The sequence below is a fragment of the Protomyctophum parallelum genome, assembly GCF_964188405.1.
Source record: "Protomyctophum parallelum genome assembly, chromosome: 16".
Lineage (NCBI taxonomy): Eukaryota > Metazoa > Chordata > Actinopteri > Myctophiformes > Myctophidae > Protomyctophum > Protomyctophum parallelum.
The window spans coordinates 26,331,318-26,451,995 of NC_139711.1; the positions used below are offsets into that span (position 1 = coordinate 26,331,318).

At 41.1% G+C, this 120,678-nt stretch overlaps 4 protein-coding genes across 8 annotated transcripts; 1 reads left to right on the forward strand and 3 right to left on the reverse strand.

Moving 5' to 3' along the window:
- Positions 1-28,815: 28,815 nt before the first annotated feature.
- Positions 28,816-75,028, reverse strand: sec24b (SEC24 homolog B, COPII coat complex component). 3 transcript variants are annotated; one of them, XM_083785852.1, is made up of 24 exons: positions 74,631-75,028; positions 73,255-73,980; positions 69,015-69,161; positions 63,439-63,582; positions 62,282-62,365; positions 60,862-61,025; positions 59,586-59,770; positions 56,838-56,940; positions 56,349-56,475; positions 55,695-55,804; positions 54,296-54,408; positions 52,606-52,724; positions 50,872-50,927; positions 50,238-50,444; positions 48,391-48,514; positions 46,542-46,700; positions 45,937-46,110; positions 43,624-43,734; positions 42,159-42,334; positions 40,368-40,505; positions 39,322-39,426; positions 35,182-35,274; positions 32,921-33,024; positions 28,816-30,097 (listed from the first exon to the last, which is right to left on the reverse strand). In XM_083785852.1, the coding sequence occupies exons 1-24, from the start codon at positions 74,728-74,730 to the stop codon at positions 29,983-29,985; spliced, it is 3,684 nt and encodes a 1,227-aa protein (XP_083641978.1). In that variant the 5' UTR covers positions 74,731-75,028; the 3' UTR covers positions 28,816-29,982. The 3 variants fall into 3 exon arrangements, with proteins under 3 accessions (XP_083641978.1, XP_083641980.1, XP_083641979.1); XM_083785854.1 differs by lacking the exon at positions 63,439-63,582; XM_083785853.1 differs by lacking the exon at positions 62,282-62,365.
- Positions 75,029-76,428: 1,400 nt separating this feature from the next.
- Positions 76,429-81,767, reverse strand: tstd2 (thiosulfate sulfurtransferase like domain containing 2). Of its 2 annotated transcripts, none has more exons than XM_083785395.1 (9): positions 81,403-81,767; positions 80,827-81,125; positions 80,620-80,728; positions 80,093-80,215; positions 79,236-79,320; positions 78,924-79,039; positions 78,074-78,232; positions 77,734-77,872; positions 76,429-77,393 (listed from the first exon to the last, which is right to left on the reverse strand). In XM_083785395.1, the coding sequence occupies exons 1-9, from the start codon at positions 81,538-81,540 to the stop codon at positions 77,161-77,163; spliced, it is 1,401 nt and encodes a 466-aa protein (XP_083641521.1). In that variant the 5' UTR covers positions 81,541-81,767; the 3' UTR covers positions 76,429-77,160. The 2 variants fall into 2 exon arrangements, with proteins under 2 accessions (XP_083641521.1, XP_083641520.1); XM_083785394.1 differs by having other exon boundaries at positions 79,236-79,341.
- A 116-nt stretch (positions 81,768-81,883) lies between these two features.
- Positions 81,884-102,119, forward strand: ncbp1 (nuclear cap binding protein subunit 1). 2 transcript variants are annotated; one of them, XM_083785177.1, is made up of 24 exons: positions 81,884-82,045; positions 83,729-83,817; positions 85,540-85,640; positions 85,868-86,024; positions 86,165-86,272; positions 86,556-86,677; positions 86,897-86,966; positions 87,683-87,898; positions 88,354-88,451; positions 89,356-89,419; positions 89,517-89,627; positions 89,865-89,929; positions 90,722-90,784; positions 91,491-91,565; positions 92,434-92,537; positions 94,644-94,775; positions 95,296-95,398; positions 98,527-98,620; positions 99,015-99,118; positions 99,364-99,481; positions 100,343-100,501; positions 100,746-100,859; positions 101,055-101,162; positions 101,206-102,119. In XM_083785177.1, exons 1-24 carry the CDS (start codon positions 82,012-82,014, stop codon positions 101,209-101,211), a joined length of 2,415 nt encoding a protein of 804 aa, XP_083641303.1. In that variant the 5' UTR covers positions 81,884-82,011; the 3' UTR covers positions 101,212-102,119. The 2 variants fall into 2 exon arrangements, with proteins under 2 accessions (XP_083641303.1, XP_083641302.1); XM_083785176.1 differs by having other exon boundaries at positions 101,055-102,119.
- Positions 102,120-103,753: 1,634 nt separating this feature from the next.
- slc49a3 (solute carrier family 49 member 3) lies at positions 103,754-115,997 on the reverse strand. The gene is made up of 10 exons (XM_083785533.1): positions 115,499-115,997; positions 112,976-113,134; positions 111,652-111,868; positions 110,981-111,057; positions 110,288-110,425; positions 107,459-107,575; positions 107,020-107,172; positions 105,708-105,865; positions 105,291-105,391; positions 103,754-105,063 (listed from the first exon to the last, which is right to left on the reverse strand). Exons 1-10 carry the CDS (start codon positions 115,673-115,675, stop codon positions 104,861-104,863), a joined length of 1,500 nt encoding a protein of 499 aa, XP_083641659.1. The 5' UTR covers positions 115,676-115,997; the 3' UTR covers positions 103,754-104,860.
- Between the last annotated feature and the right edge of the window lie 4,681 nt (positions 115,998-120,678).

Consider the following 120,678-nt stretch of genomic DNA (forward strand, 5'->3'; position numbering starts at 1 on the left):
TGGGCTATAACCCATGTTTTTTTAAATTTAGGTTTTTTTTCAAATCCTCAAAAATGATGAAAAACGGCGTGCTATAGTATGCCGTACGGTAGGGGCTATAGCCCATGTTCAAAAATGATGAAAAACGAGGTTAAAAAAAATTCAAAAATTCAAAAAAACGATGGGCTATAACCCATGTTTTTGAAATTTAGAATTTTTTTCAAATCCTCAAAAATGATGAAAAACGGCGTGCTATAGTATGCCGTACGGTAGGGGCTATAGCCCATGTTCAAAAATGATGAAAAACGAGGTTAATTTTTGTTTTCAAAATTTCAAAAAACGATGGGCTATAACCCATGTTTTTTGAAATTTTGAATTTTTTTAAAATCCTCAAAAATGATGAAAAACGGCGTGCTATAGTATGCCGTATGGTAGGGGTTATAGCCCATGTTCAAAAATGATGAAAAACGAGGTTAATTTTTGTTTTCAAAATTTCAAAAAACGATGGGCTATAACCCATGTTTTTTGAAATTTTGATTTTTTTTTAAATCCTCAAAAATGATGAAAAACGGCGTGCTATAGTATGCCGTACGGTAGGGGCTATAGCCCATGTTAAAAAATGATGAAAAACGAGGTTAAAAAAAAATTCAAAAATTCGAAAAACGATGGGCTATAACCCATGTTTTTTGAAATTTTGATTTTTTTTCAAAAATGATGAAAAACGGCGTGCTATAGTATGCCGTACGGTAGGGGCTATAGCCCATGTTCAAAAATGATGAAAAACGAGGTAATTCTTTTTTCCAAAATTTCAAAAAACGATGGGCTATAACCCATGTTTTTTGAATTTTTGATTTTTTTTCAAAAATGATGAAAAACGGCGTGCTATAGTTTGCCGTACGGTAGGGGCTATAGCCCATGTTCAAAAATGATGAAAAACGAGGTCATTTTTTTTTCCCAAAATTTCAAAAAACGATGGGCTATAACCCATGTTTTTTGAAATTTTGAATTTTTTTAAAATCCTCAAAAATGATGAAAAACGGCGTGCTATAGTATGCCGTACGGTAGGGGCTATAGCCCATGTTAAAAAATGATGAAAAACGAGGTTAAATTTTTTTTCAAAAATTCAAAAAACGATGGGCTATAACCCATGTTTTTTTTTATTTTGATTTTTTTTCAAAAATGATGAAAAACGGCGTGCTATAGTTTGCCGTACGGTAGGGGCTATAGCCCATGTTCAAAAATGATGAAAAACTAGGTTAATTCTTTTTTTTCAAAATTTCAAAAAACGATGGGCTATAACCCATGTTTTTTTAAATTTAGGTTTTTTTTCAAATCCTCAAAAATGATGAAAAACGGCGTGCTATAGTATGCCGTACGGTAGGGGCTATAGCCCATGTTCAAAAATGATGAAAAACGAGGTTAAAAAAAATTCAAAAATTCAAAAAAACGATGGGCTATAACCCATGTTTTTGAAATTTAGAATTTTTTTCAAATCCTCAAAAATGATGAAAAACGGCGTGCTATAGTATGCCGTACGGTAGGGGCTATAGCCCATGTTCAAAAATGATGAAAAACGAGGTTAATTTTTGTTTTCAAAATTTCAAAAAACGATGGGCTATAACCCATGTTTTTTGAAATTTTGAATTTTTTTAAAATCCTCAAAAATGATGAAAAACGGCGTGCTATAGTATGCCGTATGGTAGGGGTTATAGCCCATGTTCAAAAATGATGAAAAACGAGGTTAATTTTTGTTTTCAAAATTTCAAAAAACGATGGGCTATAACCCATGTTTTTTGAAATTTTGATTTTTTTTTAAATCCTCAAAAATGATGAAAAACGGCGTGCTATAGTATGCCGTACGGTAGGGGCTATAGCCCATGTTAAAAAATGATGAAAAACGAGGTTAAAAAAAAATTCAAAAATTCGAAAAACGATGGGCTATAACCCATGTTTTTTGAAATTTTGATTTTTTTTCAAAAATGATGAAAAACGGCGTGCTATAGTTTGCCGTACGGTAGGGGCTATAGCCCATGTTCAAAAATGATGAAAAACGAGGTTAATTCTTTTTTTTCAAAATTTCAAAAAACGATGGGCTATAACCCATGTTTTTTTAAATTTAGGTTTTTTTTCAAATCCTCAAAAATGATGAAAAACGGCGTGCTATAGTATGCCGTACGGTAGGGGCTATAGCCCATGTTCAAAAATGATGAAAAACGAGGTTAAAAAAAATTCGAAAATTAAAAAAAACGATGGGCTATAACCCATGTTTTTGAAATTTTGAATTTTTTTCAAATCCTCAAAAATTATGAAAAACTGCGTGCTATAGTATGCCGTACGGTAGGGGCTATAGCCCATGTTCAAAAATGATGAAAAACGAGGTAATTATTTTTTTCAAAATTTCAAAAAACGATGGGCTATAACCCATGTTTTTTGAAATTTTGATTTTTTTTTAAATCCTCAAAAATGATGAAAAACGGCGTGCTATAGTATGCCGTACGGTAGGGGCTATAGCCCATGTTCAAAAATGATGAAAAACGAGGTTAATTGTTTGTTTCAAAAAATCAAAAAACGATGGGCTATAACCCATGTTTTTTTTTTTTTTTTAATGTTTTCAAATCCTCAAAAATGATGAAAAACGGCGTGCTATAGTATGCCGTACGGTAGGGGCTATAGCCCATGTTCAAAGATGATGAAAAACGAGGTTATTTTTTTTTTTTCAAATTTTCAAAAAACGATGGGCTATAACCCATGTTTTTTAAATTTTTTAAATTTTTTAAAATCCTCAAAAATGATGAAAAACGGCGTGCTATAGTATGCCGTACGGTAGGGGCTATAGCCCATGTTAAAAAATGATGAAAAACGAGGTTAAAAAAAATAATCAAAAAACGATGGGCTATAACCCATGTTTTTTAAAATTTTGAATTTTTTTCAAATCCTCAAAAATGATGAAAAACGGCGTGCTATAGTATGCCGTACGGTAGGGGCTATAGCCCATGTTCAAAAATGATGAAAAACGAGGTTAATTTTTGTTTTCAAATTTTAAAAAAACGATGGGCTATAACCCATGTTTTTTTTAAATTTTGAATTTTTTTTAAATCCTCAAAAATGATGAAAAACGGCGTGCTATAGTATGCCGTATGGTAGGGGTTATAGCCCATGTTCAAAAATGATGAAAAACGAGGTTAAAAATAAAATCAAAAATTCGAAAAACGATGGGCTATAACCCATGTTTTTTTAAATTTTGATTTTTTTTCAAATCCTCAAAAATGATAAAAAACGGCGTGCTATAGTATGCCGTACGGTAGGGGCTATAGCCCATGTTCAAAAATTATGAAAAACGAGGTTAAATTTTTTTATCAAAAAACGATGGGCTATAACCCATGTTTTTGAAATTTTGAATTTTTTTCAAATCCTCAAAAATGATGAAAAACGGCGTGCTATAGTATGCCGTACGGTAGGGGCTATAGCCCATGTTCAAAAATGATGAAAAATGAGGTTAATTTTTGTTTTCAAAATTTCAAAAAACGATGGGCTATAACCCATGTTTTTTTAAAATTTTGAATTTTTTTTAAATCCTCAAAAATGATGAAAAACGGCGTGCTATAGTATGCCGTATGGTAGGGGTTATAGCCCATGTTCAAAAATGATGAAAAACGAGGTTAAAAATAAAATCAAAAATTCGAAAAACGATGGGCTATAACCCATGTTTTTTTTTATTTTGATTTTTTTTCAAATCCTCAAAAATGATAAAAAACGGCGTGCTATAGTATGCCGTACGGTAGGGGCTATAGCCCATGTTCAAAAATTATGAAAAACGAGGTTAAATTTTTTTATCAAAAAACGATGGGCTATAACCCATGTTTTTTGAAATTTTGAATTTTTTTCAAATCCTCAAAAATTATGAAAAACGGCGTGCTATAGTATGCCGTACGGTAGGGGCTATAGCCCATGTTCAAAAATGATGAAAAACGAGGTTAATTTTTGTTTTCAAAATTTCAAAAAACGATGGGCTATAACCCATGTTTTTTTAAAATTTTGAATTTTTTTTTAATCCTCAAAAATGATGAAAAACGGCGTGCTATAGTATGCCGTATGGTAGGGGTTATAGCCCATGTTCAAAAATGATGAAAAACGAGGTTAAAAATAAAATCAAAAATTCGAAAAACGATGGGCTATAACCCATGTTTTTTTTTATTTAGATTTTTTTTCAAATCCTCAAAAATGATAAAAAACGGCGTGCTATAGTATGCCGTACGGTAGGGGCTATAGCCCATGTTCAAAAATTATGAAAAACGAGGTTAAATTTTTTTATCAAAAAACGATGGGCTATAACCCATGTTTTTTGAAATTTTGAATTTTTTTCAAATCCTCAAAAATTATGAAAAACGGCGTGCTATAGTATGCCGTACGGTAGGGGCTATAGCCCATGTTCAAAAATGATGAAAAACGAGGTAATTTTTTTTTCCAAAATTTCAAAAAACGATGGGCTATAACCCATGTTTTTTGAATTTTTTAATTTTTTTCAAAAATGATGAAAAACGGCGTGCTATAGTATGCCGTACGGTAGGGGCTATAGCCCATGTTCAAAAATGATGAAAAACGAGGTTAAAAAAAATTAAAAAATAAAAAAAAACGATGGGCTATAACCCATGTTTTTGAAATTTTGAATTTTTTTAAAATCCTCAAAAATGATGAAAAACGGCGTGCTATAGTATGCCGTACGGTAGGGGCTATAGCCCATGTTCAAAAATGATGAAAAACGAGGTAATTCTTTTTTCCAAAATTTCAAAAAACGATGGGCTATAACCCATGTTTTTTGAATTTTTGATTTTTTTTCAAAAATGATGAAAAACGGCGTGCTATAGTTTGCCGTACGGTAGGGGCTATAGCCCATGTTCAAAAATGATGAAAAACGAGGTCATTTTTTTTTTCCAAAATTTCAAAAAACGATGGGCTATAACCCATGTTTTTTGAAATTTTGAATTTTTTTAAAATCCTCAAAAATGATGAAAAACGGCGTGCTATAGTATGCCGTACGGTAGGGGCTATAGCCCATGTTACAAAATGATGAAAAACGAGGTTAATTTTTTTTTCAAAAATTCAAAAAACGATGGGCTATAACCCATGTTTTTTTTTATTTTGATTTTTTTTCAAAAATGATGAAAAACGGCGTGCTATAGTTTGCCGTACGGTAGGGGCTATAGCCCATGTTCAAAAATGATGAAAAACTAGGTTAATTCTTTTTTTTCAAAATTTCAAAAAACGATGGGCTATAACCCATGTTTTTTTAAATTTAGGTTTTTTTTTAAATCCTCAAAAATGATGAAAAACGGCGTGCTATAGTATGCCGTACGGTAGGGGCTATAGCCCATGTTCAAAAATGATGAAAAACGAGGTTAAAAAAAATTCAAAAATTCAAAAAAACGATGGGCTATAACCCATGTTTTTGAAATTTAGAATTTTTTTCAAATCCTCAAAAATGATGAAAAACGGCGTGCTATAGTATGCCGTACGGTAGGGGCTATAGCCCATGTTCAAAAATGATGAAAAACGAGGTTAATTTTTGTTTTCAAAATTTCAAAAAACGATGGGCTATAACCCATGTTTTTTGAAATTTTGAAATTTTTTAAAATCCTCAAAAATGATGAAAAACGGCGTGCTATAGTATGCCGTATGGTAGGGGTTATAGCCCATGTTCAAAAATGATGAAAAACGAGGTTAATTTTTGTTTTCAAAATTTCAAAAAACGATGGGCTATAACCCATGTTTTTTGAAATTTTGATTTTTTTTTAAATCCTCAAAAATGATGAAAAACGGCGTGCTATAGTATGCCGTACGGTAGGGGCTATAGCCCATGTTAAAAAATGATGAAAAACGAGGTTAAATTTTTTTCAAAAATTCGAAAAACGATGGGCTATAACCCATGTTTTTTGAAATTTTGATTTTTTTTCAAAAATGATGAAAAACGGCGTGCTATAGTTTGCCGTACGGTAGGGGCTATAGCCCATGTTCAAAAATGATGAAAAACGAGGTTAATTCTTTTTTTTCAAAATTTCAAAAAACGATGGGCTATAACCCATGTTTTTTTAAATTTAGGTTTTTTTTCAAATCCTCAAAAATGATGAAAAACGGCGTGCTATAGTATGCCGTACGGTAGGGGCTATAGCCCATGTTCAAAAATGATGAAAAACGAGGTTAAAAAAAATTCAAAAATTCAAAAAAACGATGGGCTATAACCCATGTTTTTGAAATTTTGAATTTTTTTCAAATCCTCAAAAATTATGAAAAACTGCGTGCTATAGTATGCCGTACGGTAGGGGCTATAGCCCATGTTCAAAAATGATGAAAAACGAGGTAATTTTTTTTTTCAAAATTTCAAAAAACGATGGGCTATAACCCATGTTTTTTGAAATTTTGATTTTTTTTTCAATCCTCAAAAATGATGAAAAACGGCGTGCTATAGTATGCCGTACGGTAGGGGCTATAGCCCATGTTCAAAAATGATGAAAAACGAGGTTAATTGTTTGTTTCAAAAATTCAAAAAACGATGGGCTATAACCCATGTTTTTTTTTTTTTTTTAATGTTTTCAAATCCTCAAAAATGATGAAAAACGGCGTGCTATAGTATGCCGTACGGTAGGGGCTATAGCCCATGTTCAAAGATGATGAAAAACGAGGTTATTTTTTTTTTTTCAAATTTTCAAAAAACGATGGGCTATAACCCATGTTTTTTAAATTTTTTAAATTTTTTAAAATCCTCAAAAATGATGAAAAACGGCGTGCTATAGTATGCCGTACGGTAGGGGCTATAGCCCATGTTAAAAAATGATGAAAAACGAGGTTAAAAAAAATAATCAAAAAACGATGGGCTATAACCCATGTTTTTTAAAATTTTGAATTTTTTTCAAATCCTCAAAAATGATGAAAAACGGCGTGCTATAGTATGCCGTACGGTAGGGGCTATAGCCCATGTTCAAAAATGATGAAAAACGAGGTTAATTTTTGTTTTCAAATTTTAAAAAAACGATGGGCTATAACCCATGTTTTTTTTAAATTTTGAATTTTTTTTAAATCCTCAAAAATGATGAAAAACGGCGTGCTATAGTATGCCGTATGGTAGGGGTTATAGCCCATGTTCAAAAATGATGAAAAACGAGGTTAAAAATAAAATCAAAAATTCGAAAAACGATGGGCTATAACCCATGTTTTTTTAAATTTTGATTTTTTTTCAAATCCTCAAAAATGATAAAAAACGGCGTGCTATAGTATGCCGTACGGTAGGGGCTATAGCCCATGTTCAAAAATTATGAAAAACGAGGTTAAATTTTTTTATCAAAAAACGATGGGCTATAACCCATGTTTTTGAAATTTTGAATTTTTTTCAAATCCTCAAAAATGATGAAAAACGGCGTGCTATAGTATGCCGTACGGTAGGGGCTATAGCCCATGTTCAAAAATGATGAAAAACGAGGTTAATTTTTGTTTTCAAAATTTCAAAAAACGATGGGCTATAACCCATGTTTTTTTTAAATTTTGAATTTTTTTTAAATCCTCAAAAATGATGAAAAACGGCGTGCTATAGTATGCCGTATGGTAGGGGTTATAGCCCATGTTCAAAAATGATGAAAAACGAGGTTAAAAATAAAATCAAAAATTCGAAAAACGATGGGCTATAACCCATGTTTTTTTTTATTTTGATTTTTTTTCAAATCCTCAAAAATGATAAAAAACGGCGTGCTATAGTATGCCGTACGGTAGGGGCTATAGCCCATGTTCAAAAATTATGAAAAACGAGGTTAAATTTTTTTATCAAAAAACGATGGGCTATAACCCATGTTTTTTGAAATTTTGAATTTTTTTCAAATCCTCAAAAATGATGAAAAACGGCGTGCTATAGTATGCCGTACGGTAGGGGCTATAGCCCATGTTCAAAAATGATGAAAAACGAGGTTAATTTTTGTTTTCAAAATTTCAAAAAACGATGGGCTATAACCCATGTTTTTTTAAAATTTTGAATTTTTTTTAAATCCTCAAAAATGATGAAAAACGGCGTGCTATAGTATGCCGTATGGTAGGGGTTATAGCCCATGTTCAAAAATGATGAAAAACGAGGTTAAAAATAAAATCAAAAATTCGAAAAACGATGGGCTATAACCCATGTTTTTTTTTATTTTGATTTTTTTTCAAATCCTCAAAAATGATAAAAAACGGCGTGCTATAGTATGCCGTACGGTAGGGGCTATAGCCCATGTTCAAAAATTATGAAAAACGAGGTTAAATTTTTTTATCAAAAAACGATGGGCTATAACCCATGTTTTTTGAAATTTTGAATTTTTTTCAAATCCTCAAAAATTATGAAAAACGGCGTGCTATAGTATGCCGTACGGTAGGGGCTATAGCCCATGTTCAAAAATGATGAAAAACGAGGTAATTTTTTTTTCCAAAATTTCAAAAAACGATGGGCTATAACCCATGTTTTTTGAATTTTTTAATTTTTTTCAAAAATGATGAAAAACGGCGTGCTATAGTATGCCGTACGGTAGGGGCTATAGCCCATGTTCAAAAATGATGAAAAACGAGGTTAAAAAAAATTAAAAAATAAAAAAAAACGATGGGCTATAACCCATGTTTTTGAAATTTTGAATTTTTTTAAAATCCTCAAAAATGATGAAAAACGGCGTGCTATAGTATGCCGTACGGTAGGGGCTATAGCCCATGTTCAAAAATGATGAAAAACGAGGTAATTCTTTTTTCCAAAATTTCAAAAAACGATGGGCTATAACCCATGTTTTTTGAATTTTTGATTTTTTTTCAAAAATGATGAAAAACGGCGTGCTATATTTTGCCGTACGGTAGGGGCTATAGCCCATGTTCAAAAATGATGAAAAACGAGGTCATTTTTTTTTTTCAAAATTTCAAAAAAAGATGGGCTATAACCCATGTTTTTTGAAATTTTGAATTTTTTTAAAATCCTCAAAAATGATGAAAAACGGCGTGCTATAGTATGCCGTACGGTAGGGGCTATAGCCCATGTTAAAAAATGATGAAAAACGAGGTTAAATTTTTTTTCAAAAATTCAAAAAACGATGGGCTATAACCCATGTTTTTTTTTATTTTGATTTTTTTTCAAAAATGATGAAAAACGGCGTGCTATAGTTTGCCGTACGGTAGGGGCTATAGCCCATGTTCAAAAATGATGAAAAACTAGGTTAATTCTTTTTTTTCAAAATTTCAAAAAACGATGGGCTATAACCCATGTTTTTTTAAATTTAGGTTTTTTTTCAAATCCTCAAAAATGATGAAAAACGGCGTGCTATAGTATGCCGTACGGTAGGGGCTATAGCCCATGTTCAAAAATGATGAAAAACGAGGTTAAAAAAAATTCAAAAATTCAAAAAAACGATGGGCTATAACCCATGTTTTTGAAATTTAGAATTTTTTTCAAATCCTCAAAAATGATGAAAAACGGCGTGCTATAGTATGCCGTACGGTAGGGGCTATAGCCCATGTTCAAAAATGATGAAAAACGAGGTTAATTTTTGTTTTCAAAATTTCAAAAAACGATGGGCTATAACCCATGTTTTTTGAAATTTTGAATTTTTTTAAAATCCTCAAAAATGATGAAAAACGGCGTGCTATAGTATGCCGTATGGTAGGGGTTATAGCCCATGTTCAAAAATGATGAAAAACGAGGTTAATTTTTGTTTTCAAAATTTCAAAAAACGATGGGCTATAACCCATGTTTTTTGAAATTTTGATTTTTTTTAAAATCCTCAAAAATGATGAAAAACGGCGTGCTATAGTATGCCGTACGGTAGGGGCTATAGCCCATGTTAAAAAATGATGAAAAACGAGGTTAAAAAAAAAATCAAAAATTCGAAAAACGATGGGCTATAACCCATGTTTTTTGAAATTTTGATTTTTTTTCAAAAATGATGAAAAACGGCGTGCTATAGTTTGCCGTACGGTAGGGGCTATAGCCCATGTTCAAAAATGATGAAAAACGAGGTTAATTCTTTTTTTTCAAAATTTCAAAAAACGATGGGCTATAACCCATGTTTTTTTAAATTTAGGTTTTTTTTCAAATCCTCAAAAATGATGAAAAACGGCGTGCTATAGTATGCCGTACGGTAGGGGCTATAGCCCATGTTCAAAAATGATGAAAAACGAGGTTAATTTTTGTTTTCAAAATTTCAAAAAACGATGGGCTATAACCCATGTTTTTTGAAATTTTGAATTTTTTTTAAATCCTCAAAAATGATGAAAAACGGCGTGCTATAGTATGCCGTATGGTAGGGGTTATAGCCCATGTTCAAAAATGATGAAAAACGAGGTTAATTTTTGTTTTCAAAATTTCAAAAAACGATGGGCTATAACCCATGTTTTTTGAAATTTTGAATTTTTTTTAAATCCTCAAAAATGATGAAAAACGGCGTGCTATAGTATGCCGTATGGTAGGGGTTATAGCCCATGTTAAAAAATGATGAAAAACGAGGTTAAAAATAAAATCAAAAATTCGAAAAACGATGGGCTATAACCCATGTTTTTTGAAATTTTGATTTTTTTTCAAATCCTCAAAAATGATAAAAAACGGCGTGCTATAGTATGCCGTACGGTAGGGGCTATAGCCCATGTTCAAAAATGATGAAAAACGAGGTTAAAAAAAATAATCAAAAAACGATGGGCTATAACCCATGTTTTTTGAAATTTTGAATTTTTTTCAAATCCTCAAAAATTATGAAAAACGGCATGCTATAGTATGCCGTACGGTAGGGGCTATAGCCCATGTTCAAAAATGATGAAAAACGAGGTTATTTTTTTTTTCAAAAATTCAAAAAACGATGGGCTATAACCCATGTTTTTTGAAATTTTGATTTTTTTTCAAAAATGATGAAAAACGGCGTGCTATAGTTTGCCGTACGGTAGGGGCTATAGCCCATGTTCAAAAATGATGAAAAACGAGGTAATTTTTTTTTTTCAAAATTTCAAAAAACGATGGGCTATAACCCATGTTTTTTTAAATTTAGGTTTTTTTTCAAATCCTCAAAAATGATGAAAAACGGCGTGCTATAGTATGCCGTACGGTAGGGGCTATAGCCCATGTTCAAAAATGATGAAAAACGAGGTTAAAAAAAATTCAAAAATTAAAAAAAACGATGGGCTATAACCCATGTTTTTTGAAATTTTGAATTTTTTCAAATCCTCAAAAATGATGAAAAACGGCGTGCTATAGTATGCCGTACGGTAGGGGCTATAGCCCATGTTCAAAAATGATGAAAAACGAGGTTAAAAAAAATTCAAAAATTCAAAAAAACGATGGGCTATAACCCATGTTTTTTGAAATTTTGAAATTCTTTCAAATCCTCAAAAATGATGAAAAACGGCGTGCTATAGTATGCCGTACAGTAGGGGCTATAGTAAAGTTCTCAAACTCTGCCCGAACCCGACCAGGCCCGACCAAGCCCGACCCGACCTGACGTTTTAGGGCCGGGCCGGGCCCAAAGAATATGCTAATTAGTCGGGCCGGGCCGAGCCTCGGGCTCTGTGATTTTCCGCAATTTTATTCTTTTTTTATTCTTTTTTTTTTAAGTGTTATTATAATAGAAATAGCAATTATGTTATTTGTGTAATGTGATTGTGTATACGTGTATGTATTTATTATGAAGAGGGCTGCGCTAGGGGATTCACTTGTGACAGGAGGACTGGAGACGGGGGTCACATCGCACTGGCATTTCAGACTCGGAGGCCTCGTACACACATGTCAAACCATGTGACTTCCATTGGAAAAGCATTGAGAATGAGGCGGCCATGAAACACAGACAGAACAGATCATGTCAGTCCAGCATGGGTGTACGAGGCCAGAGCAGCATTGCAGCCTGCCCCGCGCGCAGGCAGTAGAGAACAGTGGACGGTGAGAGACTTGCTTGCTACCGCTGGTTTCCCTCTGGTTTGCGCACCAAACGAGCTACTAACCACCAGTTAACTTGCCAAGTTGCCATATGCTTAAATATTTTATAAAATCAATCGGATTATCACAGCTGAAGAAGCGTCAGGTTTTCGTCATGTTGCACCGAGTCTCGTTAACCCAGCTGGCTGCGATGAATAAAACCTAATTATTAATCAACGTCACCAAACGATCCAGTGATATATAACTTAGCTACGCGTAAAGCAACTTCACTTCAGAGGAAACTAAGGGAGGGAGCTGCAGCTGCTATTCGTGTTTACTCACCAGTCACCACCACTGTATGGAATCCATTAGAATGATTGGAAATGGAAGTTATGGAACATTAATAGCCTATTCTTTTTTTTTTTTTTTTATATATATTTTTTTGCGGCTTACGCCTTTTATTGATTTTTTGAAGGGACAGACAGTAGGCTGACAGGAAACGGGAGAGAGATGGGGGGATGACATGCAGTAAAGGCCGTGTCGGGCTCGGGAGTCGAACCCGCGGCACACTGCGACTGGATTACCAGTCAGGTGCCCAGACCGTTACGCCACGGCCTGGGCTTTAATAGCCTATTCTAACGTGAGTTACATACATCCTTTATTTCGATAAATCCGTTGATCTCCGTTCTCACTTTCACACTGAAACATGGCGCCGCTGCATGCGCTGCTATTTAGTGCTGCTTTTTTTTCTCTCTCTTTTTTTCCTGTCGGGCTTTTGTCGGGCTTCGGGCTAAACATTATGGCAATTTTTAGGGTAGGGCCGAGCCTCGGGCCCACCCAGTTAGGGTAGGGTCGGGCCGGGCCATAATTTTTGGGCCCGTTGAGAACTTTAGGCTATAGCCCATGTTCAAAAATGATGAAAAACGAGGTTAATTTTTTGTTACAAAAATTAAAAAAACGATGGGCTATAACCCATGTTTTTTTGTTTTTTTTAATGTTTTCAAATCCTCAAAAATGCTGAAAAACGGCGTGCTATAGTATGCCGTACGGTAGGGGCTATAGCCCATGTTAAAAAATGATGAAAAACGAGGTTAATTTTTATTTTCAATTTTTCAAAAAACGATGGGCTATAACCAATGTTTTTTTAATTTTTGAAATGTTTTAAAATCCTCAAAAATGATGAAAAACGGCGTGCTATAGTATGCCGTACGGTAGGGGCTATAGCCCATGTTCAAAAATGATGAAAAACGAGGTTAAAAAAAAATTCAAAAATTCAAAAAACGATGGGCTATAACCCATGTTTTTTGAAATTTGGATTTTTTTAAAAAAAATATGAAAAACGGCGTGCTATAGTTTGCCGTACGGTAGGGGCTATAGCCCATGTTCAAAAATGATGAAAAACGAGGTTAATTTTCTTTTTCAAAATTTCAAAAAACGATGGGCTATAACCCATGTTTTTTTTAATTTAGGTTTTTTTTCAAATCCTCAAAAATGATGAAAAACGGCGTGCTATAGTATGCCGTACGGTAGGGGCTATAGCCCATGTTCAAAAATGATGAAAAACGAGGTTAAAAAAAATTCAAAATTTCAAAAAAACGATGGGCTATAACCCATGTTTTTTGAAATTTTGAATTTTTTTCAAATCCTCAAAAATGATGAAAAACGGCGTGCTATAGTATGCCGTATGGTAGGGGCTATAGCCCATGTTCAAAAATGATGAAAAACGAGGTTAAAAAAAATTAAAAAATTAAAAAAAACGATGGGCTATAACCCATGTTTTTTGAAATTTTGAAATTTTTTCAAATCCTCAAAAATGATGAAAAACGGCGTGCTATAGTATGCCGTACGGTAGGGGCTATAGCCCATGTTCAAAAATGATGAAAAACGAGGTTAATTTTTGTTTTCAAAATTTCAAAAAACGATGGGCTATAACCCATGTTTTTTGAAATTTTGAATTTTTTTTAAATCCTCAAAAATGATGAAAAACGGTGTGCTATAGTATGCCGTATGGTAGGGGTTATAGCCCATGTTCAAAAATGATGAAAAACGAGGTTAATTTTTGTTTTCAAAATTTCAAAAAACGATGGGCTATAACCCATGTTTTTTGAAATTTTGATTTTTTTTTAAATCCTCAAAAATGATGAAAAACGGCGTGCTATAGTATGCCGTATGGTAGGGGTTATAGCCCATGTTAAGAAATGATGAAAAACGAGGTTAAAAATAAAATCAAAAATTCGAAAAACGATGGGCTATAACCCATGTTTTTTGAAATTTTGATTTTTTTTCAAATCCTCAAAAATGACAAAAAACGGCGTGCTATAGTATGCCGTACGGTAGGGGCTATAGCCCATGTTCAAAAATGATGAAAAACGAGGTTAAAAAAAATAATCAAAAAACGATGGGCTATAACCCATGTTTTTTGAAATTTTGAATTTTTTTCAAATCCTCAAAAATTATGAAAAACGGCGTGCTATAGTATGCCGTACGGTAGGGGCTATAGCCCATGTTCAAAAATGATGAAAAACGAGGTAATTTTTTTTCTCCAAAATTTCAAAAAACGATGGGCTATAACCCATGTTTTTGAAATTTTGATTTTTTTTCAAAAATGATGAAAAACGGCGTGCTATAGTTTGCCGTACGGTAGGGGCTATAGCCCATGTTCAAAAATGATGAAAAACGAGGTCATTTTGTTTTTCCAAATTTTTTTTTTTTTCAAATCCTCAAAAATGATGAAAAACGGCGTGCTATAGTATGCCGTACGATAGGGGCTATAGCCCATGTTAAAAAATGATGAAAAACGAGGTTAATCTTTATTTTCAAATTTTCAAAAAACGATGGGCTATAACCAATGTTTTTTGAATTTTTTATATTTTTTTAAATCCTCAAAAATGATGAAAAACGGCGTGCTATAGTATGCCGTACGGTAGGGGCTATAGCCCATGTTCAAAAATGATGAAAAACGAGGTTAATTTTTTGTTTCAAAAATTCAAAAAACGATGGGCTATAACCCATGTTTTTTTTAATTTTTAATTTTTTTCAAATCCTCAAAAATGATGAAAAACGGCGTGCTATAGTATGCCGTACGGTAGGGGCTATAGCCCATGTTCAAAAATGATGAAAAACGAGGTTAAAAAAAATTCAAAAATTCAAAAAAACGATGGGCTATAACCCATGTTTTTTGAAATTTTGAAATTTTTTCAAATCCTCAAAAATGATGAAAAACGGCGTGCTATAGTATGCCGTACAGTAGGGGCTATAGCCCATGTTCAAAAATGATGAAAAACGAGGTAAATTTTTTGTTTCAAAAATTCAAAAAACGATGGGCTATAACCCATGTTTTTTTGTTTTTTTTAATGTTTTCAAATCCTCAAAAATGATGAAAAACGGCGTGCTATAGTATGCCGTACGGTAGGGGCTATAGCCCATGTTAAAAAATGATGAAAAACGAGGTAAATTTTTATTTTCAAATTTTCAAAAAACAATGGGCTATAACCAATGTTTTTTGAATTTTTTAAATTTTTTAAAATCCTCAAAAATGATGAAAAACGGCGTGCTATAGTATGCCGTACGGTAGGGGCTATAGCCCATGTTCAAAAATGATGAAAAACGAGGTTAATTTTTTGTTTCAAAAATTCAAAAAACGATGGGCTATAACCCATGTTTTTTTTAATTTTTACATTTTTTCAAATCCTCAAAAATGATGAAAAACGGCGTGCTATAGTATGCCGTACGGTAGGGGCTATAGCCCATGTTCAAAAATGATGAAAAACGAGGTTAAAATTTTTTCAAAAATTCAAAAAAACGATGGGCTATAACCCATGTTTTTTGAAATTTTGAATTTTTTTCAAATCCTCAAAAATGATGAAAAACGGCGTGCTATAGTATGCCGTACAGTAGGGGCTATAGCCCATGTTCAAAAATGATGAAAAACGAGGTAAATTTTTTGTTTCAAAAATTCAAAAAACGATGGGCTATAACCCATGTTTTTTTGTTTTTTTAAATGTTTTCAAATCCTCAAAAATGATGAAAAACGGCGTGCTATAGTATGCCGTACGGTAGGGGCTATAGCCCATGTTAAAAAATGATGAAAAACGAGGTAAATTTTTATTTTCAAATTTTCAAAAAACAATGGGCTATAACCAATGTTTTTTGAATTTTTTAAATTTTTTAAAATCCTCAAAAATGATGAAAAACGGCGTGCTATAGTATGCCGTACGGTAGGGGCTATAGCCCATGTTCAAAAATGATGAAAAACGAGGTTAATTTTTTGTTTCAAAAATTCAAAAAACGATGGGCTATAACCCATGTTTTTTTTAATTTTTACATTTTTTCAAATCCTCAAAAATGATGAAAAACGGCGTGCTATAGTATGCCGTATGGTAGGGGTTATAGCCCATGTTAAAAAATGATGAAAAACGAGGTTAATTTTTTGTTTCAAAAATTCAAAAAACGATGGGCTATAACCCATGTTTTTTTAAATTTTGAATTTTTTTCAAATCCTCAAAAATGATGAAAAACGGCGTGCTATAGTATGCCATACGGTAGGGGCTATAGCCCATGTTCAAAAATGATGAAAAACGAGGTTAATCTTTTTTTTCAAAAATTCAAAAAACGATGGGCTATAACCCATGTTTTTTTTAATTTTGGTTTTTTTTCAAATCCTCAAAAATGATAAAAAACGGCATGCTTTTTTTAATTTTGATTTTTTTTCAAATCCTCAAAAATGATGAAAAACGGCGTGCTATAGTATGCCGTATGGTAGGGGTTATAGCCCATGTTCAAAAATGATGAAAAACTAGGTTAAAAATAAAATCGAAAATTCGAAAAATGATGGGCTATAACCCATGTTTTTTGAAAATTTGATTTTTTTTTAAATCCTCAAAAATGATGAAAAACGGCGTGTTATAGTATGCCGTACGGTAGGGGCTATAGCCCATGTTCAAAAATGATGAAAAACGAGGTTAATTCTTTTTTTTCAAAAATTCAAAAAACGATGGGCTATATAACCCATGTTTTTTTAAAATTTGAATTTTTTTCAAATCCTCAAAAATGATGAAAAACGGCGTGCTATAGTATGCCGTATGGTAGGGGTTATAGCCCATGTTCAAAAATGATGAAAAACTAGGTTAATTTCTTTTTTCAAAAATTCAAAAAACGATGGGCTATAACCCATGTTTTTTTTTATTTTGAATTTTTTTCAAATCCTCAAAAATGATGAAAAATGGCGTGCTATAGTATGCTGTATGGTAGGCGTTATAGCCCATGTTAAAAAATTCAAAAAACGAGGTTAAAAAAACATTTCAAAAAACGATGGGCTATAACCCATGTTTTTAGAAAATTTGAAATTTTTTCAAATCCTCAAAAATGATGAAAAACGGCGTGCTATAGTATGCCGTACGGTAGGGGCTATAGCCCATGTTCAAAAATGATGAAAAACGAGGTTAAAATAAAATCAAAAATTCAAAAAAACGATGGGCTATAACCCATGTTTTTTGAAATTTTGATTTTTTTTCAAATCCTCAAAAATTATGAAAAACGGCGTGCTATAGTATGCCGTACGATATGGGCTATAGCCCATACTCAAAAATGATGAAAAACAAGGATAAAAATATATAAAAAAATCAAAAAACGATGGGCTATAACCCATGTTTTTTGAAATTTTTATTTTTTTTCAAATCCTCAAAAATGATGAAAAACGGCGTGCTATAGTATGCCGTACGATATGGGCTATAGCCCATGCTCCGAAATCGTGAAAAACGACATACTATTATTGTATGCCCTCCGAGACCATGGACTAATGACCTTGACAAGTATAAATGACCTTGACCAGTATGAATGACCTTCACCAGTATAAATGACCTTCACCAGTATAAATTACCTTGACCAGTATAAATGACCTTGACCAGTATGCAGACCGTGACCATGGACTATAGCCTTTCGCTTTTCCTCGATTTTCACCTTTTTTTAAATCCTCAACAATGATGAAGACTATAGCGATGACCTCTGAGACCATGGACCAATGAACCATGTAAATACAACACATTGAGCAGGGCACTGCAGGGAGTTGCACCCCGTTCCGGTAAACCAGAAGCACGACACCAGTGCCTTAGTTTTTGTGTTGTCATTTACAGGTTCTTTCGTTATTCAGGGTGAGCAGCCAGGAGAATGAGACTCGCAGGACAACTGCCAAAGACACCAGGAGCTCCCAGCCAGCAGCAAACTGGTGCCGTCTGTGGGAACGAACACACATGGACACCGGTCACCAGGACGTCCCACTGAGAGAACCAACACACACGGACACCGGTCACCAGGACGTCCCATTGAGGGAACCAACACACATGGACACCGGTCACCAGGACGTCCCCACTGAGGGAACCAACACACATGGACACCGGTCCGTAAAAACGTAAAACGTAAAACGTAAAACGTAAAAACGTAAAACGTAAAAATGTAAAAACGTAAAACGTAAAACGTAAAACGTAAAACGTAAAAACGTAAAACGTAAAACGTAAAAAAGTAAAACGTAAAAACGTAAAACGTAAAAACGTAAAAACGTAAAAACGTAAAACGTAAAAACGTAAAAAGTAAAAACGTAAAAACGTAAAAACGTAAAACGTAAAAACGTAAAAACGTAAAACGTAAAAAAGTTCAAACGTAAAAACGTAAAACGTAAAAACGTAAAACGTAAAAACGTAAAACTAAAAAACGTAAAAACGTAAAACGTAAAAACGTAAAACATAAAAACGTAAAAACGTAAAACGTTAAAACGTAAAACGTAAAAATGTAATTAGACGAGCGTCTAAAAATGGGATGAAAACGTCTAAAAAGACGTCTAAAACACGTCTAAAAATAGACGTGTTTTAGACGTCTATTTTTTGACGTTTTTTATCCCATTTTTAACCATGGGCTATAGCCCATACCGTACGGCATACTATAGCACGCCGTTTTTCATAATTTTTGAGGATTCGAAAAAAATCAAAAAAATCAAAAAACGATAGGCTATAACCCATCGTTTTTTTTTTTTTTTTTCAAATCCTCAAAAATGTCTAAAACACGTCTAAAAATAGACGTGTTTTAGACGTCTATTTTTAGACGTTTTTTAGACGTTTTTATCCCATTTTTGACCATGGGCTATAGCCCATACCGTACGGCATACTATAGCACACCGTTTTTCATCATTTTTGAGGATTTCAAAAAAATCAAAAAACGATAGGCTATAACCCATAATTTTTTAATTTTTTTAATTTTTTTCAAATCCTCAAAAATGATGAAAAACGGCGTGCTATAGTATGCCGTACGGTATGGGCTATTAGACGAGCGTCTAAAAATGGGATAAAAACGTCTAAAAATAGACGTCTAAAACACGTCTAAAAATAGACGTGTTTTAGACGTCTATTTTTAGATGTTTTTTATCCCATTTTTGACCATGGGCCATAGCCCATACCGTACGGCATACTATAGCACACCGTTTTTCATCATTTTTGAGGATTTCAAAAAAATCAAAAAACGATAGGCTATAACCCATAATTTTTTCATTTTTTTCATTTTTTTCAAATCCTCAAAAATTATGAAAAACGGCGTGCTATAGTATGCCGTACGGTATGGGCTATTAGACGAGCGTCTAAAAATGGGATAAAAACGTCTAAAAATAGACGTCTAAAACACGTCTAAAAATAGACGTGTTTTAGTCGTCTGTTTTTAGATGTTTTTTATCCCATTTTTGACCATGGGCTATAGCCCATACCGTACGGCATACTATAGCACGCCGTTTTTCATCATTTTTGAGGATTTCAAAAAAATCAAAAAAATCAAAAAACGATAGGCTATAACCCATAATTTTTTTTTTTTTTTCATTTTTTTCAAATCCTCAAAAATGATGAAAAACGGCGTGCTATAGTATGCCGTACGGTATGGGATATTAGACGAGCGTCTAAAAATGGGATAAAAACGTCTAAAAATAGACGTCTAAAACACGTCTATTTTTAGACGTGTTTTAGACGTCTATTTTTAGATGTTTTTTATCCCATTTTTGACCATGGGCTATAGCCCATACCGTACGGCATACTATAGCACGCCGTTTTTCATCATTTTTGAGGATTTCAAAAAAATCAAAAAAATCAAAAAACGATAGGCTATAACCCATAATTTTTTTTTTTTTTTCCATTTTTTAAAAATCCTCAAAAATGATGAAAAACGGCGTGCCATCGTATGCCGTACGGTATGGGCTATTAGACGAGGGTCTAAAAATGGTATAAAAACGTCTAAAATAGACCTCTAAAACACGTCTAAAAATAGACGTGTTTTAGACGTCTATTTTTAGACGTTTTTTATCCCATTTTTGACCATGGGCTATAGCCCATACCGTACGGCCTACTATAGAACGCCGTTTTTCATCATTTTTGAGGATTTGAAAAAAAAAAAAAAAAAAAAAAAATGATGGGCTATAACCCATCGTTTTTTTTCTTCATTTTTTTCAAATCCTCAAAAATGTATGTATCAAAATAGAAATATAGTGCTTTCAAATTTACAATGGGGCTCAATGGCAAAAATTATGAAAAACGGCGTGCTATAGTATGCCGTACGATATGGGCTATTAGACGAGCGTCTAAAAATGGGATAAAAAACGTCTAAAAATAGACGTCTAAAACACGTCTAAAAATAGACGTGTTTTAGACGTCTATTTTTAGACGTTTTTTAGACGTCTATTTTTAGATGTTTTTTATCCCATTTTTGACCATGGGCTATAGCCCATACCGTACGGCCTACTATAGAACGCCGTTTTTCATCATTTTTGAGGATTTGAAAAAAATTAAAAAACGATGGGCTATAACCCATCATTTTTTTTTCTTCATTTTTTTCAAATCCTCAAAAATGTATGTATCAAAATAGAAATATAGTGCTTTCAAATTTACAATGGGGCTCAATGGCAAAAATTATGAAAAACGGCGTGCTATAGTATGCCGTACGATATGGGCTATTAGACGAGAGTCTAAAAATGGGATAAAAAACGTCTAAAAATAGATGTCTAAAACACGTCTATTTTTTGACGTTTTTTATCCCATTTTTAGATGCACGTACCCTAGCTGGGTGGACCCATCAAAAACGATGGGCTATAGCCCATCGTTTTTGGAATTTTTTATATATATTTTTATCCTCGTTTTTCATCATTTTTGACCATCCCACTGAGCAATAGCCGGCTATTAGACGTGCGTCTAAAAATGGGATAAAAAACGTCTAAAAATAGACATCTAAAAAACGTCAAAAAATAGACGTCTAAAACACGTCTATTTTTAGACGTGTTTTAGACGTCTATTTTTAGACGTTTCTTATCCCATTTTAGACGCTCGTCTAATAGCCTATATCGTACGGCATACTGTAGCACGCCGTTTTTCATCATTTTTGAGGATTTGAAAAAAATAAAATAAAATGGGTTATAGCCCATCGTTTTTTGAATTTTTTATATATTTTTTTATCCTCGTTTTTCATCATTTTTGACCATCCCACTGAGCAGTAGCCGGCTATTAGACGTGCGTCTAAAAATGGGATAAAAAACGTCTAAAAATAGACGTCTAAAAATAGACGTCTAAAACACGTCTATTTTTAGACGTTTTTTATCCCATTTTTAGACGCTCGTCTAATAGCCCATATCGTACGGCCATATCGTAGACGTCTAAAAATAGACGTCTAAAACACGTCTATTTTTAGACGTGTTTTAGACGTCTATTTTTAGACGTTTTTTATCCCATTTTTAGACGCTCGTCTAATAGTCCATATCGTACGGCATATTGAATGTAGCACGCCGTTTTTCATCATTTTTGAGGATTTGAAAAAAATGAAAAAAGAAAACGATGGGTTATAGCCCATCGTTTTTTGATTTTTTTATAATTTTTTTCATCCTAGTTTTTCATCATTTTTGACCATCCCACTGAGCAATAGCCGGCTATTAGACGTGCGTCTAAAACACGTCTATTTTTAGACGTTTTTTATCCCATTTTTAGACGCTCGTCTAATAGCCTATATCGTACGGCATACTGTAGCACGCCGTTTTTCATCTTTTTTGTGTATTTGAAAAAAAAAAAAAAAAAAAAAAGATGGGTTATAGCCCATTGTTTTTTGAATTTTAGAAGAAAAAAACCCCCTCGTTTTTCATCATTTTTGACCATGGGCTATGGCCCATACCGTACGGCCGTTTTTCATCATTTTTGAGGATTAAAAAAACAAAAAAACATGGGTTATAGCCCATCGTTTTTTAAAAAAATTATTTTTTTTTATCCTCGTTTTTCATCATTTTTGACCATCCCACTGGCTATTAGACGTACGTCAAAAAATTGGATAAAAAACGTCTAAAAATAGACGTGTTTTAGACGCCTATTTTTAGACGTTTTTTATCCCATTTTTAGACCCACGTCTAATAGCCCATATTGTACGGCATACTGTAGCACGCCGTTTTTCATCATTTTTGATGATTTGAAAAAAATGAAAAAAACATGGGTTATAACCCATCGTTTTTTGAATTTTTGATTTTTTTTTTATCCTCGTTTTTCATCATTTTTGACCATCCCACTGAGCAATAGCCGGCTATTAGACGTGCGTCTAAAATGGGATAAAAAACGTCTAAAAATAGACGTCTAAAACACGTCTATTTTTAGACGTGTTTTAGACGCCAAAGGCCTAACTGAACAACAAAACCTACTACACCAACTATCATACAAAAATCACACCTGTGTGAAGTGAATGGCGCTCTTATCATCGTACATCATCCACTCAATGGGAACTTTGTGTTAGGACAATAGCCGATTTGCTCGTCCAAATATGATGATATGATATAAATTTAATGTTTGTGTTAGCACGGAAATTGCCGATTTGCTCAGACACATGACTTTGGCAATTTAATGTTTGTGTTAGGACAAGAATCTATACTATAGATTGTGTAGAGAGGCACTCATGCCTAACCTAGTAGTGTATAACATAACGTGATGAAATGTAAGTAAGTATGTACAGTACCTTAAATCGAACCCAGGTTTCGCTGATTCAAATAGAAAAACTGAATGCTGAGACAGACTAACAGGCCTGAATTCAACACAAAAGACTGTAGGTCATGGTGGAAGCAGCCTGGAAGGGAAAGTGGACTGATTTGAAGGTAGTAAAGGTATACAGGTGTACTGTATATTGGTGGCAGAGTTGATGTTATTATTGATGGGCTGGACCTGTGAGGGAAAACAATACAAGTGCACTGCAGGCACCAAGCATCTTCACCACAATATCATATTATAGGTGTGGTTATTGTGCTGCTAGGGAAACCTTTAGTAATCATACTACTTGTGACATGTGACATGAAGAACTCTGAATCATAATATTGACTTTCGGAAGATAGCTTTCCGGCTGCTAGACATAATGATATTGTTTCTTTATGAAGGGTGGTGGGTGGGACTGCTGTTACAAAATGCTGTTGTTCAGTCAAGTGTTATTTTGACACCTAATTACAGACAGTGTCAAAGTTCCTGCGTGAATGCTCATCATGAGTGTTATTCACGACAGCATCTTCACATTCCAGGGGAAACATGGAGATGGATGTCTGGGTATACTGTAGATAGATAGATAAGCTTCAGTTTTTCCCCAGCACAAATAAATCAGGAAGTCTCTAACCCATTTTTACTGCGTTTCTTTCTTTAGTTTTTGAGGGGCGCCCCTCCTATATACAGCTTTTGACCCGACACGTCTCAATATTTGCCATTGACAATGAAAGGAGAAATTATGTCAAATGTCCACCAAATATGACGTAAACAGGCATTCTGATTGGCCAGCATGAGATGATGCAGGATGATGTATGATGATAAGAGCGCCCCTCACTTCACACGGGTGTTATATATCACTTTTTGCTATAAAAGGATGTGTGCTTTATATAGCAGTTAGGAATCAAACCCTTCAGGAAGCTGGGATGCGTAATCTCACTTCATTATTACCCAGCATCCTCTCCATGTCATGAATATATTAGAAAAACATAGGAGGAAGTACAACCGTTTACATAACCGCCCAGACGACCAGAGGAAAGGGAAATCCAAAACAAACACTGTCCAGAAATAGGGGCACACGACTCCTCGCAAGACAAACAAAGCACAATAAATCCATTCATGATGTACAGCAGGCTACGATAAATCTGTGACCCCTCAGGCGGAACAGGGAGAACAGACTTCTAGTACCCTTATACCCTGTAGCCTATATTCTTCATCCTTCATCCTTTTACCACACAGTTCACAGAGCCTTGTTTGGAATGGGGGTATCCATTGCCGGCACATGGCTCTTACATGAGACTCAGCTCTGGTCCTCCCCTATCTTTACGACTGAACTACCCTCCGATTCTTTCTCTCTCTGCCCCCCACCCCACACCCCCAGTAACAACATCTGGAAAGCGAGGAACCTAATTCACATGTAGCTGGGAGAGGGACAGCTGAGGACCGAGACGGGCAGGGTCAAGCTGAGCGGCATACTGTAAAAGAGCCACAAACAAGGGAGCCATAAGCAGAGAGTGGGACAGGGACAGTCATAGTGACAAACACAGCACATTGGTGTTTGCTTCTCAGCCACTACACATTACAGTACCATGAACATTACCAAACATTACTACATTCAAAATGTGGCAAACTACTGTGGCTTCCTCTCTTAAAGCAAAATCATACGAGGAACTAAAATGTATTGGTAGTAGTGTTGCATGATTCTTCAAATTTAGAAATGAGATAGCATAGGTGTCTGAATCTAGATCTCTTAGATGAATTATGCAGCATGAATACATTATATTCATGGCGTGTCTTGCTTGCTTCCACATGGAGAGAAAAAGAGAGAGAGATATAGTGTTATGTGGGTCTGCAGTCCACTTTGGCTGACATTCGAGGCAGACTAGTAGTACACTCAGTCCATTCACAGAGGAAGCACTGGAGACATTGCACACAGCCAGCATGGGAAACCAAGCCCTGTACTGTAAAACCCTGAGCCGAGTTGAAATTGACGCTCAGGAGGATTTTGCAATGTCGCACAGGAAAAGCAGGAAGCTGCCTCCTGACTTTGATCCAACCAATGACGACGTTTCAGGAGCCTGAGTTGTAGGCGGCCAGAAGGCAGGAAGTCTTATGTAATTGGGCAGATTAATACATTCGACGTCAAACACAGCTAGGGGCCTTTAACAGGTAGTGACTCTAGAAAAGGAGCCCGAGTATAATATAGAGCCCTGTTGACGGCCCCCTCGGATGGGAGCCACCAGCCAAGTACAACAGTCCAGTCCAACAGAGCAAATCTGAGACGCCTTTTTTTTAATGGGAGACTATTAAAACAGTAAGAAAATTCTCTAGGCTACATTACACTCTAAAAACAAAGCTATCACATCCAGAACCTTTGTTTTGGGTCTGTTCATGCGACTTTGAAGTAAAGGAATAATACCATGGAGCCATGGACATCTCTTTCATTATGTCCAGCCTATAAGAGATATTGGATTTAGTGCAATAATCAACCCAACGGCCATTATACACCTTTGGGGCCTGTAGTGTGTTTCTGTGGCTACAGTCAAGCCTGCAGCACGCAGCAGCAGTGCAGCATCCATATGCACTCAATGTCAAAAGCTTGGCAGCATTCTTGTTCAAGTTGTTCTGCATGTGGTTCAAGTTCGAAGTCAGGTCTGTTCAGGAAGGAATGCTCATCAAAATAAACTCATATCTTCTCTCCCTTTCTCCCTGGCAGTTGAAAGGCATAACCGGGGCAGGGGGAGGTTAACTGGGGAAACTGCTTGCATGCAGTTGTGTCAAGCAACAGGAAAGCTGAACAAACGGCATTGTTTGCTTGGTACACAACAGCAGTTCAGTGGTAAAGAGAGATGATGCATGCTCCATTCGCATCATTGTGATGCTTCTTTACAAAAGAGGCATTATGAAGCACAGCCTTTATTTGTGGGTATAGAAATATCGGACACGGAAAAGAGCTCCAGTAGCGCGTCCTTCGACTGCCAAAGACAGATGTTAAACTATACCAAATAAACAGTCAACTTGAAAGGATATGGGATTACTTTATGAAGTCAAAACATGCAGCCACATCAAAACAAACCATGCCTGCGGGCCTCATACTATAAGTACCCCGCACTAGAAGCAGAGTTTATTGAACCACAGGGACAGAAAAGAGGTTCTTATCTGGAAGCACACAAATGCTTTTCCTCTGACTACAAAAAGCATGTTTTCCTCTATTTTGACTGCCGCCCAGTAGTATGTGATGTATATCCGGTCTAACAATACTCCATTGTGTGCTTAAAAGACACGCACACAGACTGCAGAAACACATTGTATCTCTCCAGTAGATAATGTCTCGAATTCCACAAGTCAAGAGATGTGTGTCAGTCTTGTCTTAAAAAGGAGGGCGATGGGCACTATAGAGGTTTATCGTTTATCAAGTGGCTCAAATGAAGACATATATATTCAGTAGTCATTCATGATAAACAAACAGTTATGTGAGCTTTTTGATTTAGGCATATACTGTACACTGTAGATAAAGAAGGAATGTGCGGCAGCGAGCAAATTGGCTGGCTTGAATTAACATTCCTACTGTAGGTGTAATAATAAAGACCAACAATTGTTTGTCACATAAAATTGCCTGAATGAAAAGAAAGTTTTTCATTGAGCTCAAAATGAGAAACCACAGTGCCGCCACACTTGATTTACAAAACCACAGTTCCTGGACAATGGAAGCCATAAACATTCCTGTCCATGTTCATATAATAGTAACATAGTACTGTAATAATACACACCATCATTCATCTCAGGAATATTTATTACATCGCTTGTCAGGGTGCAGACTACCGAGGACATGACCACGAAAGACCTTTTCGTAGCAGCCATATTGACATTAAATAGTAGGGTATACCAATCATACCAATTGTTCCAATAGCGTAGCAGTCTTTCCAGTGATCCAGCATGCACAATCGCAGTACCCTCACTATTTTGACCTGAACGGAACACAACCTTAGTTAGTATATTTCATTTATAACACCAGTTTGTACCCTAGCATTTAGCGACAAACTGTGAAAAGGGCCCCATGTACTACAGCAGTGGTTCCCACATCTTTTCATGTGTAGGACCCCCAAATCGACATATTTTAGCCCGCTGACCCTCATTTGAAGAGATATGCCAGGGACCCCCATAAGAGAACCTGTTTACAGCTCTAGAGATATGCCAGGGACCCCCATAAGAGAACCTGTTTACAGCTCTAGAGATATGCCAGGGACCCCCATAAGAGAACCTGTTTACAGCTCTAGAGATATGCCAGGGACCCCCATAAGAGAACCTGTTTACAGCTCTAGCAGTGATGGTCAACCATTTTCATTTCAAGGGTTTTGACGTAAATTAGACTACGGACCCCCATTTAATGGCATTTCTATCTTTGGGACCCCAATTTATATTGTAAAATCAATGTTAATTTAACTCTGAGAGTGTACAAATGGAACCAAATGGACCTGGATCCATTTGGTTAAAAACTATCATTTAGCTGGGGACCTCCTGAAACTCCCTCAAGGACCCCTAGGGGTCCCCGGGGCCCACTTTGGGAACACATGTACTACAGACGCTGAATGTACTGTTTCTGATCTAAGAATTTAAGCTTTCATGGCTGCACAATTAGACTCCAGGAAACAGATCAACTCAGATGTCTTAACACAAACTGTGAAGTTGCACACATGCTGTTCATGAACATGTCAACCAGGGCGTGTAGAGAGAGGGAGGGGTTGGGCGAGGCGAGGGTGAGTGAGAGGGAGGAGTTGAGTCATGGAAAAGTGGGTGTGTGTCGAGGTGGACCAGTCAAAACGGAGTGTTTAAATATAGCTGGCAAACACTACTCGGCTGTTGTGTTCTGGGTGAAAGGGAGCCTAATAAATTAACAGTGCTTTTAACGCCTCTACTGAGGGCAGAGGTGAAAAGCAAAGATGCTTTTTGGATTTCTCATGCCAAGTGCATGTGTACAATAGTGTTTGTGAGAGCGAGAGGCTGAGGGGAAAGAGCGAGCGAAATAAAGAGATACTGTATATGAAAGAACATCTGGTGTCCCTCTGTGAGTGGTCTAATTATTTTGAGATTTGTGAAAAGTGGCAAGTATGTACGATTTAAAACAGCGGTTTGCTCTGAAGTGCATGAAAACACTGTTTCAACGCCCATTCCCAGCTGGATATGGGCAAAAACAACTCATTTTTTGCTCCTACAATATTGAATATATTTACCAATGTAGACCATCAAGTTTCCTCGGTCATGCCCAAAGGGCAGAACTCTGCATTACGCCTGCATTTTGCACTTTGCTTGTGCTGTCACTGAAAGCGTGACTGAGTGAAATATTTGAGGTCCGGGGAGTAATTTTCCCTAAACAGTCGGGACATATGGCAGCCAGATATGTCTGCAAACGGAGCAGAGAAATTAACACAACAGCATACAGTTGACTGGATGTTTGGATGTTTAGTGGATGTCACCCTCAGTTAACCACAGGCACCCTGAAGCATCAATATGTCATAATGCACAAACACTGGTGAAAAAAGGTAAACCTTAAGCGGAAATAGTTTGGAAAAGTAGACAACTCTATGATCCAGAAACCCCCCCCCCCCCGATGTTATTTTTTTGTCTTTTTGTTTTAATGGAAATCAGCTGTATAGTGAAATATAGCACCTTTTAACTCTCAAATGTAAATTAAACTCACCCAACCACTCTCAGGACAATGGACATAGACCAAACAGGTCAACCGAAGCGGTATAGAAAACGCTTGGAAGGAACCCCACTGACGTCACAGAGTTGAGTGCCGGTGTTAAAAGTGAAGTCATAGCTGAAATCTGTCCAAAACAGATTGTTGCATTTTCCTTGTCAAATGCTACTTCAAGGCCAAAGTGTAGTTACAGTGACAGTAATAACTAAGCAATCATTAGACTAAAACAAGCAGCGCACCGTTTTACCTTTATTTAATAAGCTGGTTCATAAATTATCGCACATAAAAGACTCTTTTCAATAGTTACAAAGTGGATAGCAATTTTCAGTTAGCGCATAGAGGGGGAACAAAACAGGGTCTGGTTTGATACAGGTTCCTTCATTTCATGTTCTGTTACGAGTTAAGCTTCATTCATACTCGCACAACGGTGTCGCTGGCCAATAAGATGTGATTTTCCAGCCATCTGTTCTGATTGGCAAGTGACACCGCCGTGAGTATAAATGAGGCTTTATCTTCCCATTAAAGACGAGCTCAATTGAAAAATGTTTTTCATCCATTTAGAGCACATTGCGGTCCTAATGGAGATACAGTAGTTAACAATAAAGTGGAAAAAAAGTGGAAAGAAATTCATAGCTGGCTAAAAGATGGTCACTTGCACGGCACCTGGAGGTTCCAAGCTCCGGTTCAATTCAACTCCAACACATCGGTTTGACTGGCTGAGATGCACACAGGAAATACACAACAAAATGGAAATTAAATACATTTTAGGTCGTCTTTAAGTGGAAGGGTAATTTATCGTCACTAGCAGCAAACAAACAAAATAAAAACAAAACGTTAAAAAACAAAACAAAAAAGCTGAAAAATACATTTCTCCAGTGTCTTCAAAATGGTTGGAAACGTAAAAAGGGAAGGGATTGGGGGGATAGCACTAGCTACATGTGAGAGCTCACAGACACAAAAGTCAACTAAAACTCTGTGGAAACACAACATCTTTCTTTCTAGGCTCTCTCCCCTTCTTTTAGGGTTTGGCCACAGGCTACATGAGGCTGACAGACGGCAGAACACGGGGAGGGGAATGAAATCCAAGTGGTTTGAATGGGTAGATCGTTTGTGATTTCAGCCAACTGCTTCCGGGGACCAAGACACAATTGTTTGTTCATTTAATTCTGTTCCTGTTGTTTTCTACAACCGCCATGGCGTCTGCATCTTTTTCCTGGAGCTCCTGCCCTTTTGGCTGTAAATGGTCACAGCTTAACCAAGCCGCTGTAAAGGGACCGAGCTTCAGATGTAATTTGGCTAGCGATGCTTTCCCCATCTCATCTTTCCAGAAATATTTTCTCACTCACTATTTTTTTGTTCCACACAGCCACCAAAGTGGCTTTCTTTGTTGATGGGGCTTTATGCTATTTAGACATTTGCTTCTGGATGTGCGTGAGGAAGTCGACGTAAGAGGAGGCACCCTCTGACTTATCCTCCACCAGATGTTGGAAGAAAGTCATCTTGGCTGAAGCATCGTCCCTGCAGGAGAGCGGAGAGTCAAGATTAGAGTCAACGTTTGACAAATTAAAGGACAACTTTGTTTTCATGTTTGGTTCATGTTTTGGGTTGTTATTAGAGAAAGTGTGTTATTTATTTTCATGTGCTACTTTCTTTCTTTTTTAGCGATTTTAGCTATTTTTGACAAAAGAAAAGAAAAGAAAAGCAATTTCTTTATTATTATTTCCTATAGTCCTACTAGACCCCAGGGGATTAAACCTGTCCACAAAAGATCATGGGATCTACTGAATATGAAGGGGGATAGGGGGCTACCATACTGTGTGTCATAGTCCAAATCGTTAGTTTGTCACCTCCCCCTTCACATTCAATAGATCCCGTGATCTTTTGTGGCCAGATGCAATTTCCTGGGGTCTAGTAAGACTATAGTAAATAATAATAAAGAAATCGCCGTAACATTTTGTTAAAAAGCTAAAATCGCTAAAACGAAAGAAAGCCGCAAATTAACCTTGGTTGAAATAAAACAAAGTTGTCCATTACATTTGTTAACCTCTTGTCACCTTGTCGAAGATGGCCTCTTGTCGAAGATGGCATGTACAGAACCAATAAGAACTATATTGATAATGAATATATAAATCAATCATATCTATACTGTATTCATATTTTTGTCCTATAATGAATCTCTTGCAACATCCAATGCTTAGATTGTCAACATTACCAGTGATAAAGGGAATTAATAAACACATTTCTATAGAGCTACTGCACCGGAGATGACCAAATATATCAATATCAAAATTGTGACCATAATATCAAATTATTTTCTTTCCTTCTTTGTTTGTTTCTAAATGCTATGAAAAGTAAAAATTGTTATTGTCACAATATTTATATATATTACGGTATTTGGTGAAAAATACTGTGTTTCTGATCGACATATCAAAATATTGTCCTGCCCTACGTACGGTGCAAGTGAAAGCTTCCCTCAGCATTCCATGTGAACAGCCACCAGATACGTAACAGCACAATGACAAAAATGTGGTCGTGGAACAATGCATAAGGGAAAGAGAACAAACAACGTGTGGCAGACAGGGAGTCTTGCCCAGCGCTGCCCGTCAGTGCTCGTTGTGTTGTGTTGACATTAGACATAGTATTCAGGCACGCGCAGGTCTACCTATACTGGGAGGAACCTTCCTCTCATGAAGGTCCCCTACACCAGTGGTTCCCAAAGTGGGGTCCGGGGACCCCCAGGGGTCCTTGAGGGAGTTCCAGGGGGTCCTCGGCTAAATGATAGTTTGGAACGAATTGGACCCTTATGGGTCTGTAACTCAGAGTGTACAAATGTGTAAATGTTTACACTCTCAGAGTTAAATTAACATTGATTTTACAATATAAATTGGGGTCCCAGAGATAGAAATGCATGTCAAACTGGGGGTCCTTGAAATTAAACGGGTTGAGAATCTCTGCTAGAGCCGTAAAAATCTTCTCTCAATGATTCATCCATTCATACATTGGGAGGTGAAGCGGCGAACAGTCGACTGCAGCGTCCTCACTTCCCACATTCACACAACAATGGTGGCAAGCTAGCACCGACGGACTCATTTGGAGGCAATGTAGGGTTCAAGTGTCTTGCCCAAGAACACCTCGACATGTGGACTGAAAATGAATTGCGAGCCGTGCGACACACAGAGGACACAGGAGACACCGAGAAGACGTGCTGTCTTTCATTAACGTGACTTGTTTTCAAAACAGTGCTGAAACCTAAGCGATATGCTAGATCAAAAAACCCTAACAAGTCTCTGACTTTTCCAACCTGGTTTTAGCCCCTACAGCACATTGAATTGCGATGTCACCAGTCGTATCAGTAGGCAGAGATTGTCTGGCTGTGCAAGACTACATACACACGGCATCAGCCACTGTACCCTATTATTTCTCTAACATTGTAGATAAAGCTGCTGTAACAAAAAAAAAACACACTGTCAGACCACATCTGTGAGTGCTCAGCAGCATTAGTGTAGAACTAGCGTTATTAATGCAGTACATTCCATATCTTTGCTGTCGGGCAGAAACCAGCTACTGTAGGTCCAAAATATCAACTTAAAAAACAACATAATATTACCTCATCAAAGTTGGTATGGTTACTTTATACATTGTCAGATGCTTGAATGTGTCCTTGTATTATCATCACTTTACCCAAGTGGAGTTGGGGGAGGTTTTTGACTTAATGTGGAGATGTTTTTCCCGGGTTGGCAGAAGGAGATTACAGTTTAAGCATTGGCACCGGGTAATATATGGGTCACAAAACTGTGGGCTAAAAAATAAATCTCTTACTTGTAAAATATGTTTTGATTACTTTTAATGACATCATATGAATGGATTATAAATCGGTAAACCCACCCACCCCTTGAAATTCTAGTTCCATCCAATAGCGTGCAGACTCCTTTTCCTACGTGGTAGCGTGGTAAATAATCTCTGGGCATGTGCATTGTGGACATGTTTAGGCACGGACATTGCTGGTTGTAGGAGTGGTTGCACCACTCAAAAATATATTCAAATAGCAGATCTATAAGCTCTTGTGACCCATATATTACCCGGTGCCAATGCCTAAACTGTAATCTCCTTCTGCCAACCCGGGAAAAACATCTCCACAATAAGTCAAAATGTATGAATTTGTAATAATACCGGTAATCAAATACCGGTAACTAAAGTTAGTGTAGTGGTGTAAAAGTGCAACATTTGCCTCTGAGACGTAGCGGAGTAGAAAAAAATGGAAATACTCAAAAGTACAAATACCTCAAAATTGCACTTAAGTAAATGTACCATGTTCCTTTCCGCCACTGGGCAGATACTTACTTGATGACGTAGAGCGTGGGGCAGAAGGGTCTGCGGTCCTGCAGCCAGTCCAGGAATGCTCGCACTCTCTCAGACAGAGGGGTGTCCAACTCAGGAATTTGGGTCTGGGATTCATAAGCCCGGGAACAGAGGAGAAAGAACAAAACATGCAGCAGGGATTGTTTTTACTACCCAGCCTTGGAGAGCCACCGACTTGATAGAAATAGCTTTCGCCAGATACAGATACTTAGCCTGGGTTACACACACACACACACACACACACACACACACACACACACACTGGTGGAAAAATATATATATATATATTTACTTAAAGGACTACTTCACCACTTTTCAACCTATCTTCATATAATAGGTCCTCACTAATAATCATGATAAAATGTCACAAATGTTTTTCTACTCAGTCTATGTCTCATAGGAGGGCTGTGGGCAGTTCAGAAACCCGTCCCCCCCAGTGACATCTTCAATGGGGAATCCAAGAAACTGAAGGCTTTCTAGTCCTGAAAAGTTGCAATGCGAAAATGGAAGCCATCGTTATTACGATAATAAAAATCTAAACATTTTTGTAAAAAAAATATTGTTTAAAAGAAATCTGCTTAACGATGTCACTGGTGGACGGGACAAAAAATTTGCCATTTTATCATGATTATTAGTGAGGACCTATTATATGAAGAGTTGTCCTTGTATGTAGAAATACACCTGTACAATTAAATGTCCGGAATTCAAAATGTACTTCGGAAAAAGTATAAAATTATTGGCATCAAAACGTACTTAAAGTACCAAAAGTGGAACGTGCTCATTATGCGGAATGTCTAATTATCATGTTTTTAAATGTATGCAAATATTTCGAAAATAGCAGATCCACACGACGACGCACGTCGTGAGCTTGCAGATAGTGTATTTTCAAATGGCCGAAACGTGGGCTGAAGTGTTTAATGAATGTAATAATAATCCAAAATCCAGAAGTTGTCAAATAATTGTAGTGGAGTAAAAAGTACAATATTTGCCTCTGAAATGTCAATGCTCAACTAAAGCACAAATACCTCAAAAATTGTACTTAAGTACCGTGAGTAAAATGTACTTAGTTGCTTTCCGCCACCGGTTACACAATTGGATATGCGGTGGGGAGAACTATGCACGTGGTTTGGAATGTGAAGCACGGAGGTGACTGTGGGATGTGTCAGTCAGCCCTGGTCTAGAGGTGGCTGTGGGATGTGTCAGTCAGCTACTGGTCTAGAGGTGGCTGTGGGATGTGTCAGTCAGCTACTGGTCTAGAGGTGGCTGTGGGATGTGTCAGTCAGCTACTGGTCTAGAGGTGGCTGTGGGATGTGTCAGTCAGCCCTGGTCTAGAGGTGACTGTGGGATGTGTCAGTCAGCTACTGGTCTAGAGGTGGCTGTGGGATGTGTCAGTCAGCTACTGGTCTAGAGGTGACTGTGGGATGTGTCAGTCAGCTACTGGTCTAGAGGTGACTGTGGGATGTGTCAGTCAGCTACTGGTCTAGAGGTGACTGTGGGATGTGTCAGTCAGCTACTGGTCTAGAGGTGACTGTGGGATGTGTCAGTCAGCTACTGGTCTAGAGGTGACTGTGGGATGTGTCAGTCAGCTACTGGTCTAGAGGTGGCTGTGGGATGTGTCAGTCAGCTACTGGTCTAGAGGTGGCTGTGGGATGTGTCAGTCAGCTACTGGTCTAGAGGTGGCTGTGGGATGTGTCAGTCAGCTACTGGTCTAGAGGTGGCTGTGGGATGTGTCAGTCAGCTACTGGTCTAGAGGTGACTGTGGGATGTGTCAGTCAGCTACTGGTCTAGAGGTGGCTGTGGGATGTGTCAGTCAGCTACTGGTCTAGACATATGGAATAAAGGGCAGAAACAAGCCCTGACAATATGCTAGATTTGGCTATTGTTATCACACCCACATGGTTGTGTTGTAATGACAGTGTCCGAGGTAGCCGCAACAATTGTTAAAGGGGGGGGTAAAAAAGAAAAGGCTAGCCAAGCAAATCTGTTTTGCTGCACAACATGCTTTGCACTGCTGACTGTACTGGAAGGCATTTTATTGTGAAGCCGAGTAGAATTGTGATGTGTAGAGTATATAATAATACCGCACTGCATCAAGAGCCCTGAATTGGGCCTATAAAGCTTTGTGTGCTGTCTGCATTCTGGTTTACTGTGTGTGTGTGTGTGTGTGGAAAAATTTGTCAGACCAAATTTGTTTGTTTTTAAATTGTCCAAGAAGTCCACTTGCAATGAAACGTGTTACTAACCATGTTAGGTGGTAAAGAAGCGTGATTGGGACAGCCGAAAACGTCTCTGATGAACATCTCATTACAGCATTTACCCACCCATAGGTAAAACACCTGGACATGGAGAAATACAGAGTTAGGGAACACTGATGTGCATACACTATGTTACCTCCCTGACAGAGAATAAGAGCAGAAATGTAAAACCTTTGTGCAGTCCCTCCTGGGTTTTTAAATGATACTTCAGTGGCAATATTCACACTAGCCATGTTACAATGCACTGGTGCATCTATGCTAAGGTGGAAATTCAACTTACAATCTATAATTTATTTGGCTAAAGTAACATCAAATATGGCACTTGAAGAGAAATGTGCAGAGAATGTATCATATCATTTGCGGTCCATATTCCACTACTAATCAAAATAGTTCATCCAGTCACATTAAATGCATTTTCTTTTTTATTCATTCAACTTCAGCACTGATTTGATCAGTTCACAGCAGAGTGCGAGGTCGGTATCTCTAAATCTGAGGCCATGGCCCATTCCATATAGGGAATGATTCCTTACCCTGAGTGTTTTCCAGTGAGGGAGCCTAAGCTCGACCAGAGATTAGAGGCAGCAGAAGCTGTTTTGTTTGGCTGTACCACACTACTTTATCATGAAAGGAGCTGAGGCAGAAGGCAAAGCTCTCCGTCTTGTTCCTACTCTCGCCTATGGCCATGAAATGTGGGTCATGAACAAAAGACTGAGATTCAAGTGGCCAAAATGGGTTTTCACAGGAGGCTGGCATCTCTCTTAGGGATACAGTGAGAAGCTCAATCATCCATCTTCAGAGTAAAGCCACTGAGGAGCAAGTTGAGGTGATTCAGGCACGTCCCCATTTTTCCTACCCGATTTCGCACCAGTGAGGGGGGGGGGGGGGGCGGGCTGGGGGCCGTCTGGACGGCAGACGGCTGTGGAACTTGAAGGACAACGGGACGTATAAAAACTTCAGCAAAAACATAAGCGTCCAGTTTGCTCATTCACAACAACTACTACTTTGGTGTTGAAACTTTGAATTTCTCTAACTATAAACTTTCACGACTTTGCCTAAAGTACAAATATAATTTAATTCATGAAAAGGCTACTACAGTGAAGTCGGTTCATGGAAGTTGTTGTGGGATATGTGGGGATTATCTGATGAGGTACCATTTGAGTGGGCAAAAAAATGAATATACAAAATTATACTCAATTGTTTATAGGGTCAATAGAAGTAAAATAATACAGCCTTTCCATGAGTATATTTTTAGAAAAATAATACAAATAGCCAATAGCATATTGCAAGTTATGAATCTTTAACCTAAGGCAACTAAAACAATTGCAAAGGTTGTTTGCTGTAGTAAATAAGGCAGAGGTAGTGTGTTTGAATCTGCATACAGCGCTCTCCACCCCTCACTGGGGATGTGATTCCGGCATCTAGTAATGATGCCTTTTTTCCAGGCCTGCCCAGCTGGGAGGAGGCCACAGAGTCTGAGGGCAAGGAGGAGGTATTGTAACTGCTCCACATGACGCCTCCGGATCCCCCAGCCAGCCTGAGCGCTGGCTAATGTGGCCAGGGAAAGGACGGAGGTCCTGCTACAGTACCTCCGTGAACCAAGCCGGATAAGTGGTTGAAGATGGAAGGATAGTAATTCATTCATTGTATACAATTATTTAATCGGATTGAATCAAATCAAATCCTAATGAAATTAGAGATTTCAAGATTAAATCGTTTTCCGTGCGAATCGTAACTGAATTAAACTATTGTGAAGTCAGAAATTACGACTTATGGTCTTGCCTCGTAAGTCTCTCCTCTCTCTGCCCTTCCCGTCTCTCTAGTCTAGAGAAATAGAGCATAAAACATAAACAACCCCCTACCCCTAAGAGTGACTTGCAAAGTGCAAGATCAGATTAAATGGCATGAACCCCTGCCATGAATGGTCACCTACATAAAGAGCAAAGAAACACAATTTAGTGCTACAAAGTAACTAGGACACCAGGAAAAACACAAGACCTAGCATCTGTCTAAACAATGTACCAATGTATCCTGACGAAACAAGCCACCACAAGGGATTGATTTTCTGCCCGCAACCAAATATGAAGTCCCATTTAATCCTGCACCATCCCGCAATTTTGTTGTTTTTTTAATGCAGTAGTAGTTCATTTATTTTGCTCATTAAAAGAGGAAAACACAAACGGATTAATACAGTGCCTGCATTTGTTTGAAATGAAACATTGACCAAATGGGTGTAGGCTGAGGCCTTAGCTTAGTGTGCCTACCTTTCTATCATAAGAATCGCTTGTATAGGTGAGATAATACAACACAATGCTGCTAAACGTGCAATATTCAAAAAACATTACATTTACCCAACAGTTGCTGAGATTGAGCAGGCAAGCATGAGAGAGGGGTTGTTTATTTGTGAGGAGTTGCACACAGATAGAGGGGGAAGTGTTTATATTGCGACGGGACATATTTTATTGGTAGGCCATGATATTGTGACGTACACGGACACGGCCATGAGCTGCGCAGTCTCTCTCTCATGCTGTGCTGAGAGAGAGGGAGAGAGAGAGTCTCTCTCTCTCTCTCGTTCTCACACTGTGTCCTGTGCTGAGAGAGAGAGAGGGGTCATATTCATAAAGTGTATATAAGCTCTGTATCTGGTTAATTGTGAGAGGATGCAGGATTTTGCGGGGCCTGCTGGTTTTATCTTGACCGCCTGTTCCCGCCCGCAGGTATTTAAATACCGCCCGCACCAGAAACATTTGCATTGGGACACCGATGCAGGGCTCAATACCTGGGGGTGCCCGGTCCCTCTGCCCCAGGAGCTCAATACCTGGGGGTGCCCAGCCCCTCGGCCCCAGGAGCTCAATACCTGGGGGTGCCCGGCCCCTCTGCCCCAGGAGCTCAATACCTGGGGGTGCCCGGCCCCTCTGCCCCAGGAGCTCAATACCTGGGGGTGCCCGGCCCCTCTGCCCCAGGAGCTCAATACCTGGGGGTGCCCAGCCCCTCGGCCCCAGGAGCTCAATACCTGGGGGTGCCCAGCCCCTCGGCCCCAGGAGCTCAATACCTGGGGGTGCCCGGCCCCTCTGCCCCAGGAGCTCAATACCTGGGGGTGCCCGGCCCCTCTGCCCCAGGAGCTCAATACCTGGGGGTGCCCGGCCCCTCGGCCCCAGGAGCTCAATACCTGGGGGTGCCCGGCCCCTCTGCCCCAGGAGCTCAATACCTGGGGGTGCCCGGCCCCTCGGCCCCAGGAGCTCAATACCTGGGGGTGCCCGGCCCCTCGGCCCCAGGAGCTCAATACCTGGGGGTGCCCGGCCCCTCTGCCCCAGGAGCTCAATACCTGGGGGTGCCCGGCCCCTCGGCCCCAGGAGCTCAATACCTGGGGGTGCCCGGCCCCTCTGCCCCAGGAGCTCAATACCTGGGGGTGCTCGGCCCCAGGAGCTCAATACCTGGGGGTGCCCGGCCCCAGGAGCTCAATACCTGGGGGTGCCCGGCCCCTGGAGCTCAATACCTGGGGGTGCCCGGCCCCTGGAGCTCAATACCTGGGGGTGCCCGGCCCCAGGAGCTCAATACCTGGGGGTGCCCGGCCCCAGGAGCTCAATACCTGGGGGTGCCCGGCCCCAGGAGCTCAATACCTGGGGGTGCCCGGCCCCAGGAGCTCAATACCTGGGGGTGCCCGGCCCCAGGAGCTCAATACCTGGGGGTGCCCGGCCCCAGGAGCTCAATACCTGGGGGTGCCCGGCCCCTGGAGCTCAATACCTGGGGGTGCCCGGCCCCAGGAGCTCAATACCTGGGGGTGCCCGGCCCCAGGAGCTCAATACCTGGGGGTGCCCGGCCCCTGGAGCTCAATACCTGGGGGTGCCCGGCCCCAGGAGCTCAATACCTGGGGGTGCCCGGCCCATCTGCCCCTGGAGCTTGTACATATCAAGATGTACAAGATTTCAAAAGAAATGAAAAGATCTTAGGTAACCTCTCAGGTGGTGGTCCATAGCCAAATACATATACATGAAAATGTCTGAGAACCACTGATCTAATTCTAAATAACGTTCGCAGCATGTGAGGTTGTCACAGCATGGCTGCGATTCAGCCTGGTGGGGTGGAAGGAAGAAAGGAAGGAAGGAAGGAAGGAAGGAGGCAAGGTCTTACGTTCTCACAGTCCATGAGGAAGGCTCCGTCTCGGCTCAGTCTTTCAGATGACAGGTGCAGCAGCTGGGGCTGAGGAACCACCATGTCGTTCAGATGGAGCGCCCCCTATCGGCGGCAGAGAGGCGGTGCAGGGGGATTAGTTTGAGGATAAAAGCTTCTCTCCTCGTCACTCCCAGCACTTTGGGTTGTTTCTTGATGTTTCTTTATTTAATGGATCGCAGATTTGCCCTTTTTTCTCCATTGCTTAACACTAAGGAGATGTCTGGAGATGTCTAAAAACGTAACGGGAGCCCATGACGTATGTTGTTTTTTTTTTCTTTTTAATTACATTTTTATCCCACAATTTTGCAACCCATTTTTTCACCCAGTGTCAATTATCTAATGTAATCCTGGGCGCTGCACTTCCTCTGCCAACCTGGGGGGGCAGCGGACTGACCTAATGCTTGAGTAGTTGTTTGTAGTCCAAGCTGCTACTTATCACCTGACAGGGGAGAGTTTCCCCAGCTGGACGTAGTTATCCCCTCCATCAGGCGCCCCGGCTGACCAGGGGGAGGCAGTTTAGAGACCAGGATTACTGCATGTTTTTTGTGAGGGTACCTACCCTAGGGGACACGGGGAGAACATGCAAACTCCACACAGAAAAACCCTTTCGCCAACCCCGCCTCGGGTATGGGCACTGATGAAGGAGAGAACACGCCCCCAGCACCTTCTAGTGCTGGGGGCTGTGAGCACTATACATAAGATCTGTTTTATTGATATATTGTATATTATCTTTATGTGTATCTGTGTACTGTATGTTTCTATGTATTTTGTTCATGTTTTTACGGGTCCAGCTTGAAAACGAGATGCTGCATCTCAACGGGCTATCCCTTTAATAAAAATCTGAAAAAAGACAATATGCTTTCTAAAATGAAAAAAGTAGTATAAAATAAGGGTAAATTGATTTGTTGGTCGAAATTATGTTAATGTATTAAAATCCGATTTACCTAAAAAGTCATCGCTAGGACAATCGCCAAGAACATACCGTAAGCTGGATGGTCTCCTACCTGGTCGGACATGTTGTCCAGACGGTAGAGGTCGGGGTGGACCATACGCATCATCTGCTGCAGTGGCTGGCTCTTGAACTCACACATGGCAAACACTCTGTCGTCCAGCCGCGTGCTGGTCCCCGTCCGCAGGGCTGTCTGCAGAGAGAGAGACGCAGCAGGGGAGTCAGGGGACGCGTTGGGAGCAGGGCTTTCACTGTGTGTTTTAGTTTTATATTAACCCATTCTGACCTGAGATCAGATCCTAAAAATGTTCTTCTACATCCTGACAGTTTTCTGAAAAAGCTATGTTTCTATGTCAGTCGTTCTTCGCTTTTTCAAAAATAGCAGACCTACAAGCTCGTAGCGCGCCACTTGGTGGCGCGCTACGAGCTTGTTTCAAAAAGTATTTATTTAAAGACGTCTACGCCTACTTTATGAAAGCAATAACATTAATATCGTGTAACAAACGCAGTTAGGTAACAACGGCAGGGAAGACATCACTATGTCTTTATATTTTGGCTTCAACGCCCTCAATGTTTGGCAAGATGGTCCAAAATCAAGGTGATCCGATGAAGATTTACCACAATGAACAATTGCTACAAAATACATGTTGACTGTCTGTGATATTACAATGAAAGGGTGGCTCAAACAATAGAGACAAACCAAACAAACGAGCATGGCCTTTCATTTTGCGGTATTACCCCTCTGTAATATTTTATTTTTGAATAAAAGGTTCAAGTACTGTAATTAGGTGTGTGTCCGTAGTAAGTGTAGGCCAGCTGATGGTGGGTATGTCAGTCTGTCTGTCTGAAGCAACAATGTGAACACACCCAGGCCAGGATGTATACTATACGCATAAGCCCCAGATGAAAACAGGAATTAATGGGGTGTTGGAGAATGTTGCATGGCATTAAACTGTCGTGTGCATGTGCGCGTGTTTGTGTATGAACATGTGGGTGAATAAGGCGGATATGTTTGCAGCTCAGTGTTGAGGGCGTGGTTTACAGTGTGTGTGTGTGTGTGTGAATAATACCATCGAATTTGAAGTTCAAGGTGTGGTTAAGGAGAGAACTGGTAATATGTGTGCCAATTGATCCCGTCTAGTATCTGCAAGAGTCATGGGGGTTTCATGCAACACTGGTGACAACATGGATGGATGTGTGTGTGTCAAGGTTATTGTCTCCACCATGCTGAAGGCGTGGCCCAGACTATGTTTGTGACCGAGCAGCTAAACTCCGACACCGTTGGACCGATCTGGCATCAAACTGTGCACACATAACCCACGACTCTCCTTGCTTGTTGTGTTGACAAATTGACCAGATCAAGACGACCACATATGTGAACAATACACTTTTTGTTTGTTTGTTTCCCCACGCCTAGGTTTAGTTTCTAGCTTATGCTTAGTTTTAGTTAACCCATTAAGCACGTGAACCCATTTTGGGGTTTTATCTTTCAAGACGTGAACCCATTTTTGTGTTGTTGCAAATTAGTTGTTGCAAATCAGTTTTAGTCATTTTTGAAATCTTAGGTCAGGATTTAGAAGGCATTTTAAAGCCAAAACCGCACCAATCCTGTTGCAACTATCCTTACAACACAACAGTTAGCCGCACCACTGCAACTCCTTCCAAGTGCTATTGGGGATAATGGTTGCGAGTAGTTGCACATAGTTGCAAGTCGTTGCAAGGAGTTGCATGTTGAATCGTTGGTGTGGTTTGGGCTCATCATCTCATCTTCCATGCCTCTGTTGAGTCTGTTCGTCAGCCGTGTGTGTGTGTGTTTGTCTGTGCGTGCGTGCGTGTCCACGTGCACCTGTTTGAGGAGTGCGAGGACGTAGAGGGGGAATAGGCGCAGGGAGCATGGAGCGATGAGTCCCGACTGCTGCATGTTGGACACGGTGCTCTTGTAGGCCGCCAGGGAGTCCACCACAGCGTTCACCATGGCGTCCCGCGCGTCCGACAGACTAGATGACACCGACCGGTCGATGGCTGCCACGTTGACATGGGAAATTAATTTAAGTGGGGAAATATCACACCTTGATTTGTGCAGTGATTTCTGTATTTTTTCCAGTTTTTCATGTGTTTATGAGGTGACAGTACTTCATTAGACCCCTTACAATTTACAATTTAGGCATTTAGCAGACGCTCTTAATCCAGTGCGACTTACATTAAGCAAGAACAAAAGCATGGGAATACATCACATAAAAGCATTTATCATGAAACATGCGTATTAAAGCTAAGAAAGTAACAGTGGAATATCTATATAATGAAACTATACATATATACTACTATGCTATACATATGTACTATGGCGTGCTATGACTATATACAATGCAATTATAGTGCTGTCTACATAACATGCTATAAGTCTGTATCAAATGCTATCTAAGTCTACGGAAGTGCTATCTAAGGGGGTAGGGTAAGTGCTATGGGCCATGATGGAGTCTGAAAAGGTGGGTTTTCAGACTACGGCGGAAGTGGTTGGTGGTTGGTGTGGTTGTTAAGTGCAATGATGCCTTTGTATTTAGGGTTTCTTCCTGGAGGCTGAAACCTTGACAGTTAAACGTGCCAATGAAAAAAACAGTGATATAGTGACATCACACCATCATCCCCTCCCCTAACCCCTGCCCCTTTATCATACAACAACAGCTGTGGGTGCGGCTTCAGTTCAGGTTGATCACCACCCATCAGACAAACCAGGCATACTTAACGAACTGGTGGGCGTGTCCACATAAAAACGACATTTAACAAATACTTTTTTGAAAACATTATTCCTCCTTATATAATAATAATAATAGCTGATGATCATGTTTTAGGGTGGAAAAAAATCATGGCACTCCATCTTTAACAAATCCTTTTAACAAACTAGGTCTAGGTCAACTGGATTATACAGAGAAAGAGAAACTGCAAAAGCAGAAAACCTGCAACACTCCAAATTAGTAGGCTAGTCTTATACTGTAGGTGCAAGGCTCAAATGTACAAATGGAACAAAGGAATAGCCAGGTTTATTGTCCGTCAGAGGTAAATAAACCATGTGAAAAGGACATTTGTTGTGTGCTGGCTATTCCTTTATTCCTAACTGGATTATATACACATCAAATAAGTAGTGGACATGACAGGCAACAAAGCTGAAGTCTGACAAATGGAAGCGTGTGTTATTTCTTTTTGATTTGATACCACCTAACAATCTTTCAATTCACATATTACTACAAAGGCAGAAAGCGCATTGACGTAATTAAAATAAAGATGCATTCTGGGACTTGGAGTCTTGGACTCACCCATGTTGGCCAGTAGACAGGTGATGGCTTGGACATCTGCCCCAGCGTACACCTCACTCAGCTGGCTGACCACCGGCAGACAGAGCGTGTGCACGCGGATACGCCGCTTCCCTGGGCGACAGCATGGATGACCAAGAGAGGGACACCATATTGTCATCATTTGCTTTTCATGAAGAGGTATGAACAGGGTCCAACAATAGTCAAAGAATGTTACCGTAGCAGATACCCCAACAATTACTGAAGGGGATACAATCATTGCTTTAACCCATTCTGACCTGAGATCAGATTCATACGAGGTTTCCACTGGACACACACTGGTCTGATTAACCCATTCTGACCTGAGATCAGATTCTAAAAATGTCAGTCGTTCTTCGATTTTTCAAAAATAGCAGACCTACAAGCTCGTATCGCGCCACTCGGTGGCGCGCTATGAGCTTGTAGATCTGCTATTTTTCAATAGCTAAAGCATAACATGATGCTAACACCAAAAGGGGTGCCCGCCCAGAATGGGTTAACATTCCTAGTGTTTGCACCACATTTTCACGATTTTTCAAAAATAGCAGATCTACAAGCAAGTTAAGTATAACATAATGCTTAAAACACCAAAAGGGGGTTCCCGTCCTGAATGGCTTTCACTTTCACACTGGCGTCCATATTTTGGGCATGAGATTACAGGTGAAAAAGACAATCTACAAGCTCAGTGTGAACTTGTGGATCGGCTATTTTTGGATAGTCTAAGAATAAAACAGGGCTTTAGTGGTGAAGGAGTGGGGCGGTTCAGATAGCGTGTGGGAGGCCGTCCATGAGAGGAAAGCAAACTTGGGCTGACTTTCTAATACTTTCCTGTGATTGTCTATCCCTCCTGGAACACATTGCATTGTCCATTGTGAGAAGTAACCCACACCCACACACTTAGCCTATGACAAAACATCAAACGCATTCGTTGGCAATCGCATTAGTAGTTAGTTCACAAGTGCACATGAGTGTTCATGTATGTGCGGCAGAGGAGCACCGTAGTGAAATGTGCATAATGTAATAGTCATAGTAACTAGGTGGGTGTGACAATAACCACACCACCGGAAAACCACAGCACATGTTCCCCAACATGACATCATCTTTTACGTCAAGGTCATATGGCACTAAAACAAGCTCAATGAATGATGACCGTTCAGTGAGTTTAATTAACATCTTGAATCCCGTTTCACATTATAGCAGCAAAAATACTGGGGTGCAAGGCTGGGCGTAAGGAAAAAATCACACCTGTGTGAACCGAGTGGTGCAACTCCCCTCTCTCCCCCCCTTCTCTCTCTCTCTCTCTCTATTATGGATATCAATCCGCGTCGCTGACAACTATTTTTTCATTATTATTTTGGGTCGGCCTTTCCTTCTTTAACATACCTCCTAGACCGGATCGCGCATGCGAGCTGCCGTCCACGGGGGTCGGCCTTTCCTTCTTTAGCATACCTCCTAGACCGGATTGCGCATGCGAGCTGCCGTCCACCTCCCATTATACAGGCAGACTAAAAGCTTAAATAACTCCTAATCTACGGATCTCTCCATGGTTTGGTCAATTAGCGCGATGTTCGGAGGTCTTTGCTGATTATCCGGTGGTCTAGATGGAAACATTGGTGCTTTCTAGAGCAAGGATGGCTATATTTTAGCTCGCTAGCATTGACGCTATTTATTTAGCACAAGATGTGAGGCACGCATTGTACACACACGCACGGATATTGCTGGCCATTGCTGGTTTCACGCATGCGCACACCACTCATGCTCATGATGACTGATACAAGATACATGATACATGTGGACATTCCTGGTTATAGGAGTGGTTGCACCACTCAAAAACATGCCATGGCAGTATGTAGGTCCAGGTTGCTGCAGAAAGGTCCCTTTCTTGCCGCAAGGTTGAGAGTCTATTTTTAATACTATTTTTTTAAATCACATTTTATAAACAAAATGGAACCTTCCAGGGATAAATGCGCAGAACACACACAAACAGACACACTCATACACCGATGGTGGAGGAAACCATGCAAGGCACCAAACTGCACATCGGGAGCAATTAGGGGTTTAGAGTGTTGCTCAAGGACACTTCGACACCAACTCTGGAGGAGCCCGGGAATCGAACTGGGAACCTTGTGATTCACCTCCAGCTGCTCTACCGGCCACTCTACCCCTGAGCCACTGTGTCTTTGTGTGTCTGCATGTGGTGTCTATGCGCCCATTCTGAATGGCACCGTCTGTGTGTGTACACAGAATATATATACCGTACACAGGTATATGGCTGCGAGTCCATCTTTGTGTTTGCACCTTTACTAGATGTATAGAGCAGTGCAGCCTGGAAGCAGACCAGCGAGGAGTCGGCCAGGCTATCCTCGATTGACACTTGGACAGCGAAGGCAGAGTCTGGGTTCACATTGGCAAGGGAGAGCAGGTCAGTGGCACGCACAAAGAAGTTCCCATGGAACGTGTGGATGGATAGACCTGAGAGGCACAGACAGAAGAGGAATAACAGTAAAGTGAAACGCACAGTTCATTTCATGTCATTGAAATAGTTAAAAGAATACAAATAAAGTACAACGCACAGTTAATTTCATGTCATTGAAATAGTTAAAAGAATAACAATATCTTATCAAAATCTAACAACAACATATTCTTTAATCTTGGGTCTGAGAGGCTAAATGTCACCGAATGGTGTTCCGTGGCTCAACTGCCCAATAAATTATGGACCTTGGTATGAAAAGTGTTGAAAACCACTGATGTAACACATGGGACCCCTAGCATCGGAAGCTAAAATAAGGCAATTAATTTTAATGCTAGATTAATGCTCTCTTATCAAATTTCATGTTTGGACAAGATGGGTTTAATAGCTTTCCACAAGTACAACAACATGGACAACCCCTGCCCCCTGCTACCTTTAGTGCAACGTATTCTCATCACGGCCTCGAAGCCGATCTTCCTGGTGAGGTAGCGCTCCACATCCTTCTGGAACTTCTCCAACTGGGCTGGGTTGTGAATGTGGTGGAAGGACGGGTAGTAGAAGATACTGCCGGCCGAATACTTAGACACACAGGCTGCGTTTATAGAGCAGGGAGGAAATACAAATTTGGAATTCTATTATCAACCTACATTCTTACTTACTCAGTTTACATTTTTTTACAAAAAAGGTTAAGGTCTCGGAGCCCAGACACTATTCCTCTAATCCTATAAACATAATGTTAAAAGGAGTTCCCCCAGGCAGTACTCGGTGGAGAGAAGAAGAGACCACAGACATTCAGATATACACATCTCTCCCCCAACATACTGGGAATCATCCCAGCAGCCACAGCAGCTGTGGCAGTTCACCATCCTGCATGCATGTGTCTATTTGGAAAACATCATCAAAGGTGGCACCTTTATTGGGTCAACCACAGTCAATACTACAGTGCCGTGCATTGGTTGTACTGCCCATAAAAATCTGTTATTGCAAAACCAGAATATTGCACCTGCTGAAACTGCTCATAAACTTCACCAACAGCACAAAGAAGAACAGCACCTTATTGCTCAACTGAATGTTGCACAACTGACCACAAATATTGCACAAGGACTCACTTCTCCACATCTTGTACAAACTGTGATCTAACAATGTGCATCTATGAACCCTTATTCTGGGCAAACATTTGATCAAAACAGCAGATCTACTGTACCTTTTGGCAAAGTGATTTGGTGTGGAGCGAGGGGAGGAGGAGGCCTAGTATAGACCATGACTTTCACATGCTTGACAATCAACAGCATTAAAACATTCATCATTATTAAAAATGTTTATATGAGTAACCCGTACAAACAGCACCAGAGGTAGTGTAAGGGCCAAAATGACCACTAATGTCGAACACATTTATGTAACCTTGGGGTGGCGCTGTTGTTACATAAGCGTCAAGTTCACGTGCATGGTGAGGGAAGGATTGACCCGGAAGGGCAAACGGCTTTGACCGCAGGTATGTCAGCACTTTGAAATGGTTGGAGCGAAATGTTTGTCTGTTTCAGTCTGAAGTATCCATTGTCTGTCATCTGTCTAATTATGGTTTATGTCTAATATCACGCAGATCTGATGCTGTACACAATCTTTGCATGGTGAAATAAATACGTTAAAAGCATGGATGGAGAGCTGCCTGTGTGACGTTATTGGGGCTGACACACAGGAATAAACAGCACGGCATTAGAATGGCGCGTCAGTCAGGTCCAGCTACGGGATCAATTCCTTGAGAGATCCGAGGCTCTCACACGTACCTTGGGAGACCTGATACTAAGGCTAGGCGATTATTTAAAACGTTGCACATTGCAACACGTTGTGAGTTTGGAGATTGGCTATTTTCTCTACTTTTGAAAATGGTATAAAATGAGGTTTAACTTGGTAAATAAAACCAGTTGGTGGTCAAAAAACACTCCCAGATGACAGGTAGTCTCGTCACAATGATATTGATATTTTCCCAGCCTTACAGACAGTTTAATAAAAAGGTATTGGTTGGAATAACGTGTTCCTTCCACGCGCTACGTCCAACCAGGGAAACTCCCCCTGTCAGGTGTAAAGGAGAAACTTGGACACTCAGGCATGAAGGAAGCATGAGTTCAAGTCCGTTGCTCTCCCCTTGTCACCCATATATGGGGACTAGGTTGGTGGAGGGTGTGTAGAGCCCAGGATCACATTAGATGATTGACACAGGGGTGAAAAATGGGTTACAAAATCGTGGGATAAAAAAAGGCATTTAGGAGAGTTGCATTTCTTACCCAGCGAAGCCAGGTCAGCATACTGGGAGCTGAGCAGGAAGAGGTCCACTCCTATCTGTAGACCTGAGCAGTCCAGAGCCAACATCTTATAGAAGTCTGTGGCTGGACCCAGGTGCTGAACACTCTGGAATTGACAACAACACAACTCAGAGCATGTGTTTTCCCAAATTCAGCTTTTATTTTCCCCATACAACATAATTGTCTTTGAGGGCCTGCTGTGATTTGAATAATAATACTGATACGGACAGTTGTCTGCCTCGATCATCACACGCTCCATTAATGCAAATATGCATCTGACCGTCATTTGTTTGTACATCACATAAACAGAGCGTCGCAGTGCCGCCCCTGACGAGGGCCCAGGAAATAATTCCCCGTTCATTTTCCCCATAGACTTACGCCGCAGACAAGGCCAACTCTTGTTGTGACAAATCATGACAATAAACACAATGTATTGGGCAGATCAAATAATTAGAAAGAAGAAAAAACATTGTGTTTATTGTCATGATTTGTCACAACAAGAGTTTGCTTTGTCCGCGGTGTAAACGTCTTTAAATAAATACTTTTTGAAAAGTCTATGGGGAAAATGAACGGAGAATTATTTCCTGGGCCCTCGTCGTTCTATAAACGACAGATGATAATAAATTATGGTCCTGGGAACATTTTCCTCACGTTTTAGGCCATGACTGTTTCATGTCTAAGTCATGATGTCACGCTTAGTAAATCAACCAAGTATTGGCAAGAGTAGAAATGTAAGATTTCCAATTCCAATGAATACCAATAACTATTATAAACACAGGTTTTTATAGAAGGCTTCTTCCTGGCTCAGAATGGGCCTACGAACAACAGTAAGCATGATTTGTACGTGTACGCTTCACAACTATGCGCAACAGTCAACCCATTCTGACCGGGCACCCATTTTGGTGTCGGCATCATGTTATGCTTTATCTATTGAAAAATAGCAGATCTACAAGCTCATATCGCGCCACCGAGTGGCGTGATACGAGCTTGTAGGTCTGCTATTTTTTGAAAAATCGAAGAACGACTGACATTTTTTAGAATCTGATCTCAGGTCAGAATGGGTTAATCAGACCAGTGTGTGTCCAGTGGAAACCTCGTATGAATCTGATCTCAGGTCAGAATGGGTTAAAGTGTTACTTTAGTTGTAGCCCGGCCTAGCCTGTGTGGTGTCTGGTCTAGAGGGTGTGGTTTCTGGTCTAGAGGGGCGGGTGCCGGGCGGTGGATCCTATTGGTTCGCCGATCCTATTTCAAGGGGGAGTGGTTAATCCAGGCTAACTGGCTACATTCCTAGTGATTGATTTGTTGACGAGCAAATAACAGCTAAGTTCATCTTACTTGGGCACCAAGGATGTAATTAAGTCAACACAACAGGCTTTAGTAAAAAAAATATATATATGTCACAGAATTAATAAACTGTAGTCTACTTATCAGTCAATATTGATCAGGGGGGCAGTCAGACAGATATTTTGTGAAGCCTGAAACTCCTGAAAGTTAATATAATGGCCAGTTGTGGCGCTGTCACTGGACCCAAAAAAACCCATAGCCCCATAGAAGTCCATGCATTTGGGCCCAACTTCACCTAGACTGTATTACCTTAATAAACATGGTCATGAATACTTTCTGCTTCCAGTCACTAGTTTAAAGTCTCATTTCTAATGTCATAATATTCTTTTTGGAAAATGATGGTCCCATGGCGACTTACAGTGCAGGAATAACAGGCTTCATTTTACGTCCATGTTAGACCCGGGGAACACTTTGTCCATATTTTTTACAGTCTATGATATTGATCGATAAAACCAACCAATCAATCCGTATTCAATGTGCCATACCTTAGTGCTGGACCTCTGGTTAGGGTCTTCTCTGGACTGCAGCAGGCCGGCCCCCAGCGTTGGCAGCTGGGTCTGGAACACAGAGACTCGGCCCCCGGTGGGAGACATGAGCTTGTATGCGGCCTGCAGCGCAGGGCCCAGAGCACTGTGGGTCTCCATGCTATGACTGAACATGGCTGGGAGGGAGAGCAACAGGTCCTTCACCAGCTGGTGAACGGTCAGGGGCGGAAGGGAGGGAAGGGAGTGGCAGAAGATGAGAGCAGGAGAAACAACGGCAAGTAGGAAAAAGGATGAGAATGAGAAATGGAGGGAAAGAGGTGATGGTTGAGGAGTGAAGGAGAGGGCCATGGTAGAAGAAGGTGGGTGGAGTAGGGAGCAGGACAGAGGAGATGACAGTCAAAGAAAGGAGGGGGGGGGGGGGCAATGACAGGTGAAACAGGGAAGAGAGAGAGAGGAAAGGAGGGTGGGGGGGGGGCAATGACAGGTGAAACAGGGAAGAGAGAGAGGTAAACAAAGTGAGGTGAGTGAAGTTGCACAATATGAACCAAATACAATCACAATAAACACGAAGGCTGCCATTTTTACATTTACACAAACACACAACACACAACGAAGACACACAAGCCCTACCTACCTCTTTGCTTTCCTTTAGATTGACCATTAGACTGTCATAAGATGGAATGAACACATCTGAAAAACATGAAAGAATATATATTAAGATGTCTTCAACCGGGGTTAACAAAATTATAGTTCACATGACACCAAAAGTTTTGTAATTTTAAAGAAGAGCACCTCCAGAGGATGACTTATTACTAGTCAATCTCAGAGAAGACAAGCTTAGCAACCATAGCCAAAATACCTGTATTTTGCCTGGTGGTCTCCCCACATACTGTATTTTGCCTGGTGGTCGCCCCACATACCTTTGTTGTACATCTGGGAGTCATTCAGACTCCTTAGTGAACCATCATTCTTCATTAGCAAAGGAATAAATCACGAACTAAGTATTTTAAATGGATTTTCCAGAAATATGTGCTCCATAATTATAGTCATTAACCCATTTTGGGCGGGCACCCCTTTTGGTGTTTTAAACATTATGTTATAATTTAGCTATTGAAAAATAGCAGATCTACAAGCTCATATCGCGCCACCGAGTGGCGCGATACGAGCTTGTAGGTCTGCTATTTTTGAAAAATTGTGAAAATGTGCCTCAAATTTTTTTCAGAACGAACGTTTTTAACTAAAATCTTTGCTTCTGGAGAGGTCCCTGGAACAACATATTTTCAGATGGGGGGTCGGTGGCCAATTACATATCATTTTTGGGGTCCTTGACATGAAATATTGAGTGATATAGGCCTAGAAACATAGGTATTTCAGAAAACTCAGGATTTAGAAGGCTTTTTTTTTTTTTTATGTCAGGCCTAAATGGGTTAATGAATGCCTAGTCAGAAGTAATAAATCATGCCACCATCCACGTCCTGGTATTCAAGTGTGGTAATCACATCAAGTAGTCCAGAAGTTTCATAAGTATAGGAGCCACCAGTCGAATGCTTCACTGGTGGCTGGTAATTTAAATGGTCAAGCAGCCATTATGGAAGGTCGACTCATAACCCTAATGTGGTCATATTTACTTCAATTATTGTACAGCATGGCTCTTGTAGGAGGCTAGCCGTCTACAAATGGGCATGTCTTTTTCTCAGTCTGTCCGGGCCTAAAAGTTCTTAATGCATTCTGCCAGTAGACCAGGGAAGTATCGCCATGCATTTGTTATCCCGCCAGGGCAGGCCGTTACGCCGATAGCAAGGATTACGTTTTCAGTCCCTTGAGTCCGTCTGTGAACAGCTAACCTCGGGACCCATCGGTAGACCAAGGAAGCAGAACACTTTTCACATCGTGCCAACAGGCTGCTTAACATTTTGCCCTATAACTCTTGAACTGTGCGTTATAAATCGTACATTGATTTGTTAATGTTCGCAGCTTCTCCGTCTTTTAATAATGCCTGCCCTGTCATTAGCAACACTTTGCTAGGGATTCTAAGCTACCAGCTTGCATCACTTCACTTGTGGCCACCAGTCGACCTGGTGTAAATACCTCTGGACAGTATGATGTTCAGTTATTCCACCTCCTTCAACTGAATCTACCAAACACTCCAGGATATATCCTTAAATTGTTACTTAAACTCGCATCACCAGGTTTTCCATAGTTCCATAGTAAGTATGGAAAGCTTGGTTTCTATCCACTGCTCAGATCCAGTATAGAGCCTGCCTACTGTGTCTGTTAATTTACAAACACACACACCTGGGTCAATTACTCGACTGGTTCTGCAGGACTGAATGCCGCTGTTTTAGTAGTTCAGATAATGGACACGTACCATCGATGTCTGAGACCACCAGCATCTGTGGCCGTGACAGGCCGTCCTGGAGGTTGTAGAAGTGGATGGTGCTGTCGAACGTCAGGAACCCCACCCTGGTCCGCGTATCCCCAGGCAACCTGAGATTCACACAACACCACGGTGTAAGGCTTACTTACAACACTGGTTCAACCTCTGAGCCACTACCGCCCCTCTCTCTCAGCTAAGGGGTCCTTGGTAGGGTCCCGATCACATTCATTTCAAATGATCAGAATCGGATTTGGAGCAAAACAACAGGATCGGGACATCCAATATTTATCCTTAGCATGATTTTGGATGTTGTTTAAAAAAAAGAAAATCGGATAAGTGTTAAAAAAAAAGAAAATCGGATGAGGAAAAATCGGTATCGGCAGATACTCAAAATCAAATGATTGGTATCGGATCAGAATCAAAAAAACATTCCTAGTCCTTGGTATAAAAAATGTTGAGGACCCCCTGTGCCAGAGCACCCATTTTCTTCATAGATCTAGAATCTTAATATGGCTCTCAAAGTGCACCAGATTGGTGCATTTTCCTTTAAAGTGTTTTTTTCGGGGCGAGCCTGCCGGCCTGCCCCGCACCCGAGAGGGTCGAAGGTCCAACCACTACAGTCTCAAAACTGTATTTTTATAGACTGCATTATAGTGAACTTTATCCTAACTGAAAAAGTATTGACTTCAGTTCAGAGTGTGGTTAAGATGGGGAGAGGAAGAGAGGTAGGACGATGTCCAGACAACAGGATTGCAGGCCAGCTTTCTGTCGCAGCCTGTTCTGTGGTGAGGGGGACAGAGGAGATGATGAGGGGGTCAGAGGAGATGAAATATCTCCCTGAGAAACAGACCTGACAGGCATTTAGAACCAGTGCTTCGGTCGTTTCCTTCCACATTATATACTGTAGTGGACTTAGTGCATCGTCCAACCCTCTTTATACGTGTTCCTTTACTGAGACAGACTGTAGGACGGCTGAGAGGGGTTGGGACAGCGGGTAGGATTCACCTCTAGGGTCAGTTTGGAGTTTGCGTAGGTTTGGAGGGAAGAGTGTGTTAATCCCTTATGGCAAATCTTCGATCAATAATATCAAGTAAGTAAAGTTAGGTTAGTAATCTAACTAGAAAGATGTAATCCTGTAATCAATAATATCAAGTAAGTAAAGTTAGGTTAGTAATCTAACTAGAAAGATGTAATCCTGTAATCAATAATATCAAGTAAGTAAAGTTAGGTTAGTAATCTAACTAGAAAGATGTAATCCTGTAATCAATAATATCAAGTAAGTAAAGTTAGGTTAGTAATCTAACTAGAAAGATGTAATCCTGTAATCAATAATATCAAGTAAGTAAAGTTAGGTTAGTAATCTAACTAGAAAGATGTAATCCTGCAGAATTGCGAGTGTGGTTGCCTATCTCTATAGGAGACCGCACTATTATAGGAAACCACCTCATCTGATTGGACGGTATAGGGTGCGTGGGTATGCCACCCACCCTATACCGTCCTATCAGGTGAGGGCAAAGCGCACCAAAGCCTTGGGAAGAGTTCCGAATCGCTGGCCAATCGGAGGGGAGAATAGAGAGTTATTGAACGATTTAAACGTTTTTAAACGAAATCAACCAGAGGAACCAATGAATAAATGTAAACATATGTAAGGAATACACTGCTAGCAGAGTGCCACACTTACTTTTCTAGGTTTTCCAGTAATGTTTCACAGAAGTACTTCAGATATCCAGCCTCCACAGCATTGTGAGACACGTCCAACACAAACAGGTACACCGCTGGAGGAGGGGGCCTCAACTGAGAAAACACACACACACACACACACACACACACACACACACACACACACACACACACACATAGCAGAATATTTTTGCTGTCTGGAAGAAACCACCCACCTCCAAAATGTTCATTTTTCGGAAGATGAGAAAACATTGGTTCAATATTTTTGAGCGGCGGTAGCCCCTCCTATATACAGCTTTTGTCCCCACACGTCTCATATTTGCCATTGACAATGAAAGGAGAAATTAGGTCAAATGTCCGTCAAATATGACGTACATTTGTGGCAACACAAACATTAAATGCCATTGACAATGAAGGGAAAATTCATATGCAGACGAGCAAATCGACTAACCAACCACACAAATTCAGTTGTTCATGAGAGATGATGTACCGGGGTATTATTTTATTCCTATATACAGCTTGGTTGGTCTTGTTTGTGTCTGTCCACAAACATTGTCCTACACAAACATAAATTCCCGTTGACAATGAATAGATTACTTCATAGTGTCTGAGGGACTCTGAGCAAATAGACAGTGTCTATTTTACGTCATGATGATGTACGATGATAAGAGCGCCCCGGTTGTCTTTACAGATAAACAAGCCCAAAGTAACAGCTTGAACAGATCTGCAAGCTCACAACATTAAATATAAGGCATTAAAGCTAAATCTGACTTGCCTAAGCCTGCAGTGCAGATACCCCGTTATGTATTTTTCAGAATAGACACAATTATTATAATTATTTAATACAGCATGAGATCGCATCGGTAATATCGGTTATCGGCCATAACAGAAATGTATTATATCCGATATAACGATATGGGCCAAACTGTCTCATGGGCACATACCATGGCATTTTACTAATTAAACGAGCCACACTTTTGTTTATTCTCACTCACTGTATGCCACACAACTGTGTGACCGGCACTCCCTCTAGTGGACAGACTAATTAAATGTTCAAAACTTAAGAGAGGAGAGCTCACCGTGTAGTCCGAGGAGGAGAGAGGAGAGGAGAAAGAGAGGAGAGGAGAGGAAAGGAGAAAGAGAGGAGGGGAGGAGGGGGAGGGGAGGGGAGGAGAAAGAGAGGAGAGGAGAGGAGAAAGAGAGGAGAGGAGAGGAGAGGAGAGGAGAGGAGAGGAGAGGAGAGGAGAGGAGAGGAGAGGAGAGGAGAGGAGAGGAGAGGAGAGGAGAGGAGAGGAGAGGAGAGGAGAGGAGAGGAGAGGAGAGGAGAGGAGAGGAGAGGAGAGGAGAGGAGAGGAGAGGAGAGGAGAGGAGAGGAGAGGAGAGGAGAGGAGAGAGCTCACCGTGTAGTCCGAGGAGGCGATAAACTCCACAGTAGAGTTCTGGACCTCGGGTCTCTTGTGTGGCTCACCATAACAGCGGGTCACGGGGTTGTACATGAACTCATCTGGCACTGAGACAGAGGGGAAATGACACAATGTTTAACCCATTCTGACCTGAGGACCATTCTAAACCCTGACAGTTTTCAGAAATATTTCTGGCGGTCGTTCTCAAACATTTTCACGTCAAGGACTCTCAAAAATATATGTAATTGGCTGCCGACCCCCTTCTGAAAATATGTTGTTCCAGGGACAGCCCCGTGGGTAAATATTTGAGTTAAAAAAGAATATATAAATTTTCACAATTTTTCTAAAATAGCAGATCTACAAGCTTGTAGCGCGGCACTCGGGGCAGTGCTATGAGCTTGTAGATCTAAAATCTTATATTTAGTCGACTAAAACTAGACTAACACTAAAACATTCCAGGTGACTAAAATGTGACTAAAACTAAATTAAAACTATTCTATAAGAGACTATGACTAAATCAAAACACTGACTGAGATATCTGATTTAAATTAGGGTGGTAAAGAGATGTTGGACAATTTATTTCAATACATAATATAAGCAAATTAATGAATGAGTGGGCGGGTGCCTATTCTATGAGATGGTGGGTCGTACCATCGTTTATCCTGTAGCAGAGGTTACACTTCCACCGGCGCTGGTCCAGGAAGGAGACAAAGGGATTGATGTATGTTCGGCACGAGCGACAGCGAACGATGGTGCTTGACGTGATCACCGGTAAGTTCTGCAAAAAGGGATAGATGACATTGTGAGTCTTACTGTATGGACCCAAGCATTTCCTATTGCATGGTTTGTGTTTTGAGTTCACCTCATGATCCCCGAAACACATGACATGAGGGAAAGATATTTTTCTGTTCATCTCTAAAGGCGAAGGCTTTGTTTGTGTTCCCCCAGGAAATGTGGCTGGATTGTGGGCAACTGTAACCATTTTCCTGACCTACTTTTCTGTCATGTGCCTGTAACTGCTAATCCTAAGGGTTTCTTGTAAACTTTTGCCAGCTTCCTTGTACATCTCTATTTTTTAACCAACATATAATTTGGCTCCCAACATGGATGAGGGTTGGAGAGTCAGTCAGTGGGTCTTACCTGGAGGTCTCTGAAGGGGTGGAGCAGCAGTCCCAGGGGAAGCCTGGCCTTGTTGAGCAGTGTCTGCGTCTGGGGAACACTGGTCAGGGTACACCTGAACGTACTGTGGAACAGAGACAATGCAAGGATTTTCAAATGTGACCCAACTATCATATTCCTCATAAGAATTACTTCACTTTCACCAGGCATTTAAAGACGGTTTTCACACTTTTAGGCCCTCATTTATCAACCGTGCGTACGCCAAAATATGTGTGCGCGCCAAAATTACAGAAATTTTCGGCATTTACCATTTACGCCAAAGCTTAAAATTGAACTTGAGTAGGACAAAAAGTCACGTCTGGTCGGGAGCTGTCGTACGCTTTGTCCTCGGCTGTTTTTCTGTCGTACACAAGCGGAGCAGCATTGTCTGAACTGCTGACACAGGCATCTAAGCATACGTTTTCACTCCTAAAATGTTAATATAAAACTATGTATATACACGTGTAAAAAAAAGAAAAAGAGATTTCCAACTTTACAAGTAATTAAATTCGCGAAATTAAAAACAATATAACATGTTTACAATGTATTAGTTTGTGCTTAATCTAACAGTGCTTTACTGGCCTTGTTATGCGAGCGCACTTGTGAGATGATTTGGGAGCGCATGCGGCATGACATCAGATGCCTATATCACTGTACTGTCTGTGAGGGATATTATTTAAAAAAAGGCATAAATGGACTGCACGCCTTTATTTCCAAGTGACAATGACAAGCATACAGCTTGCCTATTTGCAATTGTAGCAGGCTATAGGCGTAAGGGGCTTAATCATTCACCATTTAAATAAGTGCTTTGACAGTTCAGATAAAAGCGAGATAATTTTAGGGGGTCTGGAGGACGGGACCGCGGCGTGCGTCGCCAACACATATCAGCACACATGCAAGCGGCAAGCCTTCATCCATATGTTTATGATTCGTTCATCAATGATCGAATCACTACAACGTTGATTATGACTGCCTTGACGACATGCAGGCATCACTGACACTCACCCACAGGACTTATCACAGCAGTGCGCAGTCTCACGCCTTCGCCGTGCACTACGCACGAATGGGTAAAATTAATATAGGCCAGCCTACAAACGTATTCCATTCATGGCGATGCGATGTCGATGTGTCATGTATGTGCGTGCGTGCGTGACAGCAATGCAAGCGAGGTGAGAGGGAAACAGACAGGGTAGGCCTACAACTTTATTTAATTCATGCAGGTGTTCGTTCTTTATTTATTTAATAACACACCAGTTAGTTGGGCAGGGCTTGCAAGTTGCGTGTGCGTGCGTCTGTGTATGAGAGAGGGGGGTGAGGCGGGCAGCAAGGCACGGGAGAACCTTTTTTTTCTCCTGTGACCAGGGTTTCCAGGACGTGCATGTGTTCATGTCGCAAAAACGAGGGCGAGGCTTGATTTCATAGGGTGTGCCAGATAGATTTCAGCCGTCACATTTATTAACGTCAGAACGAAATTAAGGAAGGATCAGCTGTTTGCGATCACTTTATAAATGCCGTGGCGACGTGGGTGTACTACGAAACCTGCACTCGAATCTGTGGCAGATTCATATCTACTGTACTGTACTGTAGCTCTCCTCCTTGGCCTCTGTAAGCTGATGTTGATTACAGAACTACTAGGTTTTTAGTCTCATTCAAGATGACACAGGCAGTGTATTACTAGTTTCAAACGTAATACTTTCAGCGCCATTGCCGAAGGTCTTTGTCAATTGAAGCCTAATTTTGATACCGACGCTTAACGCCATTGACGAAGACCTTTGTCAATTGCGCTTTTATAGTGCATGCGATGGATCGAGCCATAATGCTCCTTATGTTAGCCGGTTAGCTTGCTGTGGATCGTCCATCTTAGATCGTCATCGCCATAATAATCCATTCTATCCGTTTCTTTCAATCGCCTGTATCTCCTATTCCTTGTCCCAGATGGCAGTTTGGTCAAAACAGCGTTTCTTTGATGGCACAGAGACGGCGATGTGGAGCTCTCCAGTGCTCCGGCATAGATCGATCATGTAAACAAAGGTTGTCTCGGCTCCGTCTAGCTGGCTGGGATAATCCACTTCCGGTCGACTGAAAATGTGGCTTTTCAAAATAAGAGCTCGACTGGAAAGAATGCTGGCGTGAATTAGGTCCTAATTTTTCAATAAATGATAACGCTAAATGTGTTTTAATTAGCATGCTAAAATATGTATCTGAAAACATTATAGGTTAGAAATAAGACAAAAATCAGCATACTGGCCGACTGTCTGGCTCGTAAACAAACTCCATGCACCGCACGTGCATGTGGCGATTTTCCGTTTCAGACTCAAACTTCAAAATAAAATGACCGAAATAGCCATTGCACTACGTCTTTATGGCTTTCATGGCCAGAATGGGAGACTTTTAAGATACAAGTAAAGATGATCATATAACCATAGAAAGGTCATTGCTCATTGGCCGCTGCAATTCATTGGAGCGACCTGTCTCGCAATGAGGGCGGAAGTGATGCCCATATATAGAGTTATATGGACATGAGCGTCATGGTGGCCTCCAGTCACCTGACTCACGTCCCTTCCTTTAATTACGTTCTTTGGCACCAACACGGAAGCTTGCCCTTGCTTGAGAGCATTCACCCCCAGAGCCGGAAGAGACGTCTGTCTACCTTTCTATGTCTATGGATATAACTGCCCCCCCCTGAAAAATAATACTACGCGGTAGTATGCCAGCGAACGCTCAACTCACTGTGGGTTGCAGTTGACCTTCTTGAGCTCGGGGCTGAGGTTGGGCTCAGGGGCTTCCAGGGGTCTGTTGGGCAGCAGGCTCCTCTCGTGCAGCAGGTTCACCGGCATCAGGGCCTCCATCTCCAACTCTGGCACGCCACTGAGGCCTCCGAGGGCCGCTGACAGCGTGGACAGGTTAGGGAATGGCTGGGGAGGGGGAGAAAGAATAGAAACCTGAACTCCCTGTGGATTCATTAACTAGCAGAGAGGCACTATAGCAAGAACCCTGCAACCATTGATAAAGACAATGCCAAATATAAATAATATATAAAATATATAAAAAAAAGAAAAATCACACCCGTGTCAAGTTATCATCGTACATTATCATGCATCATCTCATTCCGGCCAATCATAATTTGCGTTCTCACCTTCGTCATCAATGTTTGTGTTACGCAATGTTTGTGTTTACACTATGACGTAAAATTTGACGTAATTTGACTATGACTATGACACAATTTGGGAAGGTGACAATTGGCCAATCCAAAATGTAGGTACCGGTACATAAAATGGGGCATTATATACTGTAGCTGTTGCTTTATATACACTATATATCTTTGGCCCAGCTTTGACGGTTTGTGTGAACACAAACATTGGCTGATGTGATGATTGGCTGTGGCTGATCACCCCATAGCGATGATTTGATTGGCTGAGAAAAGTCAATATTGAAGATAAAAGTGATTGGCTGGAATGAGATCTGTGATGATTTTATTGGCCGAGCGCGGAATGTGACGTATGATGCTGTATGCTGATACCCCTCACTTCACACGTGTGATTTTTGAGGGGTGCCTCCTATATTCAGCTATTAGTGTAGACTTTCGTCTAACACAAACATTAAATTCCTATTAACAATGGATGGACAATTTTACGTCATAGTGTCTGAGCAAATAGACATGTTATGTCATGATGTACGATGACAAGAGCACCCCTCACTTCACACGGGTGTGATTTTATATAGTATATTATAATTTAGGCATTTGGCAGACACTCTTAATCCACAGCGACTTAACAGTAAGCAAGGTAAAACATGCATCAAATGCATAGAAACAAAGTAAGAGATGCCCCTGAAAATGTTCTTCATTAACCTGAACCACTAAATATAGCATTAGCAAGGTTTGTGTCTCTCTTCCATGTGATTTCAGGGGCATGTTGAGCATGTTAAAAGGCGTGTCGCATTACAATACATTGTTAGTTTGTACATTTGTGTTATCTATAGACCATTGTAATCAATCAGGCTTTACCTGGGAATACTGCTGGTAGCTGGATTGGCCGTAGTCTTCGTGTGAAGGGGAGGAGTCGACGTGGGAGACGGGCCGCTGCTGATAGGTGGGCTGCATAACGGGGTACCCGTAGCTACTGTAGGGCGGGGCCTGGTTGGACATGTCATTGGAGGGAGGCATGGAGTCTGGAGGGACAGAGTGTGTGTGTTGTAGGACAGAAGGGAGAGGGAGAGAATGAATGACAGCAGGAGAGAGAGATAGAGAGGTCATTTAGAACAGTGGTTCCAAAAGTGTGGTCCTTAAAGGGCCACTTCACCCCAATTTCAACCAGATATAATGTTTGGGAGTCAATAAACACTTTCCTGGGGGTTTTATGTGGGTTTTTAGAGTATTTTAGAGTGTCCATGGGCTCCATGATGTCATGGACACAGGCCTCTCTTCCTTCCTGGACTACAATCCCCATAATGCTTTGGTCCACTGCTCCTCCTTGTGGATAGGGGGAGGGCTGTCTTATTGAGACAACATGTAGTCCAGGAAGGAAGTGAGCCCTGTGTCCATGACATCATGGATATTACCCACATAAAAACCCCAGGAAAGTATTTCTTGTCTCCCAAACATCATTAAAATAAGATCTGGTTGCAAAAGGGGTGAGTGGCCCTTTATAGGAGTTCCAGGGGGTCCCCAGCTAGTTAGGAACCAAATGGACCCTTATGGGTCTGTAACTCAGAGTATAGAAATGGTGGGTCTGTAACTCAGAGAGTATAGAAATGGAACCAAATGAAACCGTTAGGGTCCATTTGGTTCCATTTCTACACTGTCGGAGTTAAATTTAATTACTTAATTAATTTTACAATATAAATTGGGGTCTCAGAGATATAAATGACATTAAGTGTCAAGGTTTCTTTATTTTGTCTCCCAAATGGGGGTCCGTAGACTAATGCATGTCAAACTTGGGGTCCTTGAAATTCAACGGGTTGAGAATCTCTGCTAGAGCCGTAAACATCTTCTCTTATGGGGGGTCCCTGGCATATATTTTCAAGTGGGGGTCTGTGGGCTAATTAGTGTCAATTTGGGGGTCCTGGATATAAAAAAGTAATTTAGAATCTGCTGGAGCCTCAGTCTACTAACTAATAATGTGATATTCACACGTGCAAGACATGAGTTTGAGTATTTAACAAATATGAACAGTCTCTCTGTGTGAAATGACATTCATACCAGAAAGCATGCGCATATTCACTCACACACACACACACACACACACACACACACACACACACACACACACACACACACACACACACACACACACACACACACACACACACACACACACACACACACACATGGAGATGATGTGTGTGCAAGGAACATAACATGTTTAGTGAATGGAGCATTGTTATGTTGCGGTATTATATTTGCACTGCATGACTGGAGAGTGCACCTGGGTATGGGCTGCCTCCTTCTAAAGAGTCATAGCTGTTAGGCACCGGAGAGGCACTACCAGTAGTAGAGGAGGACGTACCACCTGAGAGAGAGAGAGAGAGAGAGAGAGAGAGAGAGGTTAACAGAATAAAATGATGAGCATGGCAGCAGTGGAAGAAGTCAATCGGAAGGAAGGAGAGATGTGAGATGATAAAAAGGAAGGAAAAAGGAGGGGAGGTAAGCACAACAAGTACTGTAAGGCAAAACAAAGAGCAACTTTCAGTCATTTGAACTGAACATAAACTCTGTGTATGTCCTCTGTCACTTGTATTCATACGCACACTTCTGTCCCCTCACCTCAAATTACAAACACAGTATGCGCGCACACACTTGAATGAGTCAGTTAATCTACTGGGGCCACATGGCGTAGTATAGCGCTTGTTCATTGGTAAGAGTGGGATCCAATTATGTCATGCTAAATCTGACCAACCAACAGGCAACCCTGCTGGATTATCTCCTGTGTGGACATTAGGCTACGAGGACAGACAAGACAAAAGCCTCGAGGTTGCAGACATTAGGAGTGAAACCATACGAATGGCTTTCAAAAGAACACCAAGGTGCCACATTTACACCAGTGGTTCCCAAATGGTGTGCCATGAGACAAGTCCAGATAAGATGTGCCTCTGGACTTGTATACAACCATACAAAAAGTTAAGAATATACTTTTTACTACAGTATACTACTTTGTGTGACCTCAGGCTCAAAGCACCAAGCATCACTTTCCCAATACAGAGGGAAATTGTGGGCCGGGCCGGGCAACAAATAAACTAGAAATGAATTGCTTGTTGGTAATTAAAGTGCACTGCAGCAGAAGACAGATCATTGCCCAGAGCTTTACTGGGTGACTTAGCAAGGAGGCACCGAGACACATGCTAAGTGAAGAATGGAATGCCCACTCGTGCATTACAATCCCACAAAAATACAAAAAGTATTGGGGGTCAACAGATGGATAGACACGGATACAGATGAGATATGAATGTCAGTGATCGCAGGTGCTCGCGTGTGTCAAGAGTGGGGATGTAAATACAATATAAAAAGTAAACAGAAAGTGCAAGCGTGGTGTTGGAAAGACAGGGTGACGGGGCAGTGGTGGGGTGGTACAAAGCTAAAGCAGACCTGCTTCCTCATCCTCATCGTCATCATCGTCATCATCCTCGGAGCTGGATGGCGAGGGGGGGGCTGCTGCCGCCGCCTGGGCCGAGGCGCTGCCAGCAAAGCCTGAGCTAGCTCCGCTATTAGCAACATATCCGTACTGCAGGCCTGTTGGGGAGAGGGTGGGGGGTGGAAGAGGTACAGAACACATGGTGTGTGAGGAGTGAAGTGACGTGGCGAAGTCAGTACACAGGGAGCACCTGGGGGGCTGCAACACCCAGAACAGAGTGTTGTGAGTCTGTCAAATGGCAGTGTTATTCAACACGTGCTACAGTTTATTTAGGATGGAGGATCGTCTGGCTGGTCACATGCATGTAGATCTGCGTGAAAAGGAGCAAAAGGTGTGTTTGGTCAGCAGACTCAGCACACCTGTGAGCATGACAATAATTCCCACAGTCGGGTCTACAAACGCAGCTGAGGAACTGCACATCTAAAAATGAGACAGACCAAGATGTTCCTTTTAACACAGCCACAACAGACAAGACAAAAAAACAGGTGTTGGAGCATAAAGATTATACTGTAGTTGTACTGTACCAACTTGCTCAACCTTTAGTACAGGAAAACTCAGTGTAGTACAGGATTTCTACAGTGTATAACCAAATGTTTAAGTTAAAAGTGTAATGTAAGGCAGTATTAATAAATGGTAGGTTTATGAATTATAACCAAGTGATCTGTATTTGTACAGATTTCACGAGTATGTGTAGAGAAGAGATTAGAGAATACTCTTTAATAAGAGAGCAAAGTTGCTTTCAAATCTATTACTCGTTGGTCCAAAGTCCAAACTAATCTTTATTGGCTGCATGCCCGCATTGCCCGCCTCCATCCCACACTGCTGCAGAGACACTCATCCATGCCTTCATCACATCCAGACTCGACTACTGCAAGGTGTCACCTTTAAAGTTCTCAAAAAACTTCAAAACTCTGCTGCCCGCCTCCTCACTAGAACCCGATCCAGAGACCACATAACCCCAGTCCTTCATGGACTGGGGTTCACTGGCTCAATGGCTCCCAGTCAAACACAGAATAGATTTCAAAATACTGATCACCTTCACCACCTATAGACCGATTCAGAAACGGGTCTCATGGTCACAGGCAACGTATTTCCTGTAGGCGGAGACGACATATCTGCTGTTTAAACCCGCACCTCTTCTACTACAGTGAATGGAAAAGTGACTGATGTTAGTCTGCCTCAAACGTTACTCTTTTACCTGCTTTTTACTAACACTAACATTACAAAGATGCTCCAGAACATCGGGATGAACCTGTGTAGTTTATGGCTGCTCCAACAGTAGTGGCAACATAAAAAATAAAAACGGAATGTCAAAATATCTACCGCGGTGGCTGAGACCAGAGCCATAGAGTAATGGTTGAAACAAAGCAGTGAAAGGTCCTGAAAGATACATAGCGTCAGTCTTACCCAATACCCAAACTTTCGGTTTTATGAACACAAGGCTGCTGTACTTTATACCTCATACTTTAAATGCTTAGTATGAGGTATAAAGTACAGCAGCCTTGTGTTCCTAAAACAACCAGGCTCCAACACCACGCCTCCTCCCGCTCCCTCAACGCACCTGGGAGACAGGGCTTTCTCAGTTGCAACCCCCCTCCCTTTGGAATTCACTCACACCTCGCATCAAAGCCACCCCCACCCTTGCCCAGTTCAAAAGCCTTTTCAGACTCGCTTTCCCTGCCAATTAAAATCTCCCTTTTTGCCTTTTAGTCTTAGTTTATTTATTTGTTTGTTTTCCCCTTGCTAAATTCTTAGCCTTTTTGAGTGGTGCAACCACTCCAAGGAACAGCAATGTCCGTGTTCACCTATGTGTTGGTTCACCTATGTGACGTTAATGAGCACCAGTATGACTATGAGTACCAGTAGGGGCGCTGTTGTGCCAGAAGCAGAGAGAGACAGACAGTGCTGCACTGTTGCGAGAGAGAGAGAAGGGGGGAGAGAGAGAGAGGGGAGTTGCACCACTCAGTTCACACAGGTGTGATTTTTTACAATTTCTCTCCTAATAAAGTTGTTCATTTTGTTTTGTTGTTAAGTGACTTTGGGTACTAAGAAAAGCACTATATAAATGTCATGTATTATTATTATTATTATGCAACTTGTGGTTGTGTAGGCTATAAGTATACAGTAATAGTATGTGTATGGGCTTTCACATAGTCAACAACTTCAAGCTTTATTACATTACCTACAGTGGTTTAGGTTGATTTTGAAGTGATAGTCTTTAGGCTTGGTGAGAAAATACTCTCGTGTCTATTGTAGGCACATTATATACAGTAAATCATTTTGTTTTAACTGTCAAAAATGTTACCCATTACTAGGCCATTTGATCGTGCTGTGACTAAGTAGGTCATGTGATGTTGTTACATGATTTGTGGAATGTGATGAAGTTCAATCAAACGCTTGAATTTATTTTGCCACTCCAACTCGTTGAGCTTGTTAACCCATTCTGACCTGAGATCAGATTCTAAAAATGTCTATTACATCCTGTCTCCTGACAGTTTCATTATTAACCCATTCTGACCTGAGATCAGATTCTAAAAATGTCTTTGAGCTTGTAGATCTGCTATTTTTCAATAGCTAAAGCATAACGTAATGCTAACACCAAAAGGGGTTCCCGCCCAAAAAGGGTTAAGCCCCTTTCCAAAGGGTGTGTGCGTTATCCTGATTATTGGCATGAGCACGACAGTGATGCCGTAAGGAACCAGGCGGAGAAGAGTTTTGCTAGCATCACCCTCAAGTGGAATTTTGCGATTATACTTATACAACAGTTAAAATAAAACATAAAAATGTATTCATATTGTGGGGCATTTAGTTCTCAAAATAACAACCTTACTACAAGTGTTATCTATACATTATCCTGGAAATATATGGAGTCTGAGTCCCCGTTTACTCAGCCAGCCCAGACCAAGCATGAAGATGCTCGGTCTGTGTGTTCAGTTTTCCCAAACTGAACACACAGAGAAAAACAAAACTTAACTGTTAGCTCAATCTCACTGTAATTAGGATATTGAAATCAGAATTACTATGTCTGCAAACTTCCCATGCAAACTACTAGCCTAGCAACTCTGTCTGATAATTTTTTTATTAGGCGTGCCGTCATGCACGTTTGAAATTGTATTTATTTTTTATTCCACTTGGAACATCACGACTGAGCAGACTGTCCGTGTGCATGTCACTGTTTAAAACAAGGAAATGCTATAATAATAATAATATTATATACACTATTTTGCATGCCTCCCAAAGTGAATTTAATGTACAATGTTTCGCGTTTCGACTTGAAAAGGTCTAAGGTGGCAGACCTTGTTCTCCTCTATGTCTACTTGCCAAAGTCAAACCTTATCTACCTCCAAACAATTCGAAACCGTTATCCATTCTTTCATTTTCTCAAGGCTGGATTACTGTAACGCCGTAAATTGTGGCATCGGCCAATCCGCACTCAGGCGCCTGCAATTAGTTCAAAACGCTGCTGCCTGCCCGCCTTCTCACCGGTACCAAAACATTTGACCACATCACACCAGTCCTAACGTCTCTCAGTACCAAAACATTTGACCACATCACACCAGTCCTAACCTCTCTCCACTGGCTCCCCTATCAAACAAAGGTTATTTTATTTACTTTTAAATCCCTTGACCCATTGTGACCTGAGGCCGATTCTAAAAAAATGTCTTCTAAATTTCTATGTCATTGGTTCTCTACCATTTCATGTCAATACAAGGACCCTCAGAATTAAAATATGTTGTTCCAGGGACCTACCAAAGGCAAAGAGTTGAGTTAAAAATGTTCGCTCTGAAAGAATATATATTCAAAGATTTGCACCACATTTTCACGATTTTTCAAGAAACAGCAGATCTACAAGCCCGTAGCGTGGCCCTCAGTGCTGCGCTATGAGCTTGTAGATCTGCTATTTTTCAAGTATAACATAATGCTTAAAACACCAAAAGGGGTTCCCGCCGAGAATGGGATAATGGCCTGGCTCCCCATATACTGTATGTCCGAAGTCATACAGCCCCAGAGCCACGGAACAACCATTAGAGCTGCTCAATCCATCGAGAAGTCCCTTCTTAAAACTCACCTTTTCTCTCTGGCCTTTAATGTTATCTGATTATTTGAATGGTTACGTTTTCTTGTTGTTTAGGACTCTTGTTAATATACATGCTATGTTTCCTTGTTTTCTTTTCTTATTTGTTTAGATTTTACCATGTTTACTTTTCTACTGTGATTCTGTGAAGCACTTTGGTCAATTTCGGTTGTGTGAAATGTGCTATATAAATAAAGGTTGATTTGATAATGTCACAGACAGGGCCGTTGGTGCAAGCTTCGTCCTCACTCTAAACGGCAACATCTGATTATAGATTGGTCAAAAGATAGGATAATAAAGATGGTCAACTCAACATTTTAGCCACTGCTAAACAACATTTCTGTCTTTTCAAGTTGTGTTAATGTCTGTATCTGCCAGACAGGGCGCAATGCAGTAAAATATACAAATGAAAATATGCTTTGACCAGATGGCTAGTTTTGCATTGGGATGGAAGTGCATTGGATTGCTCAGTAGTCCACATCTGCCACACCCAGACGCGGACAGACTATGTCCCATAGCCTGGAAGGACGACTGTTCTGCAGTCAACTAGTCTGCTGTCCATTGGCAATAGCCCAGGCAGAAATGAGCGACGCCAGAAAGAAATAGCCCATTCTTCATTTTGCTACAATAAAGCGCTAAACAAGGAAACATGTAAATTCAAGAAACCATTTAACGTGCTTGCATTACAGTAAAAGGCCCTTAAAACAAGGCTCCAGACCAGGCAATTCGAAACTGTCCCCCGTAAAATCACTGTATGTGTTTCTTTTCCCTTTTTACCTCCTTTATGATGAATTCCTGTTCCGTTCTTTGGCTATATAGAAGTATCTATTTGTACGTCTCTAAATGTTTTGATGAATTGAACAAGGTGTACCCTCTTGTAAACAAGTGTAATGCTTTATTGGATCGTCCACTCACAGTTAACAGTCTTTGTATTGAGTTGTGCTTGAAATGTACTGTAATTCTTCAAACTGTTAATAAATATTTCAATCAATCAATCAGGAAGTCATTATCAATGAAAGCCATTACCAAACCACAAAACGAAATATTGTGTCACCTATTTCAAGTCATTGGGCCTCATTCATGAAACGTGTGCACAGCCTTGATTTGTGTGCCTTTGTTTAAGTTTGTTACACAGGTGTAACAAAGGATGAATGTCGGTCATTTGTAAATTGAGTCTGTGTGAATCATTTGCATAGTACAACGCCCGATTCAACTCCCTCAACGGCATGTAGAATGGAGCACTATGTGCAACAAGCAGAGGAAAACCTAATTATATCTCTAGTTCAACTACGATGGTAGTTGAACTACTTTGAAACACTTTGCATTGTTAAGTTAGCTTGTAGATCTGGAGTTTTGCAAGTGATTCCCACCTGCAATGGAGCACAAAGCCTACATTTTATACTATATCCAATATGATTGTCACGGTATGCCGTTTGCATCATCGATGCCTTTTACCTTGGTGGTGTCCTGGAGAAGAATGGACAGAAGCTGAGGGGGTCCCTGAGTGGGGTCTGTCTCTATCTGGACCCACACTGCCGTAGGGGTCGTAGGTCACAGAGGCCTGGTGGCTTTGGTCATAGTGTTGGTGACCTGTGGTTTGGGCTGTGGGAAAAGAAGAAGAAAATATAATACAAAATCATGCACTTAATTTAAGCTCTAATCAAGCCCAAAATATTGCATTTTACGCAGCGATGCACATAAAGACATAAAGTGCATGTGCGGATTTCGGCCGGTTTTAGGTAGATTACAATCGGCCATTAGCCAAACGATTAACGATAAATACGTCAATAGCCATAAGGGGGTTAAGATGCGCTGATAGTCTGTGGGCAGATTCACACTGAGTCTGTTTGATTCAAACTGTTCCCGAATACGATTGCCTGGTGCCCGCTGGCCATGATTCACATTGGCCTTGATTCTTCCATACCCGAGTACACTTCATTCAACTGTATTCAATGCTTCCACATTGCATCGATCCGTATCAGAGTACACTTCATTGAACTGTATTCAATGTTTTCACATTGCATCAATCCGTATCCGAGTACACTTCAATCAGTCCCAAGACTACCTCGGTCCCGGGAATGGTTGGGTGATCCGCTCTGGGGAACAGTACGGTATGCACTATGCAGCATTCACACTACCACAACATCTGCCAAGTGGTCCAGTGTGAATCTGCCCTAAGTGCACCTACTCTGCTGGTTCAGGATCAAATCCCACTAAACCCTTCTCTCCTGTGCCTCTCAGCTTTGATATAGAAGGAAAACAGTAAAGTAGGGAGGACAACACAGTCTCCTCTATGGGGAACAGGTTTTAGCAGATTTCATCTTTCACAATCGCTGGTGATTAAGGCACATTGTACATCCTTGTATACTGGTCATCTGTGGTGTCGGTGTCGGTATAAACAAGAGTCCATGAGAAAACTCAAGGTGGCGTATAATGATAGTATGAGAAACTCCAAAAGTGTCATAGCTCCAACTTGCCCTGAAGTGTTAAGAAACATGATGTATAGATGTATATGCAGAGCAATTGAGTCAAACAATGACATCATTACTGCTGTGACTAACCCTGTATACAGTTCGTATAGATTCTCTTCCAGATTGTGGAAGCACTGGCAGACCTGTCTGCATGTTAAGACACTGAAAACCTGTTTATTTATTTTTCTACTGTATGTGATTTATACTGGGTTTTTTTTTATTCCTCTGTAATATGGATCTCCCTGGGTCTGAAATAAATCATTGATTAACTAGCTGTAAAAAAATGAATTTGCAATTTTTGAATTTGCATACAATAAATATAGCAATTATTAAAATAAATAAATGTTGTTTTGCCTAGCCCTCCTTTTTCGAAATGGTGCAGCCGCTTATACTGTGTAATGTATTAGGCGTTTGTGCGGGCAGATGTGTGTGCGCCAATACCATGCGATATGTGTTGCTCATACTAGTACTAATCCAATGTGTAAATTCAAGTCATCTCACCGGGAGAGAGCATCCAGAAACAGTCGACAAATGTACAGTAACAATCATAGCAAATAAGTGGTAATAGGGAGAGTTGTAACTTGTGGTACCACCGTAAACTTGGCTTAGGGAACGAAAGTTTCCGAATACAAATTCCACAATGTGCTGAGCTTCCCTCCCTCCAGACATTATATGAGAAGATGTGTGTAACAGAGTTAAATTGAGTTGTTCATTTGCCCACTATTGAGCAGTACAAGACTTCGTTTTGTTGTTCAAACTAAGATATATAGCACTTTGGTTCACTGCATATCACACTTATATATGTCCTAGTGGTGTTCCCGTAGCTGCCGCTCTGTATGTCCTAGCGGTGTTACCGTAGCTACCTCAGTGGATTCCGTGCTCCTCTGAGGTGAGAGGGTGTGATATTATTTTATGTTTTTGTTATATAGTGTTCATTTCAGCTGTAAATTGAAGCATACAGTGTCTAATATACATATGACGTTGGGTCATTATGATAATATTTATCTGAGTGCAATGAATCTTTTTATAAACAGCTTTTTGATTTATCACGGGGACTAGTGATGACGTCATACAGTGTTAGTCTTTTTGCACGAAAATAAAGTGAGTTGACTTTTTGTGTTGTGTTGCCCACAGACAGTCTGAGGCTATGCAGTGGACCAGTTCCAACAACAAATGTGTTTTATTTGTCTGTTCTTACAGGTATGTGCTATATATATAATGTACCAACTATAGCTTGTTATGTTATATATTTAATTTAATGATTTGATTTTAGTTCTTCTGTAAATGCAAACTCAATGTTGAGCCCAGTATGCTGCTATGGTATTCTCATGTCAATATTGTATTTGGATTTAAGACCTCTTATAATAAAATGGAAACATGTATTAGACAGAGGTTAATGTTATTGGTTAGGCAAAAAGTATTAGACAGATAAGCTACTGTTATTGGTCAGGTTAAAAAAAGAGTGGATTCCGTGCTCCTCTGAGACAGTCTGAGGCTATGCAGTGGACCAGTTCCAACAACAAATGTGTTTTATTTGTCTGTTCTTACAGAATAAACTGTCTCCTGAAGTTCCTGTTCGTGTCTTTGACTACTAAAAGAAGTCCGTTACATGTGCATGGTCGAAGCTCAACGTATCATTAAGGACAATCACCACCCAGGCCCATCCATAATATATGACAGTGGTTCCCAAAGTGGGGTCCAGGGACCCCTCAAGGACAAGGACAAACAACATGGCTCCTTTGAGAACCATCAGGGTCAAAACCCGCTCCGAGCCATGGATGAATTTGGACATACTGACTGCAATGAAAGCCAGAGACAAAAACCCAACTGGGCATCCTAAAAACACAACGAAACAAGCTAAGAAACTGTAACCGTAACTGCCATGACCAAATCAGCTAAAAGAAACTTTATCAATGATAAAGCCGAGGAAAGCAAAAACAATCCTCGGGAGCTCTGGAAGCTACTAAACATCCAACTAGGCTGTGTTCAGAAAACCCGCAGCCCCCCCTCCCCCCCAACGCCTTTTGTTTGTTCTTGTAAAGCAACGTTGAGTACCAAGAAAAGCACTATTATCAATGTATTATTATTATTATTCACCCACTTCTTTAGACCTGTAACCCTGTGATGTGACAATAAAGCTTGTAGATCCGTTATTTTTGGAACATGTCACTAGAGAGGCCACATGGCTCAGCAAGGATTACTTACACGGTAATATACTGGAACACTATTGTTTTGGGCGGTAACAAATCTGCCTGGCCCTGGCTGGTACTTTGGCTGGTAAGCCACACATTTAAATTAGTTTTCCTGCTCCTATACAAGGAAATGGGGCATCTTGGTGGCCTGGGTTCCAGCCTGATTCTCTGCGTTCCGCGGATCTGAAAATGTCACTGCGCTACTAGTCTGGACAGAGGCTGCTTGACTCACATTTCATAACGTCAAGTCAACTGTTACGTAGCAACGTTGTTGCTGATGCGTAATCAGCCAGCCCCACTCTGTCCATGCTTCTCACTGTTGAAAAAAACGGTATGCCGTTATACGGTATTGAGTAAAAACTAAAAACCTACGGTAAAAAGTAAACAATTCAGTAGTATAAAATAAATGACGGCTGTGTGGGGTGAGTTTAGTGAATGATAAGGAGACGTTGCAGGACAACAGCAGAAGCTGTGCAGTGTGCATTGATACAACATCAAACTGGTGTTTTTCCTCAACCCGCACCACAGACCAATCAGAAGACACGGTTCCATTTCAACCTTCATATGTCCCGCCTACCTATGGAGAATAGGAGACGGTCCAGACTGGGTAGCGCAGTGACATTTTCAGATCAGCGGAACGCAGCAAATCAGTTTGGAACCCAGGCTAGCATCTTGGTGGTTCAGCAGTAGGCACAGGTCTGGCGATGAATACCAAAACTCTGGCCCTAAAACAGAGTCGCCCCAGGTGCATAATATCCAGCAACCTCAGAACGGTCTCTCTGCTATACCTAAACGGAACCTCAGTAGACTAGACTATGCCTAAACGTGCCTTATTCCTAACCTTAACCTGAGTAAAACTTAAAACCTAACCCTATTCCTGAACTTCAGTAAAACTACGCCTAACCATGAAAATATTTCGATTTTCGAATACATGCGGGTTTCCCCAATCATGACATCATATGATCAAAACCAGTGTCCCCCACATCATCTTATTCTTTTACTATATATAAAAAAGAAGCCATAATACTTTACCTGTGCTGCCCTGGCCATTCACTGTCATTGTCGACTGACCGGGAGGAGGGGCCACACTGTAGCCTTGCTGCACGTGCACTGCTGTCGTAGAAGGGGTCGGGGGGTGTGAGGCACTGCTCCCCGGGGGCTGCTGATGGAGGGGGGTGTTGATTAGGTTGGCCACGGTGCCGCCAGCAGGGGTCTGGGAAGACCGCAGCGTCCCATACTGGCTGCTACCAGGAGCTGACGGGTAGGAAACAATAGGATAGACAGGAGCGCCGGGACAGCTGGGTGGTGCTGGCACCAAACTGGGCTGCTGCTGTGTGTGGGGAGTCTGGAACGGCTGCTGTCCATAGTAAGCTCCTGGAGTGCCATAGGGGTCCGGCTGATGCTGCTGCTGGAATGACTGGGGGTTAGGTTGAGCGTTTTGTGGAGGCGGAGGGGAAGAAATGGGGTTGGTGGTGGCTGGGATGGTACCATAGGGATGGGTGGGTGGGGGGGCAAAGCTTGGGGGTGCCACTGCCCCAGAGGGCGCCGAGGGTGCTATATTGGGGGCAACTTGGTGCTGAGGGAGGTGATGCTGTTGTTGCTGGTTGTTGTGATAGTAGTTAGCACTGTAGGCATTGTTCGTGGAAGGTGCCTTGTTAGGGGCAGGGGTACAGTGTGCAGGAATGGTGGGTTGACCTTGCTGTTGAGGCGGTGCTCCATAGTAGCTTGCAGGTGGATACATGGACTTCTGTCCTGGTCCTGGAGATCAAGGAAACACGGATGGTCACAATGTCAAATAGCCTATCTTTACTGTTACACCTTTCCCCAAACTCTTGACAATTCAATGTAATGCTGTGGTTAATTTCCAAAATAACTCCATCCATAACAAACTTTGCAGACAACATACATAGGTTAATATTAAACACAGCTGCTATAACACAGTTGTAAATGTAACTTGAAATCGCATTATTTAGTGACATGTCTCCCAGCTGCATCCATCCTACTACTACAGTACACTACATTGACACATTATAGTAGTATTGCCAGACTGGCGAGACACACTGATATACGGGACAGAACGGATGACGTACAATCTGTCAAATACTTATGTTGCTTTATAATCACCTTACTTTATGCTAAATGAGTAGCACAATGCCAACGAGAAGGCATTGAAGCATACAGCTAACACTAGCAGAAAGCTAACTAGCCGGGTGGACCAGCTAACGCAGCTTTACTGTCATTGACAAGTTTAAAGCTGTTATTTCTTGTACTATGGTGCACAGGTGACCTGAAAAGAACAAAAACAGACACTCTAAATAATAAAAACACCTGACGTGCTTGCACGCTACGGGGTTAGCCGTGTGGCTAATCCCAGTCACCATGGCCTGGATGGATGGTGGATGGATTACCGTTCTGATAAGGGGGCGCATATTCTCCTCCGTTGGCCGTTGAGTTTGGGCTGTAACGGACGGAGGCGTTCAGGTTGGTAAAACCCGGCGGCGCAGACATGATGTCGCCGATCCGCCTGCCTTATTATCCTCCTTTATAGCCACAGATGCACTTTGGTGGTGGTGGTGTGAAGACACATCAGAAGCGTTGTGTTGTTGCCATCAACGATGCATCGCCGGCTGACGGCTGTGTATTTATTTAAATATAAACCCCCCCGGCCCCCGCAGCGCTCTACACAGCCTGGGAGGCGAGCCTTCGCCTGCTCACAGTCGCCTCGGATGTTGAGGATGTTCCCTTCCCAGTCACATCCAGGCAGTCAGCGGAGCGGCGTTGCACTGCGGTCCGCCAGCCCAGCTCCAACCTAGACCAGAGCCTAGACCCCCTCGCGTGGTTTTGGTGTGCTCGTGCGGGAGAGGTATTACGGTAATTGTAGCTCTGCTCCATAGCCCGAATGCCCTTTGCTGCCGTTGAAGGCATTAGAGCTACAGTAATTGCATTGGGTGCTTTTGGATTCAATTCAATTCAAAAGGGCTTTATTTGCATGAGAAAACGTTTACATTGCCAAAGCAAAAATAAATGTAACAATAAAGTCAAAACAAAATGTATGTACAGTACAATTGAAAGTCAGAATCTCCAATAAATCAATTCCTATGTATTGGATGATGATGATGATGATGATTAAGTAAGTCAGTAATGTATGTACAGTTTTACGAACATTCTATCCCAAAACTATAATTAAATCGCCCAAAAATTGTGTGAAAAGTTAAGTCATAAACAACCGTATTGCTTCCCATGGCAAATAATATATATTTGGGAAAATACCTAAAGAACAAAAATAACAATGTAATTTACATCCTTATTTTACTAATGACGTCCCAAGACCGTGCTGGTCTTCAATAGATTATAGCTCAAACCTATACAGTTAAAAAAGGTCAAATATTTGACCTTTATGTGACCTTTAACCTCACCCCTAAAATGTAGGTAATTTACAGGGACCAGTGCCCAAGCTGCTCACCTTTCCTATATCCTATGTGGTATCCGGAGAACTCGCCGGTTTTCCGACATCTCAACAAGCCGTTTTCTCAAAACGTTGCTAACAAAAAGACAAACCAGCTCAAATCCATACCCTGGGGCACGTGGTTCCCCAACCTTTTAGGCTCGAGGTCCAAAATATACATCTGGTGTCTTCCTGGGACCCAAATTTACAAAAATACATTATGAATTAACCACTTAGGCTCTAATTCAAACATAGGGGAAATAGCTGATCTACAAGCTCACAACACATGGCATCATGAGTCATGACGCACTGTGAACTTGTAGACCTGCTATATTTTCGGGGATTTGTATACATTTTGGGGAAGTCTTTGAATATTGGGGGTAAATGTCTACATTTTCACATATAAAATTCAATAAAAGCAAGTAGCCCTCGTTTAACAGAGCAACTTTCACTTGTATAGGTGAGTAATATATTTGACCAAGAGTATCTTTGACTCAAGTAGTATGTAATGGTAATATGTAATGGTGTTGAGTACTTTGTCCACCACTGGACAATATACACAAGCTTTAAAGACCACCAGATGTGCACTGCGCCATCAGCCACAAGTTCTGCACAGGCCTACACAGGGAACATGATCACCACAAAGATCATCATTAAAAAGGCATCAAACGGGAATCATAATAATGTATTGGTTCACGTTGCGTCAATAGTATACACACACAGTATGTTAACAGCAGATTATAGTTTTGAAGAGGCAGAAGAAGCATGAATTCAGCAAGAAAAGCAGACAGATCTGCTTTTTATTTCAACTGAAGCGTGTGGAAACTGAGTGAGGATCTACAACTTCACAACGCGTCGTGGCTCATGTTGAGCTTGTAGATGGGCTATTTTCAAAATAGCCAGCCCAGTGTACATATTGTTAACGATTTACATTTTAGGGATTTTTTTAGCAGACACTAATCCAGAGCGATTTACAGTAATCAAGGTAAACACAAGGTAATACAAATACACTAATACAGACTGCTGTTTTCCAGATGTCAGAATAGACATTCATAATATTGCATCTCTTTCAATATATAAACAGAAATAATGTAATCCCTGTCCCATGTACTCATTGTGAATTAATTTATTACAAAGAGCACACACATCTGACTGATGTTGACTGATGGACCCTATTCTGTAATGATGCATTCTCTTTGCCAATTGGGGTTTGGACATTTTCTTAAATACATTCTGCTGGTTTTGATTACTCTGAAGATCTCTTTCAGAAGAAAAGTGTTCATTGACTATTGATCTGTGACTGCTCATATTGTTTTAGTTTCATGATCTTGAGCTGTGCAGTGTGCACGCCTCTGCTGTACTTTTCACCAGTTGGTATGTAAAGAAGAATCATTGCGGTCATCGGCAAACCTCTTCACCAATGCTTTATTGGAAGCCAGAGGGGGGCTGAAAACGTTCTACAAATATGTTCTCAGAGATGACATTGCAACACGTCACACCTCCTGGGGAACTCGGAGTCGCCCATCTGTGCACTCACACTCCTCTTTCTGCTGTGGAGTGGAGGAAGACTCGTCACTTTGTGCCCGTCCCCGTTTGGTTTGACAGGCGAGGCAACAGGCGGTGCGCCCTTCCAGACGGCAGGCGGGACAGGAGAGCACCAGCTGACAGCAGAACTGTGTGGTACACAGCTGGTACTGGTCCCAGGGTGAGCTGCAGTACCTGCACTCTGAAACGTGGGACAGAGAAGAATGACGCCGGACCGCTTATCAAAAAGTGTTGTGGAACATGCATCACCTGACATTTTTTTTGCCAAAGCGTAAATTAGTACACTAATAGAATGTTAAAATTACAAGCAAAAAGCAAATTACATAAAGTCTAAATTTGCTGTCATTGGTATTGGTTGATGATCAATATGGCAGTGTGGATGTAATATAATATGCTAAAAGACTATTCTGTCATTCCTATGGCATTGTGTTAAACTATTTAGCATATTTAATGTATTTATTACATGTTCTTTTGGTTTTTTAGAAGTAATATACAACATCATATTATTATTCGTCACAGACCTGAGATGACATCACTGTTGGAAGAGATAGAGTAGCGCTCATCAAACACAAACAGTTTCCCGCGATAGAAGCCCTCTGGGAAATGCTCTAGGTACTTGTGTATTCCACCCTTCAGCTGGTACACCTCCTTACACACATCCTGAAGACAAATGCAGTTTATCTACTTAGCCAGCAACTTTCACACTTCAATGTATGATGGTGGTGGATGGCATAAATTGCCTCTTTTTTTGTCATCCTTGTGTGGTGGTAAAGAAATCTAGTTAGGCTGATAATCTGGTCATTTGGAACTGAACTACTAGCAAATGTAAACTCAATATGAAATCAAGACAGGTAAACTCACTTTGGAGCGGAGGTAAGCTGAGGCACGCTCACAGCGGATTCCCCCAGTGCAGTACATGAGAACCTTCTTTTCTTTGAACAGCTCGAGATTCTGGTCCACATAGTCTGGAAAGTAGCTGAACTTCCGAATGTTGGGGGCCAGACAATGACTGAATTGTCCCTGGGGGGGGGGGGGGGGATAAAGCATATAAGTAACTCCCCACTGTCTGGTTTATTAATCTGTGCTCATAATCAATTTAATGCGTTTGGATCCGTCTTAAGAACCGTGTCAAACATCACAACCCTTTCTACCCTCTCCCTTTCTGTCACTCTTCAGTACTATCCAAAGAAAGACAATATGCCATAGAAATGATCTAAATTAGCTTGAGTAGTCATCACAGTACCCAAGAGATCTTGTGTAGTTATGGAAAGGTTTGAGATAACACTTTTCCCTTCACAATACTACAAAATGCACATGCCAGTGTTTTCCCTATATGCATTATTGTGTGTGTGTGGGGGGGGGGGGACCACAAAATTATGACCAGCCCCCACTGTATGAATTTTAGTAGGTGGCCGCAAATAGGCCAAAAAAGGCAAATGACCACAAAAGACTGCAAAAAACACAAACCAAATCACAAAAATGTCACCCGTGCATGTGCACGGGCCGACGCATGCACGCAATGCATGTGCATCGCACATGCATGCGTCGGTGAAAGCTCCCCCCCACACCATCAGCTTCTGGCTATATAGGGGAAACACTGCATGCACATACAAATATGCAATGACAGTGAACATTTTGCTAAATTTCTTGATTCTTGATTTATACACAGATATTCATTTATATTTCTTTACAGATATGACATTTTACATACAATTTTACTCTCGTAAAAGTTTCTGCAGTCCAATAGGATGGTATCGTTACATAAATCCCCATTAGATAAAAGTGCCTCCACTTCTTTGTGAAATTCTTCAGGTTGCAAGTGAATTCCTGAAAGAAACAAATTTGAAACCTGTAATTTGTCCTTTATTCAGTATTAAGATGATTACCGGTAGTTGAAACAAAAAAGATTTGTTCATTTTATTTTAATGCATTTTGACAATGTACAAAGGGCTATACAAAATTACAAATAGTTTTATCTGCTACAATAATAATAATAACAATTATTATATTGAGTACTCAGTACCTGCCAACTTATAGGATATGACATCAGGGCTGACTCCCATGGGGACTATCTCCTTGTAGACACCAACCCTCAGATCAGAGAAACACTGTGCACCACCATCACTCATCTAGACAATCACATAAAAAATATATCTCTGCTGTCAGGCAGAAACCAGTCCAAACCATGTCCAAAATATATTTATTTTTTTAAATCACACCCGTGTGAAGTGAGTGGTGCAACTCTGTGTGGGGGTCCCCGGGGTTTCCCCGGAAGTTCCAGACCCACAGGAACGCACCCAGGGTGTCGGCCCGGTTCCGGTGAGCCGCCCCGCGTCCGAAGTGGTTGAGAATGACAGAGTTACCGTGTGGGGGTCCCCAGGGGGTCCCTCTACTGTACTGTACTGTACTGTCACTTTACTGTACTGTCACACCTAAAATCATCATATACAGTTAATATGCGTGTGTGTGTGTGTGTGTGTGTGTGGCTGCACAACTGTGACACTTGGTGGTGAAAACGAACCAAACGCTAATTTTGTGCTCGGACACATCCAGGGACCCAGGGATGGACCCAAAGACACAGCCAGGGACCCGGGGATGGACCCAGAGACACAGCCACACATATAGCTGTCTATAGGAGTGGTTGCAGCACTCATTAAACGACAACATTTCAATCTTGATAGATCTTCGTTCATACTGAGTCTGACCTGACGAAGATCTATCAAGATTGAAACGTTGTCGTTTAATTCAATAAAGTAATTATTTACCAAAAGAATGGTGTGCGGGCCCTACCTCCTTCCATATGAATAAAGGTGTATCATGGGGAAAGCCATGTACCATGTATTATACAATAGATATTTGTACAGTACAAATCATTCTAACCTTAAAATCTTCTTCCTCTATTATGTTGAAGAGTGGATGTGAACGCATTGCCTTGATGTACATGTCAGCAGCAGCTTCAGTGCCCCCAACAGTTCCATTGATTCCTTCAGTGGCTACCCTCACCTGAGAGAATTAACCATATGCATTAGCCACATGAATCCTAGCGTCATTATTCTGAGAATGGCAAATGGAAAGGTGAAGATTCTGCAAAAAAATGTCAAACAGGTGGGGGGAATAGAGACGCATTACTAACCCTATCCATAACGTAGTCGGAGTAATGGGATGTCAGAGTTATTTATTGGCTGCAGTCCCCAGCCAGCGGCCATACAAGCTTGCCTATCTTTGGCAAAATGTGTATTTGGTATAATGTTAATGGGATAAAAAGAGGGGACCGACCAAGCAAGTATAGACCTCCGGGGGACCACGGACAACGGGACAACCAATTAATTAATCAATAACATTATTGGCTAATAATGATTACAGATACTTTAGAAAAAGTCAGTTCCAAGGAAAGGAAATGTACTTACCTTGCCAGTTAAATGGAGCTTTTCACATAAATCTTTCTGCCAAGCTGAGATGACATGCGGGTCTTCGACCTGACAGTAGCAATAATACAGAAGTACCTTGCCTGGACCCCTTTTGATGAAAAAAAAAGTGTATTCGTTAAATTGTGCTATATGCAAAAGAGTGCCAAAAGACAGGGCCGAACCAAAGTAAAAAATAAAGACAAATACTTTTTAAGCTGATCCTCGGTGATGCAACTGGTGTCTGGTATCCACTGTGCAATGTTCACTGGCTCTGCCTGTGGCACACTTGGTTGTTGATGCTTGACAGCTTCTTCTTCAAGTTGGCTCAACAAACGTTTAAACGTGGACTCTGTGAGTTGTTGAATTTCAGATGCATGACTCTTGGCCACATGCTTGTGAATGGAAGAGGATTCTCTGAACGTCTGACCACAGCAGCACCAAGCTAGCATGGGATTTCCTTCCTTGCAGCATCCATCCGTCTTGGATGCCACATATGTTGCGAAAGCCTTAAAATAATTGATATTTAGGAAACGTATATAAAATAAAAATTACAGTTGTTCTCAACTACCAGCAGTAGTCTGGGGAACCATTACACTACTGATTTTCAAACCAAAGACATCAATTCAATATTCGGCCATTCTCCTACCCTACCCTATTATATAGCAATCCGCAAATTTAAAGTTATGGTTTCCATAAATAGCATGGTGCCTGCCTGCCCATGGACCTGTGTCCAACTGTCCATCTGTAGGACATGCTGTTGTTGTTACTCAGTAGGCTACTTACCCTCCTCCTGCAGAATCCATGGTACTTTTTCAGTGTGGCAGAAAGGGGAGGTTTTTCTCTTTTGGACCCATGGGTTGTGATGAATGAGTCCAGATCAAAGCCTGTGAATTCTGCAGAAAGCTTGTTCTCAATATCCATGGTTGGCAAAAAAATAAATAAATACACGTATTGTTTCAAGAACCCTTTCACGACGAACTACTTCTTTCTGGCAACCAGAAACACAATATTTCGAAGAATAACGAACAATAATAGTTAATAAGTTGCTGTCATTCGGATTTGCATCAGATTTTACTACACTGTACTAACAAAGGAATTATAATGAATTAAAAACAAAAGTAGAAGTAACCACACTGCCACAGCAGGCGTGTGTGTGACAAAAACAAATATGACGATGGACGACGTCGGAAGACAAAGCCTGATGTACCAACCATTATTTCCATCCGATACGCGTGCTGGCTGCGCCGGATGTGTTTCACTTGAATCCAACCGCTATTCTTTTATGCAGCGACCATTCAAATTCAAACACACTCTCATAATAACAACAACATAGATTACATAGTGCCTGTTTTTTTTTTATAAACACTTGTGAGTTAAAGTGCGCGACGAAAAATGTCCAGGAGACGACACAGCGACGGGGATGACGGTAAGTTTCACGTTACAGTTACACCGACTGGGTGTTTGTTTTATATGCTAGGCTAACTGATGCTAGCTGATTGGCGATGGTGCAGCAGCACAGCACATGTACGAGGTGACGTGATTAATACAACATCGTAGTGTAATTGTGTGTATGAGTCGTTTCCCAGCTTGCGAAAGGTTCTCAAAATGATGACTGAATGCATCAGATCAGTTGAATGTTGGGTGTTTTCCTACTTCACCCTTTAGACTAGTTGCTATCCTAGCTTGGCTAGTTAGCTAGCTAGTCAGGCAATGGACTGTATGGGGGCGGCAACCTGACAGTGAGTGAACCTGCATTGATTTGTTGATTAATTAAATACTTTACTCTTTATTAACAGTTTGCAGAAAATAACACAGGAAAGTACAGTTAAATACAAGATGATTTTATAACCCAAGAAAGCCTATGCCTGGCTTGTTTCCATAGGGGTCCTCTATCAGAACATGTAATGGCATATAAATATACAGTATTAATTAGCCCACTAAACCCATTAACACTGATAATACTAACTCAACTGAGTGCCAAATGTTGGTACATAACAAAAAATGCATCGCATGGATGCACCTGGGACGTATCCTCAGTGATGTATCCTGAGGTCAATGGGGTTTCGGGTCTTCCAACATCATACCCCTCACTCAAGTCCCGACTTACGTCCCAGTAGCTACCCTCAATCAGTCCCACTAAAGCAAAACCAGGGCCACACAATCCGTTGGAACTACTCCAGAACTGCCAGGGCTGGGAGGTACGCTTCTGGTGCATGGAAGGACTGCTCTGTGGGTTGTCTCCTGTCCGGACCCCTCCTATGTCTCACCAGGTCCACTCCTGCTCTCACCAGGCTCAGGACCTGTGCGTTGCACCAGAGTCCCAGAACCAGACAGTTCATTCAGTAGTGGTGGGCAATGGTTCCGCAGGGAAATGGTGCTGCGGCTCCACTTGCTGCTTGCATGGCCCTCCTAAAAACCTCACAGAGGGTTGTTAGGCTTCCTCCTCACGGAGGACTCAAGGCTCATACATAGTCTGGATTTACGGTGGTGGGGTGACCACCGAACTACAACATGACGTCACGAGCCGCGGTGAAGAGCAAACCACCGCCACCGCTCCAGCCCTTATCTCTGTTTTTACTCACCACCGCTCAACGTTATTTCAGCTCCGGTGGTCAGCTCACCACCGGAGCGGTGGTCACCTTACCACCGAAAATCCAGACTATGAATAGGCCTTTAGGCTGGGGCGCTAACCCATACTGCTCACCCGGGTGCTGTCTACATTCCGGTGGTCACCAGACTATACCTGGTTGTCACATAGTCTATTCCTATGAGTCACTATAGATAGAAATAGTAGTACAGTTACAGTACAGAAATTGTTTATGGGTACGTGTTTTGGTGAATGAAATATAAATCCCATCCATGAACCCATCGCCATGTAAATTAGCTCTGGTCCATAGCTCTAATGTGTTGCTAGAGCTATGGACCAGAGCTACATGTAAATACACAAATTAGTTGCTGTTTCAATGCATTTGCAGGGCTTCAGTGAAGCACTGATGTAATCCTTCACCTGTTGTTGCATTCTGGTTTGTGACATGAAGGATAAAATACTATTTGTTGATTTCATAATCATACTTTTCTACGTTTTTTAATTGTCACTTCTCCCTCGTAGGAGGCCAAGCCCACAAAAGGAGGCGAACATCGGAGCCCATTGAAATTGAGGACCGCTTGGAGTCGTTGATATGTCGTGTTGGAGAGAAGGTAATGGGGTCTTGCTGTCTTGGTAATATACAAATTCATAGCGAATTATTTGTAGATTGCCTAATTTATGGATGTTTTGCCTGTAATGACATGCCCAGAATGGGGATGGCAGGTTGAAAGTGATTAGGAGTTAATACATATGTATTAGTTCATTATTCATCATTTATGTTCAGAAAATTGACCTGGCATTAACACATTTAGACCTGGTGTAACCTATACGTTGTTTTACCTTTAATGCCGGCTGAACCCTCATACACAATACACCTCTGTCTCATATAGCAACATTATTATTTTATTTTTTATACGAATCTGAATGTTTTCAGAAATCCTTACGTACAATTAGGCATTTACTATTTAGCAGATGCTCTTAATCCAGAGCGGCTTACATTAAGCAAGAACAAAAGCATGGCAATACATCACATACATAAAAAGTAGTAGTAGAATCATACGTAAGAACGTAACAGTGGACTATAATGAAACTATGCATGTATACTTTATAGTGCTATGTCTACTGCTATAAGATGCTATAAGTCTAAATAAAATCTAAAGCCCTAACCACACAAAAGGGTCAAGACGGTGTTAGCGTTGGCCCTGCGGTGTGATATGTCTTGTTGCACGTTGACCCACGTTGACCCTAGTGATTCAACGCATGCAATTCATTGGCCCAAACCACACCAAAGGGTCAAGACAGTTTTAGCATGAACTCCTTGCAACCGTTTGGACCCAAGGAGTTGCATGGTGACCCTTTGGTGTGGTTAGGGCTTAAGTTACATAAATTGGGCCTTTGCATACGCCTGTAAGGTCGTTGGGGCTAGGGCAAGTGCTACGGGCCATGGTGGAGTCTGAAGAGGTGGGTTTTCAGACTATGGCAGAAGATTAGGAGTGAGGCTGCAGTTCTGATTGTATTGGGAAGTGCATTCCATAGTTTTAGAGCCAGAAGGGAGTAGAGTTTGGGACATGTCGCGTTGTCCCGGCGTTTTTAGTGAAGGTACTTCCAGCTTCCCTTCATTGGCTGTTCTGAGTGCGTGGGAGGTTTTGTAGGGTTCGATCAGACTTTCATGATATGGGGGAGCCAAACCTTTGGTTGCTTTGAATGCCAGCATCAGAGTTTTGTATTCTGTGCGGGTAGCGACAGGGAGCCAATGGAGGGAGTGGAGAAGGGGGGAGACCTGTGAGAATTTTGGCTGGTTGAAGACCAAGCGAGCTGCGGCATTTTGGATTATTTGGAGAGGCTTAAGTGCGCATGCCGGTAGGCCAGTAAGGAGGGAGTTAAAATAGTCAAGTTTTCACAAGACTGTTGTGGATTAGGAGCCAATTGACTCCTGGGTGAGGAACAGTTTAATTTGTTATGTTATAGAGTGTAAACCTACAGGGTCGAGTGACAGCTGTAATGTGTGTTTTGAACGAGAGCTAAATAGTTAGCTCAGTCCCGCATGGGGCAGGACTTAGCTGGGAAGAAGAGAACCTCAGTCTTGACTGGGTTCAGCTTGAGGTGGTTAGAAGATATCCACTGTGAGATGTCAGCCATGCATGCAGTGATTCACTCTTCCACCTGAGTAGCAGAGGGGGGGATGGATAGAAACATTTGCCTGTCATCGGTCCGGTCATTGATGTAGGAGGACAACCACTGTAGCTAGTTCCGAACTTGGACCAAGGTCAAACATTTACAGTACCTGCCACTGCTTGTAAACTATTTCCAATGGTGTTTCTTTTGCCCCACAGAGTACATCATCACTGGAGAGCAATTTGGAAGGTCTTGCAGGCGTCCTAGAAGCCGACCTCCCAAATTACAAAAACAAAATCCTGCGCATTTTATGTGCTGTGTAAGTACTGTATTCTGTTACCTCATTGCTATTTCTCTCTTTCTCTCTTATTAAAGTCTTAACCACATGAGCCCTAACGTTACTACCTTAAAGCCTGTTCTCTTATAATACAACTTTGTCATATGACAGTGTCAATCTTTTTTGCTTATGTAATGCCTATAATGACATGCCCAAAGTTGTGAGGCCAGGATTACAGTTAACTCGGTTGTCTCTCTCTGCATTTTCAGTGCCCGGCTCCTACCTGAGAAGTTATCTGTGTATACAACATTGGTTGGCCTTCTCAATGCCCGAAACTACAACTTCGGTGGCGAGTTTGTGGAGGCCATGATCAGACAACTCAAGGAGACGTTAAAAAACAATTTCTACAATGAAGCTGTTTACTTGGTAGGGCTACTAAGTGACCTCGTTGGACGATACAAACGACTTGTTGAATTTCTATACATTCAATATTTTTTTATGGACTTGCTCTTATGTAATCTTAATTTTACCTACTTTTAATTCAATGCTGGTTGTCCATTTTGCAGGTGAGATTTCTGTCTGATCTGGTCAACTGCCATGTGATTGCTGCTCCCTCCATGGTGGCAATGTTTGAGAACTTCATTAGTGTTACGCAAGAGGAGGACGTACCACAGGTAGCTATTGGAGGCACACAATGTAGTGCACATGGTTTCACCTGTGCTATTGTGAAGAACAACCAAAATAATATGGATCTTATGGATTTTTAAATGTGCATTTGGGTATAGTTCCAATCCTGCACTGTTGTGTTAAATGCAGATGTATTAAAACAATACATTATTATACAGTATATTTTACAAGATAAAACCTGATCTGTGCAAAACAACAGGGTAAATGATATGGGAAAGAAAAACATGTCTGCAAAAAAATAAGTGACCACACTTTTCTTTGTCCCGTCAGGTGCGGTCAGACTGGTTTGTGTATGTGGTGCTGTCCTGTCTGCCCTGGGTTGGTAAGGAGCTGTACGAGAAGAAGGATGTTGAGATGGACCGAATGCTCAGCCAGATTGAGGGCTACCTGAAGTAAGAGTTCTTATTTCTTGTTATAACTTTCCACTCCCATCTTTTCCTATTACCCTTTCTTGCTTTTTGTTTTAATTTCTCGCTTTCATTCACATCCCACTGTTATTTATCAAACTACATATAGTATTGTATTTAGTAGACATGCAGTCATGCACAGGTCTGGCTTTTCCTTAAACTGGAAGGAAGTTCAAATATGTGTGTCTCATTGTTGATTGTCAGGAGACGAGCAAAGACTCATGTCTCCATGCTGCAGGTGTGGACAGCAGAGAAGCCCCACCCACAAGAGGAGGTGAGGGCCACTGTATATTGAAATCCAATCACATGTTTTTTTTTTTTGTGATGGCATGGTGGTAGAGGGGTAGCAGGTTGACATGTATGGACGGAACTCTCTAGGTACCTGACGATTCGATTCTGATTCATAGGGCTACGGTTCGATTGTAAGTTGATTACCGATGCGTCAATACAGGATTTATCAATAAATCTGTCCTTTTATCAATCTCCGTCGCTGAGAGCGCTGCGTTACTAATTGATTGAACGGAGAACTCCGTCCTTGCCGCTCGGGGTGTTAACAAGGTTGCAAGATGCTTTAACGAATCCAGCAGTGAAACAATAAAAACACAAGAGGAGGAAACAAGGACAATCTATAAGAAGATGTTTAACACAATCAAATGAAATTGTCCTGTCACTTTATTTATCTGGAATAGGGTAGTACAAGTAAGACGCGCAAACGCGGGAAGTGAACGCAGCTCGTAAATTGCAATAACAACAATTAGAATAAATTACATACTTTTTTTCCCTTTTTAGTTAGTAATTTCTTTAAGTTTTCTACTGTGTGTGTGTGCTACAGCTGCGCCCTCTGGTGGCGGGCGGGTGGTGTCACAGCGGGACAGACGCACAGACAGACAGACACACAGACATGATCTGCAGGGTGTCATAGTTAGTGCTCTGCGTTCGCAAAAATAAAATGTACTAACTTGTAACCTATCTTCTCCCTTTCCCTCCCAGTATTTAGACTGCCTTTGGGCCCAGATTCAGAAGCTAAAAAAGGATCGTTGGCAGGAGCGACACATCCTGCGTCCCTACATTGCCTTCGACAGCGTACTATGCGAGGCCCTGCAGCACAACCTGCCTCCGTTCACCCCACCGGGACACATGCCTGACGCCCAGTACCCTATGCCCAGCGTCGTCTTCCGTATGTTTGACTACACTGATGCCCCTGAGGTATGGTGTGCATATGGCTCAGTATTGATATCAACTGATAGTGTACCAGTAGAGCCCAAAAGCTCCCACTCTAAAAAATTGTGATTCGTTCTATAATAATGATTGGTACTAGAGACCTGCGGATTTAGCCGCGGATAACCGCGGTTGACGGATGGTGCGGTTAATATACATAGGATGATATCATTAATGCGGTTGGATAACGGGTGCGTTGGGTTATGAGTTATGCCCTCATATATTTCCATTGTGGTGTCCCAAGCCAGTAGAGAGAGGGCGGGCGGGCGGATAATGAATTTGCGGTTGCGGGTGACAAAAAACTCCATCCGCAGGTCTCTAATTGGTACACATAACACATTGGTTCTATAAATAATGATTAGTACAAATTCTTGTATACCATTACCATTCTAGAAGTATTGCCACTGTTTTTCTCTACAACGTTGTCTTCTGTCGATCCTCAGGGCCCTGTTATGCCCGGCAGCCATTCAGTTGAGAGGTTTGTTATTGAGGAGAACCTACACAATATCATCAAATCTCACTGGAAAGAGAGGAAAACATGGTGAGGAACGGCTATCTCTGGTTTCGAGGGCGGTAAACCGTTCAATAGCTATTCAGTGTCGTTCATTAGTGCATTAGCACCAGCCACCGAGTGGGCAAAATTAAAAGTGCAATAAAAGCTTCTTGCGGTGGGTTGTCCCTTTTCATTAGGCCAATCTTTTTAACCCTTTAGGACCCACTGTACCAATTGTGCTGCTGTCTGCCAAAGATAAAAATGTATCACCCTCAAACTATGGGCCTCTTTTCCATGTCTGGATGTGAGAATTTAAAACACACCCTGGTTAATAGGCCTTGTATGCCTTCTACAAAACTCATGGAATGTCTTAATTATTTTAGGGCTAAATGGAGAAAAGCCTTTCGCAACTTGAGCATTTTGTCTTTGTGTGTGGTCCAGCCATTGTATACAGTATTCTCTATGGGATGTACACGCTGATAGTGCTAAGAGTTATTTCAAATATTTTCTTACTTATATTAGCTGTATTATTAAGTTTGTAGTATTAAGTTGTTCTTTATTTTGTATGTAGTATTAAGTTGTTCTTTATTTTTATCCTATGTACAATTGTTTTTGTGCCTGTAAATCGTAGAATTAATCCCATTTCCCTGTTGGAGATTTGAATAATTGTGTGAATCCTATTTTCATAGTACTTGTAGTTGACCAGCAGGTGTCGTCATTATTCAAAGATTGCTAGAGAAACGTGTATTTGCCCTGAAATGTTTCATTCCAGTGCGGTTTCTTACACAAACTAAAAACTAGTAGGATAAAATAAATGACTATGAATCTTCAAGCAACACCATGTCAACAAAGTATATAGGGTTTAAGTTGTTGGGTAAAGGGATTTCTTCCCCATCTCAATTGAATTTCTTGAATTTATATTTCTCTAAAATAATGTTGATTTCATTTTCAGTGCTGCCCAGTTACTCAGCTATCCAGGGAAGAACAAGATTCCACTTAACTATCACATTGTGGAGGTATGGGGTTATTTTATATGTTTTGTCAGCAGGAATTTTTTGAGACGGGTGTTCCCACTGTAGTAGAAAAATAAATGTCTGCTTCTCTTTGCCACAGGTGATTTTTGGACAACTTTTCCAGCTCCCTGTTCCGCCACACATTGATGTCATGTACACCACATTGCTCATTGAACTCTGCAAACTGCAGCCCGGATCACTACCCCAAGTTGTATCCTTACCGGCTGTGATGATGATTTAACTTAGTTAAAATGCTGTATGTTTGAGCAGCTAATTTATTATTGTACCAATGGTGAAGTTATTTTATTGAAATTTTTTTAAATCTTCAATATGGCATTATATATATATGTATATATTGCTGTTTGCTATTTATTTAAAAGCATTGATTTAGATTGGTTCAATTCATTATAAAATGACATTTGAGTTGACCTTAACAGCTGAATGCCAGTTGGCTCAAGCTACAGAGATGCTGTACATGAGACTGGACACTATGAACACCGCTTGCATAGATAGGTAAACTATGCACTCTTAGTTGTGTCTCTTTTGTGTATATCCGATTGTCCATAGCCATCGATATATATGAAACCTAAGCTTTGTCTGTCTCTGTATGGAGTATTTGGGCCGGTGAATCACTTAATGTTTTTACAACCTTATCTCCATGTCTTTATCAGTGAGTTTTGATCAATACACTCACTCACTTTAAAAACTCACTCATTTTATTGTCTACTCAAGGTGGCTTATGTGAACACCCCAGACAGTTTTTAACTTACTTGATTCAGTAATTAGATATTTCCTATACAAACCCATTGTAACCTCAAACTTTATTTTAACTATGATAGATTCTTCGAAAATCCCCTACCTTGTTTCTGTTGACTGATACTGCCCTCCTAATATGTGATTGTCTAATATGGATTTTCATTTACTGTTTTCATTCATTTTTAATAATTCTTTGGAAAATAACATCCTCCAGCGCCGCTCACGGCAACTTAAAAACTGTCTGGGGTGTTCATGTTCTCCTCTCACACAAGGTGCAACAGCCTTAAAGTTCTTGTGAGCAAAGTCTTCACAGTGATTAGATTTCTGACAGTTAACCATGTCAAGAGCGAGGCCAAAAAATATACATTTCTCTGCCGGTAACGCAAAAATGTGTACATTTCATACAAATTGATTGGTAAAAGTACCTTCACTCTTCAACAATGTAAAGGCCATCGATTGATTTGCGGTTGTCAAACAATTAAAAGGCCTTGTAGAAATTGCATCTGTTTGTGGTCAAGTTTTACAAGCTTGTCTCGTGAATATTTTCAGACTCCTCAACTGGTTTGCTCATCATTTGAGCAACTTCCAATTTCGATGGAGTTGGGATGACTGGTGAGTAAATACTGCATCAATATTTATGGGACTACACATGTTTTATGTTTGCGGCAAATTATTTCTGTGCACAATGAAGGTCGGTATTGAGTTTTGAGAATTGCATACGATTTTAACACAATCAGCGCCGGGATTTCTTTCAGAATAGAAGCTCGGGATACCAGGCAGATATGGCAGCTTTTACTCTGAAAGCCGGGGCCTTCCGTTCCGTAAAAAAACGGGGAGGCATAATGTTGCTTGTTTACCTTACTATGATTACGATCAAGTCTCTCTAGAAGCGTTAATATTCCAGGTGAGAGGCATGTTGAAGTCAGAAATGAAGACCGGCGAAGGAGAGATCCCTAGATTACGCGTGGCGAGCCTTTCTTTCTGATCACTAAACAGGGAAGGGAACGGGACCGCGCATGCGCGAAAAGCAAGGAGTACATTGCAGAAGGATAGGCTAGGACGTGTACATGCGTCGCAATCAGTCGTTTGGATTAGCTATGACGCTATGATGTGTCTAATAAGTCTAATAATTACTCGTACAATTTTATATTGAACCTTTACATTTCATTCAGTGCATGCTGTTTTTGAAAATATTAATTTCGAAAGTGCAGCATGCATTTCTTTTTGACAAATCAATCAATTACTATTATCATTTTTTTAATGGTGCACAAATTCAAAAATGTGTTGATTGTATTGTGACTTGTATATCTTTCCATAGGGCTGACTGCTTAACCGTGGATTTAGACAGACCCAAGCCCAAATTTGTCAAGGAGGTGCTCGAGAAATGCATGAGGTAATAAAATATTAGTCATTGCATATCATCGCCTCAGATGTTCTGTCTGCTTTATACAAATATTAATTATTATATATCACATCGCATTGTGTAATGGAATGTAGGCACAAGCTTGAACTCAAGTGATACATGGAAATTCTGCCTCTTGCCCTCAAGCGCCCCATGAGCTTCATTAAATCAAGTGTGCTCATTTAACTGATAGAAATGCATTCTACTGATGACTGGTCTAACCAATGACAATGTCTAAACCAAGTACTGCACCCGATTAAGGCCCATAGTGTGTACCGCATAGGCCCTGATGCCTGAGTGACAGGCTCAGTGAGTCCTTGATTTGATTCCCAGCCGGCTGGACCTAATTTTGTTGCGTGTAACTTGACCGCTTCTCCTTGTTTCCTGTCTCTATCCACTGTACTATCAATGAAGGCAGAACCGTGTGAAATGAGGGGCACTCTTGTCATCGTACATCAATTTATGTTAGAGGACATTTGACATGGCTCCTACCAACATGTGATTGGTTTGCCAATTTGCTCGTTTACATTACAAGTTTTCCATTCAATGTCAATGCTGTTTAATGTTTTGATGCTTAATTTAGGTCATATTTAGCTGAATTATCAGCTCTTATCATCATGCATCATCTCATACTGGCCATTGGCCAATCAGAATGCATATTGCCTGTTATTGATTGGCCGATTTGACCGGAATTCTCTTATCGTGGTCAATGGCAAATCTTGAGACGTGTGGGGATAAAAGCTGTTATCATTTGGATTTGTAAGAAAGTTGTAGCAGATCTACAAGCTCACAAACCCCTTACAATGCAACAAGTTATATTTCTGGTCCTAGCTGCTGAGTTGTCAATTTGTCCATTTAGGCTGTCATACCACCAGAGGATAGTGGACATCGTCCCTGCTAGTTTCACAGCACTCATCCCAGCAGAACCCCTCTTCTACTACAAATACTTAGAAGAGAGTAATCGTAAGTCAATCATTCTTTATTTGACAATATTATTATCGTCTTGACCCTGACATTTATTGCACTGGAATTGTGTGCGTTTATCTGTAGTGATGTAACTTTTGTTTGTATTTACTTAATGTAATGTTTTCGCCCGGTCTCTTCCGCCGTGACAGCTGTCCCGCCATTCGATGTTTATGCAGAAAAACATCAAATCTGTGCCTGTTTTGCTGGGACCAAATGACCATATTTCTTACGTCATCATTTAGAGCTAGTCATACGTATACTATATACATAATCAGTAAAAAATAAAATAGCAAATTGTGCCTGATCTGCTGGAACCAGAGTACGTGGTGTGTATATGTATGACTAGCTCTTAATGATGACGTAAGAAATATGGTCATTTGTGGTCGTTTGGTCCCAGCAAACCAGGCACAGATTTGCTGTTTTCTTGCATAAACATCAAATGGCGGGACAGCTGTCACAGTTTTTGGCGCAAAGTAACTACAGTATACCGCTAATCAACTTACAACTACACACTCTATATAGTATATATGTATACGTATATAGTATATGCCTATATACTATATATATTTCTTACGTCATCATTTACAGCTAGTCATACGTATACTATATACATAATCAGTAAAAAATAAAATGGCAAATTGTGCCTGATCAGCTGGGACCAGAGTACGTGGTGTGTATATGTATGACTAGCTCTTAATGATGACTTAAGAAATATGGTCATTTGTGGTCGTTTGGTCCCAGCAAACCAGGCACAGATTTGCTGTTTTCTTGCATAAACATCAAATGGCGGGACAGCTGTCACGGTTTTTGGCGCAAAGTAACCACAGTATACCGCTAATCAACTTACAACTACACACTCTATATAGTATATATGTATACGTATATAGTATATGCCTATATACTATATATATACTATATATAGTATATGCCTATATAGTATATGCCTGCTTTGCTGGGACCAAACGACCACAAATGACCATATCTCTTACTTCATCATTTAGAGCTAGTCATACGTATACTATATACATAATCAGTAAAAAATAAAATAGCAAGTTGTGCCTGATCTGCTGGGACCAGAGTACGTGGTGTGTATATGTATGACCCTCTTCACCCAAACTTATATAGATAGAAACTTGAATCATACTTAATAATACTAGGTGTTTATATGCATAAAGTAGGTAGGTAGCAAATAGTTACATCTAAAAATTATACATTTCAAACGTTCCTTCACAGAGATACTGAGATTTGACAGTTTACAGCGGTCGAAAGGACTTGCGTGCTCTGCTTGCGCAGTAGTTGGCCATTTATGGCCTACTAGTGTGCAACAAGCAAGTATGCACTCGACAGAGTGCAGTTCTAGTTGTAACTGTGATACACGGTTATTATGCTGCTTGTTTGTGTACCCATTCCATGGCCAATTCTCCTTTTGGAAGTGAAGTGAATTCCTAGTTAAATTGTGGTTAAATATTGTCCAAAGCAGTCATGCTCATTTAATAAGCATTCATTATTCTACAAGAGTGCGCTACTTAAAGTTAAACACTCAGTATTTTTAGAGCTTGCCGAGCATATTAGAATAGTATGCCTCCAGTTAAATTGCCTGAGATTACCATTCTGGTCAAATGTGTTATTGAGGTATGGATGATAAGAACTAAAAAAAACATGGCATGGATGCACCTGGCTGGGACGTATCCTCAGTGATGTATCTCAAGGTCAGCTGTCTGGGACGTATCCTCAGTGATGTATCTCAAGGTCATCAGGGTTTCGTTCATTCAAGTGACCCAGCCAGGATCAAGTCCCGACATGCGTCGATCAGTCCCATTAGGGAAAGACAGGGACACAGGGTCACACAGTCCGCTGGTCCAGAACTACTCTGCCGAGACTGGGAGGTCTGGCGCATGGAAGCAATAGGCTCTGTGGGTTGACTCCTGTCCGGGCCCCTCCTACGTCTCACCAGGTCCACTCCTGCGCTCACTCACCAGGTGCAGTGCAGGACCAGTGCGTCGCACCAGACTCCCACCACCAGACACTTCATTCAGGAGCGGCGGATTATAAATTGATGTAAAGAAAGACTTTAAAGTAATTAGTGTGCCCCCTCCCCAACAGCATCCGCAGCAACGTTGCCAGGTTACCAAATGGCTAACACCGTTAGCAACGCCATCAAGAACCGAGCATCCAATGAGGAGATCATGACCATCCTCAAGGACGTACCCAACCCTAACCAGGAGGACGATGACGGTGAGTGGCTACATGGGTTGTCAACCAGCAGTATGGTGTCTTACTGGACACCAGGCCTAGCCCTAGGGTCAAAATATATCGATGGGAAGAGATGGAGACCACCTCCAACCACTGCAGATATGCTAGTTATATTGTATTAACGGCGATGTACCATACAATACAGATTGGTTCAAATGTTTTATTCACTAAAATAAGTTGCTAGCTATAGAGTAGAACCAGCATATTTTTGTCATTGTGGACCCTAGGACAGGGTACATGTAGTTTGAATTTGTATCTGCTGCCCAGCCAACTGAAATAGACAATTAAATAGCTATAGGACAGTGAACAGGACATGGGTAATAATGTTACCCATGCTAGAGCTAGTTATCTCCATACATGTGTCTACCCTCTCAATATAAGGACTGATATGACATTTAGCTGTTCATTAGACTGACCTCCCAGCTGCATAAGAGCAGCAGCTCTGTCCTACTTTCTGAATTACTTTCTCTTTGTCCGTTTGTCTCCATCTGTGTTCTTCCAGATGACGGAGAGAGCTTCAACCCTCTGAAAATTGACGTGTTTCTGCAGACCCTGCTGCATCTGGCTGCCAAGTCCTTCAGCCACTCCTTCAGTGCCCTGGCCAAGTGAGTGTTTGTGTGGTTGGTTGGTTCCCAACCACTGTGCCAAGTAGGGGAGGGTTCAATTAATCTTTACGGAAATAATTGTATCCTACTCCGAGTATCATACCATATCGATATAGCCTCCCATGCCATTTGATTTTCTCAAAACACATTTTTCATTGGCTGTATTTTTTGCTGCCTATATGGAGCCCTATTGTATTGATCGTTTTTGGTTGCCTCATAACCACAGAATATGGTCACTGAAATAAGAAAACTGACATTTTGTATTTGATGAGTCTAAGGTCACATTCATACCAGAGAGCTTTGCTGCGATTAAAACGAATCCTGCTGCGCATTTTCAGAAAGTGCACTTCGTTCGGCTCATTCGAATCGTAATGCGTATCAAATAACTGCATTATACTCCGAGCAAAAACGGGGGTTTCGCTTTGCTTCCAATCGCACTTGATTACGATTCGGTGCAGGTGTGAATGCAATCCGCACTCCGCAGTAAATAAAGGAAATGAAGCAAACAATGTGGCGGGTGAGGAGCTGAACACAGTTGGAGATGGAGAAGGCATATTTTACGCAGCGCAAAGATGTTACCGTTACCGGTGCTGTCACTGTGTGGGGACTAGTGGGGAGTAGGAACTTTCATCTCAATAAACGTGTAAACAGTTTTCGCTGCTGTCTGTTATATCGGTGCGCTCAGCGCTGTGCCTCCATGCCCAAAAGAACAGTGCGTGGCTGCATGCGTATAGTGAGAGAGAGGGGGGGGTCCAGTCCCAGACGGCATGACACATGCACGTTATGAGTATAATTTTATCACCATATATTTCACTGTGTAGGCTAGTTTATGAATGGAACACATTGATAAAGGTCCCCCCTGCTGCGTTTCCAATTGCTGCGGATGACAGTGTGAAGGCAAACCACAGCAAATGAAATAGGCAAGAATCCCAAATTCTCCGCCCAAACGCATTGAGTCTACCAAAGTATTAGGTGAGAATGTGACCTATCAGATATAACATAAGATAGGTCCTATCTTATGTCAATGTACAAGTAAACCTCTCAAATTCTGTAGTACAGATCTGAATTATTTGTTCTTTATACATGTTGTTCTTTAAAAGACAACAATTATAGCATTTCCGTAAAAGTAGCAGTGGCTGAGCATTGTGGAGGAGATATTTGTAATGGAGAAACTAACTCATACATTGAGACTACAAGAGGAACTATTCACTGAAAAATGGGAGAAATGGACTGAATATAGAAATCAACAGAACGACACAGATGTTAATAATGATTTATTAACATAAATATACGTTTATAAATATATGTTGTTTATTTATGATGTATATGAAGCATTACACTGTGACTGTCATTTTATGTTTACCTGCAAATAAAATGTAAGTTTAAAATATATACAGTGCCTTCGGAAAGTATTCACACCCCTTCACTTTTACCACATTTTGTTTTGTTACAGCCTCATTTCAAAATGGATTAAATTCGTTTTTTTCCTCACCAATCTACACACAATACCCCATAATGATGAAGTGAAAAAAGTTTTCTCAAATATTTTGTTAATTTATAAAAAATAAGAAACTGGAAAAACACATGTACATAAGTATTCACACTCTTGACTTAGTACCAAGTTGAGGCACCTTTGGAAGCAATTACAGCCTTAAGACTTTTTGGGAATGATGCTACAAGCTTGGCACACTTGAATTTGGGGTATTTTCCCCCTTTTTCTCTGCAGATCCTCTCAAGCTCTGTCAGGTTAGACGGGGAGCGTCGCTACACAGCTATTTTCAGGTCCTTCCAGAGATGCTCAATGGTCAGTCTGGGCTCTGGCTGGGCCACTCAAGGACTTTCACAGAGTTGTCCTAAAACCAATCCTTCGTTATCTTAGCTGTGTGCTTGGGGTCGTTGTCCTGTTGGAAGGTGAATCGTTGACCAAGTCGGAGGTCCTGAGCACTCTAGAGCAGGTTTTCATCCAGGATGTCTCTGTACACTGCTCCATTCATCTTTCCCTCTATCCTGACAAGTCTCCCAGTTCCTGCCGTTGAAAAACATCCCCACAGCATAATGCTGCCACCACCATGCTTCACCGTAGGGATGGTATTTGCCAGGTGATGAGCGGTGCCTGGTTTCCTCCAGACCGAAGCCTCTCCTCAATAAAAGGCACATGATAGCCGGGCGTCACAGCGCGCATGGAGTTTGCCAAAAGGCACCTAAACGACTCTCAGACCATTATTAATAAGATTATCTTGTCTGATTAAACCAAAATAGAGCTTTTTAGCCTGAATGCCAAGCGTTATGTCTGGAGGAAACCAGGCACCGCTCATCACCTGGCAAATACCATCCTTACAGTGAAGCATGGTGGTGGCAGCATCATGTTGTGGGGATGTTTTTCAACGGCAGGAACTGGGAGACTTGTCAGGATAGAGGGAAAGATGAATGGAGCAGTGTACAGAGACATCCTGGATGAAAACTGCTCCAGAGCGCTCAGGACCTCCGACTTGGTCAACGATTCACCTTCCAACAGGACAACGACCCCAAGCACACAGCTAAGATAACGAAGGATTGGTTTTAGCCTTTTAGGACAACTCTGTGAAAGTCCTTGAGTGGCCCAGCCAGAGCCCAGACTTGAACCCCATTGAGCATCTCTGGAAGGACCTGAAAATAGCTGTTCAGCGACGCTCCCCGTCTAACCTGACAGAGCTTGAAAGGATCTGCAGAGAAAAAGGGGGAAAATACCACAAATTCAAGTGTGCCAAGCTTGTAGCATCATTCCCAAAAAGTCTTAAGGCTGTAATTGCTTCCAAAGGTGCCTCAACTTAGTACTAAGTCAAGAGTGTGAATACTTATGTACATGTGTTTTTCCAGCTTCTTATTTTTAATAAATTAACAAAATATTTGAGAAAACCTTTTTCACTTCATCATTATGGGGTATTGTGTGTAGATTGATGAGGAAAAACACAAATTTAATCCATTTTTGAAATGAGGCTGTAACAAAACAAAATGTGGTAAAAGTGAAGGGGTGTGAATACTTTCCGAAGGCACTGTATATATATATATATATAAATTAATAGTCACATACATACATAATGTGTCCAGGGCCTGATCATGATATGTATTTCTAAATCCCTTCTTGACAGGTTCCACGAGGTGTTAAAAGCACTGACGGAGTGTGATGAGGGCAAACTGCACATACTCCGAGTGATCTATGAGGTCTGGAGGAACCATCCAGAGGTAAAAACCAGTCTGACATTAACTGATTAATCAAGAACACACAGGCAACGCACATGCATGTACAGGATAATGCAGTGTAAAAAATCACACACGTGTGAACTGAGTGGTGCAATTCCCCCCCCCCCCCCCCCCCCCTCTCTCTCTATCTCTCTCTCTCATTAGAGTCACTACCTCTCTCACTCTCTCTCATTAGAGTCACTACCCCTCTCACTGTTTCTGGCGCCCCCTACTGCTATTTTTAAGTCACATACTCATGCTCACACACACAGACACACAGACACACAAACACGTACGAGGACATTGCAAGCTGGTTGTAGGAGTGGTTGCACCACTCAAAAACGTGATGGATTCAATATTACCGGTAACCATGTGTGACTGTGTACTGCTATTACAGATGACCGCTGTGCTGGTGGACAAGATGGTCCGAACCCAGATTGTGGACTGCGCGGCTGTGGCCAACTGGCTCTTCTCTCCGGACATGGCTCACGAATTCACCAGGTGGATAGAGACAGACGGAGACCAGAGATTTAATCATGTGGATTTACTAGGCCCTTTTGTTGGGTAGTGAGTAGTGACCAGGTTTTCAAAGTTGGGGCTGCCAGGAAACAGCTGGAAGGGGGTCAATTGGAATGGAAAAGCAAATTATAAAATGATCTATCTAATCTCTTATTATATTTTAGTGATACAAGGAGTAGCGTTAAATAAAACTATGATGAGCACTTCTGACCCTGTCTTCTGTATAGGTTTTACGTTTGGGAAATTCTGCACTCCACCATCCGTAAGATGAACAAACATGTGCAGAAGATCCAGAAGGAGCTGGAAGAGGCCAAGGACAAGCTGGAGAAACAGCAACACAAGAGGGTAAGCTTTTATTCATTTTTTTTTTTTATCCCACGATTTTGTAACCCATTTTTCACCCCTGTGTCAATTATCTAATGTGATCCTTGGCTTTACACACCCTCCGCCAATCTAGGGAGAGCAACGGACTTGAACTCATGCTTCCTTCATGCATGAGTGTCCAAGTTGCTCCTTTACGCCTGACAGGGGGGAGTTTCCCTGGTTGGACGTAGCGCGTGGAAGGAACACGTTATTCCAACCAGTACCTTTCCCCGCCCATCAGGCGCCCCAGCTGGCCAGGGGGAGGCAGTTTAGAGACCAGGATTACTGCATGTTCTTTGTGAGGGTACCTACCCTAGGGGACACGGGGAGAACATGCAAACTCCACACAGAAAGGCCCTTTCGCCAACCTCGCCTCGGGGGGCTTTTATTCCTAATTTAACCTCACTGTTTAGTCATTAGACCGACAACCTACCTCTAACCCTAACGGTAGTCCGACTGTTGTTCCCACATGTCAGACTAATGCTCCGTCGGAAATTACGTTCTGATCCCGTTTAGCCTACGTCTCCTGACCACGTTACCATAGATTGAGCCTTAAATGTCTCTATCGTCAACATAGCAAGCAAGCAGTTGCAAGAATTGCAACGGTGTCCAATAACATTCCACTGATTCGAGAAAGATCAAGACATTTTTATGAATGTATGCAATGGTCTGAAATGAATACTCTGGTTGTCCAGGAATGATTGTGTTAAAACCGTTGTGTACGCATAGTTTCGTGGCCTATTGCATACAAAACTGGGGATCCTTGAAATTAAAAGGTTCAAGACCCCACTGCCTGAGTTAGAAAAGTCTGATCAGTTGGACATTCTGTGTGTCTGTGTGCAGAGGGACAGCACTCACAGCACTCACAGCGGAGACGACGAAGACATGGAGAAGAACAGCGAGGACGAGGAAGGTCAGCTGGAGGAGCAGATAGATAAACTCCAGGAGAAAGTGGAGTCTGCTCAGAGTGAACAGAAGAACCTCTTCCTTGTCATCTTCCAGGTACCACAGTGGTTCTAAACCACTTGAACACTATTTAGTATATCATTTGTTGACCGGGGTTCCCCAAGGGCCCCCTTCAGACACAAAGGGTTTTGTCTGAAGGACTTTTTAATACTTTTCATTGGTTCAATCTTTCAATAGCATTGATTTTATGGAAGAAGAAAATGGAGTTTGGTGGTTTTCCCCCCCGACAGCGACGATATATTAGTAATTGTAATTGGTATTTGTTTTGTGTTCCTTGCAGCGTTTCATCATGATGCTGACGGAGCACCTGGTACGCTGTGAGACGGCCAGCGTCGACATCAACACTCCCTGGTACAAGAACTGCATCGAGAGGTTGGAGCAGATCTTCCTTATGGTAAAGCACTCGCATATACATTACATACAGACACACCAAGGAAGTACTCTGCAAAAAAGGGTTTTACAATGTGGCTCCTATAAGTGGATTTGGTCCCATTAAATGAATCATTTCGAGAACCAATGGATCAGTTGGAGAGTTGGATGAATAGAATGATTGATTGATTGATGGATGGTCCTTCTCTCCCCTGTGCAGCACCATGTGACCATCCAGCAGTACATGGGTACCTTGGAGAACCTGCTGTTCACCGCAGAGCTTGACCCTCACATCCTGGCTGTGTACCAGCAGTTCTGCGCCCTGCAGCTCTAAGACCATCCATACAGACACGCACACACTTCATCTCCCTCTCTAAGACCATACATACAGACACGCACACACTTCATCTCCCTCTAAAAACTTGCCATATACGCTTACGCTATATGATGACCAATAGTCAGTGGACAGACTTTCCAATTAATGATTCTAATTAGTGCCCTTTGAAAACTTAATTGTATAGCTGCTACCAATCCATTCAGAAGTGGATTGGTTTATATTTTTGCATAATATTTTGATCATGATTATTAGTAACGATGAAATGTTTTTCTTCCCCATTATTGTGTGGTTATATTAACTCTTGTATAAAGGTGGAGATGACGGCAAGGTACAACAGCTGACCAAATTCGTTTTTTATTTTATTTTATTGGTACAATTACATTGTTTTTCTTTTGTGCAGCCCTGTGTGGGTGTCATCAGGGATTGTCAATCTGAAACAGAATGACCTTGTCAATCATTGTAGCTATGGCATAAACATTTAATTTCACTGGAACAAAGAGCACTAATTAGAAAACCTAATTAGAAATGGTGTCCACTGACCTTTTAGTCTTCTAGTCAGTGTATATAGTCAACCGACTGAATGCCAACCATACTTGCACAGAAACCAGTTCTTGCCTCAAGAATCTCATTGGTCAATATTTGGTTTTACATGTACTCCTTTTGAAAGTAGGAATGCTAACGGGAATCTGTAATCTTTTGGCCATTTATTTGCGGTATGGTATTAGTTAGGTTTTTGTTTTGTTATTTTTATCATAATGCTCGTAGTCCTATGAGTGTATTTTTTAAATGTATCATCTGCGAGTCAGAACTGAGCAGTAGAAAAAAATAAACCCTCAGTATAAGGCAATTTCAGGTGTTCCTCCGATTGATTCCAAACGCAGAGTGCTCTACTTTTTTATATGTATTTTATGTGAAATTGGGGAAATGATTAAAAATCTGTAGAGTCCATTTGCCTGCTGTGTCTATTGTCTCAGACACGCACCATGTAAGGCTTTGAAACCATGATGAAATATATTGCAATGTCTTGACTGAGTGGAAGCTTCAGTTTGATAATCATGCTAGTATGGTACTAGTACAGTACTGTATGACTTCCCAGTTTGTGTAGAGGATTTATTTACCTGATAACACTGGTTCAGAGACATATTGACAACATAGTTTCACCCACTGTGCATATTGTGTACAAGACTTCATGTTCAGGGCAATACACTACAGTATATTGTAGAAAATCAATCGATACAGTATTAATTTACCAACTATAGGACAGTTGTGTTCCAATTTTTGTAAAGCAGGCAATTTTTTTTTATAAATGTACCTTTACAGAGGTAAGAGGTATACTACGCTTTGCCACCCAAAAGCATCTTTTTGCTTTTAGCCACAAATTGATATTTTACTAATAGTTGACAGTTTGTGTTAACTTTTAAGTACTGGACCCTCGTCTGGTTTGACAGACGGGTAGTGTGTGCAGGCTGGGTGGTGTGTGATAATCCGGTTGAAGTATTCCTTCGGTACGGCGACGGCGGGCCCGGAAGAACAATAACGCGACACGAGACAGTATCACGCTAAAGGTTCACAAAGTTTATTACACAAACGGGGACATATATAGTGCTGGATCCTAATGACGTGACAAGAAGATATGAGACATAACCTACTGCAGCAAGGCTGACCTTGCTGTCTGAGATGTCTCTCGTAGCCTAACTAAGTATGCTACAGATCAGGGAGTACACATTACATATCAAGTACACTGTCTCACGTTCAAGTACACGGACATGGGCGATCATGATTATAACAGTTTGTACTTCATTTGTTTTGAGATGGATTAGACTCCACCTCCACCATGCCTCAGCTAGCAGCTGGCCCCAGTGACTTGAAAACATTTTTATAATTCATATTGGGACAGGTTTCCATAGTTTATGAAACCGTTCTTGCTTTGTTGCTGTTGCTGGGCATAGGCAACACAAGACAGTCCTTTAACCCATTGATGCCTGAGGCCGAATCTGGGAACGCCTTCTACGGCCTGACCTAAGGTTTCTGAAAATCTTCAGATTCATTCTTTTTTTTTTTATCGTTATGTTGCTACATGTATAGCAATAGCTGATGACACGGAGAGCGCACGGGCATCAAAGGTAGAACGTACAGGTTGCACCAGGCATCAATTGGTTAAAACTCAGGGAACATTATGGTCAGTGCACTCACTTAGCCTGCATGACTATCACTGCATGGGCAGTTTTGTTTTGCACCGGCAGATTAGTCTGGTCCCCAGGCTAGCACTCACTGCCTGGAGTCACCAGGCACCAACATGTCCATACACGGACAAAGGTGTCCGTGGCAAATGTTTGATTTTCTGTTTTACAAACACCACTATGTTCTTATTTCTGAATGTCAAGTCTCCAGGTTTGCTTCAGAATGTGTAGGACACACATTTACTACTATATATGGCACATTAGGAGTCCGACTATTAGTGGTTCTTCTCAGATGTTTTATTTGCAAGGACCCCCTTGTGTTCAAATGGAAAAGAAATGGACCTGTAAGGCCTCAAGACACACTGTTCAGGCCAAAGCCTATATGTGGCATGCATGCGCTAGGCCAGCGGGCGCCCCGTAATTTTATAGTTTAACCACTTTCAAAATGTTTCACTTTCTTTGTTTTTATTGCTGATCTACATGCGTGTAGATCAGGGGTGCCCAAAAGGTAGATCGCGATCTACCACTAGTAGATCACAAAGGCTGTGCAGGTAGATCACAGGACATGTCCCTAAAGAATATTTAATTTAAATATATAAAAAACTATTTTTGCCATCTGCCACTTGAGTTAAAGGGTTGCTGTGCATAAACGTCTGTATCATTACAAATTAAATACAAAGAAAACACTAACTATTAGATTACCCCCCTCTATTTCCCATTCCAAGTGCATTTGTCCTATAGCCTACTGTATGACTAATGCCAGCGCCGCTATGCTAAAGCACTCTCAGGTAAACTATTTTCAGTAATGGTGGGTAGATTTTGTTGAGCTGATCATTTTGAAAGTAGCTCTCACGTCATAAAAGTGTGGTCACCTTGGTGTAGATCATATTTCTTTGCTGCCAAACACCTTAGTACAACAAAATATATGGCTTAAGAAGTGGTTAAATACTGTGTTGGTACCAACAGTGATTGCTTTTTACTTGTTATTCCATATAACAAAGGGCCAGGCAGGCACTAAAAAAGGTTATACAAAAGTATTTACACAGGAATGTATCTATGCATGAAGAAAACAAACAAAAACCTTTAGCCCTGGTGTACTGTTGTAGCACTCCATTGTTCCTTCTCCCCGAGATGAGGTAAGCTAACAGTCAGTTTAACTATACCTTTGCCAGGCATGCTCTCTCCCCTTTATGAACATCCAATAACCATCTCCATTTCTTTGGCATGTTGTGTGTTATTCTCTCAGTGGCAAATTGGGTCAGTGTTCAAGTAATCTGGCTTGGAGAACTGCGACAGGGTGAAGGATGTGAAGAATACAAAAGGCTCTGCCTTTTGGGTCCCACCACTTAATAAGGAAACAATGACTTTGGCAACACAGCTTTCTTTTTCAGTAGAAGGCTAATAGGCAGACAGTGGAAGTTAAGGCTCTGACGGGATCCGATCTTAGATCAGCTAATAGTTCCTTTCAGTCCTGGCAGAGGACTTTACCACATCAGCCAGTGGTGTATTTCACTTTATACACTCTGTCTTTATGTCTGGGGGTGGGCACTCTGGGGGGTATCCATCCACACTCCAGATTACTGGGCTACGGTCCTCGGTGGCGGTGCCTTTGATTTGTGCCTCAGCATCCAGTCGCTTGTATCTCGTATTGAAGAAGATGATACAGCCGCAGGCAGACACACTAAACAGGCCTGCCATCACCAGCACGGAAACTGCAAGAGACAGAAAAAACAGTCAATGAAATACTTCACGTCCAGTCCTTCCTCCTGCATCAGATACCCTCCTCCATACTTTCCTCAAATGATGAGAATGACAGCCTAACCCGGGTGTCCCAATAAGGCCACCCAAGCTGGCATGGTTTGTAGTCAAGGCACTGCATTGTGTCATGCCATCTCATGTTACAGTATGTCATGTCATTACATGTTAGAATGCACCCTACCCTTCCAGGACTGGGTATCAGTTGAACAGGTAGCAATAGGAGAGCTGACCCGCTTGGACAGCGCCTGAAGGAGCATTATGTAGAGAACTGACTGAATCTGTCTGGAAAAACACAGTGAGAGCACATGACAGTTATAACCAGTCAAAGTCATCAACATGCACCTTGCAAATATAATTTTGCAACTACAAAGTGTAAAATCATCTGCTAGAGAAAAGAAAAGGTACTGGAGTTACAAAAAATAAGCTCTGCGCACTCAAATCTGTGCACAATCAATAGATTTATTTGCAAGTTTAAGTCTACTGACCTTCTTCAGGCAACTACAAAGTTTAAAACCACCAAACAGCCCATTGAAAATGACAGGAAAGCTCTGTGTGTGTAGGACAAGAATGTTATAGCTTTTCTTGGAGACAGTAATACCCTGATATGAAGATGAGGCCGGCAGAAGTAGCTTCTCCAACAGGGTAGGAACATTCCACGGACAGCTCCATGGCCACCGGGTAGATGGAGAAACCGAAAAAGCCGAATAGGGAGCAAATGGCTGCAATGGCTACTTTCTGTCCCTGCATCTGAGAGACCTGGTGGGTAGGAAGTGAAGGGGAAATATTTCATGATCGATAATCAGGGCAAAAGCACCCTTTCATGCTGCGTATGTCTAATGTGCGGCCGAGCATAGACATGGTAACTGCCTGCCTCTGATTGGCCTACCGACACTGCCCGTCTCGACTGTCCTCCGAGATGCAAGGTTAGGTTACTCCGTGGAGGGAAAATAATACAAGAGGATATTTTTGTAGAAGAGCCAAACTAATGTACGTGTACGATGTACTATGATTTGATTTGGGTGTGTACTTCTAAATAAAGTGTTAGTGTTGATTATCGTGTAAACTACTACTACTACTATTATACTAAAAAGGATAAAGGTGAAGGGGAAAAGAGACCTTTTTACAGTACAATACTGTTTCACGTTTACACATGATACATTACACAATAATCAACACAAACACTTTATTTAGAACACACCCAAATCAAATCATATTACGGCGTAAATATTCAATCAATCAAAGCAAACGGCATAAACAATATTAGTTTGCCTCTTCTACAAAAATAAAACTTAAAAGTTACAGGCAGTTCTCTTGCATCATACCGATACCGTATTATTTTCCACCACCTCGCAACAGAGATCAGACTATCCAGTCAAGAGTCAAGACGGGCAGTGTCGGTAGGCCAATCAGAGGCAGGCGGGCGTTACCATGTCCATGCTCAGCCGCACATTAGATATACGCTTTCGTGCTCACTATCTGCAACACCAGTCAAAGTTTGAATGTCCAGTTTGTGTAGCAGAGCAGCCCTGCCTGTGCCAAGTGTGGTGCGCATTAGAGCATCAGTGTACCTGGAGGAACCTGGGGTGACTATTCTCATAGCAGACCTCAGAACTGTGTTTGTGCCAAGATTCTGTGCGGATCGGAGAAACGGTGAGCCTTGCAAGTCTGGATGTCGGTCCACCCACCCTCTGGGCAATGGAAACTAGTCCCCAGCACTTCTTTGTGTTATCCTTTTAGCCTTAATGTCTGATTGTACTACGTGCCATAAGCCGTTTACATTCTTTACTAGTAAATTATTCAATAAATCAATCAATAGGTAATTTGGATATATGATAATATATTAAAAAGAGTTAATTAATCTATCTGACTTTATAACGTGAAAATGTAACCCTAGCCGTTTATTTCCTCACCACAGCAAAGGCAATGCAGGCCAGAGCAGTGAAGCTCATGTTGATTTTGGTGACTTCCACAAACTGTTTGGTCTTATCCACGTAGACACCCAGGATCCCTGCTCCTACAATGCCGAACACAATGAAGAGACCTCCACACAGGCCAGAGAAGTCCTGTAAACACAGCCAGAGCATGAACAAAGTCAGTTTCCCAAGGACCAAGGATGAGGACTGAGGAGAAATCATTAAAAGAGCTTTTGCTTTGTGCCTAGCAAACATTATCCTTGGCTTGACCTAGGATCAAATCCCACAACGGGGCCTAATCTGCATTCATTGCCCTTGTCTCCAGAGCAGGTTTATAGAAAAGCATCAATCTATCCATTCAATATCCAAATATACAGATACATACATATACATAATTAATCACGTTAGTTGCTATTGTGTGCATAATGTCACTTACATTGGTGTATCCTTTCACACACAGGATCTGTTCGAGCAGCGTAGAGAAGCAGGTAAACACAGCGATGCCCGATCCGAAACACAGTAGAAGGATGAGGTATGCCTTGTTTTTCAGTAACTACAGGGACACAAATGCAAGTTTTCATCAGTCCTGCAGGTCACAGCTTTTCACTTCTGACAATTGAAGCTGCCATCTAGTTCCATTTTAGATGTGTATTGCTCAGACCTTCATCAGGCATCATGCCTAAATGTAATGCTGTAAGTGAAGACAGTGTGCGGGATCCCTTTTTTTTCTACTTCACCAGTTCCAGTTATCCAACGCACCCGTTTTGATTGAACACAAGAAAGCCACAAGAAAGCCGTTAGGCTTGTTTCCGTTGTGATCCTTTTGGGGAAAGGGGACATGGGGATGTGTATTGCTGTCAGCCACTTGGGTCTGCCTGTGGTGTCTGTCTGTGAATCAGCCAGTGAGCTCATCTGTCTGCATTATGCCAGTCTTTCTGTTTATTTGGTTAATCTTTTTATCAGATTAACCACATAAACCCTAGCAGTCCTATTCTGGGCATGTCAGAATTAGTCAACATTCCACATCTTTAAAAAATAAGTTATTTTCTTATTTTCTAAGTTTTTAGTCGATAGTACAGTGGAGAGACACAGGAGACAGAGTAGGGGAGTGCCATGCAGCAAAATTGTCTAGCCAGCCGAGAATCAAACAGGGCGACTTTCAGGTCGCCCTGAAAATAACATATCTACGGCCCGGACGGTTAGCTCAACAGTCTGGGCAGGCTGTCAAGCCAGTCGGACGGCGTGCTGTGGGTTTTATCACAGCTTCAAATCAAACATAAACACAGACCATGCTCTTGTTACCGTCTTATTTTTAGATTTCACGTTTGCTTACAATTCAATTCAATTTCATTAAAACATTAACCAACTTTACCTGAGTTAGTACTGTAAGTTGGCTTATCTAAATTGCACATTTAAAATGTTCAGAAACCAATTTCTAAAGACTATTTTCAAGCGCACTTTCTTAACCAATCCAAATTTGAAAATGCCTTACAACGCAATGACATCCTGACTGTGACCAAACTAAATATGTAGCGTGTTGTATATAATAACCAATTTAACCAGTTGATTTTCATACCTTCCTCGAATATCAAACAAACCACAGTATGCTTTGTAAAAATGATCAGCGGTGATAAGCCGTAAGACTATTGGGGTGCCATTTTGAAGATCCGTTTTACAATGAGGTAATACATAAATTGCCCTCGCTCTGCGCACAATGGTATTATGAAAAGCATATCGGCCCATGTTGAACGCACTCGGCCCGTGTTGAACGCACACACATATGGCATACGGCGTTCCTGAATATTTTAGCATTGTGGGAGTGTCCATATGTTAATTATTTTCGCTTTGCGCAATTTGCTATTAAGCCCCTTGACCTAGAAACACTCAGCACATAACGATTAGACGTGGGTCTGACCACCTCATAAACGCAACAAGCACTGTTTGATTTTACACTTGAGCGGCTCTGGGAGGCTGCTAGAGTGTTGCCATGTCTGTTTATTATAAGCGGCTTCTTTTTCTGTAAGGTTGCTTGTAAATATTGGTAGTTGTACTATTTTGTGGTTGCTTTTCTTGTTTTTAAAGTGGTTATTTGGGCTTTTCTCCTAATGTTGTTTAAACCAGTGATCCTCACACAGCACATTCCCATGTCAAGGATCCCCAGATGAATGCATTTGCCCAACTAAGGACGGCTAATCCAAGAATTAAATAAAAATTTTCCAAGATTAGATTAGACTCACAATGCATCACATTCATTCATTAAAACTATGAACTCTGACTGCAGGGGGATATATATAATGATCATTATAACAATGTGCAAGAACATATTTAAAAATAAGGAAGAACTTTATATTTGTGGACAATCAAAATATGTTTTTTTATTTTAATGTGGTGTCATTAAAATTAATCTGGATATGGCAGACTCACTATCTAGAAAATAAAAACATGGCACTTCATTTAAAATAGGTTGCAGACGCCTGTTATATGCGCTTATTTTTATAGACCCATTTACTTGTTTCTATGAGACATGGCAACAGCGGCCATAAGAAACGGCCATAATTCTTTCATTTCTCAACCTTAAAAATAAATAAAAACATCTCCATAATCCTTGGGAAGTTTGCTTTCATATGCTGTATCACACCCGATTCAAGTCTTCTTCAATAAAATGCTACGAGCGAAGACAACATTCAACTCATTCCTTCATCATGACTTGAATGAAATAAAATATAATAAACGTTATTTTACTGGTGTTTTTCAATAGAAACAAATTATTTTGAGGCATAAAGGTGACAGCATGCAGTGCAATAGGAATAATTAACCCAAATGTGACAAAGTCATGTCTTCTATGGTGCCAGCCTGAAGAAATGTAATACCACGATCCCCAAAGTGCGCATTCCGTATGTGACATCAGCTGACTGGTAAAGAGAATAGTACGGACATGTTGATTGGGTACGTCTCAAACACGCCTTAAACACACCCATGACTAATTCAAGGCCGTTTTGCGCAATCCACGGGGTGTCGAAAGCGCTTCTTAACATGCCCAAAATTGCAATATGACATACAACACGCCCCCAGCTCATAAAACTGTAATATGATTAGTAATATTATTTGAAGTCCTAAATGGCACCCTTGGTGTCAGTCTGTAGTAAGCCTGTCTAAACATCTGTCAAGTTAAATATTGTATTACTGTATTTCTCTCAGTCTCCCAGTCAGTGAAACAGCCTGTTGGCTTGTTAGACTTTCAGTCAGTCTGTGTCTTTGTCCGTACCAGTTTGATTCCCTGTATGAAGGGTTCAGAGTTGGAGGAGTCAGCGCTGGCAGACGGTGGTGTTGGCGGGGCACTGCTCTGTAGCCCCACTGTTGCGAGTACACAGGCGATGACTGCTGGGACTGCATAGATAAACAGCTGAGGGGACACACAGTAATATAGTGACGAATGGATATTATTATTATATTAGCACTTGTGGTAAAATACATCATAGAGTGAAGCTCAACAGCGAAGGTAGGTCACCCAGTGGTATTGCAGCTTCCCATACTCAAACAGACATACATAGAGAGAGAGAGAGAGAGAGAGAGAGAGACACACACACACACTGCTGCATTGTCTGCACACACACTGCTGCATTGTCTGAAGGAAGCCAAACCAAAATGTGTTACTCTCATGTACCTGTACATAAGATGTAACAATAAAGTACAAGTACAACCTTTAACCACACAAGAGCTTTTTACAATAGTGTTATACATCAGACAAACATGCACAATCATGGGAGTAGCCAGTCTACTGATGTGATCTTATCACACACAAAATTATTTCACCCACTTCTTATACCTGTAAACCTCTGATGTGACCACAAAGTATATTTATTGGGCCTGGGCATTGGGAGGCTATATCAAAGGGTCAGTAAAGTTCACAATGCAGAAGCCATTATGGACCCTATGGCGAGCTTTCAGTCTGACTCACCAGCAGAGGAATACTGTTGTATGTCCCAACAACATATGGGGAGAAGATGTTAGCGAACAGGAGGCCCAGGGGATTGGCTGAGGAAGAAGAAACGAGAAGTTTCAAATGAGAGATTTGGTCAGTAATATTATCTATATGTACTTTCATTCCTATGTTTAGAACCCATGCAATCTGCTCATACTTCCTCTTTTACCGGTATCACTTCTTCTCTTGAAGGCTGGCTCTAAATCACAAATCATCTAATTATTTCCACAGCAAAATCTTGTGTGACAAATAGAGTGATAAATAGCCTTCTAAATTCTTCTGGATACTACAGTGATACATTTTTTTGTGGGAGACCCAATAGCCAATACACACATTTCTCCATCCCAGGGTTTCTTGGGATGGACCCTTCCAGGTCTGTAACTCTGAGAGTACAAATGGAACCAGATACGGGTCCATTTGGTTCCACTGTGTACATCCTTGGAGTTATGGGGTTCCTTGACATTAACGTCCAGGCAACTAGGCTGCTAAGCCTGACAGCATGTCGCAGGTTCGATTCCTGATCCCGACGACCTTTGCTACCCATCTCTCTCCCCATTCCCTGTCAGCTTACTGTACACTATCAAATAAAATGCAGACAAAGCACCCCCAAAAAAGCTCATTCAACGAATCCCTTACAAAACACTCACACATGGAGGCGATGGTGTTGGCCGTAGCACGCTGATGCTCAGGAAACCAGAGTGCTGCCAGTTTGGTGGGGGTGAAGACGACCAGGGGCTGGGCCAGGGCACACAGTGTCTGGCCGGACATCACCATGACATAGGGGTCCTGAACACCTATACTCTTTACTACACCAAGGAAACGCAGCACTGCACCCAGCATGTTCAGCCAGGCTCCCAGGATCAGCTGGAGGATTGAAATGAGGGGACAGACGGGGACACATTTAGCAGAAATATGTGGTGTTCACTGTTGCTCAGTGATGCTGGATTGGTTTGCAAGTAGGAAGACATTGCTCAACAATAAAGCACACTGGTGCGTTTTTTCAGCTGCCTAAATATAAATATCAGAGTGAATTTCGGGGGACGTAAAAACTAAATTGACCTCACTTTATACTACTACTTTTGGATCCGCAAAACGCAACGAAAAGATGCACCAGTGAGGCAGTGACAGTGTGCAACCGGCATAAATCTGTATTAACCATTATCCACTGCAGGCTTCATAGCCTGGTTTATACTTAAAATGTAACAAATGTTGGATAATCAATTACCAAAAGGCTTTATTGTTTGCATTTGGAACTTTTTTTTTAAAAGAGTTGTGTGACTGAAATGCCTCTGTCCTGTCAGATGTTTCCATCTGCCTTTTTCTCAACTACTGTTCTCTCGCCAGTAAACAAATGTGTGCATTTTCTGCACATGGTAAATAAACAGAGTCTGATTATACTCATGCTTTCATATTAACCTCCAGTCCTGTTCCATAATTTCTTCCAATCTCAATATTATTTTCTGCTTTGCTTCATTCCCTGGCTCCGGTCAAGGAATCTGACGAATGGAAAGGTCGCCAACGTCATTTTCTCTACCCTGCATAATATTTCCAACCGGCAGATTCGTCACACTGGGTGGCAAACTGCAGCCGAAACTCTGGTGGAATACATTGGAGTTAATGGAGCTGAATAGACAAGCATATGAACAAATATATCTTAATGATTGAGACCATTGTAAAATAATCGCTTCTGGAGACATAACACATTATTGTCTGCTGTGTTGCTTTTCGATGTGTACACTGTGTACATTTATAGGAAGTATCTAAAGAACACAAAGTGCCACCGATGAGCATCATGGCGTCATGACGCATCCCATCGTCCAGTCACGTCCCTTCCTTTGGTCAGATTCCTTGGCTCCAGTAGTATAATACCGGAGCATGATAATAAAGAAACCACTGAGAACACTGGAACTACCAATCCCCACAACTTTACAAGTAGAAATTTCTATTCTTTGAATTTCTTTCCATTCTTACCGTGAACCGTAGCCCAACAGTGTCCAGCATCCAGGTGGTTCCAAAGCTGAGTGGTATAGCCACTACCATGTAAACCAGAGACAACCAATTTATTTGGTTTAGAGATGCCTTCAGGTACTGGGCAGACTGGTCTGCTACTGGAGCAAAGGTCAGCCATAGCTGAGGGGGAAAGAGAATTGTTGTTACTGATTTAGTTGGGGACAGACAGGCCTACGAGTCAGTCACACTCAGCAGTCAGTTGAGGCTCTGAGGGGGGAACTGTTTGACATCCGTATTTATCAGGGGGATGTACAAATAAGATTCAGGCATACATAATATATGTAAGCCTACAAGATAGTAGAGTAGAGATAAAAAATAACGATCGGGGAGAGGAACACAGAAGGAACACAGAAGACAACACTAATTTAAAAGGCTGAAATGTGGAATGCTTAAAATGTAAATAATAGGCTAGGTGCAAATAATAGGCTAGGTGCAAATGTAAGACATTATCGAAAAACTGGATACAGCGTCTAATACAGTAGGTAAGCAAAAAAGGATGACTTAAATTTGTATGCATGTGGTCATGTGATGACCGTGTAAGACAGGGGTACAATGATCCATGCTGCTCTGTCTCATGACCTGATGTGAGTCGTGAAACATCTTCACATACATACACACACACACACACAACAACAACCTTACAGGGTACAAAGGGCAGCTTACATCAGCTGTTTGGCGGGGGAAAGAGCTATGAAGAGTCAAATCATAACTATACACCAAGGAAAAGGACAATATGATGAAGCAATAGGATGTAATTATACTCTTATTATGTCCCTGTGATCAAGCCTTACGTACGGTAACTATGAATAGGCCCTAATGGCACTATGAATACAACTGACAACAGAAACGGAACTCAGAAATGCTTTTTTGTTTCTAGTTCATATTTGAAATCAACTATATCAGACTTCATATACTTTATTTATCAGAATTAAGTAATCTGTATTCTGCGTATATGCCTGCTTTTGCCGAATGTTCGCCTATTATGACATGCCGTGCCCAGAATATGGATGCTAGGGTTCTGTGGTTAAGTGTTTCTAAAATACAACTAACGCACGTAATGTCCATAAAATCACACAAGGTTAAAGCAATAAAAACACTAAGCTGAATAAATGTGTATTTTCCTTTACTAATTTAGTATAACTCTGAAGTGCAAAGGCTACAGACAGGGTTCTTCTTTTAAGGAGAGGCGGGCGGAACCAATCAAATGGAAGTATTATGTTTAACAAAGCACTGGGACAACAAAAAAAAGTCCCCTGATACACTTCACTCTTTTGTTGGCATTCAAGAAAATCTAATTTATGCGGTCAAGTTGAAGCAGGGCACGTCAGCTGATGTGTATACACAATGGTCACCACTGTTCTCACATAAATGTGTCCTGCATGCCATTATAGGTGTGCACATTTATACACTACAAAATAGGGTCGCAATCTTGTGTACCAGTAGTTTATTTGGTCTAACACTTGATTTGATTTGTTGTAGATATCACAAAGATACTGTATCTGTCAAAGCACTGTTTGTCACCCAACAGAAAAAGGACATTTCAAGAATATTTTATTTATAAAGCTCATAAGTAGACATTCAGGCAGATGATTTTACACCAGCTGAGTGTCTTTTGTAGCTCTGGGGACACCACAGAAATGATGGTTACCTTGGTGACAGCAGATCCCCAGGGACTCATTGGTGGGGTAACTGGGGTTAGGGAGGGGCTGAGTTTGTTTGGCTGCATTTGCCCTCAGGGCAGGCACACTTGGCTATACAATGACAATAGCCCCAGGGAGTGATATCATGTTCTGTGACACACAAAAAGGTGTACCAACCACATCATGGCACCAACTACCTTTTGTTTAATGATGAATTAACCCTGACAAATTATGCGAATCAAACCTCACAATATTATTATGCCAAAGTACAGTTCATTGGTCATATGCTAGATTTAGATAAGATATGACCAGAGGTCATGCAGAAATACAACATAACCAGATTCCATCACATAATTATAAACACATGACGCCTCACGCCTGGCATACTTGTAAGAATAATCAACCTTATAGGCTACTTGATGTGTACATAAGATAATACATTCAACATTAAACTGGATTAAAGATTAGGTGCCTTGTTTGTCGACTCTAACTTTATTAGATTATTTAGATTTAGATCAACAATTCGTTCTATTGAAGGCAATGGCATCCACTTTTGTCTCTCACCCCGGTTCGGCATCATCATTTGCCTGAATGGCTCGTGCACTGTATTTCATTTAACTACCTGGTAATTTAACAAACTAGCAAAGTTCGTGGATTAGAAATGACACCCGAAACGAGTCACACGTACGGTACAAGGAGAGTTACACGAAATATGTCTGGGATTTCCCGACACAGACTGACACCGTTGACTGCATAGTTTTATTGATTGATTTATTTATTAACAGTTTGCAGAATGGGTACATTTCACATGAAAGCACAACTCAATACAAAGACTGTCACTCACCGCTGCGTTGGAACAGTTTAGCAGACACAGCACGAACAGAACGAACCATCTCCTCTTGTATACTTTGAACACCAGAAGTTTCTGTAGCTCGTTGTTGTTTGGGTTTCCTTGTATCACCGAGTCGTTGCTGCTATCCTCGGCTGAGTGCTCTCCTTCTCCATGGTCCTCCTGGTCCATGAGTGATTCCGATTATGTAAAGGCACACTTATTAGTCTCGTAATCGTATAGCTATCTATCGAAACATTGTAATGGTTGTAAATGCTGACAGATCATCAGTGCTGTATGAAGAAAATAATATCCACTCGAACTGTTTCTTGTGCGTTGATGTTGCTTAATATGTGTTGTCATCCCAAGAAAGAATGTGTGTAGGTTAAACACACCCGACCGGTTTGACCAGAATGCCGCTCTGTTTCCAGGTCGGTTGAAGCAAAAACACAAAAGCACACCGCCTGATCCTGATTCATAGAACATCATAAGCAAGCTAGTAGACAGCCTACTGTAGTACAACCCAGAGTAAGCTATTAAGATAGTGGCGACACGCTTTGATCTCGCCGCAAAGCAGGGTGGACTATAGTTCCAAACATTGGAACTTAACTATCCCATTGAGATAGAATGAGCACTTTCGCATTCCAATGGGAGTCGCTAGTGTCGCCACTCTCTTACTAGATTACTCTGGTACAACCATAGTGTACAACGTGAACAGCACACTTGTCTTAGCGCCTGTTGTATTCAGTATGGATGCAGCAGTGTTGCCATATTTTGTGGGAGAAATAAGCAACCAGGTATATGAAAACAAGCAAAGAAGCAACTGCAATAGGCTTGTAGATCAGGATATTTTCAACAAAACATATTGAAAAAAAGTGACAAATGTGGAATATTTTTTGACACTGGCACAAAATATCTTCAGATGTAGTAGGGTCCTTGGACAAATACATTAATGTGAGCTACACCAAGGTTTTATGTTAGAAATGTTATGGTTCCCCAGAATTTAGAAACTGCCGGATGCAAACTTGCATATGTTGAGCAATTTTCATAATTGGCATAATATGTAACCATAGCCTACCATTAACAACCTATAGAAGCACTGCTATAGGCTACAATGGAAGCATAATTCTGACGGAATGGACAAGTATAAACAGGGCAGACCCATTACTGTTGTGGATCAATATGTTATTTTGTCATCTGACTAGTGTTTATTTAATTATTTTATATAATGGTATGCGTCTCTACCTTAGAGTATATATATTTATAGAGAAGGCACCCAGAGGAAATCTTGAGGCGAAATGGACATAGTGGCCGAATGAAGGTATTGCAGCCTGGCCCCAAACACATGAACGCGCTGTCCGTTGACTATCCTTGTACACGTTCACGACGGACGACGCTCGTGCGTGTTCAACGGCAGCGCGTTCATGTGTTTGGGGCCACTCACCATTGCAATCCGTCCCAGAATGCACTCTGTTCCTACCAGGAAGGAGGAGTGAATCCGCCTCATGCGCTTTTGAGCAACTCAATGCAAGTGGATGGGAGGAGAACTCGGGTGTCTTCTCTATAGATATATATACTCTATGGTCTCTACAGTGAGGCTGGAAAATGTAGCCTCGCAGGAAAATGTCAACCAGAATAACCCGTTCTGAGTGAAACTCCTCCCTATGCACTGGCCCAGTAGCGTCGCAGTCCCGCCCCCTTTCATGACGACGCCAGGCCCAGGAAATAGTTTCCAATGCATTTTTCCCATAGACATTTCAAAACGTATTCATTTAAAGACCTTATAAGCGTTGTACAAAGCCAACTCTTGCCATGACAAATCATGACAACAAACACAATATTTTGGACCAAACAAATAATTACAAAGAAGAAAAACCAAATAAAAGTGTGAAGAATTGTGTTTGTTGTCATGATTTGTCACGACAAGAGTTGGCTTTGTCCGTGGCGTAAACGTCTTTAAATAAATACTTTCTGAAAAGTCTATGAGGAAAATGAACAGGGATTTCTTTTCCGGGTCTCTCGAGGGGGCGGGACTGCGACGCTCTATTGCAAAAAATCACACCCGTGTGAAGTGAGGGGCGCTAATATATTAAAGTCTAACTCGTGTTGATTAGGTGATGTAATGGTGATGTAAAAACAAACGGTGCAAACACAAATGCCATTAACAATACAGAAACAATATGACGTAATGAGGCACATTATGACGTACATTTCCCTTCATTGTCAATGGCATTTACAAAACAAACATTGAACTAAAGACAAACATTATGGCCGTTTTAGCCAAAGGACTGTTTTTTGTGCAAAACTAATGCTTGGAATGAATTCAGCATCATGAAAACCCTCTAGTTTGACATGTCACATGGTACTTAAAGCATGATGAAATTTAGATAATTTTCCCCTTATAGGTTGTTAATAGTATGCTCACATAATATGCCAATCATGAAAATTGCTCAAGATATGCAAGTTAGCATCCGGCATTTTCTGTATGCTGGGAACCCGGGCCATACTCAACATTTCTAACATAAAACTTTGATGTACGTGTACTCAACATGCCTGGGTTCATGTTCTGGCAAGTGGACTACTTTAGAAACAAGCACCAAAAAACCGCAACCTGCAACTACCAATATTTACAAGCAACTTTACAAAAACAAGCCCAAAGTCGCTTATAATAAGCCGACATGGCAACACTGGGATGGAGTTAAAGGACTGGCACATGCCTCTGTGGAAGGAGGAGGAGGGGAAGTCCTTTGGAGGCCCTGACATGACACCTGCCCCTTTTCCCCTGATGCCCAAATTGTTATTTTTCAGGGCTTGTCCAACACCTGTGGCTGTCTGTTTGATTTTCACTTTTGAAGTGAGTGCCATTGTAATTTATATGTGTGTGTGTGTGTGTGTGTGTGTGTGTGTGTGTGTGTGTGTGTGTGTGTGTGTGTGCGTGCGTGCGTGCGTGCGTGCGTGCGTGCGTGTGTGTGTGTGTGTGTGTGTGTGTGTGTGTGTGCTTAGTTAGGCATAGTGCCCCGACAGACACAATACATATGCATGTACAGTATGTATTAGGAATTTCTACTACATATACATAGTTCCTGCACAATGATTTGCTCTTGACTACAGAAAGAGGCCCTCTGTTGTTCAATGTTGACACAAAAATAATCTCTGTGGTTTGATTTGAACAATTAAGTGAAGTGGAAAGAAAATACAAAGATATAGGGTAGAGAGAGGAAATTCCATAAGTCATATGTGGGATTCAGACCCATGCATGACATTGCAACTATAGTCTGTGTTTGTGGGGTGAGCTATAGTACAGAATTCATTCCATTATGTTTATCCCCCATACCAAATCACCAGCGCTCGCCCAGCAGTCTGCCGTCACCCAGGCGGATGCGGGCGAGGCAGCTTCTCGCCCCACAGGGTTTAATGAGGTCAGATCAACATATGGAATGTCAAAGGTTTGGCTGCCCCTTGTCCATTACCTGAGTAGAAACAATTAATAGACAGGATACCATTGATATGGTTGACTGTACGCCATTTTCTTTTCAGATGTTTTCCATGAGCTTTCTATCATCTTATTATATAGTATGCAGTGTCACTGAGAAGTATGGGTGGGAGGGTTAAGGGATTTCTTTCTCTTTTTTTGTCTTGTTTATTTTTTCTTTCATTTTGTTGCATAAAAAAAAATATATATGTATTCCATATCATAATGTTTGTAACAATTTATAATCTGTTCAATAAAAACATATTTGACAGAAAAAACATATGGAATGTCAGAACAGGAAGGACTGGTGGCCAGGTGGGGAGGGATCAACATTACAGGTAGGCTCCATATACGGAGATCTAAGTGATGATCCAGTATGGTTATCCAGGGTTAGATGAGGTCAGTGTCGTGTTCTCCATATGGAGATGGCCATATGGTGGCGTGTGCCGCGTGTCACAAGGTGTGATGTCACAAGGTATGACCTTATATGGAGGTGTGATGTCACGAGGCGTGACCATATATGGAGGCGTGTGGGACTAACGGACAGGAGATGCAGGTATTCATAGTAAATGCGACCTATGGTCACAATGGTATCAGGTAGGGTCGCCCCTAAACCATCTCGCCCCTCGATTTTTTCCGTATAGTTTTACTGAGGTTAAGGTTCGGAATAAGGTTAGGTTTAACCGTTTAAGCATAATTTACTTAGGTTACTTTAGGAATACCAGGCTGTGCAGTTCCGCCGGCTGTACGCCCAGGGCGAGTTGGTAAAGGGGCGAGTTGTTTGGTATTCGTCACAATTACATTATCTTAAATTCTAAATTTTTATCCCACGATTTTGTAACCCAGTTTTCTTATCACCCAGTGCCAATTATCTATGTAATCCTGGGCGCTACACTTCCTCTGCCAACCTGGGGGGGCAGCGGACTGACCTCATGCCTCCTTCTATGTCCAAGCTGCTTCTTTTCACCTGACAGAGGGGAATTTCCCCGGCCGGACGTAGCGCGTGGAAGGGACACGTTATTCCGACCAGTTCCTTTCCCCTCCATCAGGCGCCCCGGCTGGCCAGGGGGAGGTAGTTTTAGAGACCAGGATTACTGCATGTTTTTTGTGAGGGTATCTACCCTAGGGGACACGGGGAGAACATGCAAACTCCACACAGAAAGGCCCTATCGCCAACCCCCGCCTCGGGTATGGGCACTGATGACGCGGAGGAGGGAACACGCCGCCAGTGCCCACAGCGTCCCCAGCGGGAATCGAACCCAGGACCTTCTAGCTTTATTTTGAAGTCAACAAAGAATGCTTCCACCCTTTTCACCTCAGCTTAGCAGCACTACTCTGTTGTGGTCACTCCAGGTAAAATGTAAGAATCAGAATTATTTATTTTGCCAAAATTATTAAGGTAAAGAATTTGACAAGGTGGGGTATGTTTGTGTTGCAGACAGCAACACAACATGGGGAGGGTTGTGTGTGTGCCCTACTGTCATGGGGGAAAAACTGCACCTCTTGTGGATCGAACGAGAAGAGTCAGCAGTGATTCCTGATGATCCTGTAGTACAGATCATGGAGAGATGGCAGGTCACAAGTTCTCGCAACCTACAACCGTGTCCTTGGCAGTGCAGCAAACCATATGTGATGATGTGGTGAGGATGCACTACTCCATCCATACATGTAGAAGCATCATTTTCTGTTGTAGGTTGAATTTCTTCAGCTACTCATTCCAGAA

Bases quoted from the DNA above. Each gene is read 5' to 3' on its own strand.
- sec24b (XM_083785852.1), bottom strand. From the start codon at position 74,730: ATGTCTGCGCCGCCGGGTTTTACCAACCTGAACGCCTCCGTCCGTTAC. The intron at 50,928-52,605 runs GTACGTGTCCAT...CATGTTTTTCAG, and splicing joins GGTGGTCTCAGACATCGATG to ATGTGTTCATTCCATCTTAT. The intron at 50,445-50,871 runs GTAGGTAGGGCT...ACCGTTCACCAG, and splicing joins ATCTAAAGGAAAGCAAAGAG to CTGGTGAAGGACCTGTTGCT.
- tstd2 (XM_083785394.1), bottom strand. From the start codon at position 81,540: ATGGATATTGAGAACAAGCTTTCTGCAGAATTCACAGGCTTTGATCTG. The intron at 81,126-81,402 runs GTAAGTAGCCTA...AATTATTTTAAG, and splicing joins ATGGATTCTGCAGGAGGAGG to GCTTTCGCAACATATGTGGC. The intron at 77,394-77,733 runs GTCTGTGACGAA...CCCACGTTTCAG, and splicing joins CAACAGTGATGTCATCTCAG to AGTGCAGGTACTGCAGCTCA.
- ncbp1 (XM_083785176.1), top strand. From the start codon at position 82,012: ATGTCCAGGAGACGACACAGCGACGGGGATGACG. The intron at 86,967-87,682 runs GTGAGGGCCACT...TTTCCCTCCCAG, and splicing joins AGCCCCACCCACAAGAGGAG to TATTTAGACTGCCTTTGGGC. The intron at 100,502-100,745 runs GTACCACAGTGG...TGTTCCTTGCAG, and splicing joins TCTTCCTTGTCATCTTCCAG to CGTTTCATCATGATGCTGAC.
- slc49a3 (XM_083785533.1), bottom strand. From the start codon at position 115,675: ATGGACCAGGAGGACCATGGAGAAGGAGAGCACTCAGCCGAGGATAGC. The intron at 107,173-107,458 runs GTAAGTGACATT...CTGTGTTTACAG, and splicing joins GTGTGAAAGGATACACCAAT to GACTTCTCTGGCCTGTGTGG. The intron at 105,064-105,290 runs GTAGGGTGCATT...TGTCTCTTGCAG, and splicing joins TGATACCCAGTCCTGGAAGG to TTTCCGTGCTGGTGATGGCA.